The sequence below is a fragment of the Ochotona princeps genome, chromosome 6, assembly GCF_030435755.1.
Source record: "Ochotona princeps isolate mOchPri1 chromosome 6, mOchPri1.hap1, whole genome shotgun sequence".
In the NCBI taxonomy this organism is placed as follows: Eukaryota; Metazoa; Chordata; class Mammalia; order Lagomorpha; family Ochotonidae; genus Ochotona; species Ochotona princeps.
The window spans coordinates 70,858,639-70,964,054 of NC_080837.1; the positions used below are offsets into that span (position 1 = coordinate 70,858,639).

Below are 105,416 nucleotides of genomic sequence, written 5' to 3' on the forward strand. Positions count from 1 at the left end.
CTCTTGGTCTTTCCCCAGCCGGGTGCAACAGCTAGAGCTGGAGCAGCCCAGAGCTCCATCCGGGTCTCCCTCACAGGTAGCCAGGACTTGGGTGGATTGAAAGCTTAGCGCTGGCGTCTTGAACCAGCACTCTGACACAAGATGCCAGTGGCAACCAAATAAGGCCACAGCAGAGACACCCTCCCTTCTATAATTTTTGGTTGTTTTATTTCTTTGTGTTGTTGGCTGCAACCCATTAAATGGATTGAGCACCTATTAACTGTTACTGATGGAAGTGGAAATCACCAAAGACTTTAAGTGTGAGAAGGACATCTTTAGCATTAACGATCACTCTTACTAGTAAATTGTATTTAAAAGGATCTTTTCGCTGCTGCCTAACAGAACATTGCACAATGAGGGAATTTTTCTATTCCTCTGATGTTCAACGCAGTAGCCACAAGGCACCTGTGACTCTTGGATCTTGCCATACACCAAGTATGCTTGAGGAATGGAAATCTAAGTGTGACATCTTTACAGTTAACTGAATTAAAATAGCCACCTTGGCTAGTAGCTACCAGATTAGCATAGGTCTAGACTACCAGGATTATATGGCACCTCTGAACACTGCCAACGTTATTTTTTTCCCATATAAACGGAGGCTTGTGCCAGACAAAGAGAACTGCAGGGCATACTGCAGCCCTACTGAGCTGTGTGTGGTGTACAAACTGCCAGACTGTGCACGGTGAGCCTGATTAGGAACATGGAGAACTAGAACCTGGAGGCCCGGAACAATGGTCCAGGCAAAGCTGCTTTGGGTCTGCGTTGGAGCAGAGGAGGCTGCGATGGGAAGGAGTGAGTGTGTGTGCTGGCATTTGAGTGATCAACAGGGCTGACTGATGGGGGGCCATTATGGGGAAAAAAGAAGGAGGCAAAAAGGCAAACAGAAGCAAAATAAAAGGCAACATGGACTGTGCTTGTGCAGGAGAACTCAGTCTAACGAGCCCGGGGAAAGAGACTTGCAGAAAACTGTTGATGCCAAGCTATGAGCTCCTGCCCCCTTCTTCTGGATCAAGGGCCAGGAACATCTGGCCCCATAGGCCTAATGAGGCCTGCAAAGGCATTTGTTCTGGCCCTGCAAAGCCAACCACAGACGAGACCCAAAATTCAATCAATCCAGGAGCTTTTTTATAGCTACATACATTTGTATTAATTGAATCATAATCATAACATAAATCTTGAGGGACAAAGAACTTCCTTGTAGGCTAGACAGGATCTGTGAAGACCATGTGCTCCTTGTTAGCTGCCAGCACCTGCTGACCTATGTTGCAGTAACTCATGGGCAGGCAGTGCCAGGCAGGCTGAAGGCACACATGTTGCTAAAGTGTTAAGGTACTGTAGCAGAGCTACGGTGATCTGGTGAGGATGAGCTCATTTGCTGTGTTGTTGATGACACTGCCTCCAATGACTGACACAATTCTGGGCCTTTTCAGTAACTCCAATCCAACCCCTATTGACATGCCTATGGTCAGCCTTACAAACACAGAATCTCAGATGAAGATTAAGGAAATTACACCAAAAAACACATGAATCAATGATACCAACAATGGACTTTTTTTTTTAAATCCAGGAAGCAGGATTAGACTAGTGACCAATGCAAAAGGATCACATCTCTGGCCACACACATCCCGGAAGGTTGTCTGATCTTGAATGGCATCAAGTTCAGAACTTGAACTGACAACCCACAAACGGTGACTACAAAGAAAAGTTGACCAGAGTGTCGATCTTTCCAAGAGACATGGAAAAAGGATTTTTGGTTGTTGTTAAAGTCCAAAGCAAACCTGCATGCCAACTTGGAAGCGATGTGGCAGCAATAATAAGGAAAGCCAATTTGGTGTGTCACTACTGCTCAGCCCTTGCTAAGCTTAATAAACTGGGAGGATGAAGGGGGCACTTCAGCTGAGTTTGGAATCACCACAAGCTACTTTCACGAGACCTCCTGTGCAAGAGATGAAGTTATTCAGACAAGTTACGGAGTGAGCTAGCTGATTACCAAGAAGCTGAGGCCTCCTGTGCTGAGCACAGCTTGTGAAACACTGCATGTGGGCCAGTGCCAGGTTTCAACAGGCTAATCTTCCACCTTCAGGTGTCAGCATCCCATATGGGCACTGGTTCATGTCCTGACTGCTCCACTTCCCATCCACCCCCCTAACTGTGTTCTGGGAAAGCAGCAGAAGATGACCTAATGCTTTGGAACCCTGCACCTGCTTGGGAGACCCGAAAGAGGCTTCTGGCTTTGGATTGACTCAGCTGTAGCCAGTGAGCCATTTGGGGAGTGAACCAGCAAATGGAAGATCTCTCTCTTTCTCTTTCTCTCTCTCTCTCTCCTCTCTGTAAATCTTCCTTTCAAATAAAAATAAGCAAATCTTAAAGAAAAAAAGACGAAAGACCACATGGTGGCAAAGTACAATTGCTGCAGGATGCAGGTGTGTCTCAGGATCATCTCAGATCTGATGACTTTCTTAGTACAAGAGACCGAAAATTTTGCAAGAGATTTGCAGTTTTTCTTCCTGACTTGTGACAAAACAATGGAAATAATAACTACTGTTCAATGGAGCATTTTCCTTCCTGGGATGACTGCAGCCTTTCACACATGAGAGAAACTGCTGTCCCTGGAAGCCGTGATGGGACTGCCAGAGGTGAGCACTTGTTTGACAGGCTTCTTTATCACTGAACAGAACTCGAGCGAACATCTGGAAAGTGAATTGGCCTTATGACAGGTTTGGGTGGTTTGCAAAAAGAGTTCATTGCATTTGCTAAAAAATGAAATAATACATCTTTTTTTCCTGATCCAAATGATTTAATTATGTACCACTCCATGGCACCATGCACCAAGAAAATCTCCTGAGTACACTTGTTGGGGCTCAACAAGGGGATGTCAGTTAAGGATTTATTGAATGCAGCTGACTGAGTGTGGTGACTGTCACTGTGAAGTGTGGTGGCTGAGTGATGGGAACATGGCCATGAGATATGACGAACTGTGGGAGGAAGTCAAGCAGTTGATGAAGATGAAAGGAAGATGTGTTGGGGAACTCAGTGATGGCCAGTGGCTGTGGGATCCCACATCACCAGGAACCTCACAGAGCCAAACGTCAAGCAGCTTTGCGGCTTCCTGCTTTCAAATGCAAAATCATTCAAGCTAAATGAAGGCTGTGGAGCACACAACTTAAAAGGAGCAACATGGTGCATTTCCCCACGCTGGAAGGACAGAAACCTCCCATGACACTTGAATGTGCCATGAATGAGTCAAGCTCATGGAGATATTTAATGGGAGATTTTAGCACAGGAAAAGGAGGCAGACAGAATTGAGCATCTTTGCTGCGCCCTTCCATGTGGAACCAGCTAATGTGTCTGATCTTCTACAACGTGAACTCTTTCAGCTATAAATTGATGATGAGCTGAAAGCAGGTGAATAGAATGTAAGCCTCCCGTTAGGAGACATACATTGCAACAGGCAGCTGTGGTCACCAGAACTCAACTGCTGCAGATACTTTTCAAAATGTGCCACCGCGAATTGACTGCGCTCCAGACTGACCCACTGAAAAGCAGTCATGAGCAGGAACATCACTGATGCTGCCTGACAGGCACACTTCACCAAAGAGGGAAATCTCCAACCATCACATTAGGGGTGAGTTAATTACGATATTTTACCAGATCTAGGAGACTAATACTGAAATTGATCATTTTATATGGCCTGTAAATGATGTTATGAATATCCACATGGCCCTTTTCCCAACCCTGTTCTAAACACAGCAGAAGATGGCCCAAATATTTGGACCCTTGCCACGTGTATGGGAGAGCTGGATGGAGTTCCAGGCCCCTGCATTCAGCCTGGCTCGGTCCTGCTGTGGTCTTCATTTCAGGAGTGAATCTTGAAAACAATCTCTCTCTCTCTTTCTCTAAATCTGACTTTCAAATAAAAATAAGTAAACCTTCAAAACTATTTTATTAGTCGAAAGGCAGAGTAACAGCGAAGAGCGAAAAGGATGCACACACATACACACAGAGAAGGACCTTCCAACTTGCTAGTTCATTCCCCAAATGGTTACAATGGTTGTTACTGGGTCAGGTCAGTGTCAGGAGCCTGGAACTTCAGCCGGGTCTCTAATGTGAGTCTGAGAAGCTCAAACACTTTGGTCATTTCTAATGAGAGAGAGAGAGATCTTCCATCTGCTGGTTCACTCCCCAGATTCCAGATGGCTACAATGGCTGGGGCTGATCCAAAATCAGGAGAGCCTGGAGCTCCATTCCAATCTCCCACTTGGGCTATCTCCCTCTGTCTTCCCAGGTACAATAGCAGAGAGCTGGATCAGTAGCAAAGCAGCCAGGACTCCAGTCACCCAGTGCTGTAATATGGAATGTTGACCTTGCAGGTGGACACTGTGCCCAGAGACATTGTCCATACTTCTCCGGAGGAGGTGCAGAGGGTTGGTAAATGGAATTTTGTCTACCCCAAGCTCCGTGACTGTTGTCATGTGAAAAGTAAGTCCCTCTGTGTATCAAAAAGTAGGGGTTTAGTTGTTTCAATAAGAATATGTAGAATGCCCGGTCTGTGTCAGAGAGAACACTGACAGAGTGCATAGGCCCGTAGGTCGTGGTAGTATAACGTCCTCTTCACATATTTGCCAGGCACACTAATAAACTTTATACAGGTTCTATATGCTACAGGAGCTGCTAGTCGTACACAATTATCTAAATTTCAATTAATTAAATAAATAAAATTAAAAATTCAGTACCTTGGCTGCACTAAATAAATTTTAAGTTCCCAGTAGCCTGGCATTGTATTTATGGTGGAACTGTATTACACAGCATAGAGGCAAAAATATTTCTACAAGTAGCTAAGGTTTTCGCCTTGCATGCTCCGGGATTCCATATGGGTGCCAGTTTGTATCCCGGCTGCTACACTTCCCATCCAGCTCCCTGTTTGGGAAAGCAGTCGAGGATGGCCCAAAGCCTTGGGACCCTGCCCCCATGTGGGAGATGCCGAAGAAGCTCCTGGCTCCTGGCTTCAAATCAGCACAGATCCAGACGTTGCAGCCACTTGGGGAGTGAACCAGCAGATGGAAGATCTTCCTTTCTGTATCTCCCTCTCTGTATATCTGCCTTTCCAATAAAAGTAAATAAATCTTTTAAAAAATATTTCTATCACCATAGAATATTCTCTGGGGAGATGGGCTGTGTGGCCACATGAACCACTGCCTGAAACACACATTTCCCATAGTAGAGGGCTTTGTTAGAATCCCGTTTCTGCTTCCAGTCTAATCTCCTGCTAAGCGCCTGGAAGACAGCAGATAATGGCTCCAGTACTTGGGTTCCTGTCACTTTTATGGGAGACCCAGATGGCGTTCCTTGCTCCTGACTTCTATCTGACTCCGCCCTGACTCTTGCGGGGATTTGCAAAGTGAACCAGTGGATCTCTCTCTCTCTCTCTCTCTCTCTCTCTCTCTCTCTCTCTCTCTCTGCCACTCTTTCAAATACACAAATAGGTATGCATTTAAAAAATTAAAATCTGGTGCCCATATGGGATGCCAGTACCACAGGCAGAAGCTTACCCTATGATGCTATGGTGCCAGTCACTTTAATTTTTAAGAAATTGAAAGCCTTTGCTGGAACACGCACTACCTTGCCAAACTCAAGCAAGCTGGCTGCCCTGGTCAGATTTCCTGGTCCTCAGCATGTACTCACTCACACATTATCCACGGGGGAGTAATGCTGGCCACTCCGCTCAGCACCCTGTCCTGTATTTGACCCTTGAAGGATTCCCAAGTCACACCCACCCTCCGTGGGGAGGGGAGAGCAGGACACTTACCCACAAGGCAGCACTGCAAAAGCAGAAGCCCTTCTCGTGTGAGAATTCACCCTTCATCAGCTTGAGGATGCCCACAAAGAGGCCACGATCAGGGCAGATGTCACCCCTCATGTGGAGCCCCTGGTGCTTCGAAAGGCTATGGGCCCTCACCTTAAGGGGCAAGAACCTTGAGCAGAAAAAGCTGAGGCCAGCCATTCCTGAGGTGCCAGGAGTTGCCTTCGAATCTCTGAGCAGAGCAGCTTCACGCAGGAGTTACGGGTGGTTGTGTGTAGCTTATGGATCTAGGCTTATGATCAGAAGGAATAGCTAAGAAACTGGGAAGGGTGTGACGTGCAGCAGCAGATTGCTCCAGACTCTTAATAAGGTGTCGTGGTCCCCACTTCACGTACTGCCTAATCCAAGGTCTTGGGGAGAAGTCGCAACACCTCCCTAGAGGGATGTATGTCTCGCATGTGCTTTCCCTCTGTGGGCGAGCTGACAGTTGGTCATCCATGCTCTGTTCACCTTCTGAAGACATTGGGCCGAGGCTGCATGCAAAGAAGAGAGCTTTGATAGCTGTCCCAACAGGGCACGGTCTGTAAACGATCCGTGGTTGACATTCACCTTGCGCTTTGCCCTAGAAGCACCTGTTTCATAATCATTATGATAGAAATTAATGTACAAAGAAGACTCGGGCAACTGACTTGCATGTGCAAAAGACTGGTCATTTTCTTATTCTTATAAAGGTACAATCTAAAGAGAGTAAACTGCACAGAGCTAAAGCATACGCGTGGAGGAGTTTCTCTTAATGCATGTGCTTACAGTAGCTCCTGCCCCAAACAGAGAAGAGAACTTGCTGTCACAAAGCTCCCTCACGGCCCAATCCCTGGGCTCCTCCAGACCAGATGAGAGCTCCACCAATTCCTGACCTTCATTGATTGCAATCATGGGCTATGTATTCTCTTTATCTGGTATTTTTTTCGGGGGTGGGTATTTTTCCTGGCTCAGTATGGTATTTTGGGATCCCCTCATTAAGATTCATCCACTGAATCTAAAAAATTCAAAAGGAAGTGGGATGAAAAGATAACGTTTGAAAGTCAATGTGGCACAACGTTTCAAGCTGACACTCCTGACACTGGCATCCCCTATCAGAGAGCTCCTGTGAGTCCCAGTTGCTCTGCTTCTGATCTAACTCCCTTGCAAATGTGCCTGGGAAGGTGATAAATGATGGTCCAAGTATTGGGCACCTGCTGCACACTAGGGAGATCCTGTTGGAGTTTCAGGCTCCTGGCTTTGGTCTGGTCCAGTCCTGGCCATAACACTTGGGGAGTGAAACAATGGATGGAAGACATTGCTCGCTTGCTCTCTCTCACTCGCCCGCTCGCTCGCTCGCTCCACCTTCTCTCTTTCCCTCTTCCTCCTCCTTTCCCTTTCCCTCTCCTTGTGTGGTGGTGTGTGTTATTCTGCCTTTCAAAAAACCAAACAAATCAATAAAAGATTCCCTTTCAATCTTAGGAACCATTCAGTTATTGGGGAAAATATTTTTAATAGCATTCCCCCTGAATCGATGGATTTTAATCATTTAGCATATACTTTAATAGATTCAAAGCTAATCACAAAGTAACAACAGAGTACAGAAGGCAAACTGAAAAACAGTGAATCACATGGCCAGCACACACGTGTACACACACACATACACACACACACAGAACAGATTCAGTTATACAAAAAAAGTATAGAAATTTAAAAACCCACCAAAATAAAAAAACAAATTGAATTATTCCCCTCCAAAATAACCACAAAAGGTTAATAAGTACTTTGAATCCTCATTATAATCGATGCTACCACTAAGACTACAATTAATGGATGGATAGAAGATAAGATCAAAAAGTTTACAGTTGTAACTGAAAAATCTATGAAAAAGTCAATCTTTTAAATATTTACTTTTTCGAGATTTATTTATTTTTATTGGAAAGGCAGATTTACAGAGAGAAGCACAGACAAAGAGAAAGATCATCCATCCGCTGGCTCACTCCCCAAGTGGCCACAGTGGCCAGAGCTGAGCTATCCGAAGCCAGGAGCCAGGAGCCTCTTTCAGGTCTCCCAAGCAGGTGCAGGGTCCCAAGGTTTTGGGCCATCCTCTACTGCCTTCCCAGGCCACAAGCAGGGGGCTGGATGGGAAGTGGAGCAGCCGGGACATGAACAGGCACCCACAGGGGATGTAGCATGTGCAAGATGAGCACTTTAGCCACTAGACTACAGCACCAGGCTGAGAAAAGTCAACACTCTTTAATAAGGAAAAATTTGAAACTAAAGATATCCACTTTTACCTATCAAATTAGGCAATACTCTAAGTATGTAATTTTGGTAAGGCTCTTTTCCCAAACCATGCTTAGTGTTGTTTCAATATAATAAGAAGAATCTTGAAAATTAATCAAGGAGCTGGCACCCTGGTGAGATAGGTTAACCTCTGCCTGCAAGATCAGCATCCCATAGAGACACTGGTTTAAGTCCCAGTTGCTCCACTTTTTCTTTGTAAAGATTTTATTTATCTTCACTGGAAAGTCAGATTGCAGAGAGGAGAGACAGAGAAGATTCTCCATCCACCAACTCACTCCCTAAGTGACCACAACAGCCGGAGCCAAGCCAGTCCAAATCCAGGAGCCAGGAGCCAGGAGCCAGGAGCCTCCTGCAGGTGCCCCACACAGGTGCAGGGTCCCAAGGCCTTGGGCCATCCTCAACTGCCCTCCACAGGCAGAGAACAGGATGGGAAATGGAGCAGCCAGGACATGAATCAGCACCCACATGGGGTCCCAAGCCCACTGCTCCACTTTTGGTCCAGCTCCCTGTTAATGCAGAAGCAATGGAGGAGGCACATGTCCTTGGACCCCTGTATGAACATGGGAGACCAGAAATTATCTCCTCACCACTGGCCCAGCCCCGGTCACATGACAGTCATTTGGGGAGTGAACCAGCAGTGGGAACAAATAGTGGGAAAAGCCTTTTACACAAATATCTCTAAGCAATAGTTTTCAAAGTCCACAAATACCAAACTAAAAAAAAAAAATCTTTTTTGCACTCATAGGACTGGTATAGTGGATCTACAAAATAATCCTTGACCTGCTAGCCACAACGTGCATTACGGGAACCATTTCTAGTCTCGGCCGCTCCACTTACCATCCAGTGCCATGCTTAGGATTTGGAAAGCAGCAAAGGATAGCTCAAGTGTCAGGCCCTTGAACCCACATGGGAGAACCAGAGGAGGCTCCTGACTCCTGGCTTCGGATCAGCTCATCTCTGGCCATCGTAGCCATTTAGAGAGTGAACCGGTAGATGGGAAATCTTTCTCTCTGTCTCTTCTGCTCTCTGTTAAATCTGATCTGCCTCCCCAGTAAAAATAATAACATAAAAATAAATTATGCACTCAGAAATATTATAAAGCAAATTATGTTTATAAGTTCTTCTGAATGGAGAATATATATTATGTTACTCATGATATGAACTTGGATACAATCTCTTGAGTACATGAGAAAAGGCAGAAAGGAAATGAGCATATATTAAAATGTTGACTGCAATATACTTCAAAGTGTAGAAATGAAATGTCCCCCTGGTTTTACTTTTTATTTTATTTAAAAATTTATTTATTTTTATTGCAAAGTCAGATATACAGAGAGGAGGAGAGACGGAGAGGAAGATCTTCCATCTGATGATTCACTCCCTAAGCAGCCGCAATGGCTGGAGCTGTGCCAATCTGAAGCCAGGAGCCAGGAGCCTCTCCTGGGTCTCCCGCGCAGCTGCAGGGTCCCAAGGTTTTGGGTCATCCTTTTTTTTTTTTTATCTATTTTATTGTATTGTTGACAATCTTTACATGGTGCGAGGCCTGCTTCCTTCCGGGGTGAGTACCCCGAGGGGGGAGGCCTCCGTGGCTGGGTATGTCCGGGGCCCAGCCACCGCCCTCATTTGGCGGTGAACAGGATTGGGGAGGGGCGCAACCTTGGGCCTGCGGGCTTAAACCTCCGGCTGCCAGAGGTGACCGGAGGGCTGCGGGAGAGGACGTCTAGCTCGAATCCCGACCCCAGCCCGCCATGAGCTCTTGGCTCATGGCGGGCTGGGCCCGGGTGGCCAGTGCGCCATTGGGCGCCAGGCTGTGCCTGCTGGCCGCCCGGCTGGGGAGCTCTGGGGTAATGGATGTCTGAATCGCTGCTCAGATAGCTCTAGGCTGACCCCACTGTATCTGGGATCTGAGTCAATCCTAAAGATTCCCAATGCCAGTAACTCTTCCTTTGAAGAACTTCCAATCCCTTAATAATGCTGAACTTTGAACACCTATCAAGTAAAAGATAAGCTCCGGCTTGTTTAGCAAGCTAGCACCTAATGGTCCTCAGAGCAACCACGGGCAGGTGTGTGATTTACCGCTAGGAACAGGCCCAATCTGGGAGGTAAGGGGACACCACAACTGGAATGAGTTTCCCACCAAGGGGTATATGTGCTGGAATGGGGGCTGCGTTCTATCTAAGAAACAGTTGTAGTCACCCGAGGCACTAGTGTGGGCTGGGATTGGATGCACCAGGCCGGTTCAGATCCCAACACCATCTGGTGTTATGGAGAACCAGGACAGGTGTGGGACTGACTAGGCTGGGTCTCAACCCCCTTCTGAGCCATGTGTGAGCTGTATGTGGGTATGGACGAGCCATGGCTGGGCTGAAACATCCAACAACAAGAACCAGAATGGGGTGAAAGCCAGCCAGGAAAAGCCACTGTTCCTGCTAGGACAGGAGGTGAACCGAGTAGGGTTGGCTCAAGAACCCCCTGGCAAGCGCAAAATCTGGCACTGGGAGGGGTTCTGATGGAGGAGCCTGGGCAACTCCTCTGGCAGAACACAGTCCCTGCAGGTAAGCGCAAGAAGCATGATAGGAAACAGCCCAGAATAGGCCATGGAAAGTTTCCCACTGGCATGCATTCGGCATGGGGCAGGGGCAGACCAGGCTGAATCAGTTCATGTCATCCACTGGCAAATCCGATCACCAGAACAGAGTGTGGGATGGGCCGGGTTTGGTTGCGACAAAACCAGTGCACATTATGGAATGCCAGGGCATGGTTGCCTGTACTGGATATGAATGCAGCACCCATCCAGCACACGTGAGATCCAGGAAGGGAGGGGCAAAGCTGGCGGGGGGGCTAAGGGGCTGGTCCCCTCGCTGGACAGCTACTCCCACTGGAGAGCGTGGGCTGGGATAGAGACAGACCCGACTAAGCAAGGCTACAACACCTGTGCGCTGCATGTGGACTAGATCAGGGCCACAGCATCAGCTGGCAGAAGCTGGCACTGGGGACTAATTCTCTTGAGTCAAATCACAGGACCACCTAAAGAGTGCATAAACCGGGACAGAGAGACCTGGGAGGGAAAAGTGGGTTCCCCCCTCTTGGGTCACTACTCCCGTGGGAGGGCATGAAAACTAGGATGGGGGCTGGGGTGGCTAGATAGAGAGGCACTCAACCACATCTGTGAGGGCTGGATGGTTGAGTTGGTTAGATAGAACTAAGCTTTAATACCCATTGACAAGTACCAGAGCCAAGTGGGATATGGGACAGACTGGACTAGTCTGCTACACATACTGGCAAACCAGAGTAGGGGGTGGGCTTGGTGGGGGTTATTGTGGGTCGCCCCGACTAGGCTGCAGCTCCCACTGGTTGATGTAAGGGCCGAACCAGACTGGACTGCAACACCCATTGGTTCCAGTGCTACTCGGGACTGAAAACAGAACCAACACAGCAATAGCAACCACCAGCTGATCGGGGTGATGGACTGTGCCGGGCCCTGTGCTTGCTAGAACATACAAGAAACTAATCTGGGAATACCTCAAAGTATCTTGGGAGATCTCCCCAATCGAACTGCTGGACTCAGAACTCTAGCCAAGAAAAGACAGAAGACAGAACAGGACAATCATCTCAGCTATATGTTGGCAGCGAAATATGGGGCAAACGGAGACTTTATGATGGACCATATCAATCAGTGGACGACCTCATCGAGCGAAACTGGCAGCGATTCATAACTGGAGAACTATTAAGACCACTTGAGCACATATCTCAGAGCATGCCCCACATCCCGGGCGGGAATCCAGGTGGGGCTTCTCCCTCAATATCCCCCTTCACCTCAGATACATGATGGAAACAATATTGACATAATAGCATTACCCACTTCCCTACCCCCCTGAACTTTTTTTTCTTTTTCTTCTCTTTCCTTTAAGTGTAATTAACCATGTAAAGATTGTCAACAATACAATAAAATAGATAAAAAAAAAAAAAGGATGACCCAAAACCTTGGGACCCTGCAGCTGCGTGGGAGACCCAGGAGAGGCTCCTGGCTCCTGGCTTCAGATTGGCACAGCTCCAGCCATTGCGGTTGCTTAGGGAGTGAATCAACGGACAGAAGATCTTCCTCTCTGTCTCTCCTCCTCTCTGTATATCTGACTTTACAACAAAAATAAATCTTAAAAAAAGAAAAAAAACAAAACAGAGTCTCAATTTAGGAGCCCAGCACGATAGCCTAGTAGTTAAATCCTAACCTTGCACAGCCAGGATCTCACACAGATGCCGGTTCATGTCCCAACTGTTCCACTTCCCACCCAGCTCCCTGTTTGTGACCTTGGAAAGCAGTGGAGGATGGCCAGGAGCCATGAGACCTGCACCCATGTGGGAGACTCAGAAGAAGCTTCTAGCTCCTGGCTCCTGGCTTTGGATCATCTTAGCTCAGTCCATTGCAGCTACTTGGAAGCAAACCAATGAATGGAAGATCCTTCTCTATTTCTTTCTCTCTGTATATCTGTCTTCCCAATAAAAACAAATAAATCTTTGAAAAAAAAGTTCCCATTTGCAGTTGGCACATTGGCTCAACTGGCTATCTTCCATCTCTAAGAATCTCATATGCTCTCCAGTTCTGGCTGCTCCACTTCCTATCCAGCTCCCTGCATATGGCCTGGGAAAGCAGTAGAGGACAGCCCAAAACCTTGGGACTCTGCACCCACATGGGAAACCTGGAAGAGGCTCCTGGCCCCTAGCTTCATGTTGCATCAGCTCTAGCCATTGGGGCCATTTGCGGAGTGAATCAGCGGACAGAAGATCTTTCTCTTTGTCTCTCCTTCTCTCTCTGTAAACCTGCTTTTTCAAAATAAAACTAAACGAGTCTTTTTTTTTTTTAAAGTTCCCATTTGCAATTTGTGTCTCTGACAACACAGCCATAATAACCACAACAGTGCCAGGTTGGTGCAAGGTGCCCATGTAGATCAGTGACACAGAACTCAGATTCTAGAAGCACTTCTCATTCTTTACTATCAATCACATTCCAGTAAGACTGCCCAGACAGTACAGCAAGGGAAGTGATAATCCTTTCCACAAATGGCGGAACCTGTTATCTCAGGGTATCCAGCTACAAAAGAATGAAGTGGAGGTGCGCACTGTAGCACAGAGGGTTAGGCTCTGGCTCATAACGCCGGTATCCTATATCAACACTCCTGGTTCAAGTCCTGGCTGCTCTGCTTCAAATCCAGCTTCCTGCTAAGTTGCCTGGGGAAGCAGCAGAAGACAGCTTGAGTGCTTGAGTCCCTGCTACCCATGATCCACATCAGTGACCCAAATGGAGTTCTGGGCTCCTGGATTAGTCTGACTCAGCCCTGACTGCTAAGGTGGGAAATGAACTAGGAATGGAACATTCTCTCCTTCCCTCCCTCCCTGACTTTCAAATAAATCTATTCACACACACAAATAAATGTTGCAGCTGAAACTTTAAGACATGTAAAAGGAAACATGAGAGTAAATTTGTGACCTTGAAGGTAGATAAATCCTTTTTTAAAAAAGATTTTATTTTTATTGTAAACTCAGATATATATTTTTGTTTAGCAGAGTGTTGGTTAAATTGTTGATTGACTTGTATATGGAGATCTTTTAAAATTGTGTGGTGTTAAACAAATGATAATGCTATTTTAGGACTCAATATATGCCTAACAATGTAGAGGAGGAAAAACAGAGAAAAAGATCTTCCATCTTCCTGTACACTCCCCAAACGGCCGCAACGGCCAGTGATCTGAAGCCAGGAGCTTCTTCTGGGTTTCCCACACGGGTGCAGGGTCCCAAGGCTTTGGACCATCCTCCACTGCTTTCCCAGGCCACAAACAGGGAGCTGGATGGGAAGCAGGGCTGTCGGGATTAGAACCAGCGCTCATAAGGGATACCAGCATGTTCAAGGCAAGGACTTAAGCTGCTAGGCCATCATGCCAGGCCCTGGATAACGCCTTGTAAGATATGATATTAAACATATGACTAATGAAAAGTATACAAATCTGGCTTTGTCAATATTGACAACCTTTGTGCTTCAAAGGACACATCGCGGGCTCGGCAGCACGGCCTAGTGGCTAAGGTCCTCGCCTTGATCCCATATGGCCACTGGTTCTAGTCCCGGCAGCTTCACTTCCTCTCTATCTCTCCTCCTCTCAGTATATCTGACTTTGTAATAAAAATAAAATAAATCTTTAAAAAAAAAAAAAAAAGGACACATCACACCACCAGGAAAGGGAGAAGATTTTCCACTGGAGAGGCGGAAATATCTGCCAACAGTCTATCTTCTCAAAGGGTTGTTACTTAGCACATATATGGAACACTCACAGCTTAATTATACAAGCCATTTAAATATGGGGGAAAGATCTGAATACAGATATCTTAAAGAAGGCATATAAATAGCCAGTCAGCACATGAACAAACACTCAACATCATTAGCCATCAGGGAAACACAAGCGAAAACCAAAAGGATGTACTACTTCCCAGCCTGCTAGGATTGCTGCTTGATTTTAACAAGCTGTCGATAGCAAGCAAACGTTGGCAATGATGCAGAGAAACTGGACTTCTCCCACGCTGCGGGTGTGAGCATAACATGGTGTGACTGCTTTAAAAAACAGTTTGGAAGTTCCCTAAAACGTTAAACAGATAGTTATCACATAACCACGGAGCTTCCCTCTTGAGAGAAATAAAAACATACGTCTGGAGAAAAATCTGCACCTTTTTCTTCTTAGTAGCATTATTTGTGACAGCCAAGATATAGAAGAATAAATATATAGGGTAGCTTTTGAAAAACTGTTTGGGATCGGCGCGCATCAGCCCGTTGCGGCTTACTCTGGGAGTGAATCATTGGACGGAAGATCTTCTTCTCTGTCTCTCCTCCTCTGTGTATATCTGGCTGTAATAAAATGAATAAATCTTTAAAAAAATTAATAGACTTGGGCCCAGTGCAATAGCGTAGTGGTTAAAGTCCTTGCCTTGAATGCACTGGGATCCCATATGGGAACTGGCTCTAATCCCGGCTGCTCCACTTCCCATCCAGCTCCCTGCTTGTGGCCTGGGAAAGCAGTGGAGGATGGTCCAAAGCCTTGGGACCCTGCACCCGTGTGGGAGACCTGGAGGAAGTTCCTGGGATTAGAACCGGCGCCCATATGAGATCCTGGAGCGTACAAGGCGAGGACTTTGGTTGCTAGGCCATCACACCAGGCCCAAATTGTAACTTTTTTTTTTCATGAAAGTGCTATATTTACATCAGCAAACAACAGCATTTATAATCTGAATGTCTTACGGGAGACAGTTTTTGCAGCTGTTGATTTTGGCAGGCAGCAGCGGCATGGACAGGAAGTGATGCTGCTGCTGGGAGAAGATGAAGCTCAGGGTATGTTAGTACACAATCTTGCTCTGTTTGGCTGGAGTTAGTGTGAATGCAGGGCATAGACGCAGATGAACCAAAGATAGCTAGGTAGTTAGGTACTTCTGCATGGGAGTTACGAAGCATGCCCATTTAGCTTAACAAGGGGAATAGAGGGAATTCTTGCAAGTACATCCATGCAGAATGCAAGCAGGCTGATGGACCAGGACTCAGAGGGACAGATACCGCAGACTGGCATCAAAAGGGCACTCTAGCCCTAACTGTAGGCAATGGCCTAAGTTGCATTGTACCTAGGCAAATGTTATGCTGCTGGGAGAAAGCAGATAACAGCTGGTGGGCATCATGGGCCTATAACTATGTCAATGTGAAAGTGTAGTCACCTATTCTATTATTTATTTATTTGTTTATTTATTTATTGATTGATTGATTTTCATATCCCCTACCCCCTCCCCAAATTCCCTCCTCCCCCCCCGAATTCCCCTATATTATTACTATAGCATAGCTCTTCATAAACAGTCACATGTTCATCATTGCGGGCACGGACAACAGCAGAGTCCAGCCTCCCAATGTCAAGGTACAGCTAATAGTCTTATTAGTAGTCCATCTTTGACCTGGAAATAGAGATGCACACTACACTGCATCCTCACATCTGGACATGAAAGTCTCCATTATACAGTCACCTCACATCCCTCTTAAATGAAAAGTCACAATACAAAATCAACAACAGGAAGAAAAATAGAAATTTACAATGCCATGAATTTCTCAAGAGGTTTTGATAGTTCAACAGTCCTGAATTGCTGGCAACCCCACCACTGCAATCACGATGAAATCTCCCCTGAATCCACTGGCTGCTACAGTCCACCTTAGTGTCTCCGTCTGGCCAGATCTTCGCTGCCAATGATTGGCTGGGGTAGTTGATCAATTTATTCTGTCCTCCATCCTCTGCCATGGTACCAGGTGTCCTCTGGAGGCTCCGATGTACTGCCATATCCTCCATGTACATTTGGATATGATGTCCTCTGCTCCAGCTGAGCCACTGAAGAGGCCCAGCTCTGACACATCTACTCCCACAGTCAGCCCATGGAACCTGCAGTTCTCTCCATGGTTAGTGTTCTGAGTCCAGCAGTTCAGTTGGTAGGGAATCGCCCAAGAAACCTCATCTGAAGCCATCCCAGACCTGATTCTTGTGTGTGTTTGCTAATATAGGGTCTGGCACAGTCTGTCACCCCAATCAGCCTACACATACACTGGGTCAGTTTTATCTCCAACTCCGTGTTTTACAAAATCCAGTGGTGTTGAAGCCAAGCCCAGTCGTGCGCACTACATACTCAGCCTTCACGTAAACCAGTGGGAGCTGCAGCCTAGTCAGAGCAACCCGCAAAAACCCCCACCAGGCCCGCCCCTGCCCTGGTTCCTGTGCTTGCCAGTATGTACAGTAGACTGGTCCCGTCTGTCTCACGTCCCATTCAGCTCTTGTACATGTTGATGGGTATTGAAGCTCAGTTTGTTCCAACCAGCCCCACTATCCAGTCCACACTGGTGGCAGCGAGTGCCACCATCTGTCTAAACCATGCCTGTGCCTGACAGATTTGGCCCCGTGCCAGCGTCTGCCAGCTAATGCTGCGGCAAAGCCCAATCAATCCACACCAACACTGGCTTATGCATGTACCAGAAGGTACAGTCAGCCTGGCTTTTCCCTGATCCAGCTCACAGGTAGGCCATCAGATATGGCCCTGCCCAACCTGATCTGCCCCCATCCCAGCTCTCATGCTCACCAGTGGGAGTAGTGGCCCAGCAGGGGGACCACTTGCAGCCCCCTCACTGGGGCCATCCCCACCACCCCTTGTGTTTCACATGTACTGGTTGGGTGCTGCGGGCCAGTCTGGAACACCCCCCTCACCTCTGCTGTAGCCTGGCCAGACTAGGCCCACCCCCCAATCCAAACTCACATGGTGGGGGCTACAGCCTAGTCCAGCCCTGCCAGCCCCCAATCCTGGCCCTCATGTGGACTGGCTGGTATTGCGTCCTGACCCAGCCTGACCCAAACTCCATTCTAGCACTCAGATTCGCCAGTTGGTGATATGGACTGACTCATGCTGGCCTGCCCCCGACCTGCACTGAATGTATGCCAGTGGGTACCATATTTTGGGCCTGGCCTGGGCTGCTCCCAGTCTTGGTTCTTGCACTCACCTGCAGGGAGCATGTCCCGAAAGAGGAGTTCCCCAGATTCCTCCATCTGGATCTCTCCCAATGCCAGATCTTGCACACACCGGTGGGGCCATGGGCCAGCCCTACTTAGTCCACCTCCTGTCATAGCAGGAACAGTGGCCTTCACTCACTGGCCCTCACCCATTCCGGTTCTTGCTGTTGGGCGCTGCAGCCCAGCCAATCCTGATCCATACCCAGACACAGTTCACACAGAGTCCTGGCCTAGCCCATCCTATACCTACCCTGGTTCTCACAAGTACCAATGGGTGCTGGATTCTAGCACAGTCTGGCACATCCCATACTCAGCCCACGCACATGCCGAGGGATTCTGCAGCTATATCCAGACCAGACTGCAGCCCCCACCCTGGCCCTTGTACTCTCCAATGGGGATCACAACCTGGCCAGGAGCCCCCTTTGTTCCCCAACCGAGCCTACTTCCCTCCACAAATTACACGCATGCCAGTGGTTGCTCTAACCCGGTCTGACATAACCCCCATCTGTCTTAGCCTTTGCCTTTGGATGCTGTAGCCTGGCCTGACCTAGCCAGCCCCCAGTCCCAACTCTCCCTGGCGGGTGCTACAACCTAACCCTGCTCAATCTGCTCCCATCCCCGGCCCATGTAAACCAGTAGGTGTGATACCCTAGCCCGGCATGACCTGCACTTCAGCCTGGTTTCTGCATTCGCCAGTGGGCTAAGATCTGCTTGGTCCTGCCCAGTCTGCCCCCTTTCAAAACCAACCCACATACTTGCCACTGGGTGGGGCTACCTTGTCCAGCTTGCCTTACCCCTAGGTCTGGAGCACATGCTCACCAATGGGAGCTATGGCCCAGTAGGAGAGTCTCCCAGTTTTTCCACTTAGCCTACTCCCAGACCCAGATCTCACATGCTCCAGCAAGTGCTTGGCCCTTACCCAGCATAGTCTGCCCCTCCATCTTGGCCTTTGTATGAGCTGGTAGATCTTTTTTTTTGTTGTGTTGTTGTTGTTGTTTTTTTTTTGGTCTCTGTTCTTTTTTTTTTTTTTTAATTTTTTTTATATATATTCATTTATTCATTAGTTACATTGTATTATATGACACAATTTCATAGGTACTGGGATTCCCCCCACCCTCTTAACCCCAAACCCTTCCCCCATGGTGAATTCCTTCACCTTGATGCATAACCACAGCTCAAGTTCCGTTGAGATTCCCTAATTAAAAGTTCACACCATACAGAGTCCGGCATCCCACTTGTCCGGTTCAAGTTCAACGGCCTCTTAGGGAGGCCCTCTCAGGTTTGAAGGCAGAGCCAGCAGAGCGTCACCTCGATCAATTAGAAGCTCCAACATACCATCAGCAACAGTCCAGGTATGATGAGGCTGGTGCAGAGTCCACTGATTGACATAGTCCATCTTAGAGTTTCCCCTTGTCCAGTTTTCCGCTGGAAGCATATAGCTGAGGTGGTTGATTGATCTACTCCATTTTCCATCTTTTCTTGGTTAATGCTTTGATTCCTCCATTTTGTTCAGGGGAATCCCGTAAAAAAACTTTGAGGCATTCCCAGTCCAGGCTCCTACATGCACTACTAGTAAGCACAGTGCCCGCCACAGTCCATCACTCCGATCAGCTGGTGGTTGTAACCCCTGGGTTGGTTCTATTCTGAGCCCCGACCTCCATTGGAACCAATGAGTATCGCATGAGCTGGTAGATGTTGCTGGTCAGCCCGTACTACACCGTTTTAGGATGTACATGCAGGTGCTGCAGCTTGGACCTGCCCAGCCTTTTCTCAGCTCCAGTACCTGTGAGTGTTGGCAGGTTCCATGTCCACTCCTAGTTCAGCCAGTCACCACCCCAACTCTTTTTTTTTTAATTAATTAATTTTTTTATTGGAAAGGCAGATATACAGAGAGGAGGAGCAACAGAGAGGAAGATCTTCTGTCCGATGGTTCACTCCCCAAGCGGCCGCAATGGTTGGAGCTGAGCCAATCCGAAGCCAGGAACCAGGAGCTCCTCCAGGTCTCCCATGCGGGTGCAGGGTCCCAAGGCTTTGGACTTTACTTGACTGCTTTCCCAGGCCACATGCAGGGAGCTGGATGAGAAGCGGGGCCGCCAGGATTAGAACCGGTGCCCATACGGGACCCTGGCACGTGCAAGGCGAGGACTTTAACCATTACCTTATCATGCTGGACCCAACACCCCAACTCTGGAGTTAACCAGTGGGACTTGCATTTCCATAGGGTTGGGCCCACTTATCCCCCATAGAATCTACCCCCCGGGCCTGGTTCTCTCACATGCTGGTTAGTGTCATGGCCCTCCCTAATGTGGCCTGTTCCCTGTTCCAACACTCAGTCAGATACTTGGATACTTGGATCTGCTAGACAGGCCCCCAGCCATAGCTTTTGTGTGATATGGCATGTGGTGATCAGTGATGCTCTGCGCTAACAAGCCCATCTCAGGACTCCCATGTGAGCTGATGAATCAGTCTGACCCATACAGATCTTCCAATTTCTCCCCTCCATACCACCAGGCCTCAGTCCTCTCACTTACCAGCCAGTGCAGTGGCCCTGCTGTTAGGTGTCCCTCAGGATTCATTCCTCACTCATACATATGGTGTCCGTACCCATGGATGTCCCTAGGCAATATTTTGTCACCCTCAAGTCCCCAGAGCTCATCGGCAGGCAGCCAGTGGGTAAAGCCCCACACCCAATGGGTGCACTGGTCACCCATAGAACAAAGATGGTGCCAACTGCTTAAAAAGCAGCCGGGAGGGGGGTTGGGCTTCTTCCTTCACTCATCAGCCAAGATTGGCCGATGAAGCGGAGTTCCACCCAGCATGCCCAACCCCAATTTTTTTTTAAGATATATTGCAGGGGGCAGACAGCAGCACTCCAACAGAGTCTGGGGAGTGTGTGGCCATGAGCGTGCATGGGCCCTGAGTAAGCAGGCAGGGCCCAGGCTGGCACATCACACCACCAGAGGACCGGGCACAGGGGCCTGTGGATTGCTCAGGGAAGTGTGTCTGGAGATGTATAGGAGGGAAGACTGCTGAGGGAGAATATGACAGGGAGAGAGTGAGTTCTGGGGGACATCTGCCAACCTGGCTACTGCACTTGCAGGTGAATGAGGAGTACCACTCTGAGACCACATGGTTTGGAGGAGGGAAACTGGAGGAGCTTTTGGGGCCAAACCAATACACCCAGCCATGTCAAAGACCAGAGCTGAGATTGTTGGTATCAACCACCACCTACTGGCACACACAAAGCCATGGCTAGTGGGCCTGCCTGGTAGTGAGTGTTGGGGCAGGGGATGGACCATATTAGGCTGGGCTATGACACTAACCAGCTCATGAGAGAACTGGATCTGGGAGCAGATTCTTTGGGGGATTGTGGGCTCACCCCTCTGGGATTGCCATACCAGGTGGATTGCTCAAGGGCTGAACTAGGCATGACCATGGAACTCAACAACACTCATGGGTACTAGAGTTGGGAACAGCCCAGGCTGGTCCAGGCTGTGGCACCCGCAGGCACACCCAAGAATTGGGTGTGGGGCAGGCCGGGCCACAACATCCACAAGTACACACAAAACCTGACACTGAGGGGGCAGACTACTGGGTATAGGTCTAACATATACTGGAATGCATAAGCTCTGGGTCTGGGGTTACTGGTAGGAGAACTTGGTAAACTCCCCTGGTGGGCAGTGGCTCCCGCTGGTGAGCATGTGAGTCAGGGCTGGATTTTGGTCAGGACAGGCAGGGATGCTTCACTTTTTGGCAGATGTGTGGGCTGGCTCTGTAGGGGGCAGATTGGGCAGGGCCAGCCCAAACCATAGCACATTGGCATGTGCAGGTGCCAGGATGGGTACAGGCCATGCCAAGCTAAGCTAGGCTATCACACTTCTTGGTTTGCATGAAAGCCAGGGATGGAGGCAGGCTGAGTAGGGTCAGGATGCAGAACCCACCAGCAAGAGTTGGGTGTGGGATTGGGCCAGGCCAAGCCAGGATGCAGCATCTGATGGCAAAGACCAAGCTGGGTGATGGGTTATGCTGGGCTGTGTCGGAGCAACCAATGGCATACACATTATCTGTGGCTGGGAGCAAGTTTGGTTGCAGAGCTAAGGGGACACCCCTGCTTGCTTGCAGTTCCCACTAGTGAGCGCAAGAGCTCAAATGGGGAACTTGGTTGGACATGGCTGTTGCATCCACTGGCATGAGTGTGGACAGGGTCTGGAGTATGCCAAACTGGGCTAGGCTCCAGCACCCACTGGTGCTCACAAGAGCCAGGGTAGGCGTAGGACAGGCTAGGCTAAGTCTTGGTACCCATTGAATCATGCGAGAGCTGGGTCTGAGGGTGGACCATGCACAACTGGGCTGTAGCACCCAACAGTAACAGCCAGAATGGGTGTAGGCTGGTTGGGCAGGACACAATGTGGGCCAAGTGAGGCTGGGCCAAGGACACACTGGTGTGCACGAAAGCTGCCACTGGGAGGTGCCCTGATAGAGGAGCTTGGGGAACTCCTCTGTCAGGACACAGTCCCTGCAGGTAAGCACAAGACGCAAGGCTGGGAGCAGCCCAGATAAAACCAGGTTACAGTACCCATCAGCATATGTGTGGGTCAGGTATGGGGGCAGGCTAGGGTAGGCTAGGGTAGGACAGGCTGGGCCAGTTCACAGCATCCATCAGTTGGTGGATGCTGAGGTGAGGCAAACCATGCCAGACTGGGCTGCAGCTCCCACCAGCACATGTAAGACCCAGGATAGGAATGAGCTCTCCCCTGCTGTGCCACTGCTCCTGCTGGTGACTGTGATAACTTGTGATAACTGGGACTGGGGATAGACCAGGCTAGGCAGGGCTACACACATATTGGCCTGCATGTGTGAGCTGAGTTGGGTGGAAAGCCAGGCAGGGCTAAGAGACCATATGCATTGGTCCATGCATGAGCCAGAGTAACTATAGGCTGGTTGGGCTTTGCTGCAGAATCAACTGGCCAGTGTTGGCACTGGAGGCAACTCCTGTCAGACTAGACTGAAGAACCACCTGAAAATTGCAAGATTTGAGACTGGTAATGGGTCCAATTGGAAAATGGTGGGTACCACTCTGAAGAGCTGCCACTCCCACTGGTGAGCATGAGGACCAAGGCTGGGGGTGGTCCTGGCTAGACAGGCAATGGCACCCAGTGGCATGAGTGTGGACTGAGTAGTGTGGTCAGTTGGGTTGAGCTAGGCCCTAATGCCCATTGATGTGTATGAGAGCTAAATGGGATGTGGAACAGACTGGACCAGTCTGCTGCACAGACTGGCAAGCACAGGAACCAGGACTTGGGACTGGCTTAGTGGAAGTTACTGAGGGTCACTCTGACTAGACTGCAGTTCCCACTTGTGGACAAGAGGACTGAGTGTGTGGTGGGCAGGGTTGGGCTGGGCCACAGCATCCATTAGTTTGTGCAGGAGACATGGCTGGAGACAGAACTGAACAGGTGACTGCAACCACCAGTCTGTCTATAGGCTGATATGGGTGGGACTAAGCCAGATCCCACACTGGTTGGCACACACAGAAGTCAAGTTGGGGTCACCTCTGGTGAGATTTCTTTGGGGATTCCCCCCAACTGGATCACTGGACTCAGGACTCCAACCATGGTGGATATCACAGGATCTATGATCTGACCATGGAGTGCTTGTGTCAGAACTGGGCCTGCACAGTTGCTGAGGCCTATGCAGTGGACAGCATGCCCAGATGTTTATGGGGGCCCGTAGAGGCCATCTAGAACTATGGAGGGAAAACAAATTGGACAGCTTTCCTGGATAAATATCCGGGCAAATCGAGATCTTAGGTGGACTATGTCATCCAATGGACTTGGAAGGATTTCCTCAACCTTGGAGCAATGAAATCAACAGCATCTCAGAATGATCAAAGCTGCTTAAGCAGTGTCCTCAGAGCATGCTCCACTTCAGGCACCTTGGGATGGTACTGCGTGGCCTTACCCCATCCCGGGATACTGATGCGTTTGGGTTGTTAGGAGCAGTCCTCTCCCCTTCTCTCTCCACTTTCCCAGATACCAGAAGAAAAAGGAGATTGGAGGCAGTTGTCTCATCCACTTTCTGCCATTCCCCTTCATAAGGGGATTTAGAAAGGATACTCTAGGAACCGCAAAGCTGAGAGGAGCTTCTCCACATGGGGTTTCATATTTCCCATGACCCAACCATTCAGCATTCTGGCTTCATTCTCTACTGCCCCAGCTGGTATCTTCTTTTCCCCTGCTCTGCTCAGGGGTTGCTCAGTTTCTTTCCCATCTAATTTGTTCAAGTTGATTTCTGGCTGCGAATGTCCTCATTCAACAGAATGAGATCTCACTACTTTCTTGATGGTGTTCCATTCAAGCAACACTTAAAGATCTGCTGCCCATGAGTTCAAAATCAGAGTCCTGCAAATACTGAGGGCAGGGAGGGGGCCAACACTGGCACTTAGAGCCAGTACCAAAGCAAATGACTGTGGCCTATGAGGGTTTCAGTATTGCCATGATTTCAATGTGTCCCCAGAATGTCTATGCTGGCAACTTCATCCTCAATGTAACCCATGCTGGGAGGTTGGGCATTATGGACAGAGCACTCATCAATGTGTCTACCAAAGGTGCCTGGAAGAGTGAGCCTGCCCTTTGCTGCTCTCCACCACATGAAGAAAAACAAGGTCATCCTCACTTGATGCCAACACCTTCATCTTGTACTTCCCATCCCCAACCTCCAGAACTGTGAGAAAACAATCTGTTCTCTGTTATCCAGCCTCGGGTATTGATACAGCGGTACAGAAAACAGATTAAGGCAGCTGTCCAGCACAGATGGAGACCCTTAAATGCCAGTCAGAGAACTTGCATTTAACTGATTTAACTATGTAGACAATGTTATTCCACATGGGCACACATACATGCATTCAAATCAAACCACCCTCCACCTGCTTTGTTTTGTAGGATGGCTTTTAAACACAGCATGAGCTTTCTGCTTTTTCCTTCACTAACCCAAAGAAGGCAAGCTCAGCAGGGAGTGCTCACACAGCCCACAGGAAAATCTCGGGCAGACCAGGTAACTGTGTGAAGCTCAGAGAGGAGGTATTGAATCCAATCAGTCCCCCCAGTAGAGCTAAAAACACTGTGCAAGACACAACATCCACCCAGGGTGTACTCTCACACTAATGAATGGGGTCCACGCTGTGAGGGTGTTTATGAATACTTGTTGCTGAAAAGCAACAAGGACAGAAAGATACTTTTAAAATGGGGCTTGACACAATGGTCTAGTGACTAAATCCTCTCCTTGCATGTGCCATGATCTCATATGGGCACCTGTTAAGTGTCCCTGCTGCTCCACTTCCCATCCAGCTCCCTTCTTGTGGCCTGGGAAGGCAGTAGGGGATGACCCAAAGCCTTCACAACTCCATAACCATGTAAGAATCCTCAAAGAAGTTCCTGGCTCCTGGTTTCGGATCAGCTCAGCTTTGGCCATTGCAGCCATTTGGGGAATGAATCAGTGGACAGAAGATCTCTCCATATCTCCTTCTCTCTATACATCCGCTTTTCCAATAAAAATAAATCTTATATATATATAAGATTTTATAGGTAAAATATATATTATATATGGACTATTATATATAATATTATGTATTATATATACATTTAAGTGAAGGTGAAAAGATTTAGTTTGGCTGAGTCACTAAGTGGCCCAATATGTGAAATAAGGATTCCACACTCTCTTTGTGAGATTCTTGGAAGACAAAACAGGCACACATAAATTACTCCTTTCACAATCATAACAAATTCTGACTTCTACTACATATTCAGTCACCAGAAGTACACCTAAAAACCCTAAATATTAGTGATTTGCATCCATTTAATAGATATTATTAAACCCATATCATGTAGCACAGCCTGCAAAAAGGCAGACGGGGCTTCAATGAATGCTTACTAAATGGTTATAAACTATATTCAATTAAAGAACCTTAAATTCAGTTTCTTGGGAAGTGCACAGCTCTCCTAACTTCCAACTCCCCCTCTGACAGCAAGGGTTCATCATTTGAAATTCCCTCAACCACTCAAAGGAATCATCTTGGCATGAGACAGAGTTTGGATCATCATTTCATCAAATTCTCCCCACACCAAACTGTTAGGTGACTCTGGTTTATTTGCTGCTCACTTTTTTCAGATAAACTGCTAAATCAGTGTGTGACCCATGCCAACTGAGTGAGAAGGTATCAGTAACTCCAAAGGGGAGAATTGTCAAGAACGAAAAATTCATAAGTCCTTTCATGTCAACATTTTATTTAAACCAATAACGAGCACCATGCTTAACAGAAGACTGTCCAAAATAAACATGCAATATGAACTAGCAGAGACTGAAACCACAGCTTAAGAAGTTGTGCCAGTTGTTGGTTTTGTTAAACACTGACAGAAAACTGTTGAAATTCACAAGACTAAACCATTTATGTTTCAAGCCTCCTGGATGAGATTATATTGGACCATGTAAATAGATGGGAACTGGCCTCCCATGTCAGTGACCTCCATACTCAATAAGCATATGTGTACCAATCATATTCCAAAAAGTAGGAAAACATGGTTTGTACCAAAAGCTTAATGGAGTTGATTGAAACATCACAGGAATATGACCACTAATTTGAAATGTCAAATGATATAAGAAACAAATTTCTCAAGAATATTCAACTTGGAACCATCAGTTTTAAGTGGCATAGAAGATTATTTACATTCTTGCATAAATACAAAATTAGATTTGTCCTGAAATGTTTGAAACACTTCTTCATATAAACTGTAAAGGCTCAAATCTTATAGATTCCAGTATTATGTCTAGTGAACACAAAGGGAAAGCTACCGTACTAGGAATACTTGAACTGACAGAACACAAGCTACCCTCTACTCCCAACAAATACCAGCATTGAAATGCTTATGAAAATATTATTCATCACTAATCCACATATAGATTGACATTACTTGGGTTTTAAAAGTAGTCCAGACATTCTTAAAAGTACACCTTCCTTAATATCTATAGTGTGGGGCAAAAACAGCCAAGTTTAATTTGGCAATAAACTCCCCTTCCTGGGAACTTTCAAAGTGTCAGACCAAAGTACAGTTTATGGCTACGTTTGACTCCTGAAAATAGGAGATTAAAAGAGAAGGAAAAGTGCTGACAGACTTTTTTACCACACAGATTATTTAATGATGACAATAAAAAAAAATTTAGGAACACCCTCTTAAACAAGAGTATGTTTAATTGCACTAGGCATTTAGTGACCTCTTTAGAAAGAGACAATTCAAACATCTATTATTTTAGAAATCAAGTAAACAAAACAGTCAACCAACTTCTTTCCTAACATAATTGCTTCAAAACCGGAACAAAGTAATTATTATTCAAAACTCAGACATTTTGGAATTTCAGCATAGTGACCTGAGAACAGTTTTCTTCACATGTCATTTATGTTGCCACAAAAAAACATGCTAAAATGCAGACTGGGATTACTTGTTGATTCTATTTTGACATTAGATGCTATGCAGAACTTATGCAAGCCAACAATCTCAACATTAACGCTGACTTTAAGGATCATGGAGGAGGTTCCCAGGGAAAAGGGTCCTGCACAGAAGGGAAGATTAAGATTTAAGGCTGAGTGGTAATGGTCATACCAGAAAAATAGGGAATGTAAAAACTGGAATTATGAAATCTAGCTGGAGTTACTTACTCTCTGAGGGAATGCGGAAAAAGATAGCAAATTGGAAATAAACTTGAAAAGGGCAATGTAAAATATACTTAGGATACAAGGAAAGATTCTACAAATGTTTGAGAATGTGTTAGAGCACAGGATTTCTAATTCTCCCTACAGGACAGAAGGAATACTTATCTCCTAACCTCTAACTGCTGTCTTGCAATATACATGTTATTGATGAGAAGTCAGACAAGCTTTAAAAAAGATTATTTATCACAGCTCTCTGCTCCTATTGCACAACAGGAAAAAGTAAGAGTTCTGTGCATGGCAGTTGGTGCCCCCTGACATCATGGAGGAATTCCAAATTGGAAAAAACATTAAAAACAAAACAGATAAGACCAATTAAGGAACCTCATATTTAAAACACATTTTTGCAGCACAAGTGTCTCTTACTAATGCGAATCAAGTGAAACAGAAACTGATTTCCTTCATTCAAAAAGATTAAAAACATTCACTACTCACTTGGATTACATTTGCATTTATGTAGAACGATAAACTAGCAATTTTCCAACATCAAAATACCTGTTTAAAGAATTCTTCAACTTCCTGTGTTAGTTTCCTCTCTCAGAATTGGAATGCAGAATCCTTCCTATTCATTTGCCACACAAATGCCTACTCTAGCACTTCCTCATCTCCAACTGACTTCGACTGCTTCCTGACTCCCAGATTAGGGAAGCCAAACTGTGGGAAAGAGAAGATGCTCTGTTCTGTTCTGCCAGCATTCCCACCATCGTTACCACTTCACTAAAGTTGACACGAAAACCTAGAACGTGAAATGCAAAGAACTTATGAATGGGAAATACACCAACATAAGAATGCCTTGGCTAGTTCTGAAATGACTAAGATATTCTTAATATAAAAATTCACTTACCAAAAATTGTTGGTCTATAGAGCTCTGGACCTTGTATCAAGTCAGCATTGAACAATTACATACATGTTGCTTTGTAAAGTGTGCTATACATTATAATCCTTGTGTATACCAAGGAAGCTGTCATCTAACAAAACTAGGCTGGCTAACTACTCATGCATCCAGTTTAGAGTATCTTCTGACATTTAGGATATAAGATGTTGATGTATTAATAACATTATTCACTACGGCCAACATTTTAAGACAAGTATTTTTTCTTATGGCACAAAGCTAATCACAAATATACCCCCAAATCAAAATTCTCAACTGCCATTATTCACTAATGCAAGCAAATAGTTGGACTTTTAAAAATATGAAGTTAGTTTTATTACAAATTTTAGATATACACATTAGAAAATTAGTTTCACTTGGACCCTTTAAAAAAGTATTAATTTCAGCAAATTTGGAATACTGGCAGTGAAAAATTCTTACACTAACTTCAAAGCTAACAAATCAAAGGCACAATATTAACACACTTAAAATCATTAGTGTTCACAGGACATTAAGAGATGCTTTGTTAAGTAAAGTGTTATGAACCTAGACTCGAAGCTATCTAGAGATAACATAATCAGGAATGAAGCCCTTGATTAGCACACCCCACCAGTTGCTAAGTAAGACTAAGATCTAATTTGCACAAGAAAACCTAATTCTATCACAAAATCTAATTACCAAATCTTAAGAATGACTGATAAACACAGTTCCTGGATTTAAGTAAAAAGAGCGGAAAACCAAAGGAGGTATGGAATTGAGAAAAAATGTCCTTGTAACACAGATTATGCTACAGTAAATTATTATTCGTGGCTCAAAATTTGGGTCATTCAAGTCTTTTACTCCAAATTAACTGAAATAATTTGAAAAGTGATACTATGCTATTTTCATTTATCTATCAACTGCTAATTTCCAGTATTTATCAAAAGGAGGCAACTGTTGTCTATCACAATCTAATACCCACTTTGCAATGGTATCTGTAAATTGCAACAAATTCTAAACCATAGGTTATAGAAATTAACCACAAGAGTGCAAAAAGTCCCTGGAGGAAAGGAGTCCACCTAACAATTACATATACAAGGAAACATTTTACAAAGTTTCATTACTATGAAGATGATTCCCTCTTTTTCAAATTTTGCACAAATAAAGAAATTTTCTTTACTGCAGGAAACATACTGTAAGTAACAGTGCATTTTTAGGCATAAATAAGTATTTATGTCTGGTTCCAGTATGGTCAGGTTAATACATAAATACTTAGAACATATAAGTTCACATCAGTGGAAAAATCCCAGCTTCTCACGTAACCACTCTTCAGTTAGGTCTTCAGTATTTCTTATTTCAAACACCTTAAGAAAAAAAAAATGCAGGTCATACTCTGATACTCTTAAACAACAAACACATTATATATTATTACATACCAAATTCAACTTCCTTTCATATTGGTCATGATTTTCCCAGTATAATAAATTAAGTAAACCTTTTAGGCAGTACATCGTTTAAATGCGAAATATTCAGTTACCAAAGCACAATAATCAAGATGGCATTAAAAACAAATTCTCTTAAAAGCACAAAACTACAAATATCAAAAGAGAGTACCTATGCAAATCTTTCCACTAGATAAGATACCCCAGGTACACACAACTAAAATTAACTTAGTTAAGAGTTAGAGAAGCAGAACTCAGTCTACAACTGTCTGATCATGCAATGTTAATGCCAGCAGTGGATGGTTTTGGTAAGGATGGACTGGAGGGCCACAGCCATATGCCCAGCAAGACTCCAGATTAACACAAGTCCAAAAGGTTTAACAGCTACACGCAGAGAGACCATGTACTATAGCAGATGATACAACTGAAGACCAGACCTGAGCCTGAAACCTTGCTCTGCAAGGTAGCCCTGGGAAGGTCACCCTCTGAACCAGCTTTCCTGTTCAAAGTATGGGAACATCCAGGGTGCTTAATCATCAACTCAGAGACTGTTTAAGTGTCCTCAGCCTTATCCAGGGGTACAGAATCTTTTTTTTTCTGCCAAAGGCCATTTGGATGTTGGTAACATCATTCCAAGGCCATATCAAATTACCAACAGAAAAATTAGCCTTCTACACATTTACTGAATTTCAAATCTTGCCTGCAGTGACCTTGGAAGGACCAAACCAAATGGCCATAGGGTTGCAGTAAGAATTCAACTGGTTTATTTATAAAAGTGACTTGTAATATTTCAACTCTAGCCCTTCAAGGTCTCCCAAGGATTCAAACAGATCTGATACTCCATAATCTCCCCCAACCTCTAGAGTAATACCACAGTGCTCCTGTGACACAAATGAGAAAAAAGCTGTGTTCTAACATTGGTGGTACCAATGACAATTGTATAGCCTAAAGCAGGGGTAGGACATGTCCAAAATGCAGGCCATACAAGGCTTGTAAAATCATCATGCTCTGAATTCTTAACAATTCTAGCACTCTTCAGCAACTTTAGTGAGCAGTTCAATACTGGAGTCCAGCACAGAACATGGTTCATTTCAGGCTATGGAAAATGTCTCACACAGCTTCAAAGCTGGCCTTTATCTGTCAGCACTTATATAAAGAACTCTTGGGGACAGCAATTTCACATGTGGCTGAAGTTGCTGCCTATGGGTGCCAGTTCATGTCCTGGCTATTCTAATTCTAATACAGTTCCCTTACTAGTGGCCTGGGAAAAGCAGAAAATAGCCTAAGTGCTTTGGACCCTGTACCCACATGGAAGACCCCAAAGAAGCTCCTGACTTCAGCATGGCCCAGTCCCAGCCTTGGAGCTTTCTGAAGAGTGAACCAGTGGATGGAAGGTCAGTTGGTTGCTTGATAGTTTCCTTTCTCTACTTGGGTCTCTCTCTGTGTGACTCGGACTTTGAAATTAAAGATTAAAAACAAAGAAACCTTCGATAGATTAAACTGTTACAGTAGCAGCTCCATAGCTGTCTACATTTTTAATGTAATTTTTAAAAATTCATTCACCACTTAAAAAAAACATACTTCGGTTCAAATAATTATTTATTTCCAACTGATTTACTGCTTTGACCTAAATAACTTGCACCTGCATGAAAAACACTTTACTCTTCAGACTGTTTTAACTATTACTCTACACTGTAAGGGAAAATATTGTCTCAACAAGCGAGGCAAATGTAAACAGCACCTTGGTGAGTTCAGCTGTTTGGACTAGCTTATTCTTACTCCCAGCATACATCATCTGTTGTTCAGGCTTACATCCTGGAAAAGAAAGATTGGCGGAGACGTGAGGCACAGATTTGGAATGTGAGGGGCACTCATTATGTTTATTTTTAAAACAGCACATTTAGTATTTCCTTTGTTTACAATTTGGTCTAAATACATACGAGCTGTATTTTGAGTCTACATTGCAGATGCCTGTACAAAGAGACGTTAATTCAAGTATAAATACGTTTAAACATCAGCAAATGAGTCTAGAATTCCAAGATCACTTTTTTTTAAAGATTTATTAATTTTTTTAATTGGAAAGTCAGATATCAGAGGAGGAGAGACAGTGAGGAAGATCTTCCATCCACTGAGTCACTCCCCAAGTGGCTGCAATGGCAGAGAGCATGGTGGGAGACCCAGAAGACTCCTGGTTCCTGGCTTTGGCTTGACACAGCTCTGGTCACTGCAGCTGCTTAGGGAGTGAATCATCGGACAGAAGATCTTCCTCTCTGTCTCTCCTCCTCTCTGTATATCTCACCTTCCAATAAAAATAAAATAAATCTTAAAAAAAAACTTTTAGGACTTCGTTAATTTTCTAATTTTTTCACTTTTATTTTTTTTTATTTTTTTTTAAGAAGCTATTAATATATTTCCCATAAGAGTAATCGTTTGTCATTTACTAATTCAGTGACTTTTTTGTGGAACTACCAAGAGTAATGTGTATCAACTTTTATTTTATTTTTTTTTTTTATAATCTATTTTATTGTATTGTTGTTGACAATCTTTACATAGTTAATTACAGTTAAAGAAAGAAAAAGAAAAGAAAAAAAAAGGTTCAGGGGGATAGGGAAGTGGGTAATACTATTATGTCCACATTGTTTCCATCTTGTATCTGAGGTAAAGGGGGATATTGAGGGGGAAGCCCCACCCGGTTTCCCGCCCACCCCAAGTCCCGGATGTGGGGCATGCTCTGAGATATGTGCTCGAGTGGTGTTAATAGTTCTCTGGTTATGAATCGCTGCCAGTTTCGCTCGATGAGGTCGTCCACTGATTGATATGGTCCATCATAAAGTCTCCATTAGCCCCATATATCGCTGCCAACATATAGCTGAGATGAATGATTGATCTGCTCTGTCTTCTGTCTTTTCTTGATTAGAGTTCTGAGTCCAGCAGTTCGATTAGGGAGATCTCCAAAGAAACTTTGAGGTATTCCCAGACTAGTTTCTTGTATGCTCTAGCAAGCTGTTTTCACTTTTAAATTGACACATAATAATTGTACGCACTCTTTACTCTGATACTAAATATCAAGATCAATTTTATACATGCTGAAAATATATAAGGTTTTGGGATGATAGCAGGCCAGTGGAACAAGGAGATCTCTGAAAAAAAAATTATTTTGCTCCCAAATGAAATTCAAAATATATTGAAGTACACTGTGAAGTGTGAGCAAACGGTAAAAATAACATTTAGAGCAGAGTTCCAAGAGGAGTGTTTCCTGCTGGCTTCAACACTGGTGGCAGCAGTTCTGGTAACTGGTTCCTTAAATACCAATACCCTACCTTAGCACCCAATAGAAGCCATCCTGGGATCACTCTGAATAGTACCAGCACTTCACTGGTAACCACGATTTCAAAGATAAACATGATTTATACAGAGATCACACACTTATAAACAACGTTAAAAAATATTTCCTGGGTCCAGTGCGGTAGCCTAACAGATAAAAGCCTTGCCTTGCACACACCAGGATCCCATATGGGCACCAGTTCTAATCCCAGCAGCCGTGCTTCCCATCCAGCTCCCTGCTTGTGGCCTGGGAAAGCAGTCAAGGATGGGCAAAAGCCTTGGGACCCTGCACCCGCATGGGAGACCCGGAAGAGCTCCTGGCTTTGGATTGGCTCAGCTCTGGCTATTGTGGCAACCTGGAGAGTGAATCAGTGGATGGAAGATCTTCCTCTCTGTCTCTCCTCCTCTCTGTATATCTGACTTTCCAATAAAAATAAGTAAAATATGAAAAAACATTTCAAATAAATAAAAATATCATTGCATTTCAAAATCCTTACAGTTTAAGTATGGTTAGGCCAAATAATTATACTCATCGGATTTTATCTTAAGAAAATAAATAGCTTCCAAGAGATGATGCTATATAAAAGCTTCCTTCCCGGGTTATATGCAAGTGCATGTGATCATACATTAAATTTAGATATTTAGCACTTTTTATCTTTAAAATCATCATATAATTCGCCTGCTATAAAGAAAGCTTAGAGCAGAACCAAAGCATATTTTAATATGATCGAAAGAAATGCACTTACCAACAGGACTGGAGAAAATGAAGCACAGAGGATATGAGACTCTTCCATCATCATGCTGATATTTATAACTATACACAATGAAGGTTTTTCTCAAGTTAAAGAAACTAACGTCACTGCTCTACGAAAAGTGCTTACCAATACCTTGGGGAACACCAAATGGTAAGATTTTATTCATTTAGGGCACATTTTCACTATTTATTATCTTTCCACAAAATTACAAATGAGCTCCAAAAGTAAGTAATGATATCATAAAATCTCTCCACAAAAAGTGTATTATAGAATGGATTTAGTAGGAATTTTCCTTTCTCAATTTTTATTAAACACACAAAATAAATGGAATGGTTTGGAAAAACAACACATCAACTCTTTTCTTAGTTCACTAACATGTACATCAATTTTCATTTGGTTGTGATCATGACAGAGAAGGCTATCTTATAAAACATGTTTCTAAAGGTGTAACAAATGAGCTCATAAACAAAAATCTGACCAGTGGGGCCGGCACAAAAACCATGTTTTTAGAGCACGAAGAAAAGGATATCGAGGTTGTCGTTCGGGCAGTTCGTCTTTAAGCTCATCCGGCGAGATGCCCTGGAACGGTGGAGAACAGTATCTTGGGAGCACTCTCCCACCAGACACCCACACTACTAATACAAATCCCCTGCCACAAGCAACACAGGAAATGAAATCGGACTAAACTGCTCATAAACTGGGATCACTGAACTTTCAGTTCACTCCAAGCCCTTTCTGCTGGCCCTCAGCTGAGCTGCAGGGATGGGGCTGAGGGCTCAGTCCTGCCTGCTCACATCCCACCTGCCAGGAGACACTGGGCGACAGAAGTCAATACCTCAGGAAACCACAACCTCCGACTTCAGAAGTTCATTTGTGTTTGCTCTAAGCTAGCTACCTAATTTGACAAACCAAATGCTCCAGTTGTGGGGTTTTTGTTTTTAATGACTATCCAAGCAATTTAGAAGCAAGTTGTAAAGTTGACTCACTTTGTACTGGGCAGACAGCCCTAACTCCTACCACTGGTCACACCAGCTTTTATGGATGCTTTAAAGTAGTTAAATCAGCAAGACAAGACACTACACAATAACTAGCACATGTTTCTCATGCATAATAAACACATATTTAAAGGAAGTTCAAAACTGATCTGAAAAAGTCAACATAGCACCATTTGAGCAATAACTGCTTAACTATAAAATTTCATTTGTTTCATTGAACAAACCTCAAGTTCTTCATCCAGTACCACCAGGCGTTTATCCTTGTCAATCTTCACTAAAACAAACAAACAAACAAACATGAGTATTTTGTGTTTCAAATGTGACCCTGATCTGCAGCAACCACAGTTCTGTCCTTTTCCGGGCCATCTAAAATAAAATTATCAAAGCAACACATGCATAAAACTCATTTACAGTTTCAATTAATGCCCAATTTGCTAACTTTATTTTCCATTTAAAAGCTTTTACGCACATTCCTAGCACGTGGTTCACTTACTCAGCACTTCATATTAACATTTCACATTTACTATTCATATGAAGAACGTTTTAACTCAGGTGCAATTTCCCACCTGAAACAGTGGTTGCAGCTGAGACTGGTCTATGTACAGCGTGCCTAAAATGTCCAGATAAATGGACTAGTGGGCAGGATGGAGAAAATTCCGAGATGTCTAGTGTGTCCAGTGTCAAGATTTCCTGGCATAGGACTATTATCACTGCTGGGAAGGCAATTCCCAGAATTCTCTGCATATTCAGAAAACAGACACTTAAAAGTGCTCTCTACATGACAGCGAACAGAGTTCAGGTTTAACACTGGAATGCGGCCAAGTCATTCTGAACACCGCGGTGTGCCTAACCAATTCACTCAAGCTACTAACTAATTCACTCTCATTTGAGGATGAATAACCAGGCTATTTTTAGATCTCTAAGAGGGCAGCAGTGGAAATGTATTCAAATATTTCCTATGTGACCAAGCAGCACGCCTTCTCCAGGGCTGGGAACAGGACCATGGGCGAGGAGGCACCTGACCCCTGTTTTGTGACCTCAGAACTGGCTGTTGCTCTTACTTTTAAGTGATCAATAATGCTGGTAGTGGAGCATGAAACAGGAGGAGGCAACATCATTCTCTAAAGGTTCACCTTATTCAGTATAGCTATACGGGGGGGGGGGGGGAACCAAACTAACATCATGCATCCGAGACAATCACTTTTAGCTTACTTATAATGGCGGCATTGTTTGTTTCTTTGCGAAAACGAAACTTTCTCAGCTTTTCCACTAAATCTTCAGCAACATCACAGACCACCAAAGACTCACTCTATAAGAGAAAAGTGGGATGCCATGACTTCAATGTAGATTAAGTTATAAAACCTAGAATTTTTCTTTTGCATAGTTTTATTTCTTTTTCCCCCATTTTTTTTATTACTTACGTTGCATTATGCGACACAGTTTCATAGGCTCTGCGATTCCCCCAACCTCTCCCCGTGCCCTCCCTCTATGGTGGATTCCTCCACCTTGTTGTAGTATTACAGATCAAATTAAGTCCAGATTCTTTCTTCGCAAACATACACCAAACATAGAGTCCAGCATCTTATTGTCCAGATAAATTCAACTGTTTCTTGGGGAGACCATCTCTGGTCTAAAGTTAAAGCTGGCAGAATATCATCCTGATCAACTGAAAGCCCCAGCACATCATCAACAATCATTTACAACATTATGGAATTAATTGACATGGTATTGAATAATGAATATGTTAAAACCATGCAAGTTCATAACCATATCCTGTGACTACTTCATTGACATTATTTTTTGTAAAACCTAGAATTTTTTAAAAAATTATCTGATATCTCTAAAAGTCAGTTATGTGAAAGCATTCAAGTAAAACTCATGAACATTTGAAAGTTTTTAAATTTGACAATCTTTGATCTATACTGTTTAATCATAAACTTTTATTCAGCTAATCAGTAAAGCATACTTAGCTTTTTCTCTCTGTTAAAAATGTCTCAAAAATCAGACCTAAAATTCTGTAACTGTATCAAAATTGGAAAGGATGGGAAGAATGTGAAAAATGCCAAGGAGCATGATGTAGAGTTCAACAAGGCAAGCAGAACATTTCACACTGTGCAAGAAGAATGGAAAAACGCTCTTACTGTGCTTGCTTAGAGCCAGGAAGTACTGGATCATTTTTGGATCTCACAATTATGGATGGGAAAAATAACAGAAGCATAAAAAACTGCCTATAAGATTAAAGAGTAAAATAGGGCCCGGCGGCGTGGCCTAGCGGCTAAAGTCCTCGCCTTGAAAGCCCCGGGATCCCATATGGGCTCCGGTTCTGGTCCCGGCAGCTCCACTTCCCATCCAGCTCCCTGCTTGTGGCCTGGGAAAGCAGTCGAGGACGGCCCAAAGCTTTGGGACACTGCACCCGCGTGGGATACCCGGAAGAGGTTCCCAGTTCCCGGCTTCGGATCGGCGCACATCGGCCCGTTGCGGCTCACTTGGGGAGTGAATCATCGGACAGAAGATCTTCCTCTCTGTCTCTCCTTCTCTGTGTATATCTGGCTGTAATAAAATGAATAAATCTTTAAACAAAAAAGATTAAAGAGTAAAATATCTTAATTAGATGACTATGGAAATGGAAACACAACAGGAATTATTAAGAAACTATAGGAACGGGCCCGGCGGCGTGGCCTAGCGGCTAAAGTCCTCGCCTTGAAAGCCCCGGGATCCCATATGGGCACCGCTTCTAATCCTGGCAGCTCCACTTCCCATCCAGCTCCCTGCTTGTGGCCTGGGAAAGCAGTCGAGGACGGCCCAATGCCTTGGGACCCTGCACCCACGTGGGAGACCCGGAAGAGGTTCCAGGTTCCCGGCTTCGGATCGGCATCAACCCGTTGCGGCTCACTTGGGGAGTGAATCATCAGATGGAAGATCTTCCTCTCTGTCTCTCCTCCTCTCTGTATATCTGGCTGTAATAAAATGAATAAATCTTTAAAAAAAAAAAAAAGAAACTATAGGAACAAAACCAGATTAAGTAAACATGAATAGATGTGTTACAAGAATCTTTTAGAAGTTACGAAGAAATACTAGAGAATTTTCCCCAGAAATCTGGCCAGGAAATGATCCAGGGTAATCTTCCACGGCAGAGGTCTGGCAAAGCACCGGAGGAGCCACTGCGATGCCTGCACCCATCTAAACTGCCTGGGTTTGCCTTCATTCTGGATTCCTGCTTCCTGCCTAAGTACATCCAGGGAGGCAGCAGGTAACGGCTCCAGCATTGGGATCCCTGCTACCCAGGTGAGAGGCCCAGATTGAGATCCTGGTTTCTGCCTTCTGTTTGACCCAGTCGAGCCGACTGCAAGCATTTGGGGAGATAATCAGCAAATGCGAAATCTCTACCTCTCACTCTCTGCCTTTCTGATAAATAGTTTGACAGTTCGATAATTTTGCGAAAAAAATAATAATAATAGTAATCTCCTTTCATAGTATAATGTATGACTACTAACAAAAGAATAGAAATACTTTTTAGAGGGGTGGGGGTGTTTGAGTCCCAGCTTCTCTACTTCACACGAATGCTTAAGGTGCCTGGGAAACCAGGAGAAAATGGCTAAAGTCAACTCCTGGCTCCTGGCATACGACCAGCCCAGCTCCGATTGTTGGGGCAGGTTGGGAAGTGAATCAATGGATGGCAGATGGACCTCTCTCTGTAACTCTTCGAAATAAATAAAGACTTTTACTATGCAAAACTCAAAACTATATACAAAAGTAGGGAGTAGTACAGTTAGACTCAATCAGTTTCAACTATTCTCAACATGAAGTCAATCTTACACCATCAATATTGGTCCCAAAGGCCAGAAGTTATTTCATTTGTCAATATTTTAGCATATATTGTTAAAGATAGAATGTGCCATAAAAACACATAAGACACTAGAGCTACTCTACCTTAAAGGTCGGACAATGATTTCATTTTCAAATATTCAAGTAGTATTCAAATTTCCCCTATCATTTTTATAGCTGTTTTAATTGACTCAAGTTCCAAACAACATCCACCCACTCTGATCTCTTTTCTTTTTTTTTTTTTTAAAGATTTATTTATTTTTATTGGAAAGGCAGATGTACAGAGTGAAGGAGATACAGCGAGAAAGATCTTCTGTCTGCTGGTGCACTCTGCAAATGGCCTCAATGGCCAGAGCTCAGCCAATCGGAAGCCAGGAGCCAGGAGCTTCTTCCAGGTCTCCCACATGAGTGCAGCATCCCAGGGCCTTGGCCCATCCTCCACTGCTTTCCCAGGCCACAAGCAGAGAGCTGGATGGAAAGCAGAGTAGCCAGTACATGAATCAGTGCCCATAGCGGATGCTGGTGCCTAAGAGGCGAATATTAAGCCAACAGAGCCATTGTGCCAGCCCCAGAATAAAAATTTAGTAAAAAGCTTCCTTTTTGATCCTGTATTGGATTAGATACATGATAAAACAGAAAAACCCATCAATTTTAAATTGCCTTTCAAATTAAGAACACTGGTATCACGTGAGGTATAATAAGACCATAAAACGCACTGTTACACAATCAAAAAGTACACACAATTAGTAAGTACTACAGAATAAATATCCCTATAAAGCTTATATTTTTAGTTCTCCTTACAGATGTTAAGTCATATGGAATCTTCCTGAAGCTAAGATTTAATAGTAGCTCATTTTTCCCCCATCTTCCAATAACAACATTAAAGTCAGAAAACCAGGATTTCCATTCTCTCTCCAATGAAAGGCATAACCCACTTGTGAAACATATGTAATTTAGTTTTTTGGTTAGGCAAAGATCAATTTGTCATGAAAGTTTTATCATCCAAGTGTAATACCCAGAGCTGTTGGTGTGAAAGCTTGACATTCTGGGAACGGAAACCAAGTGCAGGGGCGGGCATTGTGGTGTGCCAGGCTGTCACAGCAGCACTCCATTCTGCAGCATTAGTTAGCTGCTCCGCTCTGACCCAGCTCCCCACTGACACCCCTGGGAAGGTGGCAGAATATGGCCTAAGTCCTTGTGTACCCGCTACCCTCAAGGGAGACCAAAATGGAGCTCCAGGCTCCAGGCTTTGGCCTTCTCCAAACTGGCTGCTGCAGCCATTCAGGAAGGAACAAGCAGATGGAAGAGCTTTAAGATCTCTAGCCTTCCTCCTCTTTTCAAATAAATAAATGAATCTTAAAAGGAACAAAAATCAAATGAAAAATGTTGTACTTTAATTTGCATAGTTTGTTTTTGTTTTTACCCCTCCCGACACCATTTTAAAGGCCCTTAAACTGCTCAGCCAACTCAAACTGCTTAGTCAGATGCCTTCAAAGGAAGGACAGAATTTGGCAAAGCAGTTACGAAGCTGCTAGGGCCGGGCCACCGCTCTGGCTCTGTGGGCTGAACTGCTACTCGCACAGCATGCCACAGCAGAACATCAGTTCAAGTCCTATTTATTTGTACTTGAAAGGCAGAGTTATGGAGAAAGAGAGAGAGAGAGAGAGAGAGATCTTCAATTTGTTGAGTCACACCCCAAATGACCATAAGAGACAGAACTGAACTGACTGGAAGTCAGGTGCTTATTGCAAGTGTCCTATATGGATGCCCCAGGACTCAGGTCAAACTCCACTGCTTTTCCCTGGGCATCAGTACAGCTGAACTAAAAGTGGAGCAGCTGGGACTAGAACTAGTTGACCTATGCGATGTCAGAGCTGTGGGTAAAGGCTTAACATGTGTCACCATGGTGCTGGCTCGAGTCCTACTTCTTATGATACTTTTTTTAAGTCAGATACACAGAAAGGAGGAGAGACAGAGAAGATCTTCCATCCACTGATTCACTCCCTAAGTGGCCACAATGGCCGGAGCTGAGCCGATCTAAAGACAGGATCCCGGAGCTTCTTCCAGGTCTTCCACACAGGTGCAGGGTCCCAAGCCTTTGGGCCGTCCTTCACTGCTTTCCCAGGACATAAGCAGGGAGGTGATGGGAAGCGGAGCCGTTGGGATTAGAACTGATGCCCATATGGGATCCTGGTGTGTGCAAGCTGAGAGCTTTAGCTGCTAGACTACCATGCCAGGCCGCTGATTTTTTTTTTTAGATTTATTTATTTTCATTGGAAAAGGAGATATATAGAGAAGGAGAGAAAGAACAATCTTCCATTTGCTGGTTCACTCCACAAATGGCCATAATACCCAGAGCAGAGCCAATCTGAAGCCAGGAACCAGGAGCTTCTTCTGGATCTCCCACACAGGTACAGGGTCCCAAGGCTTTGAGCCATCTTCCACTGCTTTCCCAGGCCACAAGCAGGGAGCCAGATGGGAAGTGGAGCAATGGGATACAAACTAGCACCCAAATGACATGCCAGGACTTGGAGGTGGAGGATTAGCCAGTGAGTGGTTGTGCTTGTCCCTCCCTACTCTGATCTAGTTCCTCACTAATGCTAATGCTAACTTACCTGGGAGCAGCTCACGGCTCCTGGCTGTGCTTGGCACACCGCTGCAGCTGCAACTCTTTGGGGACTGAACCAGCAACTGGAAGCAGATGATAGCTCAGGTACATGAAAACTGGGCCGGAGTTCCTAGCTCCTGGCCCTGGCCTGGCTCAGCCATGTGGGAAGTTAAGGAATGAACCAACAGATGGAGTATTTTCTCTACCTCTGCCTTTCAAATAAAATAAAAAAAATTTAAATTCTTTAAACACTGAGTCTAATACAGGTGCAGGCCTTTCAGCTAGCAGTAAAGACACAGCTTTCCATGTCCATATTGGGGTGCCTGGGTTCAACTTCTGTCTCCCACAGCCAGCTACCAGCCAACACAGAGCCTGGGAGGCAGCAGTGATGACAGAAGTGACGGGGTTCCTTCCACACACATGGAGAAACTAGACTGAATCTCCCACTCACAGGTTCCATCCTGGCAGGGGACTCCGGCAGGCTTTCAACTGGGAGCTTTCTCTGCCTCTCAAAAAAAAAAAGCATAATGCTATAAAAACTGCTCCAGGGAGCTGGTTTTTTGAATAGTGAGTTAAACCACCACCTACAAGGCCACCCTCCCATACGGATGCCAATTCAAGTGGTGGCTACTTCACTTCTGATCTAAATCCCTGCTGACACACACTAGGAAAGCAACGGAAGATGGCTAAAGAATTTGGGGTCCCGACACACACATCAAAGACCAGGTTAGAGTTCCAAGTTCTTGGCTTTGACCATTTGGGAAATGAACCAGCAGATGGAAGATATTCTCTCTCTCTCCATCCTTCCCTCCTTCTCTCTCTGTAGTTCTTTCAAATACATAATACATCTTTTAAAAATACATGTGGTCCCGGTGTGATAGCATAGTGGTTAAGGTCCTCACTTTGAATGTGCCAGGATCCCATATGGGTGCTGGTTCTAATGCCGGCAGCTCCACTTCCCATCCAGCTCCCTGCTTGTGACCTGGGAAAACAGTCAAGGACAGCCCAAAGCATTGGGACCCTGCACCCATGTGGAAGACCCAGAGGGAAGTTCCTGGCTCCTGGCTTCAGACCGGCGCAGCACCAGCCATTGCAGTCACTTGGGGAGTGAATCATCAGATGGAAGATCTTCCTCTCTGTCTCTCCTCCTCTCTGTACATCTGCCTTTCCAATAAAAAAAAAAAAAATCTTTTATATATATATATGTGTGTGTGTGTGTGTGTGTGTGTGTGTAAGGTAGATGTCTCCACAAAGTGGAGAGTGCTGCTCAAGTGTTCACTTACTCGTGTTCCATACCAGCGACTGCTTCATGATCATCAAGACCTTGCAAAGTTTAGAGATACAATCATCAAAATAAATAAAACAGTCCTTGGGCGGACAACAGACCTATATCCAAAGGATCAAGCAAAAATATGTAAACCTGTACTTGAACTAAGGACTAGAAAGGAAGAGGCAGGATGCTACGAGCATCGATGACTGTGAGGACAGCAAGTGGAACCAGGATTCAACCAGGCACCTGGATTTCTGGCCCACTATCTTCACCACCACAAAGGAGCTGGGGATGAACTGGATATGGGGATTAAAAAAAAAGGAAACTGAACAGCACAATTCTCACAGTAAGTTCCAGAACACTCAGAAGATGGCTTGATAGGTAGGAGAGAAGGAATTCTATTCTGGAAAAACTGGGGGGCGGAGGTGTGAGGTACTCAGTGGAAAAAGACCTCAGGTGCAAGACAAGACCCTAGATACAAATTCGCAAGTCAGCGGCACAGAGGGGTCCCTGAAGCTGTGGACGCAGGTAGGGCCACAGAACAGAAAGGGAAGAAGAATGCCTGACTGGCAAAAAGGAGCCAGATGGACCGAGAGGGGTAGGAAGATAACCAGGAGTCTTTGTGCCCCAAAAGCCGAGGGGGTGAGCATGAAGGAAAGCACGTTTTGAACAGCAGCGGTTGTTGTCCCCACCCTGGAATGCTGCTGAAAGATCACCAAAGATCAACACTCAACATTGCCTAGGACTTCAGCGACAAGACCTCTGCTGTGGTTAGTGGGTTTAGAGTGAGGGAGACGCAGTGAGCCGGAGAGGTGATTTCTGTTTGCGTGGTTCCCAAAGAAACGTGAGCATCTTTCAATACTCCCTGGGAAGGCTCCAGAAAGATCTTTGTTGCCAAGAGATGTTATTCACTCCCTTTCTTTTTGGGCTGGAGGGTCATCCCACCGGGAGAACGCAAGCCAGTGCCCCCAGCACGCCCAAGATCCCACAACACCCAATTCTTCAAAGCCAAGCGCCAAAGCCCGGGGTCCGAGGACTTCCAACGACCTGAACTCAATGCGAGTCAGGGCAAAGAAAGCTTATTCCGAGGAAAGCAGAGGCTAAAGGTAGGCCGGGATCGCAGAGCGGACGAGCACAGCCAGGAAGAGGTTCCTCCGACCTGAACCCGGCCCTGGCAGGAGGAAGCCGGCCATTGCAGGGAGCAGTCCCCTGTCCTTGAGCTCTGAGGCCTGACGAGGACGAAGCCCCTAGCTCGTGGGCGCACCCTAGTCCTGGCTCGGCCGGAAAATGCTCCCCCGAGGCGGGCAGGCGGCGGCGGCTTGGGGGAGGCCACGGCCGAGGCTGTGGGCACCTGCCGGCTGCCCCGGGCGGAAGCGGCCGCTGACCCTCCCTGGGCACTGCCCGCCAACACCGGCTCCGGAAAACAGGAAAGCCCGGCTGGCTGGCCCAGCCCTCGGGCCCCCGCCCTCCCCGCGGCAACTCACCATTTTCCTTCCGGCCGTCCGCACCCCGTCGCCTTCTCCAGGTCCCTTTAAGAATGGCAGGGCGGCCGCCTCCCTTCCTGCTCCGGCGCCAGACAGCTTCGCCCCCACCGCCGACACGTGACGCCCGACGGCAGGAGGCTCGGCTCAAAAGTATCCGGAACGCGAACGCCTTTTCTGTCAGAAGAAAGATGCGTTGCGTGGTTACCAGCGAAGAGCCCCTCCCTGTATCTCCTTAAAACCTTGGCACCTTGCTTGGAACTCTTCAGGCTCTGAAAGTGACTCGCGGTGGAAAGATGGAAGGCGATGATTCCCGAGGTCAACGTGACAGCAGCTCCCCATGCCGATTGGATCACCTTCTAATTAAGCACACCTCCCTCCACCTGTCCTTTCCCCAAACCCCACCTGCTAAGTCTTGGTTAAGACATTGATGTTCCCGGTAGTACCTTGTTAACTCGAGTGTGATTCGATGATGGATGTGTAAGTGAGCACTCTCACCGGCCACTTCCTAATTGCTCGTTGAAAACTGTGCTACTGTCCTGTATCTGTTTGAGTGGTTCTTGTATCTACTAAACATGGCGAGTTTTACTACGTATAAACTTTAAAAATTTTTTTAAAGATTTATTTATTTATTATTGGAAAGGCGTATATACAGAGAGGAGGAGAGACAGAGAGGAAGATCTTCCGTCTGATGATTCACTCCCCAAGTGACCACAACATCCAGAGCTGAGCCTATCCGAAGCCAGGAGACAGGAGCTCTTCCAGGTCTCCCATGCGGGTGCAGGGTCCCAAAGTTTTGACCATCCTCTACTGTTTTCCCAGGCCACAAGCAGGGAGCTGGATGGAAAGCGGGGCTTCTGGGATTAGAATCGGCTCCCATATGGGATCCCGGGCGTGCAAGGTGAGGACCTTAACCACTACGCTATTGTGCCGCCCCCCCCCATTTTTTTTTTTTTTTTAAAGAAACCAAAGACTAGATCCTGCAGAACAGAAGGCAGAAGCAAGGAAACTTTAAGAAGTTACTGTAGCAATCCAGAGCATGTATCTTGGACCAAGGTGGAATGAGTCAGTGATTTGATGAGACATCCCAAGGCCAATGGAATTTTCCAGGTCGGAGGTTTCTACCCTGGGCAATGTTGACCTTTACTGTCAGGAGCTTCTTCCTCGCGGCTAAGCTGTGCTGTCACTGTGGGATGTTGAGCAGCAACATTGGACTTTGTACCCCCTAGAGACCACTGCACCTCTGAGACAACACAACCAAAAGACCTCCTGCCATAGCCAAAAGATCAGGTGGGCAGAGGATCGTCGCTCCCAGTGAGAACCATGAATGTGAATGAAGGTTTTTAAGCTTTGGGACACATACTAAGTATTCCCATACTGGTGCAATGGCTCAATTAGCTAATTCTCCCCCTTGCAAGTGCCAGTATCCCATATGGGCGTCATCGGTTCATGTCCCAGCTGCCCCACTTCCCATCTAGCTCCTTGTATGTGGCCTGGGAAAAGCAGTAGAGGACAGCCGAAAGACTTGGGACCCTGCACCCATGTGGGAGACTCAGAGCAAGCTCCTTGCTCCTGGCTTCGGATCAGTTCAGCTCCGGCTGTTGCAGCCATTTAGAAGTGAACCAGTGGGGGCCCGGTGCAGTGACCTAACAGCTAAAGTCCTCACCTTGAACGCCGGGATCCCCTATGGGCGCCGGTTCTAATCCCCGCAGCTCCACTTCCCATCCAGCTCCCTGCTTGTGGCCTGGGAAGGCAGTCGAGGACGGCCCAAAGCCTTGGGACCCTGTACCCACATGGGAAACCTGGAGGAGGTTCTGGGCTCCTGGCTTTGGATTGGCACAGCACCAGCCCTTGCGGCTCACTTGGGAGTAAATCATCAGATATAAGATTTTTCTCTCTGTCTACTCTGCATATCAGACTTTGCAATAAAAATAAATAAATCTTTAAAAAAAAGAAGTGAGGGCCCAGCGTGGCCTAGCGGCTAAAGTCCTCGCCTTGAACGCCCCGGGATCCCATATGGGCACCGGTTCTAATCCCGGCAGCTCCACTTCCCATCCAGCTCCCTGCTTGTGGCCTGGGAAAGCAGTGGAGGACGACCCAATGCATTGGGACCCTGCACCCATGAGGGAGACCTGGAAGAGGTTCCAGGTTCCTGGCTTCGGATCGGCGCGCACTGGCCCGTTGCGGCTCACTTGGGGAGTGAAACATCGGATGGAAGATCTTCCTCTCTGTTTCTCCTCCTCTCTGTATATCCGACTTTCCAATAATAATAAAATCTTAAAAAAAAAAAAAAAAAGAAGTGAACCAGGGATCTTTCTATCTCTCCTCATTTATGTAAATCTTATCTGCCTTGTTAATAAAAATAAATAAATCGTGGGAAAAAAAGTCAAACACTATCAAGAAATCATGGTTTTATAATTTTTCTTACAGATTTGTTTTTGTTGGAAAGGCAGAGTTACAGAGAGGGCAGAGACAGAGGAAGATCTTCCATCTTCTCAAATAGCCACAATGGCCACAGCTGGGCCAGTCTAAAGCCAGGAGCCAGTGGCTTCCCACTTGGGTTCAGGGGCCCAAAGCCTTAGACCATCCTCTGCTGTTTTCTCACACTATTAGCAGGGAGCTGGATTCTAAGTGGAGTAGCCAGGGCTCTAACCAGTACCATAGGGGAAGCCTGCACTACATACAGAAGCTTAGCTTGCTAAGCCACCATGTGGTCCCCTAGGTTTTATAAGTTTTCACAAAATCTTGAAGCTCCATTAAGATAAACACACACACACACACACACACACACACACACACGACTTTGGTGGTAGTTAAAAGTGGCATTTAATGTACCACTGAAGTAATGATCCAGGAGTATACTTCCCAAGGGGGAGAGGGAGCCAGTCTTCCACTTCTGAGCCAGTGTAGTGTGAGAGCAATCCCATGCACCTTTCCTAGCTTCCTCATCTGGGCTGGAATCTCCAAAGGGAGTAGAGAGCCTCACAGAGACATCAGCATAGCTGGGGTATTAGAGAGCCTGAAGCGATTTAGGTTGAGTAGATTGCTTTTCCTATAAAAGAAAGAGGGCTCTGTACTCCTTGACGTGGCCCTGGAGCAGCGGCACTCAGCAGTGGTAAAGTGAGTGTTGGAGGGGAAGAGGCAAGAGCACAGGAAAGAATGACAACAAACCAGAGGTTTAGAATCCAACATCAGTGAGAGCTACATCCATTCCCTTAATGCCCCGGAGCCAGGCTATTGTTGAGTCCTTACACTTCTGCAACAGAGGAGTTTAAACTCTCTGTCTCTTATAAGTAACAGGATTCTAGAACTTCTAGCCAGCCTCATGACTGCTTAGAATAAAGAGTGTTTCTACCACCTTTTGCAGTTAAATATAGGTATAATCCTGAAGTTCGGTCAATGTTTTGTGTGATGTGACCTTATAGAGACTGATGAGTCATTTTCCTTCCTTTTCTTCTTTCCTGATCACAAGAATGTGGACATGATGGCTGGAGCTGAAACAGCATCTTGGACTTTGAGGTGACCTTTGAAATGGAGCCTAATGGGAATCTGGGTCCATGGCGCTGTGCAGCACTGAACTGTGTCAACATTAATTTCATCTGGACTTTCACCTGAGAGGGAGAGAGGGTGAGGGACAGACACACACGGAGAGAAAATGTTTATCTTGATTAAAATACAATCATTGTTGGTTTTTGGTCAGATATAATTGCTTCTAATGAATATTGCACTTCATTAAAAGTCCTCATCAGTATCCTAATCAGAGCTAGTAATATTTCTTGTCTGGGCTTTCTTCTCAACCTCGTCTCAGTCAGTTTTCTACATAATAGCCACAGTGTTTGATTCAAACTACAAATCCAAAAGCCAGGAGCTTCTTCCAGCTCTCATCAGGGTGCAGGGTCCCAAGGCTTTGGGCCATGCTCTATTGCTCTCCCAGGCCACAAGCAGGGAGCTGGATGGGAAGTGGAGCAACTGGGACATCATGAATCAGTGCCCATATGGGATACTGGTACTTGAAGAGGGCGAGGGAGGGGTGGTACTAGCCAATTGAGCCATTGTGCCACCCTCTGCTTAAAATTCATTGGACTTATTTTATTTTTTCTTTTAGATGATAAGCTTCATTTTAAAAAGTCATGCCACATTTTCTTATTGTATCATCAGTGCTTTCAGTGATGCCTAACACTCAGTAAACTTTTTCTTTTTTAAAAAAGATTTATTTATTATTATTATTATTGCACCAAAATAAGCTTATCTTCTCATTCCATGTTCCATGAACTTTTTATAATACTCAATAACATGGAAATCAAGAATTTTTGGCAGTGGATTGAAATATACACTATGAAAATTCCATTTTGTCAGCATGGAGCAGGATGTGTTGGAGATAAAGTGTGTGGGAAATAGCAAAGTTGTTCCTGCTGTAGCAGATACTCAGATGGGGAATCATAAGGGCTATGTCAGGATCCAGCATGACATAAGCACAGCCATTTTATTCATGACGGCTGTCTTGCCCTTTGGGTAACCCTGACTCTCATCGCCAAACCCGTGGGATAGGTAAAGCTGCTATGAAACGCTGTCAGATTTATTTGATGAGCTCAGACTCTCTTATCTGAAGCCTGGAATGTTATCATTATTTGAAACAGTGCAGGTGCACCTAGGTAAGCTGTGGTCACCTTGTGCAGCCTAACCTACATGCAAACGCCTTGCTACTGACTGGAGGTGTGCAGATTGATATGTTTTGTGCTCACCCAAGATCATGGTTCACTCTGTAAATCCCCCAATGAGTTACATGTTGTCCTTTCTTCAGCCTGTTCTCACATACAAAGTTTTTCTGAAACAAGTTAACTTTGTATTAGTTTCTGTTGTCTTTGAGAATTCTCCAGTAGGATCAATCAGGTTAGGGCTCAGTTTTTTGCTACTGCTGTTTTGGGACTTGATATTCATGTTCCAGAGAGTAAATTATCCCTACTCCTCTATTTTCTCCTTTTCTGGTATGCTGTTGCTATTACTATTTGTTTGGGATTTTGTTGTTGCTGTTGTTTACACTTTTAGTCTTTTCATAGTGTTAGTGGAATATGGAGAACCAACAGAATCAGATCTACATATTTAAGTCTACTTACTTGGAAATTCCTAAATCTTTCCTTTAGTATAAAATTTTTTTTGGACGATAAAAATCACTTTTCAGATGGGCCAAAAGTTTTGTTATGTGACAGTAAAAATATAGTAAAGCTGAATGAAAGAGTTGGAGTACAAATTGATACATTTCTAGGGAGCAGTGCTTTTCCAAATTTTGGAAAAATATGGAAAGTCCCCCCTACAGTAATTTATCCTGAAATAATTTCAGGCTATTTATTACAGTTTCATTAACAGTAATTAAACACTTTTCCAACAAGTGGGAACTGATGAAATATGCTAATTTAAAAAATGCTGAAGAGTCTGTCAGAATGATTCACTTGGCTAATCCTTCACTTGCAAGTACTGGCATCCCATATGGGTGCTGGTTCATGACTCAGCTGCTGGGATTCCCATTCCAGCTCCCTGCTTGTGACCTGGGAAAGCAGTGGAGGATGGACCAACGCCTTGAGTCACTGCACCTCCTGGCTTTGGGTCAGTACAGCTCTGGCTGTTGCAGACATTTGTGGAGCAAATGGAAGATATTTTTTTTTGTCTCTTCCTCTCTCCATAAATCTGCCTTTTCAGTAAAACAAATAAATAATTAAAAAGAGTTGGGAGAGGGGTGTCAGCTTTGGGGAGCTGGATCAACCAGAGATCAAACATGTAACTACTTTCTGTACTTAAAAGCTTCTGAGTGATTAAGATGAAAAAAATGCAATTGTTACTTTGGATGAGGGCCAAGTGCAGTAGCCTAGCAGCTGAAGTCCTCTCCTTGCATGCACTGGGATCCCATATGGGCACTGGTTCTAATGCCGGCAGCTCCACTTCCCATCTAGCTCCCTGCTTGTGTCCTGGGAAAGCAGTGGAGGACGGCCCAAAGCTTTGGGAAACTGCACCCGCGTGGGAGACCTGGAAGAGGCTCTTGGCTTTGGATCAGCTCAACTCCAGCTGTTGTGGTGCTTGGGGAGTGAATCATCAGACAGAAGATCTTCCTCTCTGTATGTATCTGACTTTGCAATAAAAATTAAAAATTATTTAAAAAAATAAAAGGATTGTGAAAAAGCTCTAATTTCATCAGTATAGGGAGAGATGGAGTCTTTTTTTCTTTTAGATCATATTTTATTTTATTTTGGAAAGGCAGAAAGATCTTCCCTTCACTGTTTCACTTCCTAGATGTCTACCAAGGTTGGAGCTAGCTGATCTGAAGCCTGGAGCTTCCTCTAGGTTTAACACATGGGTTAGGGCCCCAAGACTTTGGGTCATCCTCCACTACTTTCCCAGGCCATAAGCTGGGAGGAGCTGGATGGGAAGTGGAACAGCCGGGACACTAACCGGCACCCATATGTTTCTCTTAGAAACAAGACAATTGGGACAGACGCAATAGCTCATTGTCTTGGTTCTAAGAGAATTTTTCATAAGCAATTCTGATCTAAGATCACGTCCAATCTGAGGACTGCCAGGGCTCGTGAACATTTCCTGTGTAGAGACTCCTGTCTGTGTTTTCTAAATTTCTAAGTTAAAACTGGAACAGCTAGGGGATTCTTTGGCTCTGTAGTACCCACGATCTAATCCGCAGGGTTTCGGAATTTCGGAACAGTGCGAGTTGCTTTCGGACCGTACGTCTCTCGGACATCAGGAAACCTGCAGATCTTGATCACAGCTCGCTTCAAGTAATGTTTCAAACTTTCACGGAGCAGCGAAGACCCTCGGGCCAGACCAGCCAGAAGAAGCTAGCTAGCTGGGTACCAACCTTGAAAGTTGAGGGGGGCGGTGCTACATAGGGCCACGCCCTCAGCGGAGCCAATGACCAGAGACGGGTGCTGAAGGGGCGTGGCGAGCCTCGCAGGCAACGACGTGATTGGCACTTGACCTGACGCTGCCCGCGAGGCTGCCCCGGCGTCTAGCTCCGGCTGAATCCCCGGCGAGTGCGGGCCTAGGAAGTGTGTCCATTCCCGGGTACCGTAGCGGCTTTTAGCCCGGGCCGGGCGGGCTGGGCTGGGCTGTCCGGGACTGGCCAGGTGGCCGGAGCTAAGCTCAGTCTCGGAGACCCTGATGGCTGCGGTGTTTCTCGTCACGCTGTACGAATATTCGCCGCTTTTCTACATCGCGGTGGTGTTTACCTGCTTTGTCGTGACTACCGGCTTGGTACTAGGATGGTGAGTGTGTCCCCAGGACGTACAGCTTCGGGAGTGGAGGGGGTAGCGGCCAGCAGCCGGGCGCGCTGGGGAAGGGGGCCGCGGGGCTGCGGGCGGCTGCGACCCTCGGGGGACAGTCGGGGCCGGGGGCTCCGAGGGGCCTCGCGGGGCAGGGAGACAAGGTGGTCACCGCACCTGCGTCGCTGCCCCGCAGTCCCGGCCGGTACCCCGCCGTGGCGGGCCACCCGGAGGACGCCAGGTCAGGGTATCTCACCCAGCTTTGTTTCAAAGGCGACCACACAGCCAGGAAGGGCCCGCTCCGGTGTCGGGGTCTGGCGCTGAAAGTCCAGTGGGCTTCTGTCCCAGATCAGGGCCTACTGGGTGCGCAGGAAACCGGAGGCTGAAACCCCAGCTGGGAAACACCTGCCCTCAAGTGTTTGCGCAGCACTTGTCACCAAACTTGGGGAGGAGGAAGCATGTACTGGTTCCTATTCAAAGTTCAACACCACTTCTAAAGTCATCCTTAAGCAATACAAATGTAAAAGTGGCCACTTGAGGGGCTGGACAAGAATGTTAGGGAGATGTGACACCTCAGGGTCCAGGCAGCTGGTGGATGGGAGACTAGCAGAGCAAAGACTGTTAGATCTTCCCTGGGGCGGTTCCAGCCTACACATTCTCCTACACAGTTTCTCTCTTTTGAGATGCTGTTGTCACTTGCGTTTAGACCTCAGAAATACAGCAGGCTGGCACCTGTGACAGATGTTGGCCCCAAGTGGTGGACCAGTGTGGCCGGAAGCCGGCAGAGAGGATCCGGTGAAGGGGAGAAGTAAACTGGGATTTTGGAGAATGAGTGATTTGGAATACAGAAGTTGAATGTGTGTGGTGGAAAAGGCATTTCAGAGAACACAACGTGAGCAGAGTGGAGGACATGTTCTTGATCACACCAGGCTTCTTCAAATGAGGTCAGAAACACCCCTCCATCCCACATGGGAGGTAGAGGGAAATTCAGAAAGTTTCTGTAAACTTTTAAAGTCGTCTGCGCTCTCACTCCCTCCACCCTCCCTGCCTATTTGGCAATACTTTCTAGAAAGGACCCCCACGCTGGTCAGTTTCTGAAAAGACACACCTCTTTAGGAGCTAAAGGAAATTGTAATATATCCATGCTGCCCGCGCCTGCCAGCCTTAGAATAGAAACTCCCTTGTATGTGGGTGCAGGGAGATTAGGACCAGCCCTACCTAGTTTGTTGCTCTTGACCCATCAGATTTTATTGTTGTTATTAATTTTAAGAGAGTTTGTAACTGGAATGAGGGAGGTGTTACCCAACGCAGCATTTTTAAATGACCATAATGTTAGTGTTACTCTCTTAAAGAATGCAATTCCTTGTGGGATGCTGGACTCTGTATGGTGTGAGCTTTTAATTAGGGAATCTCAACGGAACTTGAGCTGTGGTTATGCATCGGGGTGAAGGAACTCACCATGGGGGAGGGGTTTGGGGTGAAGGGGGAGAATCCCAGTACCTATGAAATTGTGTCATGTAATACACTGTAATTAATGAATAAATGAATAGGAAAAAAAGAATGCAATTCCTCCATGAAGAAACAAAGTACTTAGTTGATCAACATGTCATGTGCTTAGATTTTTACTATGAAGACCAACTGTTAGATCGATCAGCTGTGTGTCTTTAGCTGATAACGATGCTGAGCTCCATGGGTGAAGGTTGTTGGGAGTCTCAGTGTTTGTGGTGGTCAAGAGAAGTCGGGGTAATCAGATGCATGTTTAAATCTTGGTTCTGCTAGGTTTCAGAGATTTGAATAGTTAATAGTTATATTGATTTTTGTATTTAATGGTTATCACTCCAGGTAGGTATGATTTTTAAAATGGTGGAAGCCCAGGCCGTCATAGTGCTTTTGGAAGTTTGGGTGAAGCACTATTGAGGCCTAGAAGCCCATGAAAGTGCCAGTTGGTCCTGGCCAGTCATTTTGAGCACAGTCGAATCACTCTTTCCATCTGGATCAGCTTTGCCGAAATAGGTAGACTTACCATGTTTATTTGTAAACATAAGCCAAGAGCACACATTTGTTGAGTAGAAAGATGAAACCTGCCTCTTAAGACATCTAATAGTACCACACCAGAAAGGTAAAAAAAACAACTTACCTTGCTTTTCAATCCTTATCATTTTATTTTTTTTAAAGATTTATTTATTTTTATTGGAAAGGCAGATATACAGAGAGGAGGAGAGACAGAGAGGAAGATCCTCCGTCCGATGATTCACTCCCCAAGTGAGCGCAGCGGGCGATTCTGTGCCGATCCGAAGCCAGGAACCAGGAACCTCTTCCAGGTCTCCCACGAGCGTGCAGGGTCCCAAAGCTTTGGGCCGTCCTCAACTGCTTCCCAGGCCACAAGCAGGGAGCTGGACGGGAAGTGGAGCTGCCGGGATTAGAACCGGCGCCCATATGGGATCCTGGCGTTCTTGAGCTGCTAGGCGACGCCGCCGGGCCCCTTATCATTTTATTTTGTTTTTAACCTCCCCAAGTATGATCTGTCTAGGTCATCTGTTTTTTTTGTTGTGGTTCTGACCATGTGGTCATGCTGGGTTTGTTTCCGTTTCTTCTCTCCCCTGCTCTTAGCAGAGAATCATGCACGAGTAAGAAAGCCTGGTATTGCTGTTTTAGCCTCGTGGTCTTGCAGTAGCTCCAGAACTCAAAGTGCCATGTCCATGCTTCATAGTTTCAGGTGACAAGGACCCTGCTGGTGTCGCTGGGCCTCACTCCGCCCGCACTTACTCTGCTTGGTGATCTGTAGCAGAATTCTAAGGCACTTTTCCTCTTGGCTGGCTGCTGTGCCCCAGGCCTTGCCAATAAGGAAGGCATCTGGAAGGCTGAAAGGGCAGGAAAGGTCTTGCTCCCTTTTCTTGTCCGTCTTAGCCTGGCAGTGGAAGTGCATCCTAGCACGCCACTTTAGCGCGTCCCACTCTCTGAGAGCCAGCCTCCTTAAGCAGCGTCTGTGTCCCAGCTCTACGGGGACCCTTCTCCTCTGTCTGCTCCTGGGAGAAGCTGCTTCCTGCTGTTGCCGAGGTGTTCTTCAGTGTCTCCCTGTCCATCCTGTCCATTTTCCTACTGGTCAGTTGCTAAAAATATACATTTGTCTGTTAAAATAGCTGATTTGATTTCAGTCAACTGGTACAGAAATTATTGCTGTGAACGGGATCTTGAGGGGGAGGGAATGGAACAAAATGTAGGCTGGTTTGGTTATTTCTTTAGCTTCTTGTTAATGAGAAATAGAATTTTGTTTTAACACCATTTTCTTTTCCTTTTTTTAAAGACTTATTAATTTTTTTTGGAAAGTCAGATATACATAGAGGAGGAGAGACAGAGAGGAAGATCTTCCGTCTGATGATTCATTCCCCAAGTGACAGCAATGGCTGGTGCTGCGCCGACCTGAAGCCAGGAACCAGGAACCTCTTCAAGATCTCCCACATGTGCGTGCAGGGTCCCAAGATTTGGGCCGTCCTTGACTGCATTCCCAGCCACAAGCAGGGAGCTGGATGGGAAGCGGGGCTACAAGGGTTAGAACTGGTGCCCATATGGGATCCTGTCACGTTCAGGGTGATGACTTTAGCTGCTAGGCCACGGTGCCGGGCCCTTCTTTTCCTTTTTTAAAAAAATTTTTTGAAAGGCAGAGTTATATAGAGAGGGAGATCTTCAATCCACTGATTTACTCACCAAGTGGCTGAACTGGCCAAAACTGGGCCAGGCTGATGCCAGGAGCCAGGAGCTTTTCCCAGTTGGCCACATAGGTTCAGGAGTACAAGCACTTGGGCCATTTTCTGCTGCTTTTCCAGGCTCATTAGACGACAGCTGGATCACAAGTGGAGCAATCATGACTCCAACCGATTGCCATGTGGGATGTCAGCAATGTTTTTTCTTCCACGCACAAGGTCAGCCATGTGAGAAATAGGATTCTAGTAATCCATGGCATGCCCATGACAGTTAACAAAGTTCCTGGTAAACACCTCTGTTCTGAAGAGTGATATTTGGCCCTACAGTTGGATCTACCTACATGGCTGGTAGCTTATTGTAATGCTCTATCCCATAGTTGAGTGCCTAGGTTTGCTTCCTGACTCCATGTCGGCAATGCCTGCGTCGCCGCGTACTCCGAGCCGAGCGGAGGGACTAGGGTTACAAAAAAGACAACACGCAGTGGGTCATTCTTGTAAAGAGAATGCCATTTATTCGAATTTTGCCTGCCTCTTTTATAGTCTGCCTAGTTCCTCCCAGTATTTTCCCAAAGCTTAAGCAACTCCTAAGCTCCACCGAGGGCATCTTAAAAAAGGGGAAGCAGGGAAGAGGGAACTTGAGGTCAAGCCAGGGGTTAAATGTATCAGGCCAAGATTGCCCATCCTGTTCCCCTTTAGAAACAAGCTAAGCAGTGGAGTTAACCCTTGGGAGACCGGGCCGTGCAACTCTACTCTAGCATTGTCTTTATATTGGTGCAAGTCCTGGGAATCAGAGGTGATGTCACAAGTGCCTGGGTTTTCGCTATCCATGTCAGAACCTTTTGTGGAGTTCCTAGCTCCTTACTGTGGCCCAGCCTGGCCCTAGCCATTGGAGAGTAGACTGACATATTGAAGAGCTCTGTGCTGCTCCCTCTGAAGTAATTTTTGAGTTCTGAAAAAAGTTTTTGAGACCTACTTTGGTGTTACTATAGCCACTTCAGCTTTGTGTGTGTGTGTGTGTAAGTACACGTTTCCATCTTTTCACCTGTAACCTATATTTATCTTTAAGTTTAAAATTGTTTTCTTAATCTTTTTAAACCTTTTTTTAAAGATTTATTTATTTTCATTGGAAAGTCAGATACACAGAGAGGAGAAAAGACAGAGAGGAAGATCCTTTGTCCGATGGCCCACTCCCCAAGCGGCCGCAATGGCTGGAGCTGAGCCAATCCGAAGCCAGGATCCTCTTCTGGGTTTTCCACATGGGCGCAGAGTCCCAAGGCTTTGGGCCATCCTCGACCGCCCCTCCGGGCCACAGGCAGGGAGCCAGATGGGAAGTGGAGCTGCCGGGATTAGAACCTGCGCCCATATAGGATCCCGAGCGTGCAAGGCAAGGACCTCAACCACTACACCATCGCGCTGGGCCTTAAAATGGTTTTCTTATCTACAGCATATAGTCACATCTTTTTTTTTTTTTTTGTAAGATTTATTTATTTTTAGGGCCCAGCCCAGTGACCTAGCAGCTTAAGTCCTTGCCTTGAACCCGCCAGGATCCCATATGGGCACCGGTTCTAATCCTGGCAGCCCCGCTTCCCATCCAACTCCCTGCTTGTGGCCTGGGAAAGCAACAGAGGACGGCTCAAAGCCTTGGGACCCTGTACCTGCGTAGGAGATCCTGAAGAGTTCCTGGCTCCTGGCTTCAGATCAGCTCAGCTCCAGCCATTGCAGTCACTTGGGGAGTCAATCATCGAATGGAAGATCTTCCTCTCTTTCTCTCCTCCTATGTATCTGACTTTCCAATTAAAAAATAATCTTTTTTTAAAAAAGATTTTTTTTTTTTTACCAGCCATGTAGCTCATGGGCGTGCCATGGATTTATTTTTGTTGGAAAGACAGACTTACTGAGAGAAGGGGAGAAAAAATAGGAGCCAGGAGCTTCTCTGGGTCTCCTACGTGAGTTCGTTGCCACAAGGCTTTGGGCCATCCTCTACTGCTCTGTGAGGCTGCAGGCGGGGAGTCAGATGGCAAGTGGAGCAGTTGGGACCTGAACCGGCACCCATATTGGATCCCAGCAATTGCAAGGTGAGGATTTAGCCACTGAGCCATCATGCCAGCCCACATCTTACATTTTTATATGATCTGATAATCTTAATCTTTTAATTGGGGAGATTAAGCAATTTGCATTTGATGTGATTTATTATGATGATGAGATTGAAATCTACCACCTTGCTGCTTGCCCTGCATTTACATTGCTCTTCCTCCTCTATAGTTCAGCCTTCACTATGCTAAAGTTCTTTATATGATTCTGCTTTAGCTCTTTGTTGATTTATTAGCAATACATTTCTTTTTTTTAATTAATTACATTGTATTATGTGACACAGTTTCATAGGCTCTGGGATTCCCCCAACCCCTCCCCGTGCCCTCCCCCCATGGTGGATTCCTCCACCTTGTTGCAGTGTTACAGATCAAATTCAGTTGTGATTCTTTCATTGCAAGCATATACCAAACAAAGAGGCCAACATCTAATTGTCCAGATACATTCAACGGTTTCTTGGGGAGACCATCCTGGTCTGAAGGTAGAGCTGGCAGAATATCATCCTGGTCAACTGAAAGCCCCAACTTAACATCAGCAATACATTTCTTGAATCATTGCTTTAGGGCTTGTGGTATACCTCTTACAAGTAATAAAGAGATTTAAGTAAGAAAATAAAAATATCTTCTGATAGTGTTACCATTTCATTGCTATTCGTTTCTTTTTTCCAAGACAGATTTCCATTTGGGATCATTTTCTTGTCAAGAAAACCACTTTTTTAAAAAAAGATTATTTTATTTGTATTGCAAAGTCATATATATATATATATATATATATATAGAGAGAGAGAGAGAGAGAGAGCGAGCGAGAGAGAGAGAAGAAGAGACAGAGAAGACGACCCTCCGTCCGATGATTCACTCCCCAAGTGACTGCAACGGCCGGTGCTGTGCTGATCCAAAGCCAGGAGCCAGGAGCTCTTCCAGGTCTCCCACATGGGTGCAGGGTCCCAAGGCTTTGGACCATCCTCAGCTGCTTTTCCAGGCCACAAGCAGGGAGCTGGATGGGAAGCGGGGCCACCAGCATTAGAACCGGTGCCCATATATTGGATCTGGTTGAGTGCAAGGTGAGAACGTTAGCTGCTAGGCCACAGTGCTGGGACCAGAAAACTTCTACCATTTTTTACTGTACAGGTATATTGCTGATGAATTCTTTTAGCTTTTCCTAACGTTGAAGAAGTCCTTACTTTTTGTTTTGCAAAATACAGTGTATTTTTTTTCCTATTTACTCTTTGAAGATTTTCTACTTTCACTGCTTCTGGCAATAAAGCTCCTGTCCCCTCCCCCTTATCTTGTTTCTATGTAGTATATTTTTTCATTGGCTACTTCTAAGTGGCTACTTAGGTTTAAGCAATTGATTATTAGTGCCATAGTATAATTTTCTTAACTTCTTGTGCATTGAGATTCTGGAGTCTGTGAACTTGTCATTTTGAATGCGTTAGGAAAGTTGTTGGTCATTATATGTTCAAGCTCTTTATTTGTCTGCTGCTGCTCTGTGGACTTCCTCTGTGTGTGGTTCGAAATGCTTGAAGCTGTTCTTTGGTCCCACTAATGCTTTCTTTATTTTTATTCAGTCTTTTTTTTTTTCTTTCTTTTTATGTTTCATTTTAGGTACTTTCTATAATGTTGTCTTCAAGTTTGTTAAATTTTTGTTTTGTTATGTCTAACCTGCAGTTGTTCCCATCTGAAGCAATCCGTCTCTGGATGTTTGTATCTTCCATATCTTTATCATCTGCTGAATCATACGTTTTTAAACATATGAAATGTAATAAGTATTCTGATGTCTATCTAGTAATTACATGTTGTCATTTTTGGTTTTTACAGATTAATTTCTCTGATGTTGTGAGTACTAATTCTTCTTCGGCTTTTTTACATGCCTGTTAATTTTTTAAAGCTGGATTCTAAACATTGTGAATTTTACATTATTGAATGCTGGCTATTTTCATATTCCTATAAAAATTCCCAAGCTTTTTTCTTGGTCATGGTGAAGCTGCTTGGAAATGCTTTGGTCTGTGAGAGGCTAAGTTTGAGTTTTATTAGGCACAATCAGGATAGCTTTAGTTCTATCAAGTTAAGTTTATCTGGAGTGGAAGTTTTGTTTACTTTGGTTGGTTGTTGCTGCGTTAGATTTTTTTTGTCATGTTTTGAAGTTTTAGTCTGCAACCTAAATTTTAGTAGCGGGTTCTTTGTTTTGTTTTACTCTGTTTCTGCTTTGTCCTTACTCTCATAATGAACCTCTTTGTCATCATCACCCAGATTCCGGGGCTCCCTGTACAGGACCACATGATAAATATTGGCTTATCCCAGCTCTTGGTTCCAAAGTTGCAGACCTATATAATTTTGTTGTTGTTGTTGTTCTAATTCATACTGGTTATTGACCTTATTGAGTGGCTTTTCAGTTATGGGAATGTATAGTAATGGAGTAATGCAGATTATCATATCCAGATGTAGGGATACAATGCAATATGCATCCCTGCTTCCAAATCAGAGATGGACTCCCAGTGAAACTGTTGGAAATGTGTAGACAACGGGATGCTGGACTGTCTGACATTGTCTGTACCAGCAATGTCGGGGCACACTTAACTAACAGACTGATGGAATCATGACTCCTTATGAAGGACAATACTGTTGTAGCAGTGTGGGGAAAATCTGTCCGGGGGTGGGAGTTCCGAGGGGGTGAATCCCAGTCTCTACAAAATTGTACCATAAAATTCAAAAATTCAAAATAAAAAATTAACAACAACAAACAAAGTTGCAGACCTAGCTATGATCCTTTTTTGAGTGGGCAGCTCATGTCAACCTATTTCCTACTTGAAGACCCCGTGGCCACTGCCTGCAACCAGACTCAGAACACGCTGACCCATGGCATCAACCTTGCTTACTACTTTTATAAGATTTTAAGCATACAAAACCCTGGAGAGAATTATGCAGGGGCCTTGTATTTGCCTGTCGTTTAGATTCTGCCATTAGTCATACTATAATTTCTTTACTACATGTCTGTCCATCTATCCATTCTTCTGTTTGCACATTGGTTCATCTTATTTCATCTTGGGATTCAAAGTAAGCTGAGCTCTTCATTCATAAGTACTAAAGTATTGCATACTAGTAAATAAAGTTCAGTGTTTACTTTGGTTTACAGTTCTTTTTTTACTTTTAAAATGGTGTCTGCATACAAGGAAATATTCAAACTATGGCAGCTGGTGCATAGGCTCAACTAGCTAATCTCCGCCTCCAAGTGCGGACATCCCATATGGGCATGGGTTCATGTCCTGACTGCTCCACTTCTACTCCAGCTCCCTGCCTATGGCCTGGGAAAACAGTGGAAGATGGTTCAAGCCTTGGAATCCTGCCCATGTGGGAGACCCAGGAGAAGCTCCTGGCTTCAGGCTTCAAATTGGCTCAGCTTTGGTCATTGCAGCCACTTAGGGAATGAACCAGCAGATGGAAGATCTTTGTCTCTCCTTCTCTCTGTTAAATCTGGCTTTCCAATAAGAATAAACAAATCTTAAAAAAAAATGTACACACTGGCATTTGATGGGGCTTTGAAACATATCACCTATACAACTCAAGCCTTTAGTAAGATACAGAAAATTACCACCCATGTGGGAAATATCCGCATACCCATACCCTCAGTGCCTACTCCTGCACTTGCAGAAGCAACCATTGTTCTCTCTCTCTCTTTTTTTAAAGATGCATTTATTTTCATTTGAAAGGCAGATTTGCAGAAAGAAGAGAAATCTACAGAGAGAGAGAAAAATTCCATCCACTGGCCCTGTGGTACCAGAATCCCATATGGGTGCTGGTTTGAATCCCAGCTGCTCTGCTTCCAATTAGTCTCCCTACCAGTAGCCTTAGAAAACAGCTTTGGGAGCCCGGTGCAGTGACCTAGCGGTTAGAGTCCTCACCTTGAATGCTCCAGGATCCTTGTGGGCGCCAGCTCTAATCCTGGTGACCCCACTTCCCATCTGCTCCCTGCTCATGGCCTGGGAAAGCAGTCGAGGACGGGCCAAAGCTTTGGGACCCTGTACCCATGTGAGAGAACCGGAAGAGACTCCTAGCTTCTGTTTTGGATTGGCGCGGCTCTAGCCATTGCGGTCACTTGGGGAGTGAATCATTGGATGGAAGATCTTCCTCTCTGACTTTGTGATAAAAAATAAATATTAAGAGAAAGCAAGCAAGCAAGCAAGCAACCTTGGGCCCTGAATCCATGTAGGAGACCTGACTCCCAGTTTTGGAGCAGCCTGGTACTGGACATTGCAACCTTTTGGGGGAGCGAATCAGCAGATAGGAGATTTTTCTCTCTTCTTCTTCTTTCCCTCTTGGTCTCTGTAACTCTGGAGTTCAAGTAAATAAATGAATCTTTAAAAAAATTGTCTTGTCCCTAAGAGCATAGTAAATAGTCTACATATGGATATATGTTTTGTGTATGTACTTCAAAATTCTGTAATTTTATTTCTTTTTCTATCATATTAAGTATAGCTTTTGTCTTCAGTCATTATATTCCCTCATAGCTAGCAACAGGATTCACAGTACAGCTTTTGGTTTTCAAGAGCATGTTCAGTTTTAGTCATCTGAACAATGGTATTGCAACTTGATATGACCACTTCCTTAATTCTAGGTTTCTGCAAAAGATGGTAAATTGAGTTGCTTGATCTTTTTTCTGACATTTAGGGTAAGGATCAGCTAATCAACATGCTACAAATGGTGTAAAGTTTCAACCTTTGCTATAACTAGTGTTTTGTTTTCGCCTTTCTCCAGGTTTGGTTGGGATGTGCCAGTCATTCTGAGAAACTCAGAAGAGACCCAGTTCAGTGCAAGAGTTTTCAAGAAACAGATGAGACAAGTCAAGAATCCTTTTGGCTTAGAAATTACTAATCCATCTTCAGCTTCAATTACAAGTTGGTGACTATTTCCCAAAGCTTTTGTCTCTCTATGTCCAACCACTCCTCCCACCTCTGCCATTTCTGTCTCTCTGGCTTCCTCTTCGTTAGGCTTCGTAACAGCCATTTATTGGCAAGTATTTTGTTCCCGGTCCTGGACTACATTGTACAGCTACAAAACTTAAGAACTCATCAACTTTACTATTGAGGAATTTATCAGTTAATAAATAGAGACAAATTACGTATATACAGATGAAACAAAGTATTCCAGATGTTCCCGAGATCAGTGTGTTGAGCCCTGCCTTTGTCCTTCTCTTCAGGCTGGTGAGAGATGAAGCCACAGGACTAAATGCAGCTGGGGAAGGCGGCTGTCTCTGACCTGAGCTCATGGTGCTTTGCCATGGATTGTTTCATTGGAACATGATGCTTTTGTAGATGGGAACCAGAGGTGACAGTTGTTTGTTTCTGGACTTAGTTGCTGTCTTGGAACAATAAATTGTCTCTGTGACCCGCTAGGTACCTATGCCAGAGTGACTTACAAAAAAAATGGTGTATTAAGGTGAGGAAACATGCAGGAAAGGTTTCATAAAAAAGCGTATGTTAAGTCTTTTTTTTTCTTTAGATTTTATTTATTTTTATTGCAAAGTCAGATATACAGAGAGGAGGAGAGACAGAGAGGAAGATCTTCCTACCGCTGACTCACTTCCCCAAGTGGCCACAGTGGCCAAAGCTGAACGTATCCAAAGCCAGGAGCTTCTTCCAGGCCTCTCAAGCAGGCGCAGCGTCCCAAGGCTCTGGGCCACCCCGAACTTCCTTCCCAGGCCACAAGCAGGGAGCTGGATGGGAAGCGGGGTGACTGGGATTAGAACCAGGATGCACATGCTAGGGGAGGACTTCAGCTGCTAGGCTACCATGCCGGGCCTATTAAGTCTTTTTTATTTTTCTTTCCCTGTTTTTTTTTTTTTAAAGATTTATTTATTTTTATTGCAAAGTCAGATATACAGAGAGAAGGAGAGACAGAGAGGAAATTTCTTCATCCAATGATTCGCTCCGCAGGTGGCCACAAAGGCTGGTGCCGAGCCAACTCAAAGCCAGGAGCCTGGAGCTCTTCTGGGTCTCCCACAGGTGCAGGATCCCAAGGCCTTGGGCCGTCCTCCACTGCTTTCCCAGGCCACAAGCAGGGAGCTGGATGGGAAGCAGTGCCGCGGGGTTTAGAACCAGTGCCCACATGGGTTCTCGACATAGCCGCTATGCCACCGTGCTGCCCCCCCCTTATTCTTTATTTTTATATTTTAAAAAGACTTGTTTATTTGAAAGACACAATGATGGAGAGAGTGTGAGAACACTCTTGCATCTGCAGCCAGCCCCTCCTGGCCACAGTGGTCTTGGTCAGGCCAAAGCCAGGAGCTAGGAACTCCACCCCAGCCTCCCACCTGGAATGGCTGAGTCCCTGACGTGTTAGCAGGATGCCGGGTTGGAAGCGGGGCAGCCAGGGCTCCAATTGGCACACTGCCATCTGTCGCCAGCATCACATGTGACAGCTTGATGTGCTGCTCCCAAAACCAAAGCCCCTGTTGTAAATAACATTTGTCTAATAATCTTTGTTTAATAAAGATAAGTTAGGTGTTTACTTCTTGGTTTGGGGAAGATTCCAGGGAGAGGAGGAGTGAGGACAGTCCTGTGATGAGTGAGAGAGAGATAATAAGTATATTGGAGTAACAGCAACTAGTTTGTTGCATATTAAACATAAGGAGGGACAGGTAAGAGAGAGGTGAGAGGTGACAACCTGGGGTTCTTTAACAGATCTGTTTCATTTTTATTTAAAAGATAGTTGCAGAGAAAAGGAGAGAAAGGGAGAGAGGACCTTCCATCCACTGGTTTACTGTCCAACTGGCTGCAGCAGTCAGAGCTAGGCTGATCTGAAGCCAGGAACCTGGAACTTATTCCATGTCTCCAATGGGAGTACAGGGTCGCAAAACTTTTGGCCCATTTTCTACTGCTTCTCAAGCCATAAGCAGGGAGCTGGATGGGAAATGAAGCAGTCAGGACAGGAACCATCACTCATTTAGAATGCTGGTGCCTCAGGCACAGGGTTAGCTTACTATCACACAGTGCTATTTCTACCTCCCACCATTTGTTTTAAAGATTCATCTTATTTTTTCTGTTTGAAAGACAGTGTTATAGAAAAAAGGAGAGTGGGGGGAGGGTGACCTGAGGTTCTTTACTTATGTCCTGCACAGGTCAGGAGGACAGGAGGAGCGGTGGGTTTGGAAGAGAAGAAATGAATTGAGTTTTGCATTTTGGATCTTTGAAATGCTTTTGACAGTTCAGCAGAGATGTGGAGCAGGTAGTTCCAGATCCTGCTTTGTTGTCCTTGAAAGATTTCTAGGCTGACATCTGTCACTTTTACTCTTGCTCACAATATATGTACTGTTTTCTTTAAAAAATATATTTATTTGTATTGGAAAGGCAGATTTACAGAGAAAAGGAGAAACAAAGATCCTCCATTCACTTGTTTACTCCCTGAGTGGCTGCAACAGCTGGAGCTGAGCTGATCCGAAGCCAGGAACCTTGTGGGTCTCTCATGTGGGTACAGGGTCCCAAGGCTTTGGGTCATCCTGTGCTAGTTTTCCAGGCCACAAGCAGGGATCTAGATGTGAAGTGGAGTAGCCAAGGCACAAACCAACACCTCTATGGTATGCTGGCACTGCAAGGTGGAAGAGTAGCCAGTTGAGCCATTGTGTCTCCCACCCCCTGCCCCAACTTTCTTTTTCTGTGTAATACTGTATTTCATAGGTAATACAAATAGGTATTTTGATAGGCCTCATTTCCTTTAGTTAAAATTTTTACTCATTTATTTTATTGTCACGTATTTGAGAAGGAGAAGAGAGAGAGAGAGAGCGCACGCACCAAATACCCAATACAGCTGGGACTGGAGCAGGCCAAAGGCAACTGAGATTGAGAAGGAGAGAGAAAAAAAGAGAGCCAAGTGCCCGCAACAGCCGGGACTGGAGCAAGCCAAAGCTAGGAGCCAGGAGCTCTGTGCTGCCTGCCACATGGGTGGCAGGTACTCACTGCTTGTACCGTCACACATACTGCCTTCCAAGGTGTGTGTTAGCAGGAAGCTGGAATCAGAAGCAGAGACAGGACTCTGGTCAGGTTCAGGTACTCCAGTATGGGCTGCGGGCATCCCAGGTGATGGCTCAGCTGCTACACCAGTCTCCTGACCCCCACAATTCTTTGTTAGCAGCTGCATGGTGCTTCCTTGTACAATGCTGTATATTCATTTAATCTACTATTGCTGGACATTTAATTTAATTCCAGCAATTGCTATGATAACTACTGTAATTGTTAATATGTTTATTCATGCATCTTTGCACTTATCTTCCAATAATACAATAATATTAAGTAATCACTTTTTGGATTTTTTCAACTTTTTAAATGAACTTTTTTCTGTTTTTCCTTTTTCTACTTTTGTTTACAACTTTTTTTTCTTGCCACATGCTGTATATGACATTGTAGAAAATAGGATTGTGTGTGTGTGGCATGTGCGTATGTTCATGGGATGCTTTTTTTCAGCTTCTTGAATTAATACCTGATGATTGGAATCAAGAAGTCTGAAATCAGATTCTGCTTCAATTATGTGCAAAGTTCCTACTAATTAAAAGTCTTCCCTCACTGTGAGTAGAAAGGCCTGTGTCAGTGCCACCTTACACCCTCAGGCTCTCAGACTCCGTGTGCCAGCTGCTCACTGCTGACAAGAAAGTGAGAAAATCACTTCCTTGTGTGCCTTCTTCAGCACTTGCTGTTGACCAGTGGTAAAAATAGGTAACCAGACAATCAGAATCATTGTCAGCAAGCAACGAAACAACTTTAAAAAACATACACTAAGTTGTTTCGAGGAGAACCAGAGTCCAAGAAGCAGCAATCAAAACTGTGCCCTTGGATCTGGGCAGGTTCACCACTGCCACGGAGCACTGAGCAGCTTACACTGCCAGCAGTGTGAGACCTTGGAGTCAATTCCCTTGAACTTTGTATTGTTACATCTGCCACTCTTGAGGGGAGAAGAATTACATAGTAAGTCCTGCGTATGTGGTGCATAAGTAAAGCTGTATAATATAATTTGTGTGTCCATTTACATTTTGTTATTCTCCTTAGGTCTTTTCTGATGGTATTATCTTTTGTTTTTGTTTTTGTTTTGGACACAACGAATGTATAAGATTATTGTTATTAAACTTAACCTCTATGTTTTGGAATCCCTACTCACTCCTCAGGATATTTGGCACATTAGCTGTGTGACAAGACTAGATAATAATGTTAACAACATGTGTGTATTAACATCAGTAAATCTCAGTGTCTCTGAGTCTCGTTTCTGCTCCAGTGATGTCTTCCGGACACCATCGGTCACGCATATGCTTTTGGAGATGGATCTCATCTACTATGCTATCTCTGTTCAAACAGAGATCATCGAGTTGCCAAAAGGGAAGAATGACATTGATACTTTTCAAGGTTAAACATGTAGAAAGAATGAAGGAGTTGACGGTAGTACTCCAAAGCTGTGTAGACATTCAGACTTTTGTATCTCTTGTAAACATCAGTTCCATCCTTTATAAACATGTACCCTGTTATGGTTCCTTGGATTGCCATTGGGCTGGCTGGCTTCCAGAAGCAGATTTTGTTAGGCACTGTGTCCCTGTATGGAGAGTGCCATTAGGTAATTTCCATTCTTTTTCTGGTTTGTGTTCTGTAGCTGGCATAACCTTGACCACAGATTGCCTCGAAGACAGTCACCTTACTTGCTACTGGGGGTGCAGTGTTCAGAAGTTATATGAAGCCCTGCAGAAGCACGTTTATTGCTTCAGAATAAATACCCCGCAAGCATTAGAAGATGCTTTGTATAGCGAATATCTCTACCAAGAACAGTATTTGTATCCTTTCATCTGATACATTCTTTAGCACGTTGGAATTAGATTTTGTGTGGATACAATCCAGCGTTGCTTAGTTATTGATCCCTTTTTGGTGTATTTTTGTTGTTTTGACCATCATGGCAATTTACCTTTACATTAAAAAAAAAGTATTAAAAAGGACAGCAAAGAAGAAATATATTGCCAGTTACCAAAAGATAACAACATTGAGGACTTCGGTGCAGTGCCCAGATCTCGCTATCCATTGGTGGCACTGTTGACCTTGGCTGACAAGGATGACCGAGAGATCTATGATATCGTAAGTAATTGTAAATTCTGACAGCATTCCCTTTGCATGATTTGGGTGGTGAAATGTTTGAATTTCTGTTTTAAAATACATGTTTGGTCTGGACATATTTTTTTCTTGACAAATGAAAACAAAGGCTGTGTATCTGATATTATTTGTATAATAGTACCTTATGAGTCACAAGAATGTAACTATTTAGAAAAAAAGGAAACATTTTGATTGATTTATGACAATGTTATTAATTTTGTACCTATCATGTTTGCTCTATAGAAAAAAAATCTGTTAGGAAGCCTGTTTGGTCCTAACATTTTTAACATAACTAGTGATCAAAAATGCTCAGTTTAAAACAATATCATTTTCTGCAGGCTTGTGGTAGTTGTGTTTCTGTCAGAGCCCCGACTATGCCTGCTACGTTTAATTTCAGGTATTATGAGAATCTTCTTTTTTCACTATATGCTAATTTTTTTCCTTAAGATTTATTTTATTTTTATTTAAATGGCAGTACAGAGAGAGAAGGGAAAGATAAAGGCTTTCCATCCACTGGTCCACTTCCCGAATGGCCAAGATGGCCAGAACTGAGCCAGTCTGAAGTTGAGAGCCAGGAGCTTCTTCCAGGTCTCCCCTTTGGGTACAGGGTTCCAAGGATTGAGCCATCAGTTGCTGTTTTCCCAGGCCGTAAGAGTTGATTTGGAAATGGAGCAGCCAGGACAGGAACCAGTGCTCATATGGGATGCCGGTGCCACAGAGTAGAAGATTAAGTTGATGTACTAACACGTCAGCCCTGCTAATTATTTCTTTAATCTTGTAATTTATATGTGTGAGGAAAATGCAAGATCAAAGAGGACTTGACTTTGGCAATGTTTTAACATCTCTAAGCTGAAAACCCATCTGCAAAAGCTGAAATTCTCAGTCAGCCTGACCGCCACAGGAGGAAGTCTCCCTGCTCCACAGGTCACAGTCAAAGCTTAGGCACACTCAAGTGTAGTGTTATATAAAATTACCTGCAGGCCATGTATGTGAAACATAAATGAGCTTCCTAATTACGCTGGTGGAGTCCCATCCCCAGGACATTGTGTATGTGCAAAATATCCCAAAATTTGAAGAAAAAAAAATGGAAATCTACAAACATCTGTGCTCCCAAGCATTTTGGATAAGGAATGTCCAACTTGTATGCAATATAAGCTGGATGGAATCCTGTCATTATAGGGCCCGGCGCAGTGGCCTAGCAGCTAAAGTCCTTGCCTTGAACATGACAGGATCCAATATATGGGCACCGGTTCTAATCCTGCTGGTCCTGCTTCCCATCCAGCTCCCTGCTTGTGGCCTGGGAAAGCAGTCAGGGACGGCCCAAATCTTGGGACCCTGCACCCGCGTGGGAGACCTGGAGGAGGTTCCTGGCTCCTAGCTTCAGATCCGCACAGCACCGGCCATTGCAGTCACTTGGGGAGTGAATCATCAGACAAAAGATCTTCCTCTCTATCTCTCCTCCTCTCTGTATATCTGACTTTGCAATAAAAATAAATAAATCTTAAAAAATCCTATCATTATTTAAAAAATGCCCTTTTATAAACAGTGTATTTTCTGAAGTGTTTGATACAGGTAAGTTCATTAATAAAAACATGGTAACATTTTTTTATAATACATTGTAGGGTCCAAATTGGTTTACTAATTTTTACCTTCCAGCAGTTTACCATGTTAGAGAGAAACAGGGTCAAGAGTGTCTCAGTCATTCAGTAACAGAGAACTCAGCCTGGACCCCGAGCCTTGGGGCCCCTGGCTGCCAGCCCTCATTCTTATTCAACAGGAATACCTTCCTGAAGCACGTGTGCGTTTTGCTTTGGAATGTGCAGGCTGTTACTGGGAAATGGAAATGCTGATTGCTTATAGTTAAACCTCCAGGGTGAAAGCTGTGGATGGTGGTGGGAGAGAAGAGGAAATGAGCAGCTGTATGGTGTTGGATACATTGTGGATGTGTAGGATGACCAGTTCTAAAGGGCTAATGTGTGATAACGAGATCTGTGCTTGGTAATGTTACATTTGATTTTTGCCAGACTAGATAGTTTTGCCACACACACACACACACACACACACACACACACACAGTCATTGTATGAGAGGTGATGGGCAATGTTAGTTTGCTTACTGTAGTAATCATTTTACTCTGTGTATCTATATCAAAACATGTTGCCAGTCCTAAATGTGTACAGTTTTTTAAAAAAATATTTATTTATGTATTTTTATTGGAAAGTCAGATTTACAGAGAGGAGAGACAGAGAGAGAAAGATCTTCTATCTATGGTTTACTCCCCAAGTGGTCGCAATGGCCAGAGTTGAGCCAATCCGAAGCCAGGAGCCAGGAGCTTCTTCTGGGTCTCCCACACAGGTACAGATCCAAGGCATTAGGCTGTCCTACACTACTTTCCTAGGCCACTAAAATGGAGCTATATGGGGAGTGGAGCAGCCGGGGTATGAACGAGTGCTCAGTTCATAACAAACGCGTACAGTTCTTAACAAGTCATGCAAACAGCACTGTAGTTTTGGAACCTAGCCTGGAATACAGTAGGTGCTCAGTAAAGATATGATAAGTGGGGAAAAGAAGTTGTATCCGGCCGTGGCCATGGCCCTCAGAGAGCGTCACAGCAGGACTCGTTCCATGTGCCTCCAGTGGTGTGTGTAAGAGAAACTTCTGGCTTCTCTCTTTTCTTCTTCCTTGCTTCTTCAGTGGATGACGAGTAGACCTGTCAGTCTGGTGCTGTGTATTCCCAGCTTCTTTAATCCTTGTCCTGTCTGCCCAGGTAGCCTCATCTCACCACCAAGTCCTTCAAAGTTCCTTGGGTTCTGTTCCCATTGCATCCTATGGTCAAACCTTTGAGTGTTAATCAGAGACTGAAGTCAGACCACGTGAGTGGCACACTCCTAACTATTTTAGTACATCACTGTCTCCCAGAGGCTTCATTAGCCAAACACTGAAGCCCAGGAACCGAAGTCCCCCACATCACAACTGTGTGATGTAACCCAATCAGCATCCAAGACACTAGTCAAAGTGCCCACCACCACCTTTTGTTTTTGTCTTTATTAATACTGAGTATATTTTTATCTCCCCACCATTTCCACACCTGACCACTGCTATTGCTGTGATCTATCATAGCATGCCATACATACTTAAATCCAAAGAACAGGTGGGGTTTCATCTTTAAATGCTCAACAGGCATTTTGGATAACACATTCTTGGCCATGGAACCAGTTCTCCTTGGATTCCCTTCCCTCACCAGTGGTGCTGTCCACTGTGTGCTCACAGTCTTCTTTGTTTTCTAATTGCCTTCTTCCTGTTTAAACTGAAAATGTGTGTGTGTGTGTGTGTGTGTGTTACAATAAATACAGCAAAAATATTTACCCCTTTAACCATTTTTTGAGGGTACAGTTCAGGGGAATGACACAGAACTGGCTGTCCCTGGTGGAGGAGCCAGCAGCATCTTCTCTTGTTCTCTGTCTCCTTCCTGGGTCCTTTGGTGTCTTACCTGGGACTCTCTTATCCTGTGATGCTCTCATTTCCTGTCTCTCAAATGGAAGCAGATATTGGCACTAAAACATATTTATTACTGTATTTTGTGCTAATGTCCTCCTTGATTTGAAAAGCAAACTGAAAATTTTCGACTTTTTTTATATGTGGGTTTTAGTATTTAAGGTAGTCACTGACTCTATAAAGAAAAAATAATTACCTTACTCCTCTTATAACAGTACAGAATCAGTTTTAGGTAATATAGTTAGGAACTGTTTGTTGTTTTAGGTGGAAAGAGGAACGAAGGATTACTGTAAAATTTTTGTTTTAATGGAAGTGAGAGAATACTTTATAGCCTTTACCCAGATCACATTTTCATCATTTGCATTGTTTGTGCACACACACACATATTTATATAATTATATATTATCATGGAATCATATCATATCATGTATTTTAAATGAATGATTTGAGAATATTTCCTAATCGTAAAAATGTTCACCTAAATAACCATAGTATGTTTACCATCTTTATACATTTAACATTGATGCAATATTTTATCCAGCCTTTTGATTTGAGTAATTTTTTTTAAGATTTATTCATTTTATTACAGCCAGTTATACACAGAGGAGGAGAGACAGAGAGGAAGATCTTCCGTCTGATGATTCACTCCCCAAGTGAGCCGCAACGGGCCGATGCGCGCCAATCCGATGCCGGGAACCTGGAACCTCTTCCGGGTCTCCCACGCGGGTGCAGTGTCCCAATGCATTGGGCCGTCCTCAACTGCTTTCCCAGGCCACAAGCAGGTAGCTGGATGGGAAGTGGAGCTGCTGGGATTAGAACCGGTGCCCATGTGGGATCCCGGGGCTTTCAAGGCGAGGCCTTTAGCCGCTAGGCCATGCCGCCGGGCCCTTGATTTGAGTAATTTTGACGTAATATTTTATTCAGCCTATTTCCCATATGATTTGGTCCCTGAATTCAAGCAGGAATTTAGCGCCCAGTGGATTATGTTAATTGTATTAAGAAGGTAGAAACTTAGTCCAATGATAGTATGTTATTACTGTCTATTTTATTGGACAAAGTGCCATATGAAGTGTCCCAATGTGTTTTTTGTTTCTCAAGTAAATCTCTTTTTAAACATGTATATAAAAGTTTTTTATGGGTTTTTCAAAATTATTTTTCTAGAAACTTTTTGAGATTTTTTTTATCTTTAAAATATCAAAATTTGAGATTTGGGGCTTCAGGTATGTCTTGCAGGATTGTGTGCAAACCCAGTGGAGAGGTATACACTTGTTAAAAGGGAGGGCAGGTGGGGCTGTCTGAGCAGAGAAATTTCTGAGATGTTGTGAAGTGACATAAGGAAAGTACAGATAATGTGGGAACTTTGGGGATGAATTGTTGAGGTTGGATTAGGGTATTGGGTGGTGTCCCTGAGAGTGAAATCTGGTTGCTTTGTTAGGAAAGAGAGATGAACGTAGACACGGTCATACTGGTGTGCTGTCTCTTGGCACATGGTCCTTTGCATCACCTCTGAACTTTGCCAGGGGGCTCTCTGGATCTGGCACCTCCAGAATTGTGGCGCTTTCAGGAATCTCATAGTAACAACGAACAGCCGAGGAGCGCATCGGTTACTATAGCAGTGTTCTCCACAAGGAATTTTTTGCTCCAGGGCAGGGTCTAGGCTGGACGCGGGGTTTGTATTTGTCCTGTATTTTTACCCTGCTTTAATTTGGAACATCTCACAGCCTTCTTTGTCTTTTATTACATTAGCAATTTTAATGAATAGCCGCCTAGGCATCCCTTTTGTGTAAAACAAAGTGTTGTCATTTTTGTTTGTTTGATTGTTGCTCATGATCAGATTAAAAATATGTGTTGATATGAGCAGGTGATGAGCCATTACCCCTGGAAGTGGACATCTTCTTTCCCCTTGTTAGGGGTTAATGTTGACCCCTCAGTCTAGTTGCTATCTAATTTCTCCACTGTTTCACTGTTTGTCTCTCTTGAACTGTGGGAAGGCACTGTAGCTGTTGTGAAGATATTTCTGTACATGTATCATGATTCAAGCTGCTGTCTCCATGGGTGACAGCTGCTGAAAAGCCGTGTTCTCCTGTCTTACTCTGTCCTCCCTTGTAGGCACTTCAGATCATGCAAATATACTGATTTTTATCACAGATTTCCCCTGGATTTAATATTTGATAGTGATGATTCTTACCAGATTTTTTCTTTATGAAATGATTGCAAAATGAAAAATTTTCAAGTTTAGCTCTCCTTCCAGTTAGACTTCAGCAGGACAAAAAGTCTCCCCTTCTCTTTGATTTATTTGTTTGTTTCTTTGCTATCTGTGCAATCTCATGAATTTCTTTTTTTTTCCTCCAATGGTTTAAATTTCATCTCTAAATACAGTTATTTTGCTTGCTGAAAGTATCCTCTCTCCTGCCAAGTCTGATGGTTTAGAGTCAAACTGTGCACAAATTACTTGGTTTAGTTCTCTCAAAAATCACAAAACAGTTTGAAGAGAGACACTGTTCACTTCCGCATCCCTGTATGCGATCCTCCCACATGCCATTCCTTGTAAATAACCACGTTTAGTGTTTTGCTTTCTGTTTCTTATTTTTCCATTCTTTCTTACACAAAAGGTGTATCTGTGCTGTAATTACTTTATAAAGGTTGTACAAAATGCTTATAAAATGCACAAATTTATAAGTATATACACATGGGGCTCGGCAGCATGGCCTAGTGGCTAAGGTCCTCGCCTTGATCCCATATGGCCGCTGGTTCTAATCCCGGCAGCTCCACTTCCTCTCTGTCTCTCCTCCTCTCAGTATATCTGACTTTGTAATAAAAATAAAATAAATTAAAAAAAGAAGTATATACACATATACTTTTAAATATATACATTTATATATAGCTCTATATTTATATATAATTATAAATATATATAGTTATAAACATATCTAAATATGTATATATTCAGATAGATAGATAGAAACATACATACATACATAGCCTTTCCACAAGGCTGCAGTGGCCAGGACTAGACCAGTCTGAAGCCAAAAACTCCCTGGGATCATGCACATGGGTTATAGGGACCCAGTTACCTGGGCCATTGCTTTCTGCTTTCTCAGGTACCTTAGCAGAAAGTTGAATCAAAATTAGAGCAGCCTATACTCAAGCCGCACTCAGCATTCTCGTAAATGCTCATCTGTACTTACGTCACTTCACAATATCTCTTAGAAATCCTTTGGATCGGAAAATCAAGATGGCGGAATAGGGTAAGGACACGTTTATGTGGACGGAAAAACATTTAATCAGGATGAAGCAGAGAGGACATATTTCAGGAAATAGGAAGGGACAGAACAACAGCAGAGGGGTACCTGGAGACTGACCGACACAGGAAAGCAGCGGACACAGCAATGTGGTGTTGCAGAGACTGATACTCCAGCACAGCGATCTGAACTCCACCAGCATTCAAAACTCCACCAGCAACCAGGTGGGAAGGGACTTTCACTGGGAGCTCGGGTGGTGAACCCAGACAAAGAACTGTCCATCCTGCTGGTCCATTTGATTTGACCAGGAGCAGAGAAAGAGCAGCAGGTCCCAGGTGGACAGTGTGAGAACAGAGTGGATTTCACAGCCCACTCAGCCACTTAGAGCTGAATTGGGTGCCATTTTGCGTAAGGAGGAAAGGGCAAGGGAAGGGATGGAGCATGTGCTGAGCTGGGAGTGAGCTCATTTCTGTCTCAGTGAACTGCAACGATGTGGCATTCTACGGGTTCCACCCAGGGCAGGTCTGGATAGTCTTCAGATCTGACGACCAGCAGATCAAGAACTATAGTGGTTGTATATCAGGCGCCATTTTGTGCACTGTGGCAATAGCTTTGGGACTGCAGGAGACAATAGTGAACTGCGCATGTGCTGATCTCGCGAGAACTTGCTGAGGTATGTGATTGCACTGGTCCTGCAGGAAAATAATACTGACTGTTCCAGCGTACCAGTCAAAATAGGTCTGTGTGGCACCCAGACCAAAAGTCCAACAGGTTCCGACAAGATCAGTGCCACCAACAACCTAATTATATAGGACACCTGGTGTCTCTCTAATCCTGGGATCTGCTCCAACCGGAAGTGGGAGAAAGGTTGCAGAGACAACAGTGCAGCCTCAGCACAGTATCACAGGAGGTGGAGAGTGGTGAGACAAGAGCTGGGGCTGTGGAGACCATGGTGGAAATCTGATATAAGAACCCAGACCTGGAACTCGCTGGAGGTTGTGGCACAAGTGGCTGCAAGGAAAAAGTTGTGTACCAACCGCAATAAGTAAAATCACATTGTAGTCCTGTGGGTGACACAACTTAGAAACCTGCCCCAAGGAGAAGACTATGCTAACCAGAAGTGCAATGACCAAGAGCAAAAGAAGAGACAAAAGCACAATGAATATTACTGAAGACTCCCCTGCAAAGGAGCAAAACCCTATGCTAACCTCAGAGTTCACTAAGGAAGACATCGAGAAAATGGGGAACAGAGAATCCTTAATACTCATTTTAAAGATTCTGATCAACAATGAGAAGCTCATGCAAGAGTTCAAAGAATTTAAGGAAGCAATAAAGCAAATCAAGACTGGTATATCAGAAATTAAGAACACAGTAGAGCAAATTAAAAGTACAGTGGAGAGTCTCCAAAATAGAATGAAGCAAGCAGAAGCAAGAATCTCAGGATTGGCAGATATTTCCTGTCACCAGGGGGAAGCAAACAAAAAGCTGGAAGCAGAGCTGGATCAGGCCAAAAAAAGTATTCAAGAATTGAAAGACACTATTAAGAGGCCTAATGTAAGAGTTATGGGAGTCCCAGAAGGTGCAGAAAGAGAAGCTGAGTTTGCAAATGTATTCAATGAAATAATAAAGGAAAATTTCCCTAATCTGGAGAAAGAATTGGGAAACAAGTTCCAGGAAGGGCACAGAACTCCCAACAGGCTTGATCAAAAGCGATCTTCACCACGACATATGATCTTCAAGTTCTCTTCAATTGAACATAAGGAAAAGATCCTTAAATGTGCACGTTAAAAAGATCAATTGACACATAAAGGAATGCCAATTAAGCTCACAGGAGACCTCTCACAGGAAACTCTGCAGGCAAGAAGAGATTGGAGTGACATATTCCAGACTCTAAAAGAAAAAAATTGTTGGCCTAGGATAACATATCCAGCAAAACTTTCTTTCATCTTTGAAAATGAAATAAAATTCTTCCACAGTAAAGAAAAGCTAAAAGAATTTGCCTCTTTCAAACCTGCCCTACAAATGATACTTCAAGATGTTCTCTTGGCAGAGAAGAGGAATAGCACCTACCAAAGCCAAAGGCAAACGGGAAGAACATCCCAGTAAAATGACGACAGAAGACTAAACGAATGAACAACCCATTCCTAAAATGACAGGACCGAAGTAACATCCATGTATATTAAACTCTGAATGTAAATGGCTCAAGCTCAAACGTCATAGGTTAGTAGACTGGATTGAAAAACAAAACCCATCTGTTTATTGTCTGGAGGAGACACACTTCAACAAAGATCAGCAGAAACTATATCACACGGGTTTTGTTGTTTTCTGTTGGTTTCATCTCTTCAAAACACTTTCTTCTGATTAAATCATTCAATGACTCGTAGATCATGCAGTGGCATCATTTTCTTCAAGAAGGTTCTTGATTTTCATTTCTTCAGCTACAGATTAGTCGTTTAATAGCATGTTATTTAACTTCTTGGTGTTGTTAATTTCTTTTTTCTCCCTGATGCTGATTTTGTTTTGTGGCTCTTCATTTAAGGGGATGTATAGTAGCTGTGTAATGGAGACTGTCATATTTAGTAACATGTCATTCAACTTCGTGGCATTGTAAATTTCTATTTTTCTTTCTGTTGTTGATTTTGTATCATGACTTTTCATTTGAGGGGATGTACAATAGCTGTGAAATGGAGGTTGACATCCAGAGTGAGGATGAAGTGTGGTATGCATTTCTGCTTCCAGACAAAGATGGACTTACAATGAAACTGTTTACTATATCTTGACAGTAGGATGCTGGACTCTCTGCCATTGTCCATGCCCGCAATGATGGACATAAGACTAAGTATGAAGAACTATATGCTAGTAATGATATAGAGGAACTTGGGGGGGGGGGAATGGGGAAGGGATAAGGGAATATGAAGCTGTATCATAAAATGATAGCAATAATAATAAAATATAAAAAAAGAAAGTCTATGATTCGACCACTGATATGAGCAGTCCCTGTTAAATCTTCCCATCTTCTGTGATGTGCTTCAGCCTCCCAGAGACCCCTTCCACCTGCCCTCATGGACACACCCCCAACTCGGGACTGGTGACCAGACAGCAGCACCATCGCTTGTTTTCTTATCCTACCAGTCATTATTATTTAGCTGGTTCTTCTGACAAGTACAACTTTCATTCATTAAGAACTTCTGGAATTTTACCAGCTGGAAGGAATACCAGAGCAGACAAGTGACACATTTTTAAGCTGAAGTTTCTCTGTTGTAGCATATGGTCAATCTACTAATTTGAATGATCCATCAGAGGCATTGGGCTGAATGGAAGGAACAAACCTTATTGGTAACACTTCAAAATTTGCTTTTAGAAGCCCTTTGTTACACATAATTCAAAATCTGTCATTGCAATTTGAAGATTCAATGGAAACTTCATTACTTCTGCCAAGTCTAGCAGATCTTTAAATAAGCATTTATAAAATGCTTCACTTTTTTCGAATCATTAATACTTAAGTAAATGGATAATTTCCAGAAACTTTCAGCCCCCACAGGGACATGAATTGTAGGAAATGCAGGCACTCCCAGAAGTTCCTAGAAGGTGAAATTAAGTTTATTGTGGCATACATTTTTTTTCCGAATCCATGCAATAGGTTTTTTTTTTTTTTTTGTAATATGTGTTTTCAATGAACTTCCTAAAGATTTCTTGTATTTGGTAAAAGCCAAGGAAGCAGTTTTGAAGGTGCCATTCATTAAGCAAAATGTAGCCTGTGGTTAGATCTCAATTTGGTGACCATACGAGAAGGCTGTCTTTTCTGACAGCTCCCTAAGAGTAGTTCACCAATAGGGGCCCGGTGGCGTGGCCTAGCGGCTGAAGTCCTCACCCTGAAGGCCCCGGGATCCCATATGGGCGCCAGTTCTAATCCCGGCAGCTCCACTTCCCATCCAGCTCCCTGCTTGTGGTCTGGGAAAGCAGTTGAGGACGGCCCGATGCTTTGGGACCCTGCACCCGCGTGGGAGACCTGGAAGAGGTTCCTGGCTCCCGGCTTCGGATCGCCGCGCACTGGCCGTTGCGGCTCACTTGGGGAGTGAAACATCGGACGGAAGATCTTCCTCTCTGTCTGTCCTCCTCTCTGTATATCTGACTTTGTAACAAAATAAATAAATCTTTAAAAAAAAAATAAAAGAGTAGTTCACCAATAAATGTGTTTTGCGACCCTGCAGGAACGAGTGTTTTCAGTCTGAAGGCCACTGACTGTGTTGAGTTCTTTTTCTTGTCCGAGGAAGAGGCAGGCATTGTGCTGCGTGGGACGGGACAGAGGCACAGGGGACTGACAGGCTGGGCATTTAGCTTGTGTGCAGCTGAAAACATGCAAATCTCTCCCTGAAGACTGAGTTTTCTACCTTCTTACATAACCCTTCCTTCCCTACCAAAATCATGATTTTTGAGGTTTCTGCTTTTAGCATTTTAGTTCATTTTTGTTGTTAAATATGTATTTGAACGTCAGGGGAAGTGAGTGGGAGAGAATAAACTTCCATCCACTGGTTCTCTGCTCAGATGGCTGTAACGACAAGGGCTAAGCCGAGGCAATGCCAAAGACTGGGGCATCTTCCAGGTCTCCCATGTGGCCAAATACTTGGGCTGTCCTCTGTTGCTTTCCTAGGCACGTTAGGGAGCTGGATCAAAAGTGGAGCAGCTAGGACCCAAGTAAGTGTCTATATGGGATGCCAGCATTGCAGGTAGCTGCTTTACTCAGCGCACCACAATGGAGCCCCCTGACTTAGTCTTTTAGAATTGTGATTTTGAGATTTTGGTATTTAGAGAGTTCAGAATTTGGGAATTTTAACAACTAGGATTGTGGCAATTGGGATAATGAATGACACCCTTTGTTCTGTGTAGGAGGGTGTGTGTGTGTGTGCACGCACGCTATAGTTATTCTGCCAGTCTGGTGTGCTTGGAGATCCAAGTAGCTAGCAATCTTCCTCGTTAGCAAACAATCTTGTACTGAACAACCTGTGTGTTAAGATCCCCATATGTGATCTTAATGTTGTTGGAGTTGTATGGGCGAAGTGTCGATGAATGTCATTTGATTAGATGTTGTTGGAGTTGTATGGGCGAAGTGTCGATGAATGTCATTTGATTAGATGTTGTTGGAGTTGTATGGGCGAAGTGTCGATGCGTGTCATTTGATTAGATGTTGTTGGAGTTGTATGGGCGAAGTGTCGATGCGTGTCATTTGATTAGATGTTGTTGGAGTTGTATGGGTGAAGTGTCGATGCGTGTCATTTGATTAGATGTTGCCAAGCTCCCCTCCATTCGGACTGTGCCTTTGCACATTTTTCTTAACATTTCCACCAACATATGAGATTGACAGTTTTTGCACAGAATATACTGACAAGCTTTTTAATTTTTGTCAGTTTGGTGAATAAGAAGCATTGAAGATGTAGTTAAATGCCTTTTAATATGGCTGAGGACTGTATTTCTCTCTTGTGAATTGTCCACTCACCTACTTTTCCCAGTGTTCTATAGGCTTTTGGTCATTTTTTTCCTAAATTTTTAAACTTTTCCTATTAAGGAATATTAAACCACAATCAGTGATTATTAATATTACAGTCCACTTTGTCATGTTTTGACTTTGTTACTATTCTTTTTTTGTCATGAAGGTTTTAATCTTTTTTTACATAGCTCAGCATATCAAAGTTATCTAATTTATGGCTTTAAGTCATTCCCTATACTGCTACTAAAAAGGAATTTACCCATTTTCTTCAACTACTTGTACAGGTTTATTTTTTACATTTAGATACCATATGTTCTTAGCACTTATTCTTATATATGATGAGTAATGTGTCTACTTTTAAATTTTTCCAAATAGCTCTCTCAATTTCCCAGTTATTAGTATATTGGAGAGACAGAGTGATTTTCCATCCACTGGTTCACTCACCAGCTGACTGCAACAGCTGGGGGTCGGGTCATTCCAAAGTCAAGAGCCAGAAACTTTGTCTGATCTCCTACTTGGGTAGGGACCCGAGGACCTGATCCATCAACTATTTGCCGCCCGCAGTTATGCTTGCAGAAAGCTGGATTGGAAGGAAGTAGCCAAGACTCAAACTGGCACTCCAGTAGGGAATGCAGGCGTCCTGAGTGGCAGTTTAACTCACTCTGCCACAGAACCTTCCTCAAGCAATAGTGTTTATTAAAAAGATGTTTTGTCAATTGAAATGAGATAGCACTTTGCTCCTATTTTATACATAATTTGGCCTGGGTCTAGATTGTTTATTTCGTTCCAGTCATCTGTCTTTTCATATACCAGTATCACACACTGAAGTTGAGAAGTTTAGTAGTGTGTTTTCATATTTGACTGCATTAGTGTCCCCTCATGGCTCTCTGCTCAGTATTTTTCTGGCTGTTTTAAAGTGTTTGTTTTTGCTTAGGAAAACTGTTGAGTTTATAAAGACAGCATCATAAAACAGTTCAGTGGTGGGCCCAGTGCTATGGCCTAGCAACTGAAGTCCTCGTCTTGCATGTGCTGGGATCGCAAATGGGCACCGGTTCTAATCCCAGCAGCCCCACTTCCCATCCAGCTCCCTGCTTGTGGCCTGGGAAGCAGTAAAGGACAGCCCAAAGCCTTAGGACCCTGCACTCACATGGGAGACCAGGAAGAAGCTCCTGGCTCCTGGCTTTGGACTAGCTCAGCTCCAGCCGTTGTGGTCACTAGGGGAGTGAACCACCGAATGGAAGATCTTCCTCTCTGTCTCTCTTCCTCTCTATATATGTCATACTTTGCAATAAAAATAAATAAATCTTTAAAAAATGTGCATTGATATTTTTACTGAGATCATTTTAAATCTTTAAATTTGAATGATTAAAACATATAATTGAGTCATTTTCAATGACTGTGCTTATTCAAACCAAAGTTTCTAATTTACCTTTTATATTTACTTGAGAAGCATTGGCCTCATCTTTGTGAAATAACATAAGCAGGTTAAGTACTGACTGTGCTCTTCAATTTTTTTTTTTATTTTAGATTTCCATGGTGTCTGTAATTCATATTCCTGATAAGACTTACAAACTTTCCTGCAGAATATTGTATCAGTATGTACTCCTGGCTCAAGGTCAATTTCATGATCTTAAGGTAAGTCATGCCCTGGGATCTCTTACCTCTGTCCATTTGTTCACAACTTCAAGACTAGCCACTTAGAGGCGTTTGCTTATTTGCAGTGAGCGGCCATAGGTGTGAGCTCCTGCTTGCTCTTGGCTGTAGTAACTCACAAATGTTCCTAGGACCCCGCGATTGAAAGGATCATGGTCATTTATCTTTCAACCTCTGTTCTTTGATTTTCAGCAACTTTTCATGTCTGCCAATAATAATTGCACTTCCTCCAGCCGCCCCTCCCCAGAAGACAAAAACACTGACCGGAGTTTGCTGGAAAGGGCGGGACTGTCGGAAAGCGAAGGGGAGCCGTGGGAGGAGAGCAGCAAGGACTGCGTTGTGTGCCAGAACGGGGCCGTGAACTGGGTGCTGCTGCCCTGCAGGCACACGTGCCTGTGTGATGGCTGCGTGCGGTATTTTCAGCAGTGCCCAATGTGCAGGCAGTTTGTGCGGGAATCTTTTGCACTCTGCAGTCAAAAAGAGCCAGATAAAGATAAACTGAAAAGTCTTTGAAGATGCTGTTACAGCCAAGAAGGACACCTGCCACCTAAGATACAATCGTTTGTGTTTTTAAACTTTGATCAGAATATGGAATCTACAGTAATGACCTTCATGGGATCTTCTCACTTCCTGTTTGTCTACAACATGGATGATGAAAGTGAATGATTCCTTGCTTCTCAGTGTGGTGAGCACTGCAGAACTCGTCTGCATTGACACAGAAGAATGTACGCATTGGCCTTTTGTCAGCCAGAAGGTTTCACGTGTTGTGGATTACAAAAATAATTTTTGAAAGCCATGCATCTAAGATTTGAGGAGGTATAGGTCTCAAGATTGCAAAAGAGTTTTCCTTTTGACAAAGTTCTGGAGTGCAATTAGTAAAAATAACTTAGTTCTTCTTAAAGTAATTATATGTTCCTCAGTTTATAAAGAAGTTGGAAAGGGGCTCTTCCTTTAAATCCTTCTATGAAACACTAGTGTTTATAAATACCAGTTTGGTTTCTGAATTATCACCCTAATTACATAAGCACAAATCTTAAGTATGGGTTCTTAAAAATACAAGATGTGGTTCTTAACTGCTCTCTGCATATCACAGATGCAAATAATACTCAGAGTGGTAGAACACATGATGAAATTTCTTAGATAATTAAAAACTTATTAGATCGTCTGTCAGATGTGGTCGGATTAGCAGAAAATGGCCTGCCAGCACAGATCTGTGCGACTCTTAATACCTTCCCTTAGATTTCTTCCTGCACAGTGCATCTGTCCAAAACTGGACAGGTTTTCGAGCTAAAACAGTCACTAAAAGAAACAAACCACTGTTGTGTTCTCGTGTATTTTTCTCGCAGAGCCAAGCTCCTTTGGAACAATAACTTATGTTGCTCATCCCTTGTTATATCCTGGTAAGACTTGGGGGATTTGATAGTCTGCGAAGTCCCAATCCCTATGCTTTCCAAAGTGACTGAGAAGAAAATGGTGAATCAGAGCTTCCTATGTCCTTGGCGAAAACTGCCTGCAACTCGCCAAGAAAGCAGATGCCAGGAAATAAGTGATGCCATCCAGGGAGATGGCCAAGCCTTTTTTGTTATGTTTTTGTTTGGCATAATCCCATATGTTTGTATTAGGGTTTTGACATAATATTTCATTCCACTGTGACACTGGAGAAGTCTTCGTAAAGTTCATGGAAAATGCACATTATGAAAAACTGCGCATACATTTCAAAAAAACTTGTACCAAAATAAACTTATCTTTTGTTTTCATTTTCTTTGAACTTTTGGAAGTATCTTCATTGCACTCTTTTAAGATGACATTATCTGGTCACTGTTAGAGACACCATATCAAACTGCTACCTTTGTTCGGTAGCTATGAAATAAATACTTCCTGGGGACCAGGTACTTTAAGGGAGTTTGGGCTACAGAGGATCAGTGAGGCTCCTGGCAGCAGTAGTGTTGGCGCCTAGTAGTTAGTTAAAGCACAGCCCCTCTCTGAAGTCCCTAAGGAGCAATCGCACTGCTTCAGTAGGTGATCAAAAGCTGTAGTCAGGCCCAGCCAAATAGCCTAGTGGCTAAATCCCTGCCTTGTAACTACCAGGTTCCAATGTGGGCACCAGTTTGAATCCCAGCTGCTCCACTTCCCATCCAGTGCCCTGCTTGTGGCCTGGGAAAGCAGTCGAGGATGGCCCGAAGCCTTAGGATCCTGCACTCACATAGGAGAAGCTTCTGGTTCCTGGCATCATATTGGCTCAGTTCCAGCCATTGCAGCCTCTTGGGGAGTGAAGCAGCAGACAGAAGATCTTCTCACTATCTCTTCTTCTCTCTGTAAATCTGCCTTTCCAATAAAAATAAATAAATCTTTAAAAAAGTTACAGTTCCTGCTGCAGTGGGCTAGCTGTATAACCATCTGTCTTGAAAACTGACTTTGCTGTGTAAGTTGAGAGATGCCCAAATCATTCCCTCCTTCCTGAGAGGAATCTCTTACCTCCTTTTTTTCATCAGTTTATTCTTTTTTTTTTTTTAAAGATTTATTTTTATTACAAAGTCAGATATACAGAGAGGAGGAGAGAAAGAGAGGAAGGTCTTCCGTCCGATGATTCACTCCCCAAGTGAGCCGCAACGGGCTGGTACGCGCCAATCCGATGCCAGGAACCAGGAACCTCTTCCTCCGGGTCTCCCACGCGGGTGCAGTGTCCCAATGCATTGGGCCGTCCTCGACTGCTTTCCCAGGCCACAAGCAGGGAGCTGGATGGGAAGTGGAGCTGCCGGGATTAGAACCGGCGCCCATATGGGATCCCGGGGCCTTCAAGGCGAAGACTTTAGCCGCTAGGCCACGCCACCGGGCCCTCATCAGTTTATTCTTAAACTGTCCTAGATACATTCAGACTTAGTAACTCATATTCAAATTGCTTGGGACCAGAGGGTTTGTGGTGTCAGACGTTGCAATATCCATACATTGGTAATGAGGTCATTTTGGGAATGGGATCCCGATTTAAACTCTGTGTACACACACTGTACGACACTCTCAATGAACCTGTGTGTGGACAGTGGCCTATCACATGAAGTCAGATGTGTAGGTGCTCCAGATTTTGAAGTTTAGGTCCTTTCAGATTTCAGGTTTTGAGGTTAGGGATGCTCAGCCTATGTATTTCTTCACTTGGGAGGTCGATTCTACCGACTCTCGACTCTTACTCTATTCTTCACAAAGTTTGATGGTCAAAGTTATGAAATTCAGTGACATTAAGACATTCTCTTTGTAGCATTCACCTGTTTTCCAGCTCCACAATTTTTCCATCATTCCAAACAGAAGCCCTGTGACACTGACCCGTAACTCCACCTGCTCCCTCTTCCCAGCCTGCAGGAACCATCAGCCTACTTTCTGTCTCCCAGAATTTGACTGTCTCAGATATTTTAAATAACTGGGATCGTATACTATTTGTCCTTTGATATCTGTCTTAATTCACGTGGCTTAAAATTTTCAAGGTTTATCCACATTGTAGCTTATATCTGTTTTCTTTTTAAGACCAGTATTCCACTGTGTTTGTGTGTGTGTATTTTTATAAATATATTTCACATTGGTTTTCCACTCAGCAGTCATTTTTGCATAACTCTTCAAGATGATTTGCCTTTAGTTCTTGCTGCAGCTAAAGTAATTGGAAGGGAAACCTGCCTTAATAGTAATAAATATGAAAAAATTTTTGGTGGAGGCCCAGTGTGGTGGCCTAGCAGCTAAAGTCCTTGCCTTGAATACACCAGGATTAGATATGGCTGCCAGTTGTAATCCCAGCAGCTCTGCTTCCCATCCAGCTCCCTGCTTGCAGCCTGGGAAAGCAGTTGAGGACGGCCCAAAGCCTTGGGACCCTGCACCTCTGTGGGAGACCTGGAGGAAGTTCCTGGGTCCTGGCTTCGGATCGGCGCAGCACCAGCCATTGCGGTCACTTGGGGAGTGAATCATTGGACGGAAAATCTTCCTCTCTGTCTCTCCTGCTCTCTGTACATCTGCCTTTCCAATGAAAATAAATTTTTAAAAACAAAAACAAAAATGTTGGTGGGTTACCAAGTAAAAAACAGGTGTACACAGTCCCCAACATATAGCACTGTAACTTTTATTTAGTTAGTTGATCTTTACCTTTACGCCGATGAGAAAGCTGTACACAAGTGTTTGATTCTGAACTTTGTCCTTTGCCCTTCTCCTGGGCTGTGTTATCTGGTATGGACTATTAGAAAGATAAATATTGGATTCATCTAGATTAGTTGCTACCAGTGCCACAGCCAAACAAACTTGACAAGTGAGGAGCTGCTTCTGCCTCCCGGAACCGTTTCTTCCCAAATTGGTGCCTACTTGCAATTCTTCATGTTCAAATCAGTTCTGGGAGTGGAACTTAAATAACATGTTACTTAAGACTGAAATAGGACTGAAATAGAAACATTATTGAATTCTCTTTCCTGGGGTTATCCAGTTTTTTTAAGTTCCCATTAGTTATGGAATGGAGGCTTTGTCTTGGCTTATGGGAATTTGAAGACCAACAAGCACAACTGGGGTCTGAGACAGGTGGAAGGAGATTTTAGCTCCCTGGACTCAGCCGGCCTCTGAAGGTCTCAGGAGGAGTCCCTCGGTGACTCCGCCTCCTGGGTCTTGAACACCAGGTCCTCCTCTCAAAGCACATCTCTTACCTCTCCATGCCTTATTGCTTTCATCCTGACTGTTTCAACAAAATTTGTTTTCAAAAATAGTTCTTATCTACTGGTTCACTCCCCCAGATGCCAAGGGCAATGTTCACAAAGCCAAGGCTGGCCCAAGCCAAAGCTAAGAGCCAGGAACTCCCACAGGTGTGAGTCTCCAGGTCTCCCACAGGTGAGACAGAGAGCCAGCTACTGGAGCCATTTCCTGCTGGCTGCTTCAGGGTGTGGTTATCAGGAAGTTGAACCTGAGCGCTCTGATGTGGGATGTGGGTACTCCAAACAGCGCCGTAAGTAAGCTGTGCCAAACAGCAGCACCGTCCGAGTCATTGCTTGCTTGTCACTGTGACCTCACCCACGTCCAGATCCCTGAAGCTGGGTCGATTACTGGCTGGGGTGCTCCTGGTGGCCCTGCTCAACCGTTTCCAGTTTGTCTTCATCTCGGCTTGCCTTCTTAACCTTTGCCCTCTATCTGCCCCTCCTATCCGTGATCTGGGTTTGGTTCCACTCTCTGTCCTAGAGTTACCACAGAAAATCAAGTGACCTCACTAGCTGGTAGTCCACTGCAATGCTGTGTTGTGGAGGTGATCCGGCTCCTCAGCACTGCTCAGCAAATCCCTTGGTGGTGGTTCTCCATCCCACTGCTGCTGTGCTACTCAGCAGAGTCTTCAAGGAGTGTGCCTGAGCTCAGGCACCGGGCCCTGAAGTCAGGAATCTTGGGTTTTGATGCCAGCCATGCCACTAAAATAGCTGGCACTTAATCTCACTCTGCTTCAGCCTCCTCATCTGTAGCATGGCGATAAGAGCTCCTGCCCACAGGCTAGAGATAGAATTATGCCTACAGCAGTGAGCCGGTGTGATAGTGTAATGGTTAAAGAATTATGCCTACAGCAGTCCTGGGCCTAGCACTGCATAAGGTAGATTTCACAGTCATTACTTAGATGTTCAAGGATAGTAAATACTCCTTCCTCTCTTCTCCAAAAGAATAAATGTTTGGGCCCAGTGTAGCGGCCTAGTGGCTAAAGTGCTCACCTTGCATGTGTTGGGATCTCATATGGACACCACTTGGGAAGTGAGCCAGTGGATGGAAGATCTTTGTCTCTCCTCTCTGTAAATCTGCCTTGCTAGTACAAATAGGTCTTAAATAAATAAATAAGTAAATACATGTATTCTAGCCATTTCTGAGGCGAACACTCTACTTGTGTTTGGATCTCATTTGTGCTTGCCCACTAAGCACACATGATTATTTATTTAACAGTTATGTTAGAATGTTCAAGATGTACAAGGTATCATCTAAGAGTTCACAAAGTCCCTTTGTACATTGCTTGGTCATTGGAGAGACAACAGTGAACACAACAGGTTAAAAACCCTTGCCTTGGGGCCTGGCTGAAGCCCTCACCTTGAACGCCCCAGGATCCCATATGGGTGCCAGTTCTAATCCCAGCAGCACCACTTCCCATCCAGCTCCCTGCTTGTGGCCTGGGAAAGCAGTTGAGGACGGCCCAAAGCTTTGGGACCCTGCACCCGCGTAGGAGACCCAGAAGAGGTTCCTGGCTCCTGGCTTCGGATTGGTGCAGCACCGGCCGTTGCGGCTCACTTGGGGAGTGAATCATCGGATGAAAGATCTTCCTCTCTGTCTCTCCTCCTCTCTGTATATCCGGCTTTCCAATAAAAATGAATAAATCTTAAAAAAAAAAACCAAAAACACTTGCCTTTCACAGACCCTGCTGGTAAGCGCAAGAAGCATGAAAGGAAACAGCCCAGAACAGGTCATGGAGGGAGTCCCACTGGCATACATTTGGCAAGGGTTGGGGGCAGACCAGGCTGAATCAGTTCACGTCATCCATTGGCTAATCTGGATGCTAGAACAGTGTGGGTTGAGCCAGGTTTGGTCGTGACAAAAGCAGTACACAATATGGAATGTCAAGGAGAGGTTGCCTGTGCCAGATGTGACCGCAGAGCCCAACAGCACGTGTGAGAACCAGGAAGGGAGGGGGCAGAGCCGGCAGGGGAATAAGGGGTGGTTCCCTTGCTGGATAGCTGCTCCCACTGGAGAGCGTGAGCTGGGATGGGGGCAGACCAGACTAGACAGGGCGACAACACCTGTGCGCGGCATGTGGCTGGCCTGATTGATCCTACTGGTGTAATCTACAATTAGAGTGGGTGAGGGTTGTTTGGGCTTAGCAACAGCAGAAGCTGACACTGGGGGCTAATTCTGTCAAGTTAAACCGCAGAACCACCTGGAGAGTGTACAATCTGGGAGTGAGAGTGGCCTGGGAGGGAAATAGAGGGCTCCTCCCTCTTGGGTTACCACAACCAAGGAAGGGCACGAAAACTAGGACAGGGACTGGGGTGGCTAGACAGAGGCAGCCAAGAACACCCGTGTAGGCTGGATAGAACTAAGCTTTAAAACCCATTGACATGTACAATTGCTGAATGGGATGTGGGACAGACTGGACTGGTCTGCTGCACATACTGGCAAACCAGGGCAGGAGGTAGGCCTGGTGGGGGTTATTGTGGATCACTCTGACTAGGCTTCAGCCCACACTGGTGTATATGAGGGCCGAGTATGTGCTGGGCAGAACCAGGCTGGACTGCAACACCCATTGGTTCCAGTGGAAGACAGGGCTGAAAACGGAACCAACCCAGCAGTTGCAACCACTAGCTGATCGCGGCAATGGACTGTGCCTGGCCCTGTACTTGCTAGTACATTACAGGAATCTGGTCTGGGAACATCTCAGACAAAGTTTCTTTGGGGATGCCTCCGATCGAACTGCTGGACTCAGAACCCTAACCAAGAAAAGACAGAGGACAGAACAAGTAAACCACCTCAGCTATATGTTGGCAGCGAAAAACTGGGCAAATGGAGGCTCCAAGATGGACTGTGTCAATCAGTGGATTCTTCAACAACTTCATTGTGCTTGGAGCGGCGAGATTGGCAGCGATTCATAATTGTTGAACTATCAAAACCACTTGAGAAAGATCCTCGGAGCATGCCCCACATCAGGGTCCTGGGGTGGGTGGGAGACTGGGTGGGGCTTCTCCGTTAAAATCCCCTTTTACATCAGATATATGAAGGAAACAATACGGAACCAATAGTCTTACCCATCTTCCTGTAGGGTTTAAAGTTTTTTTACCCTAATTATGTAAAGATTGTAAAAAATTTTTAAAAAATAATAAAATCTGGAAAAAAAAAAACCTTGCCTTTATGGAGTTTCCTTTCTATTAAAGGGACCAGTTAGTGAAAGGTAGTGAATAGCAGGTGGAGGTAAGCGCTGCCTTAGAAAGTCACAGTTGGGGTGGCTGGGTAGAGAATGTGAAGAAAGGGACTGGGGAAACCACTGGCAATGGGGTGATAGAGAAGGCCTTGCTGGGAATTCCATCAAAGATCTTGGCTGAGAGCTGAGCCATGCGGATAGATAGGAGTCAAGGCCTTTGTGGCTGACAAGCAGAGTTGCACCTTATTGAGGTGGAGACACTTGGAAAGAAAGGATACATTTGGAGGAAGCTGTCTTTGGTTCAGTTTCTGATGCCAGCTGAGAATCCAGTTAGAGAGGTGGAGAAAGCTGGTGGATACCCTCCTGAGATCAGAGGGGAGGTGCAGAGCTGCAGTGAGCTCTGGAAAACGTCAGCATTTTGTGTCTGATCACAGGCTCTGTCGTCAGATACTGGGACAAGGTGTGGCCCAGTTCGTCTTGTCTGGAATCTTAATTGGGAAAACTCAAATGGTCGAGGATGGGTGACTAACAGGTTTCAGGTCTGGAATAGTCTGAAGACGTCTTCAGTCAGGTGTTTTGTTTCTAGTCTGTGAGGACAAGAGTTGGACTCACTTAGGAAGTGTGGCCTCTCCAAGCATCTCATGGTTTGTCCAAAGGAAACCAGGCTTATTAAAAGGGGGCACAAGGCTCCCAGAGCAAGTGTTAGTAGTGAGCATAGCAGTGCTTCCCAAATGGGCACCTGTTTTGAGTCCTGGCTGCTCCACTTCTCACCCAGCTCCCTGCTAATGTGCTTGGGAAAGCAGCACAAGTTGGCCTAAGGTCTTGGGCCCTACACCCACATGTGAGACCTGGAAGAAGCTCCTGGCTTTGAATCGGCCCAGCTCCAGCCATGTAGCCATTTGGGGAGTAAACTAGCAGACGAAAGAACTCTCTGTCCGTCTGTCTCTACATAAATCTGCCTTTCAAATAAAAATTAGTAAATCTGGGTCCAGCGCAGTGGCTTAGCGGTGAGAGTCCTTGCCTTGAACACGCCGGGATCCCATATGGGCGCCAGTTCTAATCCCAGCAGCCCCACTTCCCATCCAGCTCCCTGTTTGTGGTCTGGGAAAGCAGTCAAGGACAGCCCAAAGCATTGGGACCCTGTACCCATGTGGGAGACCTGGAAGAGGTTCCTGGATCCTGGCTTCGGACTGGCTCAGCACCGGCTGTTGCAGTCACTTGGGGGAGTGAATCATCGGATGGAAGATCTTCCTCTCTCCTCCTCTCTGTATATCTGATTTTGCAATAAAAATAAAATAAATCTTTTTTTTTTTAAGATTTATTTATTTTTATTACAAAGTCAGATATACTGAGAGGAGGAGAGACAGAGAGGAAGTGGAGCCGCCGGGATTAGAACCAGCGGCCATATGGGATCAAGGCGAGGACCTTAGCCACCAGGCCACGCCACCGAGCCCAAAATAAAATAAATCTTAAAGAAAATCAATCAATCTTTTTTTTAAAAGCACCATTTAGGGAGCCTGGCATGGTAGTCTAGTGGCTAAATCCTTGCTTTGTAACCCCCAGATCCCATGTTGGCACCAGTTTGTCACCCAGCTGCTTTGCTTCCCATCCAGCGCCCTGCTTGTGGCCTGGGAAAGCAATGGAAGATGGCCCAAAGCCTTGGGACCCTGCACCCATGTGGGAGACCCAGAAGAGGTTCTGAGCTCCTGGATTTGGATTGGCTCAGCTCTGGACATTGCGGTCATTGAGAAGTGAACCAACAGATGGAGAATCTTTGTCTCTTCTCTCTGTAAATTTGCCTTTCTAATAAAAAATAAAATCTTAAAAAAAGACACTATTAAGGGTTTTCAGTGAACTCACAGGATTGTTTCACTGGCCCAGCTTCTTGACTACTTTAGGTCTCATGAATTTAGGATTAGCTTTTCAATTTCAAAAAGAAAAAATTAAAAATCCAGCTTATGCTCTCATATCAATTATATTGACTTGTTAGTCAAATTTATGAAATATTGCTTTCTTAACAATATTAAGTCTTCCAATCTATGAATTTGGGGTATTTTTTTAAAATATGTGCTTATTTGCATTTATTTTTCAATGAACACATGAAATTACTGTACTTATGGAGTATTATGTGATGTTTATATGCAAATATACATTGTGTATTGCTCAATCCAGAGCAGCTATGGCCTTCATTATGTTGAGCTATGGTCCCTCTATACCTAGCTTTTCAGAGCGTTTATCATGAAGCAATGTTTAATTTTATCAACAACTGGAATATTTGCTCTTTTGTGATGCCAACCCATAGTTCCTGCAATGGTTCTTCATTTTTTTCTAACCTTTTTACTATGTGTTTTCAAATAGCCTGTCTTAGAGCTTACTTGGGCTTCCTTCTGTTTGAGTGATTCTGCTTTTCTATGCTTTTTCTATGGAGTTTTTCCGTTTTGTTCCATGTATTTATCAGCTCCAGTTTCTGTTGCTTAAAAAATCATGGTGGTGCAGTGGATTCTACCACCACCTGCAATGCTGGCATCTCATAGCACCAGTTTGAGTCCTGGCTGCCCTGCTGCCAGTCCAGCTCCCTGCTAATACACTTTGGAAAACACCAAAATATGGTCCAAGTACTTTGGCCCCTGCTAACCACCTGGGAGACACAGATAGAGTTCTAGGCTCATGACTTTTGTGTTGATCAGGTCCGAATTATTGTGGCCTTTTGGGGAGCCAATGAATGGAAGACGGTCATTCTCTCTCTTTCCCACTCTCTCCACTTTTTTCCTGCCACTCTGTCTCTCAAATAAATAAATATTTTTAAATAAAAATTATTTCTGTCACTCTGCTGAATTTCTCTCATCATTTACTGAGTTGTGTTTTCTTGAAGTTCATTGTGTTTCCTTAACATCTGAGAGTCCATAAGCCTTGGTTGCTGTGTGATCTTAGTTCCCTGAGTGTTTTAAATGCTTGTTGGCTTATGGTGGTGTCTGTGCGTTGATGGTTTAGATGGTCAACCCAGTCTTTGATTCCTGGCTTTCGTTGTGCCTATTCAAGAAATTCTTGCGCATTTTCTCTTTGTGGTCACTGCTGCAATTTCAGCACGAGATGGCGCTCTACGTGCGCGTGTGCGTCAGCTCCTCCTTTGGCGTGTTAGTGTTTCAACACTAGAGGGTGCCCCAGGCTCGAGTTTATTCCCGCGGCGGAAGGCTTCTCTTGCTGCCCTGCTTTACCTGAAGTTGAGGGAAAGGGGATGGGGTCAATTCTTTCCTTCTTGCCCTCCTCAATGAGTCTTTTCTCTTAAAAGATACATTTTATGCTAGCATTCTTTAATTTTTAAAATTTTATTTTTAAAGATTTTTTTTTTTAATTGCAAAGTCAGATATACAGAGAGGAGGAGAGACAGAGAAGTCATCTATCTGATCATTTACTCCCCAAGTGACAGCAACGGCTGGAGCTGAGCCAATCCGAAGCCAGGATTCCTCTGGGTCTCCCACCGGGTGCAGGGTCCCAAGGCTTTGGGCCGTCCTTGACTGCTTTCCCAGGCCACAAGCAGGGAGCTGGATGGGAAGTGGAGCTGCCAGGATTAGAACCAGCGCCCATATGGGATCCCAGCGCATTCAAGGCAAGGACTTTCACCACTAGGCCACTGGGACAGGTCCTGCTTTCATTAATTTTTTATTAATTTCATTTTATTTGAAAGGTTAAAGAGACAGAGAAGAAGAGATTTCCCAACAAGTGATTTACTCCCCAAATGTCTGCAACAGTGGTGTCTGGGTCAGACTGACGCCAGAAGGGCACAGCTGAAGGTAGGAGTCCATATGGGCAGTAGGGACCCAGCACCCAGGAAGCTGGAAATGGGAAGAAGAGCCAGGACTCGAACCTAGGCACTCTTCTGTGGGAACCCCAAGCAAAGTCATAACCACTGTGCTAAACCCTCACTTTAGTCTTTCCTTATTTTGATGCTAAAAGCAGGTGCTGTGCTGTCTCACTGGCCAGCCTCACTCTCGGGGAAGTGGCTGTGTGTGTGAGGAGCCGTTCAGACTGGTGCTTCTGCTGGGAGCGGAGCCCGTGGGGGGCTGGCTCTGCCGCCATCTTACACCCCCCACCCCCGGTGTCTTTTGCTGTACTTTGACCTTTATTTTCCTTCCACAATGATGAATTGTCTTTAGCACATAAGTTTTGCATTAGTTTTATTCAATGTTTTTTGAAGCTTTTTAGATACTATTGTAAATGGAATTGTTTTCTTAATTTCATTTTCAAAATGTTCATTGCTGGGACATAGAATACAATTGATTTTCTTTTCTATGTTGATGTTGTGCCCTACACGTTTGCAGAAATTGTTTATTAGTTCCAATAGTTTTTTAATGGATTCCTTAGAGCCTTGTATGTGCAAGGTCATGTTACGTGTAGATAGAGGTCATTTGACTTCTTCCTTTCCAATGCAACTGCATGTCACTTCTCTCTCCTGCCTCAGTTCCCTGTCTCGTACGTCCCGCACAATGTTGAATAGAAGTGGCAGAGGGGACAAACTGTCATATTTTAAAGCCACTGTCTCTTGGTTTCTGGGACACCACGTGGAGAATGACTTTTGGGGTCTGGGGTATGATCCGTGTCCAATGACACTCCTGGGCTGTGTGAGGTTGGAGAGCTGGTCACTGGCTTTAGTGAGAAGAGGTCACCCGTGGCCCCATAGAGCACAGTGTGGAGGGAAGTCAAGAGAGGGCTGGAGGAGAGGCCTTGGAGGCAGCAAAGGAAAGCAGTTCTAGAAGAGTCTGTGATACGGAAGGGCAGGGAAGCCATGTGGTAACTGGAGGATGTGGCTTCCCCACTGTTCAGTCTGAGGAAATCTGCACACGTGTGAACACTCAGGAGGCTGATCCAGTAGACGGGGAGAAACGGGGGTTGCGGGGAGGGGAGGGGAAGAGCAGGAAAGCACCGGAGTGATCATTTCCTCTCTCGAATCTTCAACCTTCAGCCCCAAATTGTGCTAGTCACTCCCCACAAGGAGGGCCCTCCGTCGGCCCTTGTTCAACCCCGTGACGCTTGTTGGGCTCCCATCTCCCTTCTAGTTCCCTTAGCTTTGAGCGTCTTAAGCTGTCGACACTAGTGACTATCACAGCAGACTCCCACAATACTGAATCAGAAGTTCCCCAAGGGGCCCAGTGTGATGCTCCATTGGCTGATCCCCCGTTTGCATGCACTGGGATCCCATATGGACACTGGTTCATGTTCTGGCTGCTCTCTTTCCCATCCAGCTCTCTGCTTGTGGCCTGGGAAAGCAGCCGAGCATAACCCTGTGCCCGCATGGAAGACCTGGAAGAGGTTCCTGGCTTCTGGCTTCAGATCGGCTCAGCTCCAACCATTGTCATTTGGGGAGTAAACCAGCAGCTAGAAGAGGGGTGTGTGTGTGTGTGTGTGTGTGTGTGTGTGTGTGTAACCTTCTCTCTGTAAATCTGCCTTTCCAATAAAGATTTAAAAAGTTCCCCAGGGAATCCTACTGCCCTCTTAGGTCTGCGAGCCCCTGACCCCTACACGTAGTCATTTTCTACTTTTCTCATGCAGTATGAATTCCGCTTTGCTTTTCCATTCCTGGTAGTCTACTTGAATTTCTGCTGTTATTCTATTCCCAGCATGCCCTGTGAGCTCTTGGTTACCCCATCCAGTATTTTTCCCCTACTTCTTCACTCATGGTGGGCTTTCTGGAAAATTCTACACCTAAACTATTTGCTGTTACTGGAAAACTCACTTCCCTTGACTTCTGAGTTTCCATTCCCCAATACATTTCAGTGGTCTGTAGGAACTGTTTTTCTGGAGAGGTGAAAAATGTAGGCTGCCAGCTCCATCCCTCCTACAATTCTGATTTAAAGGGTACAGACTCTAACCCGGAAAGCCTACTTCTAAGGAACAGCCAGGTGAGTGTGGGTCCGTAGGTGTCAGTGCCAACAGTCCCTCCTCCTCCGACAGCATCGGTCAGCAGGCACTGGACCCATTCCCCTGCTGGTGCCGACTTGGGTGCAGGAGACACCTGCGAGTCAAGGTGCACTGACTAGCCAACACGAGGGCTGGCTGTCCATGGGCTCTCTTCGTTTTTGGATTCAATCCTTACTTCTAGATGGTTCTTGTCACATCCATTTCCTCGTTTTTGATCTTTCTGTTGGGTTTCCGTCTACACTGCCCACAGGTGCCTCCAACATGTCCAAACATAAACTGCGTTGTCTCCCAGTCCTGATTCACGAGCTAGGGACACTGCTCTCTTCCCAACCACCCATATCACACAATCCCATTCCACGCCTCCCAGCCGCATACCCTGCTCCACATCGGATCAGTTAGCTCATTTGCATTTCACACTCATCTCTCTCCTTTATTTTCTTGTTAAACTTGCTTCTTTTTTGCTCCCGGTCTCCACTCTGCCCTCCTCACCGTCTTGGGGCTTTTTCAACGTGGGTGCCTCTCAGGCTTGAGGCCCTGGGGTCTTCTTACCGCCTGTGGTTGAAGCATCAATTCCTACCCAGTGTGTCTCCAGGCCAGAACTTTCTTTTGAAGCCTGAGCTTGTAATGCTGCTCATTGTCCCCCAGGCTCCTCATCCCCCAGCACACCCCAAGCTCAGCTGTGCTCTTCCCCTTCACCCCCTTGTGCCTTGAGTCCCTCGTCTTTGTGAATAACACCATCCATGGCCCAGTTGACCTGACTGGAGTGTGGCTATCGTTTCCTGCTGGCCATTCCAAACACTCTCAAATGTCCCCTTTGCCTCCATCTGCTCACTGTCTCTCTACCTCCTCACTTGGCCCCTCTGTCCCTACCAAGCACACCTGTTACATTCTGCACATGCAGCCAGATATAACCACATACCTATTCAAGCTCTTATTAAAACCCTTCACGGACTCCCGCCTGCCATCAAGACAAAGTACAAGCCCTTTCCTGACCTTGCCTCCGTCTGTCTCACTCTGAACACCATGGCACCTGCTCAGTCCTTTGGAACTTTCCCATTACCCCTGAACTTAGAAGGGCCTGCAAGTGCTGTGGTGTTGGCCTCATTGCCACTTCCTTGCCCCTTGTTCCCTTGGGAAGCCTTCCTTTCCCCTTCTAGACTGGGATGAGCATCCTTCACCATCGCATCCGTGATGCCCCTGCGCAGGCCCAGCTTAGTGCTGCCCATGTGACGTGGTGGGTTGATTTCCTTGTTTGTTTCCTTACCTGTGTCTCTCAGTAGACTAGACCAGCAGCTGCTTAGGACTTGTTTATCTGTGTATTCTCACAGCTTTGAAGTTTTTCCTTTGTACAGTCATTTGTTCAATGAATAAATGAATCTTAAAAGCATTAAGGCATTATGCAGTCATTTTAAACACAGAGCAGTACAATCAGGCTTTGTATTTTAGAGACCTCCACATTGGGAGTGGTTTGAGATGTATGGGTCCAATGAGTGAGTGTGGTCAAAGCGTGGAGCTCAAGGCTTTATGTTTATCTATGTGGAAAATTAAAATGCACAAACATGAGATTAAGTGGGAGAACATGTTAATAATATAAGTAAGTGTGTGTGTATATGTGTGTGTGTGTAGAATAGTTTAGCTTTTGAATTGTGGAGTTCCTGGAGGTAGACATGTCAGGATTAAGATGTTACTGCAGGTAATCCAGTTGAGGGACAAGAAGGGTTTAAGGACTTGGTCCTTGACCTTGGAGGTGAATGGTCTAGGATGACTCATGCCCTGCCAGGGAGAGTAAGAACCATAGGTGAACCTGTAGGTGAAGTCCACGTCCCCAAGGCAGACTGTCTCATTCATACTCAGTCCTGGCCCCTTCAATCCCACCTCCCCCAACATTGCTGGTTCATTCAGCCAAATACTTAGAAGGCCAGCTTTGGACTCACTGCTATTGGTGCTAAAGATGCAGGCTGAACCCAGTATAATGGGGTCCTGGCCATCAGGTGTGTCTCTGAGGCATAAGGCAAGGGGAGACTAACAGTAAGCAGCAGGTTAAAGCATCATCTACTGCAGCCTGTGCCACCTGCAGGAGGGAGACAGACCAGACTCAGTGTGATGGTGTCAGGGAAGGCCTCTGAGGAGCCTGTCGCTGAGCTGAGTCCTGAGGGACAGGCAGAGAGCAGCTCAGTCAGGCCCCTGGAGACAGCGCTGTGAGCAGAAGGAGTGGACCATGTAAGGCCCAAAGTGAAAAAGAGCTCTGGTGGGCCCTGTGTTGTGGTGTAGCACATTAAACTGCCATTGGCAATACCAGCCTCCCACATGGGAGTGCTGGTTCTAGGCCCTGCTGCTTTGCTTCCGATCCAGCTTTCAATCAATGCACCTGAGAAGGAAGCTGTGGAAGATGGACTAAGTGCTTGGGTCTCTGCTACCAACGTGGGACACTGGATGAAATTCCTAGCTGGTGGCTTCAGCTTGGCCCAACCCTGGCTGTTGCAGCCATTTGGAGGAGTGAACCAGCAGATGGAAGATCTCACTCTGTGTGTGGGGGGGGCGCATTTTTCCATTGCTCTTTCAAATAAATAAATCTTTAAAAACAAGACAAGGGATACAAGTTTGGGGTGTGAGGGAACGGGAGAGAAGCCTATGTGAAGACTGAACTGAGTGAACAAGCTGGAGGAAGAAAGAGGATAGACGCGCTGGCCAGGGGCAGGAGTCGCTCTGGGCAGTGGGAAGGGTGGGTTTAAACTCAGCCAGAAAGTGACCTCTGCTGGGATGCATGGAACAAAAGCAAGAGTTCATTCCTAGACTTTAACGTTAAACCTGCCTTATTTATTTCATCTCATTAGTTCCCTGCCAGGCATTTAGCCCTGTCAGTGTTTATCACAGCTAGATCCTACAGACATTCTGTGCATACCTGCCAGTCAGGCAGGTTGGAGGGAGGAGGAGTAATTGTCACCGTTTTTTCCTGCTCAGCTCCACGCTCACCCTTCCACACACTGCTCTGTGAGGCCAGGGTTGGGCCTCTACAAACTGCGCTTATGTTTGCTAGCTCCCCGTGAGGTGTGGCAAACCAGAGCAACAGGGAAGAGGGCGACTGGAGGAAGGACTTGCCTCTTCCTGTTGACTTCCTGTTCTGGAGAGCGGCAGTGCGTCTTGCTTCTAGACCTTGGTGGTGGTAGTGTCTGAATCCACAAGGCGTCAGTCAGACCCCAGTCAAGGCCCCCAGGCCCTGCCTCAAGGGCACCCTTCTCAGAGGCCAGTCGGAGCTCTCCTCCAAACTGCAACTTTTTGGTGAGTTCTGCTGCTCTTGGCTCCCCAGCCCCAGGAATGCTTCCTGCAAGGCACTCTCTAGGATGCTTTTGTGTTTCCCTTTTGACTTTTCAGTTAAGTCTGTTGAAAAACAACTTTGTATGTCTGTGTGTATTAGAGAAAGAGAGAGGGCACACCTGACCCCTGGTTCACTCAAATGCTCGCAGTGGCCGGGGCGGGCCAAGCGCAGGGGCCAGACGCTCAGGCCCGAAGTCCTCGCCACTGGTGGCAAGAATCAGTGACGTCAGAAATCATCACTGCCTCCCAGGGTGTGCACTAGCAGCAAGCTGGAGTCAGGACCCCGAGTTGGGTCTAGAGGCCGGGGACCCTGATGTGGTGAGATGGCTGTCTCAGTTTGCTAAACTCAACACCAGCCTTTAGAGTTGGGATTTGAATCTAAGTTTTGTTTTGCCTGAAGCTTGCCCTTTAATCACTACTCACCTTCCTAAACGGTCTGCAAAACGCATGTTTTTTTGTTTTGTTTTGTTTTTCTGCTTTTTTTTTTAATTTTTTTTTTTTGAAAGATTTTTATTCGTTTTATTACAGCCAGATATACAGAGAGGAGGAGAGACAGAGAGGAAGTTCTTCCGTCCGATGTTTCACTCCCCAAGTGAGCCGCAACGGGCCGATGCGCGCCGATCCGAAGCCGGGAACCTGGAGCCTCTTCCTCCGGGTCTCCCACGCGGGTGCAGTGTCCCAATGCATTGGGCCGTCCTCGACTGCTTTCCCAGGCCACAAGCAGGGAGCTGGATGGGAAGTGGAGCTGCCGGGCTTAGAACCGGCGCCCATATGGGATCCCGGGGCTTTCAAGGCGAGGACTTTAGCCGCTAGGCCACGCCGCCGGGCCCTGTTTTTCTGCTTTTTAACATTGAACTGTAGATGCAAGTTTTTGGTGGTTTTTATTGCCTTTCTCTAATCTATTGTCAGACCAGCATTTCCCCAAACCAATCCCAGGCAACACTATTACTATGCAAAGACCTGTGACAAAGGGGCTGCAGATTTAAGTTTAAGTTGAGGAACTGCCTCTGAACTGGGCTGAGGGTGAAGGGCAGCATTAACACAGCCAGGCTGAGAAAAGCTGCCAGCAAACAGCTTCTTTTCTTCTCATTGCTGGTCCAAGGACACAGAAAATGTGGGGTTCGTTGATATCTAATGCATCCCATGTTGCTTGGATGGGAGAAAGTCATGGGTGCCAGCAGTTGTGTAGTGCTCTGATCATGCATATTGCTGCTAAAGAATATGGCTGGGGGAATGCTTTGAGGTGCAGAGAGCTTTACCACAGCCTACAATATCCCATTGCGGTTGGCATCTTGACAGCTCCACTTCTGATCCAGCTCCCTGCTGATGTCTCTCTCCCAGGCTGATGTCTCTCTCTCTCTTCTCCCTGTGTTTCTTTCTTTATCATTCTGCTTTTCAAAGAAATAAAGAAATAGGCCCAGCACGGTGGCCTAGCAGCTTAAGTCCTCGCCTTGCAAACACCGTGATCCCATAAGGACGCTGGTTCTAATCCCGGCAGCTCCACTTTCCATCCAGCTCCCTGACTGTGACCTGGGAAAGCAGTCGAGGACAGCCCAAATCTTGGGATCCTGCACCTGTGTTGGAGACTTGGAAGAGGCTCCTGGCTCATGGCTTCAGATTGGTGCAGCTCTGGCTGTTGCAGTCACTTGGGGAGTGAACGATCGGATGGAAGATCTTCCTCTCTGTCTCTCCTCTCTGTATATCTGACTTTGCAATAAAAATAAACAAATCTTAAAAAAATAAATACATGAATCTTTAAAAGAATATATTGGGGGAGTGAATTTGATCATTTGTGATAAAAATACAACCTCAGATTATAATTGTTTTGCATTTCAACACTTCAATTGAATTTTCAGCTGAAAAATAGCCATTGTCAGAAGAGGGATTTGATAACTTCTGGCAGAAGTAATGTCTACTTTGTTCTTCTCAGGCTGATCTATGAACAAATTATCTCCCCTGCAAACTCTCACACTGGTGACGCTGACCTTTATGCAATGGTTGCATTGACCCTTCAGATTGTATTGACTTGAAAGCTTTGGACACCTTTTGAGGTGTTCTATAATTTTTAAAAAAGATTTATCTATTTTTATTGCAAAGTCAGATATACAGAGAGGAGGAGAGATAGGAAGATCTTCCGTCCAATGATTCGCTCCCTAAGTGACTGCAATGGCCGATGTTACACCGATCCGAAGCCGGGAACCAGTAACTTCCTCCAGGTCTCCCACACAGGTGCAGGGTCCCAAAGCTTTGGGCCGTCCTCTGCTTTCTCAGGTCACAAGCAGGAAGCTGGATGGAAAGTGGAGCTGCCGGAATTAGAACCGACGACCATATGGGATCCTGGTGCTTGCAAGGCAAGGACTTTAGCCGCTAGGCCACGCCGCTGGGCCCAAGATGTTCCATAATTTTTTTAAAAAAGGAAAAAACCCTCTAATTGCCATTTCACACATTGGTTTATATTTGAACAGCGTGATCCATCTGCTTTTTTTATTTGAGATTATAGCTCCTTTGCTTATATTTGTATTTTCAGAATAGATGTAACAGTTACTTGGTTCAGATTGGAGTATTCTAGAAAGACACCTGACAGAGTGTTGGAAAAGCTAGAATTAGCCCCTCTTATCTGTCCCTACACCAGAACAAGTGGCCTCCAGAGATTTCTCTGTGGACTATCATTCCACTTTAAGAAAGGAAGCGCACACTTGTCGCAGGCAGGCTACGCCCACCAGTGCAGGGAAGTGGCTTCTGTTCCTTCATTTCCTCGGTGACAGTGTGCCTGCTAAGTGCCACTCACCGAAGCTGGGTGCTGGAGACCACAATAACCATGCAAAGGAATGCTGCAGGTTGCAACACAGATACACCTTGAAGGCGGAATGCTAAGGCAATATGCAAGTTACACAGCATGTACTTTTTAAAGTGTTGTAGGTGTTTATTTGAAAGGCAGAGTGACAGTTTGGGGTGCAGGGAAAGAGAGAGAGATCAATCATCCATCCATTAATTCTCTCTCCAAATCATTGCACAACCAAATCTGGGTCAGGCCAAAGTCTACGGCCAGGAATTCTGGGTCTCCTACCCAGATGGGTGGGCAGGGACCCCAAGCACTTGGACCATTGTCTGGTGTCTTCCCAGGTGCATCAACAGGGAGCTGCATTAGAAGCAGAGTAGCTGGAAAAAAAAAAAGAGGGGCCAGCTCAGTAGCCTAGTGGCTAAAGCCCTTGCTTTGCATCCGCCAGGATCCCATATGGGCACCGGTTCTAATCCCGGCAACCCTGCTTCCCATCCAGCTTCCTGCTTATGACCTGGGAAAGTAGTCAAGGACGGCCCAAAGCCTTGGGAACCTGTACCCATGTGGGAGACCAGGAAGAGGCTCCTGCATCCTGGCTTTGGATTGGCTCAGCACTGGCTGTTGTGGCTGCTTGGGAAGTGAATCAACAGATGGAAGATCTTCCTCTCTGTATATTTGCCTTTTTAGTAAAGACAAATAAATCTTTAAAAAAAGGGGGGTGGAATAGCTGGGGCTGGAACCAGTGCCCATATGGAATGCTGCTGCAGCAGTTGGAGGGTTAGCGTGCTATGCCACCACACCAGCCCCACAATTATTTTTTTTTATCATGTCTTAAATACAGATGCCACTTTCTCATAGCTGTGCTTGCTCTTCAGAAAACATGACAGATGCTCCTATGTTCAAGCATGGAGTTGCATCAGATGAACACATCAAAAGTTCAGACAGACCCACCATCAGTTGAAAACATGAAACACACCCAGACTGTGAGCATTCCAGCTCAAGCAGCACCACACACCATTATGTGCCAAGGGTTCGCCCTGTGGCCTGGGGCTCACTGCGAGCTGCCCATGTGACTGCTGCCCAGCGCAGTGAGAGGACTGGGCCACACAGCGCTAGCCCGGTGGAAGACCCAAGTTCAGAGATGGTTTCTACTCCACGCACATCATTTTCATTCCATGATGAAACCAAAAACTTCCAAGACAGTAGGTGCCAGTGACAGGTGGTGGAGTTCTGCTGGATACAGACACAGTTTGGCTCCCTTGCAGCCAGTCTTGACATTTCCTCCAACCTGGGAGGACCTCCTGTTCAGTTACCTGAGTCTGACTTCCTGTCCACTTCCTTCTCTGGGCCTTGGCCTGAGTAGCCGTGCTGTCACATGCGGGCAGGTACCCGGCTTTGCACTTTGTCTGAGTCCAGACAATGACCTGTGTTGCTTTCTTCCCGGCTGAGGAATCACTCACCTGCCTGCCAGCTATGGCTTAGCACTGCCCAAATCTTGTTCCTCCCAGATTTCCAGCCTCATTACCTGCTCCTCAGAGTACAGTGGATAGCTTGATATCACACACCGAGAATCCTAGGAAAGCGCCGGCTCCCTTAAAATACACCACTTACAAAAGAATTGGTGCGTCTGTTCACTTCTTCGTTCAACATAAAAAATGCCGCATTTTCATGGTGCAGACCTCTCGAAGGGGCTATGCAGTTTCCACGCAGTGCCCGCAGGGAAGGACAGGCACCATTAGCATCTGACAAGACACTGTTAGGCCCTTTATACCTCGTCTCCTTCCAGCCTCACAACCCCATGCCATGAATTGCATCACTGCTTCATAGATGATGTAATGGAAGAGGCCGCCCACCCGTGGTTGCACAGCTGGTCAGACCCCTTGCAGCAGACGCCACACAGCTCTCCCAGTCACTGGAAAGCAACGGATGAGTGCATGAGCTCAGGAAGGTCCTTGAAGAAGCAGAGGGCAAGAAGAGGTTAGGCAAGGAAGCTACTCTTGGGAAGAAGTACCTGTGGGAGTTCATTGAGAGGGTAGCAGGAGCCAGCACATGGTCTGAGGAGTGGGATGCGAGAGTGTGAGACTGTACAGACCTGTCCTTTGAGAACTCGGGGATCAGCAGCCCAGGTGGGTCAGGAATAGCCCAGCTCCCACACCCACGCCGGGCTCAGCCACTGGGCATGTTCTTCAAAACAAACCCCATGTGAACTTGAAGCAGTAGCAGCTGGAGTCCACTCCCACCTGCGGCAGACCCGATCTCCCCCTGTCCAACCCAGCCCTGGAGGAGGGCCCAGCAGCCCACTCCCATGGCTGCCACAAGGGAAGGTGCACAGAGAAAGAAGTACAAAGAGAAGGAAATATAGAAAGAAATATCTTGCATCTGCTGGCTCACTCAGCAAGTAGCTGCAACAGCTAGAGCTAAGCTGCAGGAACTTCTTCTGGGTTTCCCCTGTGGGTGCAGGGTCCCAAGGCTTTGGGTCATTCTTAACTGCTTCCCCGGACCACAAATAGGGAGCTGGATGGGAAGTGGAGCAGCCAGAATACAAAGTAACACCCATGTGGGATCCCAGCAGATGCAAGGAGAGGATTTAGCCACTGGACTATTGCAAGGGCCCAGGAAGTGTTTTTCATGGTCAAGCCCCCAGAGAGATGCTACAGATGCACTAGCACCTCTCCACAGCACTTAGTGGCTTTCAAACTGCCCAGTGTCGCAAGGCAGGAAGCCCAGGAGACCAATACATTTTGTCCATCCATTTTTTTTTATTTTTTTGTCTTCCCAAGGCATTAAACAGCTAAATGTCACTCACAGTGGCCACAATTTAGTACTACTCTTTGAATACTCCCCAAAGAACAAGAGGCCCTCAGAATGAAATCCTGCATGTTGAGCACCTTCAGAACAATGGAAAAGCACTGGCCTTGCCCATCCGGTCTGGCGGAGGGTCAGTCACCTGAAACCCTTCACCAGCAGGGCAGTGGTGCGAGACACGCATCTCCAAACTCTGGGAGGTTTACCAAAGACAGGATGGGATCTTGGACCTGACCTCTACTGTCAGGCCTTCTTCCCCGAGACCCAAATATTCTGCTGAGGAGACTGGGGACCCCAAGGATGAACAAGGTCCCCGTGGAGCTTAAAGTCTGGCATATGGGGACAGAGGATAAACAGATAAACATGAATAGCAAGAACATTTCTGTTCGGGGTAAGTGCTAACATTAAGAAAGGGCACTTTCAATTTTTATTATTTGTTTTATTAATCTAGCTTAGCAGCCAAGGTGTGGCTTGGGTCATCTGCCTCCCATAGCTGAGTGCATGGTTTCGAGTCCTGGCTCTGACACCAATTCCATAATTTTGTCAATGCAGATCCTGGCAGGCAGCAGGTATTGGATTAGGTAGTTAGATCCCTTCTACCCACTTGGACAGCCAGCTGGAGTTTCTACCTTCTGATCTTGACCTAGCCCAGTCTGGACTGTTGCAGGCATTTGGGGGAGTAAATTAGCAAATGGAAGATCACTCTCTGAGTCTCTGTACCTTTGAAGAAATAAACCAAATTCTCCAGAGGCTCTTGGGTAAAAGCAGACACCCATGCCTACCCTCAGAAGACTTTTCTGGAAGGATCTGCAAACAAAGCTAAATAGGAACAGGGTCTGTGAAAGGCAAGTGCAAATATGCCAGAAGACGGATGAATTCCTAGCAAGCAAGGCCAGAGCTTTGCTCCTCTGGGTTCTCGACTGCTTTCCCAGGCCACAAGTAGGGAGCTGGATGGGAAGCAGAGACACTGGGATTAGAACCGGCGACCATATGGGATCCTGGCGTGTGTAAGGTGAGGACTTTAACCACTACGCTATCGCACCAGGCACAAGAGCTTCACTGTTAATAACAAAGACTTAGGGGCCAGCGCTGTGGTGCACAGGTAAAGCTAACTGCAACTCTGACATCACTTTTGGGCACTGGTTTGAGTCCTGGCTGCTCTACTTCCCATCCAGCTCCTTTGCTAATGAGCGTGGAAAGGCCGCAGAAGATGGCCCAAGTATGTGGGCTCAGCTCCAAAGTTGAGCCAAATGTGGCCATTTGGGGAACCAGAAGATGGAAGATTTTCTATCTCTCCTTCCCTCTGTAAATCTGCTTTTCAAATAAAAATTTTTTAAAATCTTAAAAAAATATTTATTCTGGGCCCGGCATGGTAGCCTAATGGTTAAAATCCTCACCTTGCACATGCCAGGATCCCATATGGGCGCCAGTTTGTATCCTGGCTGCTCCACTTCCCTTCCAGCTCCCTGCTTGTGGCCTGGGAAGGCAGTAGGGATGGCCCCCTGGGAGACCTAGAAGAAGCTCCTGGATCTTTCTCTCTATCTCCTTCTCTCTGTATATCTGCCTTTCCAATAAAAATAAATAAATGTTTAAGATAATCTATTCTGTAGATAGTAAGAGAAATACAAGGAAAGCTTAGAAC

The 105,416-nt window shown here is 45.3% G+C and overlaps 2 protein-coding genes across 2 annotated transcripts; one reads left to right on the forward strand and one right to left on the reverse strand.

Moving 5' to 3' along the window:
* Positions 1–25,986: 25,986 nt before the first annotated feature.
* On the reverse strand, positions 25,987–44,278 carry GMFB (glia maturation factor beta). The gene is made up of 7 exons (XM_004584838.3): positions 44,038–44,278; positions 36,063–36,159; positions 35,075–35,124; positions 34,385–34,434; positions 33,847–33,929; positions 31,518–31,591; positions 25,987–29,698 (listed from the first exon to the last, which is right to left on the reverse strand). The coding sequence occupies exons 1-7, from the start codon at positions 44,038–44,040 to the stop codon at positions 29,627–29,629; spliced, it is 429 nt and encodes a 142-aa protein (XP_004584895.1). The 5' UTR covers positions 44,041–44,278; the 3' UTR covers positions 25,987–29,626.
* A 6,284-nt stretch (positions 44,279–50,562) lies between these two features.
* CGRRF1 (cell growth regulator with ring finger domain 1) lies at positions 50,563–81,788 on the forward strand. Its single transcript, XM_058666460.1, has 6 exons — positions 50,563–51,299; positions 61,837–61,976; positions 66,709–66,886; positions 67,034–67,181; positions 80,946–81,053; positions 81,264–81,788. The coding sequence occupies exons 1-6, from the start codon at positions 51,196–51,198 to the stop codon at positions 81,582–81,584; spliced, it is 999 nt and encodes a 332-aa protein (XP_058522443.1). The 5' UTR covers positions 50,563–51,195; the 3' UTR covers positions 81,585–81,788.
* Positions 81,789–105,416: the final 23,628 nt, after the last annotated feature.

Coding starts and splice junctions, on each gene's coding strand:
- GMFB (XM_004584838.3), bottom strand. Junction 35,125..36,062: donor AAACAATGCCGCCATTATAA/GTAAGCTAAAAG, acceptor TGTTTGTTTTAG/TGAAGATTGACAAGGATAAA. Junction 33,930..34,384: donor CTGCCCGAACGACAACCTCG/ATATCCTTTTCT, acceptor CTTGAGAAAAAC/CTTCATTGTGTATAGTTATA.
- CGRRF1 (XM_058666460.1), top strand. CDS start 51,196: ATGGCTGCGGTGTTTCTCGTCACGCTGTACGAATATTCGCCGCTTTTC. Junction 51,300..61,836: donor ACCGGCTTGGTACTAGGATG/GTGAGTGTGTCC, acceptor GCCTTTCTCCAG/GTTTGGTTGGGATGTGCCAG. Junction 81,054..81,263: donor GTCAATTTCATGATCTTAAG/GTAAGTCATGCC, acceptor TTTGATTTTCAG/CAACTTTTCATGTCTGCCAA.